The sequence below is a fragment of the Asterias rubens genome, chromosome 6 (assembly GCF_902459465.1).
Source record: "Asterias rubens chromosome 6, eAstRub1.3, whole genome shotgun sequence".
Classification (NCBI taxonomy): Eukaryota; Metazoa; Echinodermata; class Asteroidea; order Forcipulatida; family Asteriidae; genus Asterias; species Asterias rubens.
The window spans coordinates 8,544,996-8,689,174 of record NC_047067.1 but is presented as its reverse complement, the minus strand read 5'-3'; the positions used below and the strand labels follow the sequence as shown (position 1 = coordinate 8,689,174).

The following is a 144,179-nucleotide window of genomic DNA, read 5'->3' as shown; positions in this document are numbered from 1 at the left end:
ATGTCCAATCCCATTCTGTCACCACTTCCAGAACCGGAACCAGATCCACTCTCCAGGTCGAGGTCCAATCCCATTTTGTCTCCACTTCCAGTACCGGAACCAGATCCACTCTCCAGGTCGGTGTCCAATCCCATGCTGGCTCCACTTCCAGAACCGGAACCAGATCCTGAACCAGACTCTGATTTAGATCCAATCACTTGGCCTGATTCATCAAGATCATCCTTTTCATTCTGATCTTTTTCAATTCCAAAGTGATGCTCCACATCGTTACTTTCAGGGATGCCTCCCATGTGAAGAACATTCGACGACCCATCGCTGGGAAGCTTATTTATAATATTGTTCACAAGGGAGCCGTGCAAGACCTTTGTCATAGTATTCTTTGTCTCGGCAGTGATTTCATTCCCAGATAATAGACCATCTGACTTCCTTTGGACCATAGAAAACACACCTGTTTTGTAAAAAGAAAACAAAATCGTACTGAAGAATATAAAAGATCAATGGTTGATTATCACCTATGAGAGACTTGAAGATGGCAGCATGCACCAGATACTAGGAGTGCGTTTAGGCGACCCCAACCAAAGCCCAACCGACTCACCAGGAGTGCGTTTTGACGACCAAAACGGTAACCGAGCTCACAGCTCGGTTATCGTTCAGTCTGAACAGCAGAACCAACGACCAACAACCGAAACAGTTTTTGGTTGGGGTCGCCAAAACGCACTCCAAGTTGGTTACCGGTTGGTCTGAACAGCATCGTCACCGCGCTTAAACGAACGCGCGAAAACGCTCAACTCAACCGATGACGAATGTTTCTGGTTGGGGTCGCCAAAACACACTCTATACATCTTGCATGTGATGTCACACGCTTAAAAAGCGCCCTTACTGGGGTCAAAAAGTTCGCCAATTTGGGGTCAAAAAGCACCGTCACTGGGGTCAAAGGAGGCGAATGATTGGACAATAAAACTGTTATTTGTGCGTAACAGCGTACACGTGAGCTCAGTGTTCGTGAAGCACGGGGTCATATTCGTGTTTTTGTATAGAACCTGTTCATTGAAAAACTTACTTGGTAACGAGCAATGGCGAGCTGTTGATGAGTATAAAACATTGTGAAAAACGGCTCCCACTGAACGTAGTTTTTAAAAAAAGAGCTAATTTCTCACTCCAAAATAATTGAGCCTTTCATTATGCATCTAAAAGCACACAAATTTGTGCAACAGGTTTGTTTTTCTTCCATATTGTTCTATTGCAACTTCGATGGCATGACCAATACTGAGTCAACATTTTCACAGGTTTGTTATTTTATGCATACAAGGAAACACAGAGTGAGAATACTGGTCTTTTACAATTACCAAAGGTGTCCAGTTCCTTTAACAATAGTGAATTGGGTACGATCAAGTGACCATCATAGCTCGAACTAGCCATGGAGGCCGTATAAAGGCAGTGGTCAGCGGAGAAAGTGCATCAGTCGCAAAGTAAACATAGAGTTTGGAACTAAGAAAAGTCTGGAGATGGCACGTGCCCTTATTAGATACACGAGGAGGCATTTGCCATTCCCCACCCCTGTCATTAATTGCAGGGTTAGCATTTATAAATGCAAAAAATGAGGGGGGACCCGGGTTGAAACCATGTCAACCTGTTTCAACTGATGAGTACGGTCTTTCTGTGCATAGTTTGTGCTTACGTATAGTACATGCTTTATGGAATCGGGCCCAGGCCACACCCGGCCCCTCTCGAGTCTACAACACTTGGGTTAAACTCACCATTCTGTTGAGATGAAGGAACTTTGATGAAATGTCCCTGTTGAGCCTTCCTAAAAGATTCTAACTGTTTGAGGACGCGATTTCCATCAATGGGATTAGCATACGTCAAGCCGAGGAACACAACCACCAAAACAGCTACAAAATATCTCGAAACGGTCATTTTGAAACCCATTCAGTGTGACAACACCACACACAAGGTTTACATGGAGACAATCCCCTGTATGTACGAATACCGGGTTCTTTACGAGAATAGTATGTACATGTAGGTGCTGAGCTTGTCTTTCATTCAACCGTGGAGAAAGGATAAGGTATTCTTGTATTAGTATCTCCTCTCACCTGGTGACTGGATGTTATTCTTCACAATCCAGTGAACACTGCACGCTTCGTCCGTCTGATGGGCAAGTTGCACAATATCGTTTGGCGCTAACAAACATCGGTGTATGGGTCGTTGCGGTACCCGCTGCCAAAACATTGAATTCGAACTGCTCCTCTAGCTACCAGGCAACCTCGGTAGTCTAGTTGGTAAGACACTGCTCTAGAATTGCAAGGATCGTGGGTTTGAATCCCACACGTTTTGGTATAGTGCTATCTGCAGTGATAGAGAGCGAGACCAGGCTTTCTGCTTGTTCTCATCCTTATACTGTAGCTGTGCCGAGATGTAGAAAAAAGAGCTACCTTAGTAGCTTCTTCCCTCGTACTGCATCTCTTTGGAACTCCTTGCCTGGTGCATGTTTCCCTTCATCCTATGATCTTCCATCTTTTAAGAGGAATATCAATTCCTACCTTCAGCTCCACTGAATCTCTGCATGTCTTCGTTTTCTTCCTTGTAGCCCGTTTACCTAGCGTGGCTTTTAGCCTTGTTTTGGGCGACATGCGTATAAAAACAATTTAAAAAAATTAATAAAATAAAAACCTCTGTTGAAAAATCTAGTTTTCGCAGAAAAATAGCATATCCATGCACTGTTCACCAAAATACTTATTATAGAGCTGAACGAGCTACATTTCACTTCCCTTTTCAATATAAATAATAAAGCTTTGCTACATCGTGCATTGTGTGAGCCCCCCCCCCCCCAAGGCTGACTCCGAAAGTGGTAAAAATTTCAACTCGAATTCTGACTCGGAAAATGTTGATGTTGCACGTTATGGTTATCATATTGAGAGAAAGACACAACTGTAAAGCCATACTTACATAACAAAATATTACCGTAAATGACGTGAATCGGTTGTCTTTATCTTTTATATTTATTTTCAGCTATATACATACAGTTTACATCTACTGGGAATGAACATGCAATAACATAAATACAAACTGATCGGCAATTAAAACCACAGGCCTAACTACATTGTCTTTGTACTGTGCATGTATATTGACACCGTGGTCCAATTTAATCCGTACCCGCTAACATAAAAGTACAGAAGAAAAAAATTCTCTCAGCTGAAATGTCACAGCCTTCACGAAGTTTGGTGGCCGCTTCCATCTACAGAACAATAAGCAACATGTCATGTTGTTCTTGTGAAAATTGAACCCTGGTTTGTAATTTTGACAAAATAACCAATACGGTAAGAAAGCCCTAAATCTCCCAGATGTTGATGGAAGACTTTTGAACGCTAGGTGGCAGCAGACAGTTAATTGTTCATTGTTCGCGTAGTTTTAAGCGACGCCATTACTGCAGAGAACAACAATTTTACCTTGTCAGGCTACTGCCACCTGACGGTCCTTAAAGTACACAATTTTAACCGCCATATAAAAAAAGTGTAAACATGCGCTACCTTTCAAATACCTTTAATGGCTAATCCAGAAAAGGAGAATTTAGAAGTTACTTGGTAAAACTTTGTACCGTATTTGTTTGTGTGTCCCATACTTCGCTAATATTTAAATATTGCTTTTCGTTCCACTTCTGATGTACGTATACAACAACATCTCTAAAACCTCCTTTAAAATATCACATTCTGAGAGTTGAAGAATGAGCACGTGGCAGCCAGGCGGCGGCCATCTTGAATTCACTGTGGTGATTTGGAACACATCTCTGGTTAACAATGGCATCACTAAAATGCATACAAACATGTATATTTGTAACTATTATTCATATTATATTTATAATACACATAGCACTCAAGTTATCACGATATAATAAACAATCAGCCGCTAATACTAATAGAATACAACAAATACAGTCAGATGTTTGAATACTCCAGGGGTAAATTTGAAGGAACCATAGAGGTTATTTCAGTTGAAAAAAGGGATAACTCTAGATTGGCAGACATTATGGTTAGTCAAATATAGGAAAAATAGCTAGAACTCACAGGATCGTAGGTGACATCACCAAACAATATGGCTTTAGGTAATATAACTTACCACAGTGGCCAATATAGTTTGACGTTGTGAACTAGCAGGTTTGCCATAAATTTGAGCACAATTAGTATTATGTTATCTTAACCTAGAGTTAACCACGGAGTATTCAGTTCAACACACAGCTGATATTCACTCTTAACACTTTGAAATCATTCAATGAAAAGGAAAACTGCGGCTTAAACTCTCAAAAGAAATCGAGATTCCACAACTGCCGTTCATGTGAAACTAATTAAATGGGAAAAACAGAAGAAAATACTTCAACCACTTTCACAAAATTGTTCTCCAAATCGTTCTGGTCTCAAATCCGATGATAACAAAGGGCTATTCGAAAACTAGTGGAGTGACAAGCGCATCATCGACCACTTATGTGAACATCAGCTGTGGATTAATGTACTGCAATCATTGCTTTCATAAAGCATCTATTAAATAATTAGTACGTCTTTTTTTTTTTTAAGTAATTAATATTCAACATGGCACCAACTATATGTACAATACACATAAACACCAGTAAGGGGATACTGTGGCTACTAATAAATATCTGCAATATTAATAAGTTAATAATGGTATTTCTCTCGTGATCGACAGTACATTGAATGGTTATAGACTTAAAAATTACACAAAAATAAAATCAAACAATATTCAGGTTTAGTTAACCCTTTTTTGTACTAAACATAAAGTGGAATATCTGGGTAAAAATGTCATCTATCACTTTTGAAAATATTCTAAAAAATCATTTGTTGTCATGAACCACTTTGATTACCCGAAATCGAGTTTAAATACTGGTTCTGTTCAACCAATCTTTCATATTTTTGCTCAGTCTCGTGGGTTTGTTGATAAGCCAAGAGAGCAATTTACGATCCAAAAAGACAAGTAGTATAATAATCTTAAAGTTATTCTTAAGTTACACCCGGTTCTGACAGGCACTTCAGAGTCCCGCCGAACCAAATTACTGAATTAAAAGGACATGTTCGACGTCTGAAACATTAGGAGCGAGAATTCGAAAGACTCTGGAGCGACTTGGTTGCAGACGTCGATCTTGTCATGAGCCGAACCAAATGCAAATTATATGCAAATTATATGCAATGTGGGGAGCCATAGTATGGTAATTAGAAGAAATGTTGCTTAATATTATATTTAGAATCATTCTTCTTCTCTGTTTCGATAATAGAGCATGGATGCCTTTTTGCATAACATGGCTCCCCACATTGAAATCTACATAATACATACAAAAAAAACTTCTGTTACTAAACCTGATGTAATTTTAGGCATGTTTTTCGATGACATTTAAAACGTGTATTTAGTTTGCAATAACCCGGTGTATATATATCTACCTGCCAAGAAGATTTTGTTCTTAAAATAAACTGTCTTGCTTAATGCAAAGAAGACTTCTCAGAAGAACAAAATCTACATGGCAAGTAGATACACAAAGCAAAACAGTTCCCTAAAGAACAAAATCTACCTGGCAAGTAGCTACACACACGGTGTTGTTGCAAACCAATTACACTGTATACACTGTACATTGATACCTCACCATGCAGTGTCTCAAATCCCTTACTAAGAACATGGTTGAGCAACTTTTTTGAAAAGTGCCATCCCCCTTTACAAGGTCAGCCATTGCGCCATGAAGAGCCCCAAACTCCGACAAAACATCAGTGAATAGAAAGCGTTAACTCTTGTATGGTTACTGAATGGAAAAATAGTTAATGGCCTGACGTTTCGACCCTAGCATAGTCTTTCTCGAAGGCTAAATGTAACCAGACTTTCGCCAAACAGATGCATAAATACTTAGCACTATGCGTTCGCCTGTCTGAAACGAATTTATTTTGGGTCACAGGAGTTGCTCCTTTCCATTTGGTTCGATGCAACTCTTGAGTGCGTGTCTGAACCGGGTATTTAGCAGTAGGATAACCGGGTGTTAAGCAGTAGGGCAGCTGTGTTTAGGAGGGGGAGGATGGGGTCATTATAATCAACGTAATAAAGTAGCATTCACTTTTAAAAAACATCCCACTTATTATTAAAGAATTCTTTCTACATATTAGTATTGTCCTTTACATGCCAATACACCCTTCGAAGGCAATTCATTATAATCAGGTCACAAATCTACTCAAGTTTCTTAATCTACATTTAACCGCCTACTCATTTTGATCCCAGCAGCATTTACTTTTAGGATGTGATCTGATACCCCCATCTAGAACAATTGCCTGATAATTTTAAACATTGCACAAACCACAAACTTTAACGTTGTCTTTACCTCATAACACGACGACAATGACGACCATTGGTAAGTTTAACCACAGAGAAATGAATCGGTTTAACAAAACATTTCAGAATCAAATTTGCCTTGGAATGTATGGAGAGATGGAGCTTGCCAAACTCGATAAATGCAAAGCTGACCCAGTAGTAAGTTATTTAGTAGTTGTTTTTAACTGAAAGATCGGTGACAAAACAGGCCTGATTCTTCACGAAGGCAACGAAGGGGATTGCCTCCATGCCCCCCCCCCCCCCCCCCAGTAGAAAATTTACAATTTCTTCCTTAACCCGGGAAAAAATGGCTTGGTGCACTTGTCCTTTCAAAAACCAAGCATTCAGGCCTGAGTAAGTTCTTTAATAGTTGTTTTTAACTGAAAGATCCATGACAAACGTACCATAAATGTAACAAAGAAAGGTGCATGCACAGACTCTAGTAAGGCAATGGACCAAATCCGGGTCACGATTAAACACAACCAAGTGCTGTGCCCAACCATGGAGGAAGAAAAGTATACCCACTGCTTAACCATTGCGGGTATCTCCGTGGACTAACAAAGCGTTATTATTAGTTGGTAGCTGTAAAAACTTTGTCTTTTCACTGTAGTTGGAACACCATGAAATTTATAAGTCTACAAAGCTGAGCTCATTTACGATGCAAATTTATTCCGTTTTGTGTTCCCTTGCCACTGTGCAGGCTATGCGGTCTGGGAACCTCACAGCTTATTCAATCGGATTTCAGGGGGGTACATCATCCTCACAATAGCTTGTCTTGATTGAAGACGCTCATTTTGTGAAAGGAGTCCATATTTTTAAACTTGCCCAGTCCCACTGAGCCAGTCCAAAACAAAGGTACAACAACGCCTAATTCATTGTTTGTATGTTGTTTTCTCCTACATTTTGTATACTAATTCCAGCAGAAAAGAGCATTTCAAATTCCAAAGAAATTCATTATTTTTGACACAATTGATCTTCTCTGGAAAAGATATGTTGCTAATTTAGGAGCGTGTGTGTGACCATAAATGTTTTCATTTTAAAATCACATTTTAAAATCATACAATTTAAACATTTTATTTATTTTGTTGGTCCTTTTGTTTGCCTCGCATGTTTCCACCGAAGTCCCTTCCCAATATCGTCCAGCCGTTTGACAAAAAAAAAATGACACAACCAATTTAACTACTTTTTATTAATGAGAAGAAGAAAAACATTATATGATCACTTTCTCCCCTTTTTGACAAAATAAGAAATTCATAAGAAAGAAGAAAAATCAGCAGCACTTTCCGAAACTATTTCATGACAGAAAGCCGTTGACAAAATAGGTATAAATCTCAACAGCTCCCCTGTCAAAAAAAAACAAAAAAAAAACTCCAGCACACTGGTAACGGTGGAGTTTTTCAAATTTACAGCAGTTCTACACAGAATATTCTTATTTTTATTTTGGCATGGTACGCCACTGCTGAAACTTCCTAGTACTTCTTCTCGATTACACGAATGTACTGAAATAACATAAACTTTGTAATGTCCCCCCCTATCCCCCAAGCCCCCCTTCCCTTTTCATAGACTCCAATAGCGATAATAAAAAGCTTTTTTTCTAATTTCAACAGAATTTGGTTTCAATTTCACCGAATTAAATTGTATGAATGTGCTTTACATTACATTTGGGTGATCTCAAAAACACCAAGCTCATTTGAGGACTTGCAGAAAATAACCCGTTTTCCCAGTCTGCTCTTAGTTATGAAATAACCTACAGTGACTTTCCATTGAACACCTACAGAAAACACTTGGCAACCTCCATTTTGCAATCTCCAGTTTTAAATACATGTAGATGTGCTGGCCCTTTTTTTTAAGGGGATAATGATGTACATAAGGGCATAAACCTTCTCGTATACATCAAAACTAAACAGCACCATGCTGTTGTGCCCGCTGAGTCTATAATTCTTTTTTTTTACAACGTTACAATGAACTGGAAATATTTGGGGGTTTAAAAAAAATCACATCCTGCTTTACTCAAACTCTGAAACACGTCGCCCAGAGTTCAGTTCTCATACCGATCTGTACGGGTAAATTACACGCATGGGAAAAGTACTGCACTAATCTTCAGACAGCTACCCTATGTAAACTATTCTTAAATATCAAACTAAAAACTCGAGCACAGGTACACAAAAATATAATATATTTCAACACATATACAGTTTCCTACAATAAAACAAACTCACAAGGTTTCTTTTAAATATTTTGTATCTACATAACATTCTGTAATATAGTTCACAGAGAGTCTAGTCTGGTGTTGTTCAGTACAGGCTTTACAAGCTCTTCTGCACCTGACAATTTTCAATTTTTGTAATTGTTCCTTTGTGAAAGCAGACACTGTTCCAATACCCTTAAATGAACTCTGCATGACTGGCAGAGCATGCCTTCAACTCCAGAGGCAGCTCCTTGAAAAGTTGCATTGACATAAGTTTTACCGCTCCTTTTTCTCAGGCATGATAATTTGGTGAATTTTTGTTTGGTACAAAAGCCGACCTTGTACACATGTGCAATGCTTTAACTGAGTTTTCAGATAGGAGGAAGAATATCATGCCTGCTAGAAGCTACCTTACTCTATCATCATTAAACATTAGTTATCAGAAAACCAGTCACTAGCATGCATGTTACATGACTTTTGGCTGGTAACCCATTGCTGCTTAGCAAGACTTCATTTAACTAAGCAAGTTTATTGCCCTTACACGTAGAACAGCTTCATGACTTTAACCTGTAACTGTGGCGTCACCATAAGAACCCAAACTCATTCATGATATTGGCTTCAAAAATTGTAAAAACCAGTAGAGGAATGTACAGGGTTGGAATTACTAAAAGCATGGAATGGAGTGTAGAAGTTTGGTCAGTGAGTACAACTGGAATTATTATCTTGCGAGTCATAAAATAAATACATTAACAGATTTGATGTAATTCCTCTGAATATCAACATGTTATGGAAAAGAAATTGACGCGTCTAACCAAACAAATTCCCAGGGATAAAATGAAAACAAGTTGCTGTGAATACTATTTTTTAGGGAGTCAGGATTTGCGTGGTCTTTACTTGTGGGTACAATAATGTCCCAAGTCAAGTTGATCTGCGCTCTGGAAAACTAACCCGTAGGAAACACACCGGTTTAACTCTTGAGCGATGCAACTTTCTTGGTCAAAACCCTCCTAACTGATAACCATTTGGAAACTAATCACTGCCAGAGACAAAATATTACCACAAATAATTTCCAAGTAAAAAAAAAATTAATGAAAAAAAATAAATTAAAGTCTTTGAATGAAGTCTTTGGATTTTGAATATAGTACTGAAAAGGAAGTTACATGTGGAAAATGTTAGTATTCATATTATTATTTTTTCTTTTTACGTGGAATACAAATTTAGAAAAGATTCAAGATTCCTCCATTTTGAATGAAGGTTTTTTTTACCACCTTTGACTGATTCAGTGACATGGGATAAAACAAGCTCGAGTAGGGCATAATCACGGGCCATTCACGTTCGACATGCAGGGAAAAACACTGACACAAGACAATGACTTTTTACTACAATGCTCCACGCACTCTCCAACAATCTGGAACTTGTCACATAAAACCATGAGTATGCCCATATTGCGATTGACTGTAAACAATAAAGTGTTCGCCAACTACCGGGTACCTAATATTGACTAGTTAAACACAGTTCTGGGTTCTCGTCTCACTATATTATATATTAGCCCCCATATTAACCGTGACAGCACAGAGGGATTGACTCGACACGTGTCCGTACCTTAGACTTTAAAAATCTGTATTAAGTGGCAGGTGGATAAACAGTACCATATATAAGTTTTCCTTATTCTACATCTTTGTAAATGCTAACAACAGTGGCAGTAAGCCTGTGTCTCTACTTCCCTTCATCCATGTCTTGCAGTGTGTGCCACTGAGCGATGGGCCGTCGCGGTGATGCAAGCATGTCGCTCCAGTGACGAAGCCCTGCCCCGGTGGCGTTGCACCCCATTACACACTTGCCGATTGGCTCGCTGCTACCCATGCGATCGTAATCCACCACGGTGACGACCAGGGTGACTTTCTGTAGATAGGCCGACCATAAAAGAAAAACCATGAGAGAATTTTCTTTCGATGTGACCACCCTTGTTATATGTTTCCAGTGCAGCCAACATGATAGAAATGGCCAAACTCTGATTCACAAGAATGGATTAACTAAATTAGTGTCAACTAAATTAGTAACACATTCACTAATCAGAGTACTTCAATTGTGCATTCGTAAACCCTCCAACTGTCTGACAATAACCAGTGAGACCACAAACATTAGGGCTAGATAGCTCAGTTGGTAGAGCACTGGCAAATTAATCCAGAAGTCACAGGTTACATTAAGCCTTTTTGAGGTATGGCGGACGTGATACGCGCGTTACACGCGGCGCGACTTATGCCACGCTCACCATGTTGGTGGTCATAAGGTTTACGTGTAAACTCCCGCGTCGCCTAAAATGCGCACTTCACTGAATAACACACATTCTATTTCTATGGTCAATATGCACAAATTTACCCAAACCTTATAGTGTTGTAGCATTGTGTCCGCCATATCTCAACAAGGCTTATAGCGCTCTAGTAAATTTTTCTTTGTTAAATTACCCCCCTCCCCCAACAACAACAAAATATTACAAAAATGTATACCTTGTAAATTTGAATGTTATCAGCTTTTGGTTGCTTTTATTCAAACAAAATAAACCAAATTATCATTCAAGTGCACCCCCCCCCCCTACCCAACCTTAATGGTTCCTTAACATCCAACTAACGTAATCAAGTGCACCCCCACCCCCCACCCAACTTTAATGGTTCCTTAACATCCAACTAACGCAATCAAGTGCACCCCCCCCCCCCACCCAACTTTAATGGTTCCTTAACATCCAACTAACGTAATCAAGTGCACCGACACCTGTATCTTGTTTGGACAATTGCTGTTTATTGCGGCTTATACACCGCGTGGCTTATATGCTGAAGATATTGGTAATGTTCCCCCAGGGCTCCTAAAAACCCAACAGACATTCCAAAATGTATCCGTACCTGTATCTGTTCAAAGGGTACCTCAAACCCAAATGACTCATTGTAGTACGGGTTGAGTGTTCTCTTCTTAATCGTGGTCTTCTTCTTCTTCATTCTCTTGTTGTTCATGTACAGCGAGATCTTAACGTATGGATCTACAAGGAGGCAGGGAAAGAGGAGAAGAGAGGTGTAAAAAATTAAATCAAAACCCATCGTGAGACCTAGAAATATGACATGGTCATATGTAGGGTTTGAAACTTTGCATGGTGGAAATACGATATAGAAAGGTTTGTGGTAACACCATGAAATGATAATCTCTAAATGAGTTGGTGTGGTTCTGAAAAGAACCATTGGTTTCAACTCAACGTTTCGGTCAGTATGCTCTGATCGTCTTCGTGGAGAAAGCTATCAGAGCATACTGACCCAAGCGTTGAGTTAAAACCAATGGTTCTTTTCAGAACCACCCCAACTCATTTAGAGATTATCATTACATGGTGTTACAGCAAACCTTTCTATATGGTCATATCTGCCAAATCTTTCTAAACTGGCATACGGAGGAAGTTTTTTCTGTCTGGAATAGTTTTGGAGCGCCCCTAATTTGTTTGCAGTCAGTCTGAAGAATGGACAGCTGATGAGAATATCCACCAGCCGTCGATTTCACCAAACTCCTCCTAACTTAGGATTAATCTTAGGACTTAGGACGAGTTCAGTTCCGTATCCGAAGGACGCATTGAACCCATCCTAAGTTAGACTAACTCGAGATAGGATTAATCCTAGCGTTTCGTGAAATGGGCTGCTGGACATTTCATTGCGCAGCGTGCACAGGCATGCACACACCATGCTGAGATAAGATGGACAGAATTTACTAGAATTTATGCTCGTAAGGACAGCTATTTTTTGCACTTCGCAAATGAGGTGAAGGAGTGCAGAGAAGAGCGAATGCACAACCACACCTCAAAACTATAATAATATAAAAATACACTTTTGAATCAGAGATAAGCAGCCAACCAAACACTGGGGCGACCCCCTTGTCTTTATGATAAGCGTACTGGGTTATTTTAAAGTGCATTAAACAACACGCGGAACAAGTGACCAAGCAATATTTGTGTGATTCATATAATTACCTGACAGTCCACCAACGTCCATCTTCTTCAAGTTCTTGGCCTCTAAGATGACAACGGTCAGTTTTCCGGCTGTCGGCACGTAGCGTAGCGAGAAACAAATGTCACCAAGTTCCGACTTGCCCTGAAGAATCAGATTTAGAAATTTTATTTTACAAATTTTGCATAGATGTATTAATTTGCATCATAAATAAATAGCAAAAAAAAAAGAGAGGGTTTCCTCCATCACTGGTGGGTGTTTCCCAAGTCTTGCAGGAGAAAAAAGGTTCCCATGCAATACTATTCAAGTGTGATTCATGCCCGTATCGCCCAAATTCTAGCACGCAGCTTGGCAAATTACTTTGCTGCACAACAGTTGTAAACAGTTGTAAACTTTATGGAATTTTGGCTGGTTAACTGTTTCTGCTAAGCAAGATTTTAGAATGATTAGCAAAATTCTGCGCTTACAGGCTTTATAAAAATGGGCCCAGATGGGTTTAAGGGAATGTTTTTGTTTGGTAATCACTCTAATAATTAATGGCAATAAAAACATAAGCCTACAGCAGTGGTTATTTAAATGATTTAAATTTTAATGCCTCAAAATTTGATTAACAAGAAAAAGAAAAAAAAACATTATGGGACCACTTTCCCCACTTTTTGACTTAACAAATAATTCCCAAGAAAGAAGAAAAATCAGCAACACTTTATGAAACTATTTCACGATAGGAAAGCCTTTGACAAAATAAGTACTATTCTCAACCCCCCCCCCCCCCTAAAGAAAAATTAATAAAAAACAAAAAATTCCAGCACACTGGTAACGGTGGAGTTTTTCAAAAAAATTACAGCAGTTGTACACAGAATATTATTATTATTATTATTTTGGCATGGTACGCCACTGCTGAAACTTCCTAGTACTTCTTCTCAGATTGTGTATTCCTCCTACGCGGACATTATTCAGAATTTCGGCAATATGTCAAAAACGCAACCACATTTTGAAATGAATTTTTCACATGTTAGTATTACTTTGCCTTTAACCACTAGACCAGTGAGCAAGTACCTCTAGCCTTAATCTAAGCCAGAGACATTATTATCAACCCTATGACATTAGAGTGGCAAGTTGAACAGTCACGTACACTAACAGCAGCTGTGCACTCTCATAATGCAAGCCCTGTGTTAGTGCATGATCCAAGCACTGCGCAGGCCAGACTATGTCAACAACTTTAATGTTTGCACTAGTGGGGGGGGGGGGCTGTTTCCACCATTATGAACCTCCATTCGCAAAGACACGTATGCACCACAAGTGCGGAGAATGTATCAAGAATTTATTTAGAGACAAAAATATTGGCTGTTGCAAACTGATAAAGGACCTATGGTATAAATGCAAGAAATAGTTAATGGCCTAATGACGTTTTCGACTCTAGCAGAGTCTTTCTCGAAAGCTATATTTGTCTTTTTTAGCCTTAGAGAAAGACTCTGCTCGGGTAGACCGGTAGGGCTAATATTTGTTTGCAAGAATTTATTAAGCCATAAATAGTGAGAGGCCTCTTATCAACGCACAACCTCTAGCAATGGCATCAGTTTACAAATGTGGGATGTAAAGTACTATTACTAGTAAACTTGCGGTTATGACCATTTCTAAATCTCTTTGTTAAGGAGAGTTTGCTCTGAAGAGAAACAAGCTGTTGTGGTCTCAACGTTTTTAACAGTCTCCTTTGCTCGTCTTAATGAGAAACAGAGCAAAGAATACCGTACAATATTGTTGTTAGCGCAATCGGAGACTTTTGAGACGCTGGCCAGGCCTGATACTTCACAGAGGCAACGGAGGCGATTGCCTCCGTTGCCCCTTGTAATTGCCTTGGTGCCCTTGAAATGCTCCAGTAGAATTTTACAATATCCTCATAGGGTGCCCTTTGACAAAGAGAAATTGCCTTGGTGCCCTTGCCCTTTCAAAAACAAAGCATACAGCCCTGGCTGGCGGAAGCGGACATAACGGTGCATTTTTGCGGCTCTGAGAGTTTATGCGATGGTCTGAGCACACCCACTACTGGCTAGAACTGTGAAAAAGGACCGTCCAAAAGTCTCCCCTTGTATCATGCAGTCAGCACACATTCATAAAAGACTGACGTGACTACAGTGGTGAAATTTGACCAGATTCTGTACAAAGAGAGAAACCAACACAGCCTTTCCACTTATTGGGGCACAAACATCTTTTCAAAAGTAGCCAAAGACAACACAAGTCTTATTTTTGTTTAGTCTGTTTTGATGAAGTAGGAAGACCTCTTCACCTGTCTCCGATTCGGTGCGTTATTTTCCAGCACCACTTAATGACCTCACCTCTCCACCTTTTTGTTTTCTTTACAATAGGACTAATCCAGAGAGGCAAGTGAAAAGATTTTGGTATCATGAACGCTTTGTTTTAAACACCTGCATCAAACCAAGTGACCCCTGCTCTTATGACAATCAATTTCCATTGACATCATGGGTTGCATGGGTTGTAATTCACACCAGAGCTACATCAAGGATGACAAACTGCGACAATAAATTAGACGTATCTCGCTCCAGGATCAAATTGTAATTGTACAACAAAAGAAAAATGCCATTTTTAACCATAGGCGACAAACTGTCACATTTGTCCCTCTACACACAATTCTAGTATACTCCATGAAGGGCGCCCTCAATAGGCTACAACCGGTCAGGTGCAACACTGGATTGTCAAAACAATTGTTGTCATGACATGCATGAATCAAGTTATTCTTCGACACTTCAATCAGAGCAGGTTCTTGCTTTTTCAATAACGACTCTTGTAGCAATTAATATATTTCTTGAAACTCTTTTCCACTAAACAATGCTGCCCCTTCTTTTTCAGAACTCTCTTGAATTGAAAAATTCAAAGAGGTTTTGGTAAAAAAAAAAAAAGATATCCGAGGAAGAGATTGAATAGTTTTCTTCTTTACCTCGCCTCCAGGCACTTCAGCACTCTGAAGATCCCTCCACTCCTCCACGACGCTCCCCAGATCAACTTGGCTTAGTTTGACCTTCACTTCACCGATCTGATCGTGCCGTGAGAAGCGGTCAAAGTCAAAGATGGCAAACACCAGCGTTTTGCTTGCAATCTCGCTGTATGGAACCTGAAAGATACATTTGAAGAAGGAAAAATGTTAATCAGTTTAGGTCTCATAATTCAAACGTAGTCACACATTCCTTGTAGGAAAATACTGCATGTTACAGGCACTGGACACCTTTGGTAATTATCAAAGACCAGTCTCCTCACTTGGTGTATCTCAACATACGCATAAAGTAACAAACCTGTTAAAATTTGAGCTCAATTGGTTGTCGAAGTTGCGAGAGAACAATGAAAGAAAAAACACCCTAGTCACACAAGTTGTGTGCTTTCAGATGCTTGAATTCGAGACCTCAGCTGAGGTCTCAAATTCAATGCAAATATTTTAGTGAATACTTCTTTCTAAAAAAGAGGGAGCCATTTCTAACAATGTTTTACACACTCAACAGCTCTCCATTACTGGTTATACCAAGTAAGTTTTATGCTAACAATTATTTCGAGTAATTACCAATAGTGTCCAGTGGATTTAAAACAACTTGAGCATCACTGAGTAATGGATATAGGCGCTTTATAGAAGCCACTACTATTTTTACCAACGTAAAGGTTGCAAGCCTGTAAGGAAAACTAATTCCAGTCAAATGACCACTGCCTAGCATTTCATCTTTGAGAGGGCAAGGGCATTTTCCTTTTCCATTTGAAAAACTTCAAGTCTATAGGAAATTTTTGAAGAGGCACCAAGGCCAATAACAGGGGCAAGAGAGGCCATGGCCAGACCTGCACAGGTTGTACTTGGCTCAAGCCCAATTCACACTTCACGCGAAAGTGAATATAAAGCACATTGTGTGACGCAAACTTGTATGCACTGCTTTCCAATTGTGACACAAGGAAGGAACACTGCTTTGCTTTGGCAATTTGCGTGAAGTACGAACTGGGGTTTCACTCTTTTTGTTCCTAATTATGATATTGTTTTGTACTTCCATGAGTTCTTGTCCTAATTTTGTTTTCATTTAGAGACAATCACACACCAATCACAAAACAAGACATAAGGGGTGGTGAAAAATAGGAACTAACTACTAGTAAACAGTTAACTTGCGAGTACAACCCAGAGCTGCCAACATTTTCATCTTGCAATCAGGGAGATTATGTACAACAATGAGGGAGATATGTAAAATAACATTCAACGTATAGTATGGAAACACTTTCCATCATCAGGAAGATTTTCCAACTTTGTCATCAGAACATGGAAAGATCGGTTCATTTTTAGAGAACTTTCTGAAGAATCAAGGAGAGTTTGAAGCTCTGACAACCATGTATTAAATCTCTTTTTGGGGAGTGTTGACTCTAAAAAGAGCCAGGTGTGGTCTCGAATGTTTCAGCCAGTATACTCTGTTCGTCTTTAGGAGAAAGCTTGACTGCAAGTAGTGATGCTGCATAAAGGGATGCATATTTGGGCCGGAAGTCTTAAAGGCAGTGGACACTATTGGTAATTACTCAAAATAATTGTTGACATAAAACCTTACATGGTACCGAGTAATGGGGAGAGGTTGATAGTATACAACATTCCGAGAAATGGCTCCCTCTGAAGTAACCTAGTTTTCGAGAAAGAAGTAATTTTCCATGAATTCGATTTTGAGACCTCAGATTTAGAACTTGAGGTCTCGAATTCAAGCATCTGAAAGCACACAACTTCTTGTGACAAGGGTGTTTTTCTTTCATTATTATCTCGCAACTTTGATGACCAATTGAGCTCAAATTTTCACAGGTTGGTTATTTATGCATATGTTGAGATACACCAAGTGAGAAGACTGGTCTTAGACAATTACCAATAGTGTCCAGTGCCTTTAATCAGCGAAGCGTTGGAGTTGGCAAATCAAGAATACTACCCACCTTGAATGTAAAGGTTTCATTGAACACCGGGTTGAGCGTCTTCCGGTGGACTTTGGTTTCGTATTTCTTCTTCTTGTCTGGTAAGAGGTACACTTTGACGTACGGATCAGACGTCCCTGAGAAGTCCATTCCTGGAAGATCGGCCGCTTGAGCCACCGAGACGTTCAACTGTAGAAGTGGAGGAAATGAAAATGAAAGAAAGTTTTATCAGTCGAGTCGCTTTGTGATTTTAAAGACAAGACAACGACACAAAACTCTCTTTACAGAAGACCTGCTGAAAAGTGGAAGTCAAATGTTCACATTCCACACGCAAAGCAGTAACCACGCTCATGACTTTCACATAAAGCAAACCTATTTTTGTCGTAGAAAATTTTCATTTCTAGAAACACATGATAGCCCACATGACAAATTTTGCATAGAAACCACTGAGTATACAAATTGTAAACAGTATAACAACATAAAATATGACAATTTCAAGGCAAGATCCCTCCATTTTACCAACTGAGTTTTTCCGGGCATTTATTTTTGGAGTTCTTACCAAAGGTATACCCTCCCTGAATTGGACCCTGGCTCGTACATTTCGGGGTGGGGCAATGCGAGTCCATAAAAATGAATTACTGTCAGGTTGGCGTAGTGGTATCTTCATTCAGTACATGGATGGTTTTCAGTCACCGCCTGAAGTCGGTTAATACTTCCTACGAATTTGAATGCAAATTTTGACGTCACAACCCTGTTTTCACAGCGACTATATTTTGCAGGAGTTGAGCACAAGTCAACTAATGCAAATTTTTCGCTGCCAACTTGTGACGTCAAAATTTGTATTGGATTTGCATTGGCAGGAATTATGAACTCACTTGACTGTGTTTGTTTTTCCTGGAATAAACCTCTGGGGTTTTCCTCCCACATCTAAATCTTACACTTCCTTCTTAGTGTCCTCTCCGTTTGGTTCTTGGCTATGTATAGTGATTAATACATATTTGGTTTACCTAATATCATGTGTGTATTTATTTGTTGTTTAGACTGTCTTGCTTTAAGTTAACTTTTCTGAGAGTCACAACCAGAATATAATAAATGATATGAAATGGGAAGAGAAACAAACAAGAACAAAATCTGACCTTTCCCTCCTGGAAGTCGTAGTCCAGTGAGAACTGAAGCTTTCCGAGTTTGATCTCTGACTTTACAGAGTCTGTGTCACCGTCTTCATCTGCGCCATTATCGAGATCTTCAACGTCCGGCTGAACCTGAGGAAAGCATTCACGGAAAACATTTAAAAATATGATTATCAATAACCGTGGGTGATTATATGGCCCTTTACCAAACCACAGCTCCAGATTCGCCTCAGGTTAGCTTGGTGCTCGCAGTTGTTTTTGCAGTCGCATGTGCTTTGCAGACATGCTCATGACTTCAGATCAGAGAACAGAGCCTGAAGCCGAATCCAAAGCCGAAGCCATGGATTCGTAAAGGGCCTATAACACCATAAAGATGCACACGTGTACCAAACTTTTGTGTGTGCATGGAATTCTAAAATACTTTGATCAAAAAAAGTACCATTTTTTAAATTGAACATTGATATTCTAAATTGTATTAAATACTTTTAGTCCCTTTTTTGAATTCACAGAAAATTAACTGCTAGTCCATGGAAAATATAACACACTATTTTTGTTGCACACATGACCTCACATTCATTTGTCTATCTTTGTTTAAATTTGTAGAATTCTCAAAATACTTACTTTGTTCTACAACAGATTTTTTTATAATTTCGTTGAAACCCACCTTTTTTATTTCGTATACAATTCATGTGATAGATTACAAATTTATTGTTCTAAAGTCATTTTTTTAACACAAACATTTTTGTTCAAATATTGTATTTGCCAAGCCATTATATTTTCTTAATTCCTTTTATATTGTATAAATTGTTCTTGACATCAAATTGGACACTGATAACATAAACATGAAAAACACTACATGTGCAACAGAGGCCATTTTCAGAACTACATCTTTGGCTTTTGCTCTGGCTTAGACTTCGTTAACCTATTTGTAGCTCTGTACTGAAAGCAAGTTTTCAAATTTACAGACAAATAGTAGCCAGGGCCTTAGCCAATGCTGTGGTTTCAAAATGGGCCAGACATACATGTACAGTAGATGTACCTAAAACTAACATTATTAGGTTCTCATTAAAATATACTTATGTAAAATATTTGAAGTTATTAATAGATTAGTATAAAAAAACAATTGACAGGGGGACATGCAGTGGTGTAGACTTGTGGTTAAACATTTACAATACCTTCAATAAAGACAAAATGTCTCAAATTATAATACAATTGACACATTCATATCTAGGGGGAAAAAATAAGCAGCTACCGGTTATCAGTCAATATGAGATAATTGTCTGGAGCCAGTTGCATCTAACGCAATGCTGAGCACAGACCAAATTACCAGCCAAAATACGTGATACACATGGCTATGTTGACTGGTGTCCTGCCGGACTTTAATTAGCAAATTACGAGAGCATTCAGTTTTATCATGGAGGTAGTTATATCTTTCTTGGGCATTAGACATGGTCTGTTGAATTACACATTATTTGATTGAGCAGATGCAAAGCATCTCTGTTTCATCCCTGCACACCAGGACCAATTTCATATAGTCTGTAAGCACAAAAACTTAGTTTGTAAGCACATAAACAGGCTCTAAGACAGGAGATAATAAAAACTTAAGCCTAAGTTGTAAGATAGGTAACTCGTCCTAACTTACGATAAGACTAGTCTCAACTCTTTGTGAAATCCACCCCTGGCTTCAAAGACCCTGCTGGCACTAAAGTGTGTACAGCAGTTGTTGATAGTGCATAACAAGGACACCAAAGAAGAAGATTTGACTGTACACAATGTATTTTAACATCTCTAAAGCTTCAGGGGCATTAAGTACTGTGGATATTGTGCATGGTGTTTGACAGCAACTCTGGACTACATCTGAGGAATTTCAAGAAGCCATTTGCGAGATAGATTGGAATTTTGTCTGGTAAAATTACATGCTGAACGGTTCTGTTTGAATTCCTCAGACTGTAGTGATAGTTGCTGTGTCAATGGTCAAATAGTTTGAGGCAAGCTTTTTTGGCTACGATAAAAACCAAAAACAAAAAGCCTTCTTTAGTAAAATGTATATCCATAAATTTATCAATGAAAAATAGAAGAAAAGACCAATTTTTACAAAACAAGAACAGAATTATAATAAAAAAACTCTCCGCTTACGCTCCAATGGAGCAGCAAGAAAAGCAACACAACAAATAAACAAAATATGTAGCATTCATTTCGCGATTGCTTTGGTAAACCCAGCACCAACTACGAGGATGGTCTAAATAAATACAAGGAATAACCGAGCATATGTTTGCAGCAACGTGACCCTTGACTTTTAACGGCTGCCCTATTTTCTAGAGTGTGATGTACACATCGTACATGTGAATGTACACGTAATGTGTACAATGTCCAAGTAATATGCATGTAGTATGGGTGTATGAGCAGTATGATGTGAAAATTGAAACAATTAACCACTAAAAAATATTTGTTAAAGATATGCCATCCCAAAAAGGAAAACACAAAAATGCTTGTTTTACTAGTGTGTCTTTGCACCCACAATCTATACCTTGCGTTTTTGAACATCACAGCTTACAAAATTTCTGTACATACCATGTGAGAACATGAACATTTTAGTACAGAATTCATAGAGATTTCTGGCAGCCAAAAGTGTTTCGCAGGGGAAAACATGGAAAGTATTCAATTGCATTAAGTTGAAAAAAAGAAGCAGAAACAAGGAAAACTGTAAACGAAAAGATTGTTGTTTGTACACAGTTACCCTTTGAAAATAAAATAATTTGTACATTGTAGACAAATACTAATTGGTAAAAAGCGGAGTCGTTTAGATAGTTCCAACAAATTAAAAAAGAGGAAATCTGTTCCGTTTTTATTTTAATCCATGTAGAAGCATCTGTCTCCCCTCCATATGTTACAGCCAGATGGCAGACGCAGTAAGTAACAAGCCTTCCCACTACATATATAAGTATGCTGACGTAATTCACGTAGCTCAATACCCCATAGCACTCGCTCCGATCTAGTTCGCTGCATCAGCTCGATAGGGAAGGATCATTGACTTCATTAACTACAGATCAATGTCTGGATGGTTTGTCTTGGTGTCTTATCAAACCATCGGGAAGAGGTTCAGTGTGACAACATAACCCTTACAAAAAAGTCCTATCTATAGGCGAAAATGCTTATAGATATAGGATTTATATAGGATTCCTGTGGAATTCCTTTAGATTTTTCGTCACTTTTTTTATTCCTATAAGATTCCTATAAGATTCTTATAGGTTTTTTTTGTAAGGGAATGTTTCTTTAAAACAAATCGGGGGGGGGGGGGGGGGGGGTATCAAGAAGACTGCAGGCCTTGTACATTGTGTGGCCCATTTTTTTACTGGACCAGAATTTATTTGACAAGACCAGAATCAAAATGAGTTGAACAAGCGTCCAGAGAAAATCTGTCTCATCTGTCCTAATGTGGAAGTGTACTTTGATACTCTTCATTTATACCCTTTATTTATCTCACTGACCTATTGTCCATCAAAGAACCTGTCAGAAATCTGCGTTCCTGTTCCCAAACACAGTTTGAGGGACCATGCCTTTTCTATCGCCCCTTTTCTATCGCAGCACCAAGGATGTGGAATCATCTTCCTCAGAATATCAGGCAAAGATCTACCTCATTGGCAAATTTCAAAACTATTTTTAATCGCACTTTTTTTTCAAAAAGCTTACTGTACGGCGCTATGAGCATTGACTGCTGGATTAGCGCCTTATTTAAGATTGATTGATTGATTTATAGTCAACTATTTTCTCACAAAGATATTGCACAATATGGTAGCCTATTAATTACCAAATTGAAAAATACAAGACCACTGGCCTCGCCCGATTCTGAGTTTACTGGCCCGACGCCAACATCACTGGCCTCGGGCATGTGGTCCAGTCTTAATTTTCGAACCCTCACATTTCCACTCACTGGCCAATACCCAGGCAATGTAACCTGGAGTGGTCCTGGGAAAGGTTAACTTCAAAGTCTCCCCATTTTTGTTTCACACTTGTGATGCTATTTTCTTGTGGAAAATGAGCACTTCAGTGGGTAACCATGGTGTTACATTTTGCTTAACCTACTCCCAAAGTGGGGGTTGGCCAATTCTCAGAAAATAACTGGGTTTGCCCATGGAGGAAGAAAATGGTTTGCATGGGTTACCAACTGGAGGAAGAAAATGGTTTGCCTGGGTTACCAATTCAAGTCTGAAAAGGTTAATCAATATGTTCCAAGTGAATTATTTGAGATAAAAATAAGAAGCCTAGGTTAACATACATTAATCTACGATGCTGTACGTATTTTTGTATGTTAATGCAAATTTAAATCTGCTCATTATCATTCATAAAGTAATCTCATTTGCATAATTCCCTGAACCATTCACCACACCACAGACCTCAAGACGGAAGTGGCACTTTGCTAATTAAATTTTCCATAATTGTATCCTGACAAAAGATGTGAAAAGGCTCCCCCAACTACACGTTCAATAATGTAACTTGGCCTTCTCCATGGTTGTGTTGTCATTAAGGCCCGAGTGTCTTAATTACATCGTTATTTTGGACAGTGTTTACTTATTAGATGAATATGATCAAGTCAGCTGTCAACTCAATAACAAAAATGAATCCTAAAATAATTGCATGTTTAAAATGCAAATGTGAAAACAAATTTTAAAAACCATTACAAAGTGGTCACAGGGCAAGGTTGTTGAGACTCCGCCGGCCGATGTAAATTTTGTACACTTGTTCAGTTTATTGATTTTAGGTTTTTAAGTGCATCTGCAGTGTACATGTACAAAATGTGCATAGTCCAGTATACGATTGGTCAACAAAAGCTACGGACACACCTACATGTACATGTACATTGTATTGGTAGTCATCCTACTGTATTGTACATCGTGTAGATGTACACAATGATTTGACTGTACTCTGATTATTTCAATGTGTTCACAATCAATTTAACATGAACCATTCAAAATTTCAAGGCAAACTGTTGGCATCGATTCCGTGCTTCCATATTTTACATTATGCACACATTGCGTGAGTTGCCATCTTGTTACTTGCAAACATGCAAGTAAGAAAAAAACTGAAAAGGGGCAAACTTCATAAAGCTGCTTAATATTGCATCAACAAATTGTCTGCTAAGCAGAATTGAGCAGGATACCAGTCACAAATTGTACATGTGACATGGTAGTTTAGTTGGTAACTTCATTCTGATAAGCATAATTTGGTTGTGCTAAGCTACTTTTTGTGCTTAAAGGCTGTGGACACTGTTGGTAATTGTCAAAGACCAGTCATCTCACTTGCTGTATCTCAACATATGCACAAAACAACCAAACGTGAAAATTTGAGCTCAATTGGATGCAAAGTTGCAAGATAATAATGAAAGAAAAAACACCCTTGTCACATGAAGTTGTGTGCTTTCAGATGCTTGATTTCAAGACCTCAAATTCTAAATCTGTGGTCTCGAAATCAAATTTGTGGCAAATTACTTCTTTCAGGAAAACTACTCCACTTCAGAAGGAGCCGTTTCTCACAATGTGTTATACTACCAACCTCTCCCCATTACTCGTTACCAAGTAAGGTTTTATGCTTATAATTATTTTGAGTAATTACCAATAGTATCCACTGCCTTTAAACACCTCATGAAATTGAGCCCACGAATGAGGGGGGCTTTAAAAAGGTAATTTGAGGGGATTAAGTGTAGTAGTCTTAATCTTTGATCCCCGGAGGGGATGCATTAGAAGCTGCACATAAAATTAACCATGAAGTAGGGTTGGAGACTTTGCTTAACGTTTATAGCTGCAAAGAATCTGCAGTGAGATGATTATGACCAGTAGGTAGGCATGACAAAATATTGACTTTTCTACAGTAAAAGGTTCATATTTTATATAAAAAAGTTTTCTGTCCTAGCTTCATTATAATGTGTCTATTTTACACATTTTCTAAAAGCGAGTCTCAACTTCACAAATTACTGATCTAGAGAGAAAAAAAATTATCCTTTAAAAGCTGAAATAAAGTCTGGGAAAACAACATTTTAGACTGAACATTACACTTCAGACCACTGAACAGTAATTGAATAAAAAGTCTGTCCCACATAAACATCTCCTACGGCACTTCTTACCCCGGACTACACTTACGCACGAAAGTTGGTCCCATTATGAATAACTAGGGACAAAAAGGCTGCATGTTTAAACCCCAAAAGCTTACTATATTTTTACATTTCAACTCCTACGGTAATTCAACCTCTTATAAATATAAAAAAATGCTAAAAGGCTGGCAAAAAGAAAAGAAAAAAAAGGATTGTTAGTGAAAAAAAGTACAGAAATACAAAGTTCTTAAGGGGAGCATTTAAAACATTGTACAACTTTCAATGATTCCGCTTTTTCTGTGTATCCCCAGGACAGGCTTGGAATAAACAAAAAGGCAGTGGAGTCAGGACCTCCGATGCCATGGTCTTGGCCCCTTCAAAATTTTAATAGACACTTCCAAGATTTTCCAATGTACCTGCCTTAGCCTAAGCCTGTTATAAAGGAAATTCCAGGCTTTATTCAGCAAAGTGGGTAAAAATCTACATACTGCTGAAGGTGATATGTAAAAATATTTTATTTCATTTTTTTTTTGAGCTGCAATATCTCTGATGCAACATCATACAACAACAAAAAAGAGAGAAGGAGATAAGATGAAGCAAAACTCTAGTTTCAATTTTCTGTATAAATTATTCATGAAGTCATTTTGCTACCCATGAAATCACGCACTGGACCTCTCAGTTAATTGATAGCAAACTAATTATCACTCCATGGGCGAATATGGCCTCTACAAGTACTCTGTTGAAAATGAAATCCCGGCCATAACAGCGTCACCAACCGGAGCTGTACGAACCAGGTGTTAAATTTCCCAGTTCCTTACAAAACAGGTTAGGGCAGCTGCTCTTCCTTCCGGTTGTTGTACACGTACAGTGTACGCATTTTCAACACATTTTGGGGTGCTTTAAAAGTGTAATGCACAACAAGCACAATGAAACTCATGAGCCATAAAGGTGAAGGCAGCATTTAAAAAAAATAATTACCAGTTTGCACTTCAGTATAACAAAATAGAGAACTCATCTGATGAAATTGCATGCGTGATATTCCACGGATACAATTCCCCTCATGCCCCTGGCCATTGCCTTTGTGCCCTGTAAAATATTACAGTGTTGTTGCCCTCACAGAGGTGCCCTTTGCTATAAGGACAAAATGCCTCGTCCTTCCTACTAACAAAGTATTAGCCCTTTAATACGCATCCAAGAATCTTTTCGTCTTCTTCTTAAAATGTGACCATCCACCACCAATGGGCTGTAAAGTTGACACTTTTACTGTTATGGGCTCAATGCATTTTTGGAGAGAGTGTGTAATCAGCTTCAAAATGATACCATCCACATTTAAATCAGACTTTTCTTGACGAAGTTATGATTTCTCAAAGCCACCTACTTTTTTATTCAGATTTCTCAAAGATTTCTTGAAAACCCAAACAATTTAATAGGCTCTGCAATGTGCAAGTGCAACTTTACAGCCTATTGGTGGTGGATGGTCACACATGTCAAGTCAAAGTTCAAGAAGGTCATAAAAATGATATGACCTTGACACATGTATGACCTTTATGCAATTATGATTTTTTTTTTTTGCAATAAGGCCATACAAGTAATCAAACATGTATGACTCAGTTTATGCTCTGAGATTTAATTTAAAAAAAAGAAAGTTTCCTCACCATTATCACCAATGGGTAGAGACTTCAGTAATAAAAAAAGAAAGATTTTGTTTGATCGATTTCACTGTTGTGGTGCAAGAACTACTACAGTCAACACTTTTTGAAACAGCACTGTTATAAAGAGGTTCTGCTAGTAATAAAGTACACATTCTCAAATCTCTTTGTTTTGCTTTCTTCTTCTAACAATGTCCTGTTATAAAAGAGGCAAGCTGGCTATAGTCCCAGCGATCTCGTTATAATTAGAGTCAACTGGACTTCACCTTGCCATTTGAAACCTCACTAGTAAAGCGCCAGTCTGTAGTTAATAAACAATCCAATTCATGTAGGCATTAACTCCTAAAATCAAATCACACCTCAGCGTTTTTTCCCCTTTTCTTCTTACTTTGCTCGGGGAGGAAACAAGGAGCTTCGAGCATCGATATTTTTGTTTGTACTGAGTGAAGTTTCATATAAATAGCTAAACAAAAATCAATATGATATGAGATGGAATCGCATTTTAGAAATTTACATTTAAACCTAAGATAGTCTATAATAAGTTTAACCTTCTCTGCCTAACTTTACAAAAAATGTTTTATTTATAAACATTCTGTTTTCTACTGTTTGCCAAACTCTTGCTCCATTTGAGTTTCATAATTGTGTACATTTGCCTGTGAATTGTCACAAAATATTATTATTATTATAATGTAGTATTGAGTTTTTTATACACTAGGCAACTGGACTTACTATTTTTGTGACTGACAACAGTTTCACACCCTGTCCTGGATAGGGTGTAAAACTAAAAATTTCAAACATTAAAATATATATAAATATTTGTTTAAATATTAGGGTGACACTTCAATACTCTAATTGGATGCTGTCCTGGATAGGGTGTGAAACTAAAAATTTAAAACATTAAAATATATATATATATATATATATATATATTTGTTTAAATATTAGGGCGACACTTCCATACTCTAATTGGATGCAGGTCGAATTTGGTGGGACTATAACAAAAAAAGTTTTTTTTAGCAAACATTTTTCAGCTCATCAGTATCAGCATGTATAAATATACTGTGTGATATTATTTTGTTTAATACGACACCAGCTAATGAATGTCCACCACCCTGTAATGATCTGTTTCCCAACCTTCGACCTTGCCAAATTTAATAGTTCCATAAATTAATTCCAGTTCCCAGCCCAATTTTTTGAACAGCTACAAATGTAATTTGACATTTGCTGGGTTTTGAGGACGAACACAAATTTAAGCAAAGCTGCAGGCAAGTATAGTGCTAAGAATTGTTTTCTCTTGTCAATTATCTCCTATTATTTTAGTTGTTTTGTTTTACCTTCAGGAAGACAATGCCGTAACAATGCCAAAAGGAAAGCAATATTTAATTAGCACAGAGCCCCTTTGGACGCAGCTGCGATATTATTTGGTTGTCGTGCTGTGGAGAAGTACTTAATCTGTAGACCCAATGAGCATACCAATGACTCTATACTCCGAGTTGAGTTTTTGACGTTACGGTTACTATGGCAAAGACACATGCGGGATCGGTTTAATGCCGGGATGGCAAACACAAACATCTGGCTCTGAGCCGGATTCATTTAGTAAGATTATTCACTGTGCGTGGTTGTTTCTCTTCATTTTTTGTGGTTTTTAAGTTCCTGTCTTTAGGGCACAATTTTAATCTAAACTTCGGTCACAGTATTAATATCAGCAGTGTGTGGATTTATAAAGAATTAAGGTAACGGAACGATACTTACATATATTATAATTACGATAGGTATTTTTAATAAGAGAACTAATTTTTTTTAATCTTTGGCACTTTTTGAATCAAATTGGTTGAACTAAAGATATCCTGTAAGGATGGCCGAACCTAAAAGCTAAGACAAAATTTTATCACAGCAAACTGACAAAATGCATTTTTTTTAACAACAATATACTCACTCTGCATAAATATCTGTGTGAATTTAAATTTTCTGATTTGTTTTCTTTAGGCCTACTTATATTTCATATCTGTTTAATTAATATAAATAATAATAATAAATAATAATTAAGCCTGGTCATGTTTTTTTTCTTTTCCCCCCTTTTTCAAATGTAATGTACATGTATACTGTTGTTATCCTTCTGCATCATTGAGTTTTACTTTTATTGTTAGACCTTGATCAATTATTTTGTAAACTTTTATCATGCTTTTGTTTTTTAATTTCATGACTGTTCATTTTATCATAGAGCATGCTAGTCATTGCTCTACGATTTGAAGAGGTGTTGTTCGAAAATTTGTGTTTGTTTTTACGGCCCGTTTAAAACCATCGTTTTGGTTGAATTCTTCTCATCTCACCATGATGTTTCCAATAAACAAAACAGCAAAGATAACTCAAAGTCAATGAGACTAGCCATCACTGGTTCCCATCCTCAGCATTGACTCTTTGCATTGCTTATGGGTCTGATTGGATACCGAGAAGTCATGTGGGAAATTTGATCACATGGCTTGCAATTGCAATTGCAAAATGGTGTTACAATTTTTTTTTTAAATGATTTTTGGGGTTGAACAAAGAATTGACTAGAGTGGGATTCGAACCAACGACCTCCGGATTAACGTGCCGGCGCTCTACCAACTGAGCTATCTAGCCCTATATTGGCGGTGTCCCTATTTTGTCAATATCTTTGTTCGGGGGTGCCAGTCAGAAGCCATACAACCGTTAACTGCCGTGTAGCCAGGGATCACACCCAAATTACGATACAACCTGGGAAGCGGCAGCTAGGGGATCACCTTAAGGGGATGCAACTTTTTTTTTTTAATGCTGCTTTCTGTGACCATTCCTGTTTGTCAAATAACCAGGCACTAAATTTGGCCTTTGGGGAAAAAATAGGAAGATTTTAACGAGTAAATGGGCTAACCTATCATGTTCACATAGCTTAGGCTTTAAAAGACTTTTCAGGATATTTAACAGCCGCAAACACTGGAAATCAGATTTAGGTAGGAAGAATATCATTCCTGATAACCCATGGAGTCAACAAAACATTTTTTTTGGGGGGTGCAATAATCTAGACTCAAATCAAAATAAATAGTACCTTTAAGGATTTGGGTACTTTTTCAAAATGTCCATAGATTTACATTAAACTTACAGGGTTTGAAGATAATGATAGTGGAAAGCTTCCCTTCAAATGTTACTTACTGAGGTGCTTTAGTTTTTGAGAAATGAGTAAAACAATGTAATGAAAATACGTTTTGTAAATGCTTAACATAATTTTGGTCTCATGAGACGAAAATTATTTTCATGACGTTGTTTTACTCATTACCCCAAAACTACAGCACCTCAACACATAATACTTTCAGGGAAGCTTTCTACTATCATTATCTATATTATTAGCAGTAGTGCTGGGGGCACGGGGGCAGTAGTGCTGGGGCCCAATGAGATATGGCCAGGACTGTATTTTTTTGCTGATTGCTCATTTATGCAAACCAAGAGAGACGATCTTCGTGGTCATTCGTCAAAAAGCAATAAATGAAAAAGAAAAAGGAATCTCTTATTAGGCTTGAAAATTGGCCTTCAGAAAAAAAGTTTTAAATGGTTGTAGAGTACTTATTTATGATATGTAGAAAGGCTTCAAGGCTAATTAAGGCTAATTTTTTTAAGGCTAATTAATAATAGTTTTACTGATTTATCTGTGGGCAGAACAAATTCAGAAATCAGATGAAAGTATGAAGAATAGCATGCATGTCTTATATTAGTTAAATCTACATTCCCTTTACCAAAAACCTTAATTCCTACAAACCTATTTATATATCATTTACCCATTGATGAAAAATGAGCAACGAATAGCATCTCAGAATAAATCTTATATTCATTAACGTGGGTCTGGTACCTGAGCTTGTAATAGTGAATTCTTCTCCTGATCTTCATCTATGCCTACACTGGCTGGTTGCCTGCCCCTGTCTATCCTCATATCCTGAAGCTTCTTCCTACCTGTAAACCTGGCTTGTATCTAGAACAACAGTAGAGTAAATCTAGCCCTGTTAGAATTAATAATAATAATACTGGCTTTTATACAGTGGTTTCTTATATCCGTCACTTATGAGTGACGCTCAAGACCCTTTAACAAACAGTATTTTCCTGCAAGTTATTTTGGACTACTACGTTTGAATTATTAGACCTACTCCTGTTACATAGCACCATGTAATGGTTTACAAGGTGCTGTGGCGCAATATGCTGCCGATCAAACCAAGTACACCAGGGCGAACTATACTCCTTTTACATAGCACCATGTAATGGTTTACAAGTTGTTGTGGCGCAATATGCTGCCAATCAAACCAGGAACACCGGGGTGAACCCCCTTCTCATTTCGATAAGTGTACTGGGTTCTTTATTGCACAAAACATGCAGGACCAACAGCTTTACGTCCCATCCAAATGACGAAGCATCGTGGTTGAGTGTCTTGCGTGGTTGAGTGTATGGACACTGGAGTCATGACGGAGACTCGAACCCACACTCTGCTCATCAGAAACACCATAGTTTGAATCCGATGCTCTTAACAAGCTAGGCCATGACACGCCACAACTGTATGCTAATCAACCAATGTATGTGACTTGTTTAATTGTTATACAACTTGCCTGACTTGTTTAAAGTATTGGCTCAGCTATCAAGGTGCTACCAATAATGCCAAGCTTACGCTGTATTATGTGTTTGCGTTTACTGTGCCCAGTTTCCTAATTGCTGTTGAAATGTGTTTGCTTGACCATACATGTAGCTACACAGGATTCCTTGTGTATTCTTGTACAAAAGGTTGAAGATTCAAATAGCGACTTAATTAAATGTGTATTCTTGACCTTGTGTATGTTGTATAGATTGTAATTGCCTGTGCTTGACCATATAGCTACATATGATGCCTCAAGTATACTTTTAGATTTGTAGTGAATTAAAATGTGTACGCTAAATCACAGCTACACGTTTCACAAACATAACAAACTTACAAATTAACAAATGCATGTTAACGAGCAGCTTTAATGTTACTAAGGCATACTGATCAGTGGCATGGTTTAGAATAATTTATGTTAATTAACATGATTAGTAGAGGCCTATTACATACACAGCGACAATATGTAATGGGCAGGTTAATGCATGGTGAACATTCTATGTGTAAAATGTTCAGCAATATTCACATACTAAATGTTTGTCTGTCCATAGGTGAGGGAACTAAAGCATGGACACTATTGATAATTACTCAAAATAATTATTAGCATAAAACCTTTCTTGGTGACAAGTAATGGGGAGAGGTTGGTGGTATAAAACATTGTGAGAAACAGCTCCCTCTGAACTGCCATAATTTTGGAGAAAGAAGTAATTTTCCACGAATTTGATTTCGAGACCTCAGGTTTAGAACTTGAGGTCTCGAAATCAAGCATCTAAACGCACACAACTTCGTGTGACAAGGGTGTTTTTTTCTTTCATTATTATCTCGCAACTTTGATGACTGATTGAGCTCAAATTTTCACAGGTTTGTTATTTTATGCATATGTTGAGATACACCAACTGTAAAGGCTAGTCTTTGACAATTACCAATAGTGTCCACTGCCTTTAACTGTATACCTAAATGTTGTCTTTAAATTGCTGCTTTCTATTGAACCAATGTGTACCTAATATCATACCTCATACTATTATTGCTTTTGTAATTTCGACATAACTGTGCATTATTGTATTGTATGGCAGCATTGAAATGAATGAAACTGAATGAAAACAAAAATGAGGGTAGCAGTCACACCTCTAGGGATATGATTTAAAAAAAAATAAACATGAACTATGAGCGCAAAGCACAAGAGCTTGAAAGCACGAAAGCTTCCGAGTGCGAAGCCTGCTTTATACATTTATGTATGTGGTTTTGAAATCCCAACTCTGCAATCTGGGGTGTTCCATATGGTTTTATCTTCACTTTCTTAAAAATTTGATCTAAGTTATTACCATTTATTTTATATATATTATTATTATTTTTTTTTTTGGGGGGGGGGGTGGGGGTTTAAAAAACAAGCAGATTTCCCCTTAAAAACGGAGAAATCACATCCCTGCACCTCTCACATCCTCACTACTGTAGAAGCACTGAACAAAAATGATGTCACTGGTTACCATCTTCTTTATAACCTACACAGAAATTGATTACAAGATCACACTCTTTTGCTCAAAAATCATCGTCCACAAAACAAAAGGCATCCAAAAACAGAAGGAGTGGCTGATGCAGTAAGTGGCTGCTTTACCTTCATGCAAAAGTGATGAAACACTGTACATTGTACATGTACATGTACATTGTAAAGAGAGAGTAAAATTGGAAGTCGTTTCATCCAATAAGGTCAGGAACCAACTTATTGGTTCTGCTAACCATGGATTTCTGCCCTTACGACACCTTGTAAAGCCTCAAGCCCGGTTCAAACTTCCTGCGAATGCGAATGCAATACAAATGTTGACGTCACAACGAATAACTCGCAGCAGTTCAACTTTGCTCAAATCACTTGTGAATATCGCTGTGAAAGGAGGGTTGTGACGTCAAATTCGCTTCGCATCGTCATTCGCAGGAAGTATGAACCGGGCTTTACATGTAGTCCAGAGAAGCACAAAATTTCACAGTAAAACCATGCCCAGTTCTTTCAACTGATTCAATATAATAAACCTGTCATAAGAATGCCAAATAATCTACGACAAAATAAATTTATTGTTATGACATACATACGTGCCAATTGTCTTCTAAACATTCTAATCACATACAGTAATAAATCAGTTCAGGATGCCCTTTCTGTTTAAAATAGAATGTGGCTTGATGAACGTACTGTAGCAATAGAAAAAATTGCAGTGGTGGAACATTTTGAAATGCACAAAACACTGAGCAAGCAGATCATTCACAATGGTCATGGCATACAAGAAATAACTACGGCAAAAAAATATAAAAAAGCAACGAACATGCAGTTTAAATGATTTGTTTACATGATGATCAAGAACAAACACTCTAATATGTTAGTGGGTTGTTGCTATAGAATGGATTACTACACGTACTGTACATGTACAAACAGGTGTAATTATAGCTTTCAAAAATGCCAAAAGATACTAAATACAGTGCACTTTTTAATAAGCTGAACAAGTCATGCAATATTAAAAGCGAAGAAGCGAAATCAGTTAGTGCATTGAGCCGAAAGTAACCATTTCTGCTGACCGGTCTGAAGGTAATTCAATTTAATAAATATGGTTAGTAAAATGCAGGGTTTATTCATGAAGATACACAAAATAAACAGAAATACATTCAAACATAAAAATTAGAACATTTAAAAATGTTAATGGTTCCCCTCTGCTATTTACAAGACAATTCTTAATTTCTCAATTTGGATTTTTGTTGTGCTAAACAATATTCTTTTTAACAATATTGGGAAGACCAGCAAAAAAAAACAAGTTATAATAGAAGAATTAATGAAAGGAAAACAAATACAAAAACAAGATAAAAGATAAAAGAAATTAAATAAAAACATAAAATTAATATATCTCAAAATTGTGAAAAAAGGAAATGAAGTATAATCAAAGAACCACTCACACGTTAATTGTGGAATAAAAGGTGGAAAAAAGTGAGAAAAAAACAGAAAAAGAGAAGGTGAATGATGACGCAATACAGATGAGTGAAAAATAATTCCGCCATTAGAAATGCACTGCAGGGTTCTCCCGAGGTTTTTTTGTCAAAACTGGGGCAATGTGAACCCAAGGTTTTAGACATTTAGATGGCTGAAGCGTGCTGAAGTGAAACAAGGTCTTTGGAATGTTTTCTTCTTGGTGTTTATATTGGTTTGAAAAGCCCTTACACCCAGTTCAGACAGGCGCTCCAGAGTCGCAATGAACCAAATTCTGAATGAAGTACAATGTGCAGTGTTTGACATGACGTCTGAAACAGTCCAGGAGCGACTGGACGCGCTACAAGTCAAAAGATCGACTGTTGCAGTTGTTTAGAACAACTCGAGTCACTCCTACTCTATTTGGTTTGTTGCGTCTGTCTGAAATGGGTGGTATTGTGGAGTATTCCATATGAAAAACTGTCTTGATGTTTCGGGCGAAGTTTGCGCATATCAGCATGCAGTTTGTGTGTATCAGCCTGACCCACTAGCTGCGCATGGCGAGAACCCTGCACTGTTATAAACTGAAATGAAGCAATATTATGACTGTGAGATGAGCAACTTAAGATTACACCAGTCATCTTAGTTCAGTTATTGTTATTATGATTATCTTTTTACAAAGTTTATGTTAGGAAATGAGGTGAAACTGTTGCCTGAAATTCAACATATTTGGTTTATCCTTGAACATAGTTATAATCATGTGTTTTTAGGCATTTTGCTCACATGGCCCAACTACACCTTCACTGAAACATTCTAAGGTCCGTTTCTGAATGGAATAGCTTCAGCAATGGCTATGACTGAAATGCTAAAAAGACTCATTACTTAACGTTGCAGCAAAATATATAGGCAAGCTGAATATTTTACTAAAGCTGTTAAAATCCTTTTTTTTTATTGATGGCTAAATGGAATTAGATATCGCAAGCAAAATGTTTTTACACTTCATTATGTTACTTGATAATATCTATTAATAATTTTTGATTGATTGGTTGATATATTTTGTTTATTGTATTTTTTTTTTTTTCTTTTTTTGGGTGGGGGGAGGGGGGATTCTCCACTTCTTATTGTTTGGCACTATAAATGTGCTGCACTTTAGGACCGCATACTTTTAAAAGGCAAATTTAATTTTAGATTGACATATTATAGTCAGGTTGCATTGTGATGACATAATAAAGCGTCTACATCATCGTAAATGCATCCTTAATTGACTGCACTCTTTGTTTAATTGCCAGTGCGACACTTGGTAAATTTACACAACACACACTAACAGTTTGGTAATAATACGCGTTTATCGTCTCTCTGGAATGGAAGGATGTGAGCTATCCTTCTATAACAAGATCGCCATGGAGTCGGGGAGGGGGGGGGGGTAGGCAGGGATTATGACCATCAGATCCATTGATCCAGTCATGATAATGAGGTTTGTGCTGTGTGGCAAATTCAATAAGCTTCTGTCTGCAATGCTCCAACGGAATCTTAACTGCCTCCAGGTCGAAGGTCAGGCGATTCGTTTTGATTAAGGCATCTCAGCTCTTAAAAATAGGAGCATGTGAACATATCTTATTTAAACATTACTAGTTAAGTATACATCATTTTCTAGAATGTCCATTTTTTTTTTACAATGCCAACTCGTTTGTTGAATCAATGTGGGAGAACAATTCAGGTTGGTTCCGCAATCCACTTTTGGTGTAAAATGAGAACTTGTATTCCAGTAATGAGGCCATGTCCCATTCCACATTGTTATTTCTTTTTAAGTTTTAAATAAAAACTAGTAGTAATATTTTATATAAAATAATTTGTTTACTATGCGGGTTCACCTCAAACAAAGCTTGGTAAGGGGCGACCAAAAAACATTTGAAGGTAGGAATTTAATGTTGTTTTCTTCTTCTTCAGTTGACGTTTTTTCAAGCAAACAATGCTTACATCGCCTGCATGTACATTTATTTTACCTGAGATCTACAATTCAACTTACTGCTGGAAAAAATCAACCCCATCATGGAATACACATACCAAAATAACTGTGACGCTAATGGTAAATAGTAAATGAAATCAACTGAACTACATGTACGTATAAATCGGTAGAAACAAAACAGAACGCAATCGGGTTTTTTGGAATACAAATGTCAAAACAAAAAACCCGCTTAGGTTCGAACTATAACAATTAAATAACCAGACCAATTTTGTCCAGTCATGTAACTAAAATTCAGGCAACTTAGGTCTCATTTTCAACATAGCCACTTTGAAAATAATTAATCAAAACACATACTTTAAAACGCAAACAAATTTGGGATTACATAAAATTGCATTAACTTCCCCAAACGAAAAAATAAATAAAAAAAGTAATCCAACTAATTTTTCAATTAGACGGAACAATAACATAATTATCCACCCCCCCCCCAAAAAAAACAAAACAACAACAAACAAACAAACAAAAACCAAACAAACTGAACTTCATGCATCATTCCAGCAATCGTGACTCCGTGCAGGCTAGGCGAGACCCCGTGACTCAACGTCGCTGCGACACATAATACAGTCATGGTTGGTAATCGACCCTATTCATGCTGTATACAACACCTGCTATTATGACGGTCCCCCGCACACATGCACAGGGCGAGATCAATACGTTGCCATTACACTCACTGTAATAAGAAAGCTAGTGCGTGTATGCATTCCAAACATAGAATGATGTTATGCACCATTCCATTTTACCCCTTCTAATTTAATTAATTAATTAATTAATTCGTTTAAATTTGAATTTATAATAATTTTTTCTGCCGCTTTTGATAGGGCACCAGCCGATTTCACGAAGCGCTATGGTTTATTGTCCTATCTCGAGTTATAGGACGAGTAACTTAGGTCCTAACTTAGGAGTAATCTTAAGGTTTACATGCTACAATGCAAGGCTAGGACCGTCCTAAAGTCCTAAGATTAATCCTACTAAGTTAGGAAGAGTTTGGTGAAATCAACGACTAGGTCGTCATAGGTTTTGCTTTTCAGTTTGCAGTAAACTTTATGTAGCTTGTATTCAATCAAGTGTAATCTATCGGAATGGTTTTACACTGTAACCATTACCTGATATTGTTCCTGCCAACCGTAATAGTATTGAGATATAATTTTTTTTTAAACTTAACATCTGGTCCATCAATGTATTCATAATTGGTTTTGATCTTTCATGTCTGAGAGGTATGCACCATAAACAAGGTCGAGCGGATCCTCTGTATTGAATTCCTGCACTGTTCCCACTCGACCATGTCATGAAACCCAAACCACAAAGCACCCCCTCCAAAAATCCAAAATATCATGCTTTTCTAGAAAAGCATTCTGAATTAACTCAAACCCTTCCTCTGAATGTATTGTGTAACTTAGCTAAAAGTATTCCCTGCCCAACACAAAAATAACTGAAGTCACGAATCAGTAATGATAAAACTCCCCAAGTTCTTTATATTTTGTCAATCCATATTATTATTTCCACTAATTTCAGGCATGACCGTGACGCATTTTAAAATGTTCATTTGAGTTTCAAATCTCGACAATTGCTTTGTGGAAATTTACTCCAAAGTTCTAACAGGAAAAGATTACGGGTAGCCTCCGGTTGAATTTCTACCCATCGTCTTCAGATGCCGTGGAAATAAATAATTGCTCATCGGGAATTTATAAAATTGTCACTGTGTAGAGTAATTTTGATCAGGCATAGAATTCGTGCCTCGCACAAAATGCGGCAAACAATAATTTGAAGAAAAAAAATAAAATAATCTAATTAACAGAACTTTAACGACAATCTTCATGGGAATATCCACTAACCTTATTCTATGAGAATGCAACCAAACAATTCTTGCATACTGAATAATTTTTCTCCCTCATTTTTCCTAATGGGATGGTTTTCCAACAACAAAGCAGTTGATGTTATGCTATAGTATGCCCATGAACCAACCATAGGTAAGGTATGCATGGAAGAATTTATGAAGGAGTAGCAACGCCTACAGTCTCAGCATCTTAAAGCCAACACGCACCTCGTTTGCCAGTGTGTGTGCGCTAGACATCTCTCTGTGGACAATGTCCCTTGTCCCATTGCGCGTTGTGCTTCATCAAAAGAGATACTTCTGCTGAGTAAGTATCTTGATGGTTTGAAAATCAAAACTTGCCTAAGATGCCAAGCTGAGTTACGATGAAAATCTGTACAAGAATTTAAGTCTTGTTTTCAGTCGGCTGTTTTATGAGTATTTCCAATTGCCTAGCACTAACTTGGACAGGCACCAATCTTTTTACAGTGCTAATTTGTGAAAGTCAAGCACATAAACAGTGCGCATGCCTGAAGAATCGCACGCTCAACATGTGTGTATTTTTTACGCTCGTGTATTGAAAGAGACATCGTACCTTAGAAGTGAGATTTGTTTTAACCTGTCAATTATTTCCCAAATGATGTAAACCATGTTATAATCTCGAATTAAATATTTGTAGCTCCTTTTTTTAAGGGAGAAACTTTTCAACATGCACTTTTGGCGTTTTTAAACTTTTTTGAACTTTCTGAACTATTACCTTCACCCACACATGTCATGGTGAAATACTTGCAGCATGTGTGACCTCAGCAACACCAAGTTTCCACAAACAAAAACATGCATACATGTAGTGATTGCGACCTTATCCTCCGCCTACAGTTCAGCCATTCCATACAAAAAGGCATATTTTGATATAAACAAAATGATACAAGCAAATCTACGGTTGAGCTACCATGAAATGGAGTGCCTTTGGCATGAACTCAGTTGACCTCCAACCCACTTCCTTTGATCTCTCCCCCCCCCCTCCAAGTGACTGAATAGATGAATCAAACTTGCATACAATGTGGCTTTAGCAGTGTTTACAATCAAAAGCAGGAGAATGAATGAATTCAGCAAACCATTTATTTTGATTTGGACCCAAATCCTTCAAAAACTGACCTTTTCTTTGTAGGCAGCCCCTAGCATTTGGACACTCTTGAGGTCCACTGCACCTTTCAATCCCTTCTTGCCCTCCTTCTTCTTCCTCTTCTTGCAGCAGCACTTGACGCAGATGCAGCCGCAGCAGCACAGCAGCAAGAGGCCAGCGACGATAGCGATCACGATGATGGCCCACATTGGCACTGAGACAAATCAAATGTATCATTTAGGAACAAAGGAACAAAACCACAACAACGATTCAAACAAAGAATGAAGGCCTACATTGGCACTGAGACAAATCAAATGTATAATTTTTAGGTAAAAAAGAACAAAACCACAACAACAAGAACAAAGAACGAAGGCCTACTGTACATTGGCACTGAGACAAAACAAAATAATGTATAATTTAGGAACAAAAGAACAAAACCACGATTTGAACAAAAAATTCTCATCATGATTCTGGATCACACGGTAGCGTGAGTAAATTTTTGAAAAAACCCACACATACAACCAATCTTACTCATTTAAAAAATGTGACACAAACAAGAAACAAATAGTTTAAAACTGGACGGTGCAAACACAACATGCAAACTTCCACCTGTTAATGATCAATTGAAAACCAACACCCAATGGCTGTTTTGAACACAGGCAATGTGAAAATGCTTTTTTGTTTCTCAACTTCTCTGCTCTTCCCTCCTTTTTCCTTCTCATTTCTTTCTGCTCTAATAACAATCTCATTTCAGGAAGTATTTTGCAACTAGCTGTATGCCGTACACAGTTTGTCGTTATATGCCGTACACAGTTTGTCGTTATATGACATCCAGTAACCATGGGAACTCTTTTATGCTGTTAATATATCTTACTTTCTCAAAAAAAAAAAAAAAAAACATATCTTTTTAACGATTCACCTTCTTTTTTTAATACTATTGAGGATCTCACCATGGGGTTGAGAAATGCAAAGAGTGGTCTTCAACACCCAATAAATTGAAGTATCAAGATTTTTGAGCACTGAAGTACAGTGTATGATGCAAGCTCTTCATATAACCACTGTCCATCTCTCTTTTTTATTAAGTTTCTCCTCAAGATTGTATAAGGACTCCTGGGGGATCTAGGACACAATCTCCCAAAAGAAATCAATGCCTCAAATGGTGTCTACAATTTCATTGTACAGGAAGATGACGTATCTTTTTCACAATCTAGACACACATACAGTACTCTGTTGTTAGTTCACTCTGAGAGCTTTTGTAGGGTGGGTTTTTCTTACTGCATTTAAACAAGATTCATTTGAATTGGTTTGCGTTGAAATACATGCATTTTGACACGCGCATCTTAAGCGCCCTACATGTACAAGGCAAGCACGCAAATGTTTTATAAAAAGCATGCATGAAGAGCAGTCACTTTTGGAGCTATCAGTGTTGATTTGTAGTGCTTCCCTTCCAGGGGTTAAGGGCAGTTAATACTTTTTGCGACTGCTAATGCGATACAAATTTTGACATCACAGCCCTGTTTTCGCTGCGAATGTTACACAGGGTTTGAAATGTGGGCAACTCTTCTGAATTATTCATTGCGAATTTGTGACGTCTAAATTCTTATCGCATTCGCGGGAAGTATGAACCAGGCTTTAGTGACGCGAGATATTAATATGTCGTGCTGTAAATGCCCTGTGAGGCTGTTCAAGCCCCTCTTGATATTTCAACGTTTCACTCAACCATGCTTTTCACTCACAAGGCTAAAACATACACATGAACCACATGCATTTGAAACGTCCACAGTCATGAAAGTGCGAATGAGCACCAAGTTACTCACGTGGTAGTTTATTAAGTTCTTCCATAATTTTGTCTCCAAACTGATTAAGTACAGTGCCACTCTTTCCCCCCTCTGTTACCCCTCCACCACCAGGTGCACTGGTACCTGCCATTGACTCAGCGGCTTGAGCATCCTGAGCCGGCACAGCGGCTGAATCCGTACCCTCCATCAGCTTCCGTAGTATGATGTGCCCAACTTGATCCATGACTGAGGAATGGCTCAACGAGGCTCAGCGTCACTGCCTGAAAATAAAAGAAAACAATACACATTTAAATCGACATACATCAAATGACTTTGTTCCTTCACTCAGACCAAGTATACATACTAGTTTCCAGCTTTTTCAGATTTCAAGTTTTGAAAACTTTAAACACGTATGCTGACGAAAAGCCTGGCTACTTGGATCTTGATGTATGTATAGAACAGTATTAACATATTCACTGTACGAACTTTTAAAATGTTTTACGTTGACTGTATACACATTTCTGCAGCCTTGATGGCCAAAATAATTGCTCTCTTACTCAACTGTATCAAAGCAGAGCCATAAAATTGTGTCTTGATGATCAGTAATTGTAAGACTGTCCTTGCTAACATGTACATGTACATCTACACACGCACATTAAGAGAACGTTTAATACTTCTGTCAAAGTGGTCTTGCTGGCTAGCTAATTGCATCCGAAAGCTATAATTTCAATTAAATATCACTTTATTATCCACGATGGGAAATTTATTTCGGCCTTTTATACATCAAATTCATAAAAATTACCAACAAAAATATTATTTTTTTTCTCCATAAAACAGTACAAAAACACTACCAGCCACAAAAGTCTATAAAAACACATAGGGGGCCTACATGTAATACATAAAAAGCTTAAAGTACATAAGATTGATTTTACAAAAATATTTCAGAAAATCTGATGTACAAATGTACACATACCAGCCTGCAGAGATTGTTCAGGTATGGATTCAAACATAAATTTCATACAAATGACAATGTTGAAGAAAGAAAACCTTCAAATATGGACCAGTGAAAAAGCTGGGTCATTAAAATGATGATAAAACTGGTTCCACTGATTTGTCACTGAAAAAGGGTAGGAGTGAACCCTGTACTGTACATTGAGTCTGCACTAAATGTTCCAAGGTTACCAGGGATACATTATGCATGGAAATCCTGGCTGATAATGTAGGTCAACCACACCTGACTCAAGCTCTGGTATTTCTGATCAGCTGTGTGGGTTCGAGTCCATGTCTTGATGCTGTGCCTTTTTTATCAAGACTCTTAAAGGCAGTGGACACTATTGGTAATTAATCAAAATATCAGCATAAAACCTCACTTGATAATGAGTAATGGGGAGAAGTTTATAGTATAAAACATTGTGAGAAACGGCTCCCTCTGAAGTGACATAATTTCCGAGAAAGAAGTAACTTTCCACGAATTTGATTTTGAGACCTCAAATTTAGAATTTGAGGTCACTATTGTCCATGACTGGGATTCGAACCCACACAATATCAGAAACACAAGCTTGACAAGGGCTTGAGTCCTGTGCGCTTGAAACTTGGCCACCACCAATGTGGGATTTGAGGCATTGCTTGATGAGGCACTATGGTATGATTATCATAAAAATTACAGGTAGCAAACTCTGTTCAATACACCTGACATACTTGTGAAAAAGACCTTAAATTCACTGGTACAACATGTACACAGGTACTTTGTGTACCTGTACACATGTAAAGTACCTGTACATGTGTCTTATTCAACATAAAATTTATCATTTAAATACATGTAATTTACAAGTAAACAATAAACAACTGTAAAGTTCTGTCTGTAACCTGTCTGTAAAGCAGAACTTTGTAAATAAAATTAAATCAAGTTTCAGGGTTCTCCAAATGATTTTTCAAAAACTGTGGGGCACTCTGCACCTAAATTTGTTGAAGTTTAGCCAAATCACACAGAAACACCGCTACAGAATGTTTGTACTTGGTATTTGTCTTGGTATTAACAGCCCTTCTGTGCAATCAGGAGCATTTTGTATGGTTTTCTCTCGGAGGTTTTTTGTGTCGCGAAAAAAAGAAGAAAGAAAAAAAAGCAGTTTGCATTTTGAGAAAAGTTCTTGTAATCGATGTTTGCAATTCACTAGTTAACATTGCATCATGGGGTGAACCCTGAGTTTGGTTCTTACAATTACAGATGTGAGAGATTTCCGACAGCTTCCTTGAGTTTCCGGCAACCAAAAATTTGCAATAATACTTCGGTCATGCTAAACCATTACCTGCCAGCTCGCTAAAATTGGTTTCAGTCATTGAGTATTTTAATCAATTGTATGATAAAGGAAAATTTTTTGCAAAATTTGTAATTTTCTACAAAACGGCTATGATTTGTACGACTTGTACTAAGAAATACACCGTACCACAATGGTCCCTCACATTACACTGTACCTTGTAGTTTGTAATAGAGTAACGTTGTAAATGATGTCACGCAAAATGGTCAGTATTTTAACCATACTCCCTGGAACATTTTTAAACAACCACATTAAAAGGCCTATAATACCAATGTTTATGTGGCCCCACATCATGTATATAAAAATCTGCAACAAATTTGCGTCACGGAAACAATATATTCCAAGATGAAAACTCATCAATACACTGATGATAATATCCTCCTTTACTTTCGTACAACACTCACCAAATATGATCAGTTAAGAATCCAACAGATCAGAATTATATCAAACAGCTGGCAAATAACTCCCTAGAAATCGATCCGCATCGAGAACACAAAAAAAAATGCCTTCAGAAGTGTCTTATTTCCATGGGAACCAGCCGAGGATAACCGCCTCCACATCCAACCGACGACGCCTGCAAAGAGAGGAGATCCCCCCCTTGGTCTCAGTAGCCAGCTATTCCTTCATCCACCTACCCGACCGACAGCCACGTCAAACGATACACACAGACGGAATAATATTCAGGGTTGATTTTATGCACGGCTAAACGCGAACGCAGCCTCGTTGCTTGTTAATATCGGGTCCTGCCACGGCTTCCTGACGTTGGAGTAAATAACCAAATTTGCCTGGCTCATCAAATTGTATGACGTAGACAGTTCCTCATTTAAAGCACAAACAGGCGTCGCAATACTATGCAAAATACCTCACTGGCTCAGATGCAGACTTGTATTGCTTGACTCTGCAGAACACTGCACTGCATTCTGACATTTCATGGCCCTCACACGAACACTGAACGCTGAGCATACGATAATTTATTTTTCCAATAATTTAATATGTTTAAGACTGGAGGGGAGAGTCCATTCGATAAAAAGGGATGGCCGTGTATGTGAGATGAAAAGCAATTGCAGGCAATAACCATATGCACACATGGAGGCATTACCTTAAATAATTAATGCTCTTGCCCGCTAAAGCTGGTGAATCAATGCGCAATACTGAATGACTGAGCAATGTGGTTGTACTGTGCAATGTAATCACTATGGATTTAATGTGTGCAGTACTCTTCTTTTTACTTTCGGCATACTGTACATGTAACACGGTACACCATCATACTACATGTATGTTTGTACACACATAATAATTAAATGCCGGATATTATTGCAAGCATACAATTGACATGTAGACTGCATACAGGCCTGATACTTCACGGAGGCAACGAAGGCGATTGCCTCTGTGCCCCCTGGTCATTGCCTTGGTGCCCTTGAAATGTTCCAGTAGAAATTTACAATTTCCTCATAGGGTGCCTTTTACCAAGAAAGAAATGCCTTTGTGCTCTTGCCCTTTCAAAAGCGAAGCATACAGGCCTGTGCATACATTGTAAATGTTGTATAATAGCACATTGCCTCTAAACAGGTTAATAGAAGAATACCTAATGTATGAATTATCCTGACGATGACTAGAGCAAGCTAGTCAAAACGACAGTGCAGTTATTAACGATCCTTTAAAGCTGAAGTAGTAGTCCCAGCCAATTTTCTTTACCTCTTCCGCCCAGGTAGTATAGTTGAAAAGCAGGACAGTTCTTTTCAGAACTTAGAAGTCTCCCGAACGATCCAATACGTTTTAGTGCTAAAATAATTTTTGTGACTTGTTATACTCATTTTTCAAAAGCTACAGCACCTCAGTAAGTAATATTTCTACCATCATTATCTTCAAACCGTGTCATTTTAATGTAAATCTGTGGACAAATGGACATTGTGTTTTGTGTCAATACAATACAATACAATACAATAATCTTTATTAGATCCCAAAAAGGGTAATTCAGATGCTCGCATACAGTAAAAACATTGACACATAAAAACATTACAAAACAGACAATGGCTATATACAATTACAAGAAAGAAAATTGTCCTACAAAAAGTACCCAGACCCTTTGAGCAGCTCCATGAAACTTGGCCTCAGTTCTCATTGATTTTAGATGAACGTAGATACTTTCAGTAATTGTAATGGGTTCATTTTTTGCTCTAGAACGTTTGGGTCTTAATGGGTTTAAATTCCACTTGAATAGCCTTCGAATATTTTTCCTACTGGGTTTAAAAGCACTAGTACATGTACATGTACATGTACATGTATAATGCTCAGGCCTGACACCACGGAGGCAACGAAGGCGATTGCCTCCGTTGCCCCTTGCCATTGCCTTGGTGCCCTTGAAATGCTCCAGTAGAAATTTACAATTTCCTCATAGGGTGCCCTTTGCCAAAGAGAAAATGCCTTGGTGCCCTTGCCCTTTCAAAAACGAAGCATACGGGCCTGAATGCTTATCACACAACGGTACAAAGATAACAATCAACATGTAATGTATACACATATAATGTTCTTTATCTCCGCTGCAATTATTACATCAGTTCAAAAAGTTAATTCTGACATTGACAATCTTCTTGTGTGCACAATGACCAGCAGTGAGCAGCTGGCATTTGTGCACTAAGTAGTAAATGTTTACCAAAACATGACAAGCCTGTTTGTTTAATTAATTGTGTTGAATTTAAACATGGAAATTATATGTAAACAAACTTGTATTTTAACATTTAAATTTTCAGGAATTGTTATTTCTCACAGCACCCAAGTGCTACATTACTAATACTGTTGACTTTTCATGTGGAATTATGAACTGTACATTGCTAATTCATCTTTGATCTAGATTCTGTAATGAAATATCATTCAGAGAAAAAATGTGTACGAAGGACAAACAAGAAAAGAAAGTTCATCATTTTGTTTGTTCGCCCTAGGATTTTTCAAGACAATGCGGGCATTCTGGACCCAAACCTCAAAATTTGAGTTGGGTGATGCACGTTTCTTCAGAATTGAAACAAGGTCCTCATATCATGTTTTTACTGGATGCTTACAGAATGTTTGGTTTTGAAAAAACTATTGTGCATATCTGGAGCATTTTATATTGTTAAAGGGTCTAAACTTACACAGTTTGAAGATAATGATAGTGGAAAGCTTCCCTGGAAATATTACTTGCTGAGGTGCTGTTGTTTTTTGAGAAATGAGTAAAACAATGTCATGAAAATAATTTTTGTCTCAGTGATCATGAGACAAAAATTATTTTAGCATGTAAAAACGTTTTTTCATGACATTGTTTTAGTCATTTCTCAAAAACCACAGCACCTCAGCAACTAATATTTTAAGGTACACTTTCTACTATCATTATCTCCAAACGGTGCAAGTTTAATGTAAATCTGTGGCCATGGTGTTTTGTGTTACAAAAAGTACCCAAATGCTTTAAACTTGAAACTTTACTGAATTTGGTCTTAAATCTACACATAAACAACAACAAATATAAAAAGAACGATTTTCTTGCTTGCGCAATCTGGGCATCTCAGCCCGTTACGCTAGCTTAGTGCATGGGGAGAATCTTTTGTATTCAATTACTGTCACGTTTAAATCTTACAAAAGCATCATATAGACCTATTTTTCAAAAGCTCATAGGAAAATACTCCGTGCTAAAATGTATCTTGGCGCCTACGTAATGTACCTTTGTGTACACAAAATACATTCTGGCTGTTTTGACTTTTAAAAGAGAGATGTTCTTTTCACATTGTAAACGTGCGCATAATTTAAATGCAATTTTAGTGGTTTTTCCACTGACACAACGATTGTACTCTTCCATAATCAAACACTGCACCATTCAATAAGTATTTTAACTAAAAGAACCACCACTCAACTCAACCTATCTTTGATCACGATGAGATGAGAGATCCCAATGCCTAGACCTGCCTGGCAGTGCCCAGCGGTGCTGCAATATATTCTCGCTGTATTGACACACGGCTCACCAGATTGCAATATCACAGCGGCGGCTTGCAATGACGTCAACGAATCCACTACAACCAAGGTTCAACAGAGGAGGGTTAGCCATAAATTACAAGATGACATAATTGGCATTATTCATTATTAGCTATGAAGCATAATGAGTATGTTAATCAGTGGAGGGAACAAGGAAGCTCCCACTGTTTTGAAATTGCACTGTGGTACATTACCAATATAACATTAACATATTAAATTATTCTGTGTACGTACATTACTAGACAAAATTGAACAATGTACAAAATGTACTGAACGCATTGAATTAAAGCCATTATACACCTTCAGAACAGGAAGAAAAAAAAGTTCACAGATTTACAAATAACTTACAGAAGGTAATGGTAAAAGACTGCTCTTGAAATATTATTCCATGAAATGCTTTATATTTTGAGAAAACATTAAAACAATTATCAATTCTCGACATCGAGAATTACGGATTATTGTAAACACATGTCATGACACGCGAAACGTGCGGAAACAAGGGTGGGTTTTCCCATTATTTTCTCCCGACTCCGATGACCGATTGAGCTGATTGGTCCAATGGCTTTAAATTACATTAACAATATGATAAAAACTTGTACATATTACAACTTTGCTAAACAATCACTGTCAGAGTCAAACGACACTTAAATAATAATAATATTAATAAAAATAATAGCAGCTTCTTATACAGCGTGCACATCCTTCACTCAAGGACGCTTAAAGCGCTTTTAACATACAGTTTTTCCTACAAGTTCAGTATTGGCTACATTCTAATCTCTACTCCTCATATACATCATGTAATGGTTAACCAAGTTTTGTTGGGCAGTACATATGCAGCCAATCAAACCGGAGAATGACCCTGCCGAAAAAATGCATCATGTGAAACTATTTCGTCTAAAGACAGTTCCATGCAAACGTTTTTCACGTTGAAATTCTTTTGAATCCATTAACCTCTCTAAAACCCCATTCCTTTGAACGGAATTAAAATATCTCACAATACATTATTGTACTTTTTCTCCAACAAGGGTATGGAATAAACATATTAAATTGAATTGAATTGACCTACATTTTTATCTATTAGATGTTAAGAGGGGTTTCGAACTGCCTCTAGCTACCGGGCAACCTCGGTAGTCTAGTTGGTTAGACACTGCTCTAGAATTGCAAGGGTGGTGAGTTCGAATCCCACCCGAGTAACATGCCTGTGGTATTTGTTCACAGGACTCGGGAAAGTACTGAGTATACAGTGCTAACACAAACACACATCGGTGTATGGGTAAAAAAAAAATATAATAATAATAATAATAAATAAAATTAAAATTAATACATTTTATCAGCAACAGCAGTGATCGCCACCCTGAGCAGAAACACCAACATTTTTACCATTAAGTCTATCGGTCATTCAATTTTGAGTACTTACTTTGGGTATGTATACCACCCCCCCCCCCCCCCCCCCCCCTTTAAAAACTTTGTTTACCATTTATGAAGAAGTGATATGGAGGATGAAAATTTTTTTGTTGTAAATTGCTGACATAATATTAAAGAACTTATTTTTGACATGAGTGGTTTTCTCTTGAACTGACGTTATCTACAAACAGCAAATACTTGTTGTGAGCTAATGGACTTCTTATCTAGTCAGGATTTGTAATCCAGGATACAAAACACTCCCTTTTGATAAGATTATGCATACATTGGTAATCTGTTTCTCTGTGGCTAGACAAGCCATTTAATACTCTGCTCCATCATGTTGGACAAAATGTTTGAGAGCTCCCTACTAAAGCATGGCTCCCGCTCAAATCTTACACTAGACTGAAGGGCCCAATTTCATAGAGCTGCTAAGCATACAATTTGCTTAGCATGAAATTTTGCCTTGATAAAATCAGGACTTCTCAAACCAAATTTCCACGTGATTTTCAGGATTATCAAACAACAGTTGAATACAAGTACCAAGCAATAATCAACAAATGTAAATTTTGTTGGTAATCCTGTTTTTATCAAGGAAGAAATTTCATGCTTAAAGCAAATTTTCGTGCTTAGCAGCTCTATGAAATTGAACTCAGATCTGAGGGCTAATGATTTTAGAATCGGGCCAGTAAACTCATGAGTGTACAAGTCTGGCGGTCTTGGGCTTACAATGTTCAAGTTGAATTTCAGTCTGATCAACATAAATCTGTTGATTATTGAGGAACAGTACAAATGAGATTATAATGATGGTGCTTTTTCAAATTCAAACAATTGAATTGTAAAACTGTGTACAGGCATTTTCCTTTCTCAATTCAATTCTGGTCTTGTATAAAGAATTCTGGTCCAGAAAACATTTTGAGCTACATGGTCTTGTGGATGCACCCCCCCCCCCCTCCCCATGGGTAAAAATAAATAATATGATTACCCCCGATGCCAATTTAACATGTAATTAAATATGGTCTTTGGGTTGAAAGTTCGTGTTAATAACATAATTCAGACTACACAGCACAAAAAATGCATTTATTTTGAGGCTGAAAACATTAGGCTATAATGTCTTTAACCATGTTTACAACAAATTCCAGTCAGTTAGATTAGGCTACCAACAAGTACAGGCAGTAGGATCCACAAGTTTCATGAGAGACCAGCTTAAAATGTATAACGACACAGATCAACAATTTTTTTTAAGGGGGCAAAGAATTGGAATGACATTAGAGAAGGACTTACTCGTAGACCCTAAGCCTAAGCCTGGTTCATACTTCCTGCGAATGCGAACGCGATACCAATGTTAGCGTCATCACTATATATATTCGCAACAAACAATTCGCAACAGTTGAGCTGTGCTCAACTCTCAAAAACAGAGTTGTTACGTCAAAATCACATTCGCAGGAAGTATGATTTGAATTTATTCATGCACTATTTCTACCTCCATGGACCATGATTCATTTCATGTTATATACCTCACATATAGAATCATCTAATCTGATTGGTTAAAAAGGGAGTTATGGAAATAGCTATGCCCGCTTTTTCTTTCAAGATGACGTCATATTGAATGGATCCGTCTCAACACACTGTATTCCTACATGTAGGTCGCGCAAGTGTTTGATGCGTTGTATACGTTCGTTGTGTCACGGCGCGAACTACATGAACTATAGCTATGACCTTTATTCGCAGACGACCTTTCAATGTAGTTGTTTAGGTGGGAAATTTAATGGTTTGTGTCCATGCCAAACTCGCAACGTAAAATGGCTGAAGCAAGATTTCATCTACGTCAACAGAAACATCAGGTTGATTCATGTGGTTGTTAATGAGCTTTGGATAGTCTTCAAAGATTTTTGCGTCGTATTTTATCAGGTGCTTTGTGCTTTTGCTGTCGGCGGCATCTATTCTCTAGTACTTGGATTGTTATCCAGTGGTGTTGGATTGGTATATTTTACCCGTGAATGCGAAATGAAAAACACGAAGCAATATTTTGGTAAGTTATTACACTTTATACATTTCAAAATCAAGGCCCAGTTCATGAAATCTTTTAACCAATCAGATTAGAAGAATCTATATTATTTGGTATATAAAAGTAATATTGACTGCTTAACATTCGGGGCACAGTTGAAATTATAGGCCCTCGGTGATGTCAAAACCATGACTATGCCCTCAGCTTCACTTCGAGCATAGTCATGGTTTTGACATCACCTTGGTTGGGCCTATAATTTCAACTGTGCCACTCATAGCAGTCAATATTTCCATATTATAGTAGGCCTACGGGCCAAATTGAATTCATTGCTTGTCAACAATTTTATTTGTTTAGTGCCAACACTTTAATTAACATTTTGCTTGGTTGGGAAGTCCAGATTAACCTATTGTAATGGGGTATATTTACACGTTTCTCTCAATTGAATGTTTTATTCTAATAAGTAATTATTTGTTTACCAATGATGTCACTGTCAGTCGATGATCGTCCCGATGAGAAAGCCAGTCTCCGCCCGCCTCCTGCTTCCCTTCCTCCTCGATCAACAACAACACGAATTATTTTTGTCAAAATAGTTGTCAGGTTTGTGGCGTCAAATCCTTCGATGTAGCTTCATGTTCCTCTCCTCAGAAGGGTCCGCAATATTCACCTCTTCTATTTACACTATCCTAAGGATGGGAAACCGTTGTCATCACTGGAAAGAATCAATATTTTCATGGCAAAAATCAATCTCGCACTAGATGTAACGTGGATTCTGCATTTGCATTTTCGGCTGCTCTCTGCCCAGCAAATTTTTGGTCGCGGTGAGGAGAACCTCCCGAATAATTATTAGGGCTGGTACTTGACGCTTCATGGATATCACAACACAAACATCGCGGTTGAGACCAGTGACTAACCTCATCCCCTCTGGAACGGTCAGCAACAGAGGGCGCTGTTTAAACTTCGTCATAATTTTTTACAAGATGGCGGCTTCCAGTGCGCAAGCTGGCTTGACCTCAAGCATCACAACAGTGTCTGGGATCTTCGATTCCATGGAGTATGGGCCCAACCCTGAAGCAGCTAACTCTGCTCAAGTATAACTGTTTACTCGAACAATACTTTGATGTTATTTTAAGGTTTTTTATAAACACACTATTTAAATAACTCTACCGATAAAAAAAAACTTGGTAATCAATTCATCATCTATCTATTCTATCTGTCCTTACTCTATGATCTATTCTATGTCTATCTATGATATGGTCCTTACTCTATGATATGATCTATCCCCTCTTGTTTGTGTATTGCAATCAATCAATGTCAATCTTCCAATCCAAGTCCAATCATTTCCTTCCGCAGTTTGAAGTACTAAATTAGGTAAAACTAAAAGTTAACTTGACTTGATAAATGGTTTTGTGTGACTGATTCAATTGTAGTTGCGATAACGTAACCCTCCTCCTCTGGTGACTAGCTGTCGAAATTGTATCGTAGGAGGTCCTGTTTTTGAGGTGTCCCTAAAATCGTGGCAAATCTTTGACCTCTCTGTGCGCGATGTAAACAGTCCCTAGATAAAAATTGTGTGGTTTTATTTGCCAAGCAAAGAGTCTCCTCTCCCTTGACCAAAACTTAGAAACACGTAAGGCTCCACTGGATATTTGCACTTGTAAATGCAAAAAGTTAGGTATTTTAGGCATTTCTACAAGGTACAAAAATATGTCATAATGTTGAGGCCATATAAAAATATTTGCCCAACGAAAAAGTTTCATCAAACACTATTTCAATTCACAATTCATGATGATCAAATCATGTGACTGAATATTTTGCTGAGCATTCTGGAAAAAAAATACAGAGGCTTAAAGAAGCCATGTGCCTTACATCATTTTCTAATATTTTTGGAGGTTTTTTTTTTAACCCTCCGATCAATATTATTATTAATATTAAAATTTAAACGATCAGCTTGTTGATTCAATTATCACTGTTTATTTATACGCTTTATTATAAATTTTAAGAGAAAAAAATAAATAAAAATCAGATTTGAAAGCCAATGATTATTCACACTTTTTATTAAATTATTTATTTTTGTTATTTTTTGCAAATAACCATGGTAATTTTAAAATTTCATTAAAAAATGTTTTGAATAAAACGAAGACAACTGCTGGCTATAGAGTCATACACAGAGTCTCAAAGAACACTTGTAGTCACTGCAGATGTTTCTTCCATGTACGGCTTTACCGGGAAACCATGCTTTCTTGTTTGCCGTGAAAACAGGAAAAACTCAAAACAAATGGGGCCAGTTGAAGTCATCGAAGATCGGTGTGTAGTGTGAACATTTCAATGTCCATCAAGTTTTAATATATGTTTGCATACTTCATATTAACAAAAGAAGGTAATTAGGGCATTGGTTGATATAAGGCATCATTATTTTTTTCCCAATTCAAAGAAAAAAGGCATAATAGCGTGAAAACTGTCTGGACTCACACCGACATAGTGAACTACATTGCTCAAGCTTTGTTTAATTTGATTTTTTATTGACCTTTTACTCTCGTTTTTTTTTTGTACAGGCATGGCTTGAAAGCCACAAGCGAAGTTTGGGTCATTTCATCGACAACCAGTGGGTTAAACCAACTGGCCGTGCCACATACACCACCAAATCGCCTGCCAATGGGGAAGTCCTAGCCACAACAATTCAAGGGGAAGATGAAGACGTTGAACTGGCTGTTGGTGCAGCCTCCAAAGCGTATACGTCATGGAGTCAATTGCCTGGCCATGTTCGAGCAAGACATCTTTACAGGTACGTGGAATACTCAGTTCTTATGTAGCGCTTTATTTACAGTCGTCAAAGGGGCCCAAGGCACCCCATAGTAATGATGTCATGAAGGAACAATGGTTTTTTTCTTGTTGTAGTGTCGCCAGACACGTGCAGAAACATCAACGCCTTATTAGCGTCATGGAAAGCCTTGACAACGGCAAGCCAATCAGAGAGACGCGAGATGCTGACATCCCGCTGGTGGTGCGTCATTTCTATCATCATGCAGGATGGGCGGAGCTAATGGACACAGAGATGAGTGGCTGGAAATCCGTTGGTAATTAAAAATACGGGGGGGGGGGGGGGAATTGAAAATATGGCATTGATAATTTGAAACACTCAAGCCCGGTTCATACTTTCTGCGAATGCGAATGCGATACAAATTTTGATGTCAGAAATTTGCAACAAATAGTTTGCATCAGTTAACTCCTGCTGCAAAACATATGCAGCGAAAATAGGGCTGTGAAGTCAATGTTTTTTGTCGTGTTTGCATTCCCAGGAGCTATGAACCGGGCTTTAGACTCTAATTGACTCGCATTTGTGGCACTGTTTGCCTTGAGTGACACACCAATAGCCAAAAAAAACGAAGAAACAAATTGTGTTTATTTTTGCTTGTTATGTTTGTAAACAGCCAGAAGTATGCATGTTTCAGCCCAAGTCCCTAGGTTGTACTTAATGTAGAAAAGAATTTCTTCAGGCAGGTGTGCATGAATACTTTGTCTTTCATCAGACCTACAAACAGAAATATGAACTTAGGAGAAACATCATTCATGAATTTTGAGGCACCATAACATGGAAACCTAGTGGTAGTTTAAAATCGCTGGGAGATCAGGTGAAGTCATGACAAACGTGGTGGCTAATGACAGCAGACGCTATGGGGACACCTGTCGTTAAGATAGAAATGGTTGAATGTTCATTAACAGTGGTCAATTAATCCTTTATGTCTGCGGCCACCTGTGGGTACTTGCAAGGGTAGATGTTGATAATGTGTATGAACAAGCCATCATTTAGCACCATATGGCAGCTCAGGGCTGTAGACTCCCCATTGAGCTGAGAAATATTAAAAAGGAATGTTATTGGCCCAATGACCAGGGCACTAAATGTAAAGCGCATTGAGACACTTTTGTGAAATTTGCTATATAAGAACTAGTTGTGTTTTTTGTTAATTTGCAACCTCCTTCTCCTCAGGTGTGGTGGGCGCCATTGTCCCCTGGAACTTCCCTCTGATGCTGTTGACGTGGAAGGTCTGCCCTGCCCTAGCCATGGGAAACACGGTTGTTCTCAAGCCGGCCACCTTCACCCGTCTGAGTGCGCTCCTGTTTGCGCAGATCTGTGCCGAGGCTGGTCTCCCCCCAGGCGTCTTTAATGTGGTGACGGGGAATGGTGCATTTGGAAGCAAGCTTGCAGGGCATCCTGGGATAGATAAGGTTGCGTTCACTGGCTCCACGGAGGTAAAGACTTTAGCAGTTAAACAGAATATCTGAATGGTTCTATTAAAAATCTCTATATCCCAGTTTCGAGTCCAAAGAAGTATTGTACAAACTTTAACGGATAGCACATCATTGTTTGTTGGAAAATAATACAGTTACATTCCTACATGAAAGAGTTGATGCGCTGGCATTTTGAATTTCCCAACAGTGTTGGTCTAATAGACTTGTCCATGTCCGGCCGCTGGAACTCCTTAAAGATCCACTTAGCACGTCCCTATCTGCTGCAGGACTGTTCATAGGGTGCCCTTTACCAAGGAGAAAATGCCTTGGTGCCCTTGCCCTTTCAAAAACGAAGCATACAGGCCTGCTGCTGAGACACTCCCTTGTATGAATCTTTGCTAAACTTAGACACCCATCTTTAACGTTAATCAGGTTGGGCAGCTCCTACGAAAGGCGACTGCAGGAACTGGCAAGAAGCTTTCCCTTGAGCTCGGGGGCAAGTCGCCTTTCATCGTCTTTGACTCGGCGGATCTTGACGCTGCTGTGGAGGGCATGGTGGATGCTATTTGGTTCAATCAAGGGGAGGTAGGTGTATCAAGAGACCTATGCAGTGTTCAGCGGTGGGCTCTATATCCAATATATATTCCATGAGGGCCAGCACTTCAACGAAATTATTCAGGTTTAGACAGGGGGGGGGGGGCATCATTGCTGAAGCTCAATCTGGGGGCAATGTGTGCTGGGCAGCACTGTGTGTTTTGCTCAGAGTGCTGGGCGAAATTTGTTAGTTCTGGGCAGGCTCACTCGGCACCGCCCACCGTTGCTACAAAAACGCTGATAGTAGGGATTGAATTTGGGGTGGAAGCCCACAAGACCACAGGGCTTATGGCTCAAAATGTTTAGTGGATCAGAATTCATTACAAGACCAGATTCAAAATAAGACAAAAAACTTCCTGGCCCAGTTTAACATGCACTTTAAAGGTTCTGGACACTATTGGTAATTACTCAAAGTAATTAGTAGCATAAAAACAGACTTGGTAATGAGCAATGGAGATCTGTTGTTGATATAAAACATTGTGAGAAAAAGTTAGGTAGTTTTGAGAAAGATTTAAACCCACAACTTTGTGAATGTGATTGCAAGTCCGGCAGTCTAACCGCTTGACCACGATGACAAATATAATAATATCGAAGTCTTATATAGTGCACATATCTACCAACAAGGTACTCAAGGCGCTGAGTATACAAACTTTCAGAAAAATAGGTTATTTAAGTGATGAATTCTGAGACCCAATTATGTAGCTCCGTATAGAGGTTTTACAAGGTGGCAGCCACTTGACCTCTTCCGACCCCACCATGACCTTTCCTCAACAGGTGTGCAGTGCTGGTTCTCGTCTGCTCATCCAAGAGACGGTGAAAGATAAGATGCTGCAGAAACTACGGGATCGCATCCTGTCTCTGCGTCTGGGAGACTCTCTGGATAAGTCCATCGATGTCGGAGCAGTGGTCGATCCATCGCAACGAGCGACTGTAGAACGATACGTGGAAGAGGCTAGGGCAGAAGGAGCAGAGGTACTCGTACAAAAACAACATTTTGTGTTATTTAAGGAGAATGAAAGAGAAAGTGTAGATTCGTGAATAGAATGTACGAGCCGAAGGCGAGTACATTGTAAGAACAAATCTACACTTTGAGAGTCTATTCTCTGACTTAAACTATTTCCCCCGAACTTGTACTTTGTCAAAATGGCGTTTGGTCACATTTATAACTATTTTGCAAAAACTATGAGCATATATTACAGTGTTTGCAACATTATTGAGTCCAATGTTTTGATCAGTTTACAATTCTGTTTTTACTAAGGTAATTTGTTTGACTTGAAAATGTTTTGGGAAATTGAAATATAACATGTTTTTAGCTGAGTTTTGCACATCATGTTATCCTTCAATTTTGAAAGACGATCATTTTCAAATTGAACTAGGCTTATCACTTGACAGTGGAGTGTAGATTCGTAACAAATCTACATTTGTAAAAAATAATCTACACTTTCATCTACAGAGTGACATCACAGAAATACTTGAATGACAGTAAACATCTTCTTGTTTTAATTTTCGTTTGTGTTGTCAGCAATCACCTTGCATACCACATACTTTTTTGGTTAATAATAAGCACTGTTAAAATGTAGTTCTGCTTTGAAAAAAATACTTTCTGAAGTCTCAAATCTCATTTCTGCTTCATTACAAGAACCTAACAGTTCTTCAACATTTACAACCGCTATCCACTTTGCTGTTTGAAGAAGCAAACTGTTAAGTTTTAAGGGTTTGATTGAAGGTGTTTTGATTGCTTTTTTATAGATTATTCAAAATGTGGAGTGTGTTCCAGCGAATGGTTGTTTCTACCCACCAACAATCATCAACAATGTTCAAACCTCTTCAAAAGTCGTCATGGAAGAGGTAAATAGTTTTTCCTAAAGCATTTTTAAAGGCTCTGGACACTATTGATAGTTACTCAGATTAATTAAACTTAGTTGGTAAACAGCAATGGAGAGCTGTTGATGGTAAAAACGGTTTGAGAAACTGCTCCCCCTGAAGTTATGTAGTTTTTTAGAAAGAGGTATTTTCTCACTCAAATAATAAAATACTTCAGCTGAAGCCTTTTTATAAGGCATCTGAAAACACACAAATTTGTGCAACAAGGGTGTTTTTTTCTTTCATTCTTCTTTCGCAACCTCGATGACCAATTGAGTAAAAATGTTCACAGATTTGTTATTTGATGCATATGTCGCACAAGAAAATTTTGCTTACCGAAATGAGGTTACCAGGTAAAATACAATTTTACATGTACAAAACGTAACTGGTATCCTGCTCAATTGCGCTTAACAGAAAAAAAGTAAAGCAATGTTTTCTGCTTGAGCAGCTCTATGCAATTGGACCCTGATTGTCGTCACACACCCTGCCATATGACCCCTGACCTTTATTCTTCAGATCTTTGGTCCTGTAGTCGTCATTCTCCCTTTCCGGACAGCCAAAGAGGCGGTGGCATTGGGGAACAATTCAAACTACGGCCTGGCCGCTAGCGTCTGGACAGAGAATGTCAGTCTAGGACTGGAGGTTGCCCTTAGCATGAAGGCAGGGAGTGTGTGGGTCAACGGTCATAACATGTTCGACGCTGCCAGTGGATTCGGTGGTTATCGCCAGAGTGGGTACGGACGAGATGGCGGGAAAGAGGTGAGAATGGGGCTTGATGTTGCACATTTGAGCTAGAGTAGAAATATCCACTAGTCTCGACCCATTTTTTATACATTGATCAGTAAAAAAATACAACTGCATGCCCCCCCAAAAAACACCAGGGAATGTAAGCAAATGTAGCTGCATTTTACGTTTTATGTGTGGCGCATTCTTTTTCTTAAAGAGTTTGCGGGACCAATATCATCAACATGTGTCAGTTTCTAAAAGTAGTTTTGCTTGGGTGTTGTTATGAGATTGTTATAAGGTTAATTGGAAAAGAGATAATTATTTTATCCAACTCACTGCTCAGAATAAACCAACTGACTTGTTTTTCCGGAGCCATCATCATTAAAAAAAAAAAGGAAATCATTGGTTTACCTACGAGTTTAAGTGTTCTGTTTTTTGTTTTACATGCACATACAATCCTAGTACACAAGACCTCTGGCTTAATGCCCCATCTGAAGGGCATTGCTCAAAGACACAAGCGCCTCAACCAGGACTCAAACCCACACTCTGCTGATCAGAAACACCAGAGCTTGAGTCCAGTGTTCTTAACCTCTCGACCACGACTTGCCAACACTTCATTACGCTAGTTCTGTGTCCTTTGTTGTTATTTACAGGGCCTATATGAGTATGTGATGCCAACGTGGGCTGAAAAGGCACGGCCAACTCCTGCTGAAGTCAACTACAAGACGTTTGGTAGCTACGTTCCGGCTTCAGTTAGCACGGCAATACCCAGTCGAAATGAAATTACTGTTGATGGCCAGAACATGCCCAGGTTTGAAATCTGAATTTAGCAAAAAATCGTATTTAGCAAAAATATATCTGAGTTATGAAAGAATACTCCAGGCTACAATCCAAGCCAAAATGCTTGGGACACCCATTAGCAATGGGACAACAAATATTCCTTTTGCCCTCCCCCCCTGCCAATAACTGTTCTGTCCCCCGTCCCCGGGTCAATGTTGATGGAGTGCAGACCACGCAATGAGAACCAACATTGATTGGGGCCGTCGTGCGGGGCCCAACGAGATATGCCCAGGATTGTAGGTACAGTTATTGTTGAGGTCATAAAGCAAAATCTATTATTCTGAGAACTGTTAAAAAAAAAACTGACATTTTGTGTGTTGACAGAGTGGACCGTACATACAAGGTGTACTACGGCGGCGCGCAGAAACGCCCGGACGGTCAGTATTCTCGCCAGATCCTCAGCCCTGCCGGGGAAGTGATAGCACTGGTAGGAGACGGGAATCGCAAAGACATGAGGAATGCCGTGGAAGCTGCACACAAGGCTGCCCCAGGGTAAGGAACATTTTTTGGCGCTTCACAGGAGATCCTTAATGAAATGGTTTTATTTATTGCCCAGTTGAAGTCCGACCTTTACAAGAAAACCTTCTTTTTAACTTCTCATCCCAGTCCTGCACTGATACTTCTTTTTTAAGAAAACACTCAAGGAGAATAATAAAGATCCTTATGGGACTTTAACATTCAGACCGATCATGTTATACAACATAGGCGTCCGGATGTTGTACTATTAGATAAGACGAAGAAGATGTGTCATCTCATTGACATAGCTGTGCCAGGTGATATAAGGGTAGCTTCGAAGGAGATGGAAAAGATCGAGAAGTACCAGGACCTGGCCAGGGAACTTCATAAGATTTGGCAGGTAAAGGTAAAAGTAGTCCCCGTGGTGATTGGAGCACTTGGCACCATTCCCAAAGCACTGGGGAAACATCTAGATGAAATAGGGAGATATGTGAGGGTAGATCTGTTACAGAAGGCAGCGCTTTTGGGAACAGCGAGGATCCTGAGAAAGACCCTTGAGATCTAAGGCTACGGGACGTAGCCCGACTCGAGGAGTTACCGGCACAAAGGAAAATGTGATCTTTCTTTTGCATGCTGTGATAAAATGAAATAATAATTATAATAATAATAATAAGATAGCCTTTCAATTTGTTTGATCTCACTGGTGCTTGCTTTTACCCATTATTGCTGGGTATTATGAAATGTTTCTGCACTCACCCTTGGGAAGTAACTAGCCAAGGTGCCTTTAGGTAAGATCTCTACTTTAAAAAGAAGCCCTTGAAATTTATTGGAATTTTTTTCTCATTTGCCTCATCCACAAGATGGGGAAAGCGAGCTGCTCATAACCGAGCCCAGATTGTCTACTACATGGCTGAGAATCTAGAACTTCGACGCAGCGAGGTTGCGAGTGACCTCTGTCGGATGACTGGTCAGAGCATGGAGGACGCTCTGAGAGAAGTTGACTTGTCCGTCCAGAGGCTGTTCTACTGGGGTGCTTATGCTGATAAGTATGGTGGAAGCGTACAGGTAAAAATACAGAAATAATACTGTAGCCTATGAGAAAGACCCTGCTGGGATTGAAACGTCGGGCCATTAACACTTTTTTGGGTGCATTTATACCACATTTTGGTAGGTGATAATGATAATCCGTCAGTGATGCTCGTGGCGCACCAACATTTGTACCCCTGGTCACTGGGCCATATCATTCCTTAAACCATCTCAGCTCCCTTGGATCTCAGCTCCCTTGGGAGTATACAGCCTTCGCTGCAAAGTAGGTAATAACTTGCTTCTAGGGAGATTTAATCCATTCAGCATTCTCTGGCTTTATTTCAATGTTGAGATAAAATATACTTTTTCTTCTGGAAAATTAGAGGTTTGCCTAGCCCTGGAAGCCTTTTCACTTTGATATCTCATAATCTGTGTGCAATACAGAGGGCTAAAGTTTACCCTGCTGTTACACATAGCAAGCAGTCCATCCATTATGTAACTGAAATGTATTTTAAGTTGTATGTAATAACTGAAAGGTATTTTAAAGGCAGTGGACACTATTGGTAATTGTTAAAGACTAGCCTTCACAGTTGGTGTATCTCAACATATGCATAAAATAACAAACCTGTGAAAATTTGAGCTCAATCGGTCATCAAAGTTGCGAGATAATAATGAAAGAAGAAAACACTCGTCACACGAACTTGTGTGCGTTTAGATGGTTGACTTCGAGACCTCAAGTTCTAAACTTGAGGTCTCGAAATCAAATTCGTGGAAAATTACTTCTTTCTCCAAAACTATGGCACTTCAGAGGGAGCTGTTTCTCAAAATGTTTTATACCCTCAACCTCTCCCCATTACTCGTCATCAAGAAAGGTTTTTGTGCCAATAATTATTTTGAGTAATTACCAATAATGTCCACTGCCTTTAAAGGAACACGTTGCCTTGGACCGGTCGAGTTGGTCTATAAAAAGCGTTTGTAACCGTTTGTTATAGAATGCATATGGTTGGAAAGATACAATGAATACAATGAAGTAGAATACAATGATCCACACAAATTTGCCATGAAATTGCGTGGTTTTCCTTTTACTTAATTATAAGTAATTATTTTGGATAATTATATTCTACTTTTAAAATATTTATCTAACCATATGCATTTCATAACAAACAGTTTCAAACACTTATCTAACCATATGCATTTCATAACAAACAGTTTCAAACACTTTGCAAAGACAAACTCGTCTGATCCAAGGCAACGTGTTCCTTTAAGTTGTATGTAATAACTGAAAGGTATTTTAAAGTGCATGTAATGTTAAATAAAAAAGGATTTTTTTTCCCCCTCTTTGGATCAGGAAACCCAGCTGTACGGCGCTACAGTCAAGATCCATGAGCCGATCGGAGTGATCGGGATCGCCTGTCCGGATGTTTGCCCTCTGCTGGCGTTCGTTTCCCTCTTTGCTCCCGCTGTTATCAGAGGTAACGCTGTTGTGGTTGTTCCTAGTGAGAAGTACCCCACCGTTGCCTTAGACTTTTATCAGGTAAGTTGAACCTTCCTAGCTCTTTTTTACTTTTTTTCTGATACTCGTCAGAAAAAACAGATAGATAAGCCAAATCTTGGCTGTGTTTTAAGCAGTTGCTGAGCCTTATCTCATAGGGTAAATGGCGTACAACAAATTGGAGAGTGTTTAAAACACGAGTGAAACTTTAATCATTAAGTAGCAAAAGATAGTTTTAAGGGACAAAGGTAAAGGGTAGACAAAGAAAGGGAAGGTAATAATGCCAAATAAACAGGAAGATGAGAATTAGACTAGAATTTGATACAAAAACTGGAGTGTTGTAAAACAAAATTATTTCCAGTTAATGAGGGAAATTATGTTAAAATGTGACTTGTTCCTTGTAGGTGTTTGATACGTCTGACCTGCCTGGCGGTGTGGTGAACATCATCACCGGTAACCGCGATCACCTAACAAAGACTCTAGCAGAACACCAAGACATACAGTCTATGTGGTACTTTGGCTCAGCGGAGGGGTCAAAGTTCGTAGAGTGGTCCTCGGCTACCAACCTGAAGCGTACCTGGGTGAGCTACGGGAAGGACCGTGATTGGACGGACAAGTCGCAGGGACAGGGAGAGGAGTTTCTGTACCACGTGACCCAGGTCAAGAACATCTGGATTCCCATGGGTGACATTTTTGCCAACTAGTGACGAGGGAAAACCAAGTTAAAGGCACTGGACACCTTTGGTAATTGTCAAAGACCAGTCTTCTCACTTGGTGTATCCAAATCTGTGAAAATCTGAACTTAATTGGTCGTTGAAGTTGCCAGAGAATAATGAAAGAAACAATACCCTTGACACACAAGTTGTGTGCTTTCAGATGCTTGAATTCAATTATTTTATTGAGAAACTACATCTTTCTCAAAAATTACGTTTCTTCAGAGGGAGCCGTTTCTCACAATGTTTTATGCTATCAATAGCTCTCCATTGCTCACTACCAAGTAAGTTTTATGCTAACAATTATTTTGAGTAATTACCAAGAGCGTCAAGTGCCTTTAAGTCGGGTCTTTAAACTTGAAATTGATGTGAGTGAGAATTGAGCCGGGGTACCATACAAAGCATCTTGAAATAAATGATTACAAAACCCAAGCGCTGCAGTTTTATGTTGGCCAAGGTACAGCCACAAATTTGTATCCCTCTTGTGTGATAATCAATGATTATTGCTCGACTGCGTATATACAGGCATGATGTTAATCCTACATTTCATTCTGGTTTCCAATTTGTTTTCCCTGGGGAAAAAAACCTAGATAATTTTAAAGACATTTGACACTACTGGTAATTGTCAAAGACCAGTCTTCTCACTTAGTGTATCTCAACATTGGCATAACATAACAAACCTGTGAAAATTTGAGCTTGATTGGTCGTCGGAGTTGCGAGATAACTATGAAAGAAAAAAACACCCTTGTCACACGAAGTTGTGTGCTTTCAGGTGGTTGATTTCGAGACCTCAAATTCTAAGCTTGAGGTCTGGAAATCAAGTTCGTGGAAAATTACTTCTTTCTCGAAAACTACGTCACTTCAGAGGGAGCCGTTTCTCAAAATGTTTTATACTATCAACCTCTCCCCATTACTCATTACCAAGTGAGGTTTTATGCTGATAATAATTTTGAGTAATTACCAAGAGTGTCAAGTGCCTTGTACCCTAGGAATTGTTAATGATAGTGGTTTTCTTACAGCGCTCATATCCATTATTCAGTGACACAGCAATAATGGTCAACCTGAACTCGAACCAACCCTCTGCTGAACAGAAACACCACAGGTCGAGTCCTGTGCTCTTTTTTGCTCTTTTTTAACCAAAGGACCAAATATCATGCCTGTAGGCCATGCTTGAAATAACAACATGCGCCCCCTATGTCTATGATTTTGTCCTTAACCGAAGATAATGTGAAAGTAACTGAACACATTAACATGTTTAGTTGTTAAAATAAGTACCAATCTGTATCATGGCAATATGTATTGAATAGAATATGGCCGCAGCTAATTTATTTAGATCAAAACATGATTTTGAAACCTCGATTACAGAATTCAAAGTTGTTTAGTACAGTAGGAATAAATGGCCTGCAAGTCAGCCTTTGGTCATACACAGAGACCACAATGTGTCAAAATTCTTGATCATTTTGAGGTCCTGGAAAAAAAAAATTAAGCATCAGTTTGAAGCAATTTTGCTGTCGTAAGGGATACATTTCTTGAATGCTCGGGAAAAGAGAAGCCTCAAGGAGTTCTTACTAAATTAAAACAATTCAGGAAATTCTCAGGAATATTAAAAATATTTCCTAAAATCTATAAAGTTGACATAACAAAAATTGTAATAAATATGGACTCAAGACCTGGGCCAAATTTTATAAAGATGTTAATAAAGCAGAAAAAAGTCACTTGGTGCAAAACAAATGTTTTAGACTTCTAGGACTCTGCTGGGTTGAAATGTTCGGCCATTAACAAATAAAAATAAATTAAAATGTTTTGCTAAGCAGAAATAAGTAACCAAGGTACCCTGCTCTTGATTTTGTTAGTAAATCAAGTTGCTTTCAGCTTAGCAAAAATTCCTGCGAAACAGTTCATGTGTATGTTGAGTTTTAATTAACTCTTTGAAAAAGACTTAGCTAGGATTGGGCTAATCACAAAATGTTGTGACAAGTACATTCAAACGCTTTCAAAAGTGAAGTCTTCCACATTATATTTACTTTTAAAATTTAATTCAAACAAAATAATAATAATGTATAAACAAGTTTTATCAAGTGGACTACTAAATTGTCTGATCATGGATGGTCTATCACAGCATCAAAATGCTTCATATTTTAGTCTTATGACTTAGTGGCCAGCATAGACTTTTATCACGGTGTGGTCATCTGGATTTTACTCCATTCCAACTCTTAGTATAGACCAGTCTTTTGCAACGTCACAGCCCGAGTTTTTGCCAACCCAGATTGGAAAACTATGGAAAGCCATAGGTGCAAATCAAGAAAAGATTGCTATTTTTGGTTATAATGTTACCAAATTGTTTGATTTTGTTTAAAACAAAACAACAAATTATTATAGGTAGTTTTACCTAATTGAAAGTGTGCAGAAAATGTTGATTTTTGTTTAAAAAATTGTTTTTACGATTTAGTGTTTTACTAACATTCGGCCGGCCATGCAAACCAAGGCGGTTTGTTTATCAACAAAAGAAAGGTCTATTAAACTGAGCCTGGATGAAATAATAGTCTGGTGCCATGCACAATGAATGTTAGCAGTCTCTACTGTTATTGGAAACAGGGGACATGACCAAGATGGTGACAGTGTGATAAAGGTCTATAAGGCCTGATACTTCATTCTTGTAAGGGCTTGGTCATTTTTTAATGTTTTCGAATGGCATCACTATGATCATGAGGGAAATAGATATTTCTCCTGTTACATGTATGGGGCACCAAGCACTGACCAGGGATTTATGGAGTCAGTTGCCTTAGTCGCCCCCATAATGGGTTGGCAGGCCTGGAAGTACACAGAGGCAGTGGACTTTATTATTGCCCGGTCTTGGCCTAGGTGCCCCTTAATGGATTTTAACATTTTCTAATGGAAGTGCGCTTTGCAAAACGAAAACGGCCTTATGCCCTCTCAAAGATGAAAAATTCAGAGCCTGTATCAGAACTGCTTTGTTCTGTATTGTATCCTGACTTTTTCTTCTGTCAAAATATTAGATAATCACATTAAAATATGTTGTATTAATTTGTGATATCTTGTGAAAATAAATAAATTATATATCTAAAATGATGTAAAATACAATTTTTAGTGTTCTTTTGGCAGTGTACGGATAGAGGGCTTTCTTTACACAATTTATTGTGGCTGCTGTTGGTTTGTGGCCTACAATTACGTTTTGTTGACCACCATTTTGAATGCGTGGCCTTGGGTTTGTAAAACTATTAAATCATCAAGTTTTTATGTGCTTTTGCATCTCAGCATTTGATGCGTCTTGCACCTCAGCATTTGATGCGTCTTGCACTGGATACTTTTGGCAAAGACCAGTCTTCTCACTCATCTCAACATTATGCACAAAACAACAAACCCATGAAACCTGTGAAAATTTGAGCTCAATCGGTCGTCGAAGTTGCGAGATAGTAATGAAAGAAAAAACACCCTTGTCACACCAAGTTGTGTGCTTTCACTATGATTTCGAGACCTCAAAATCTAGATTTATCGGATTGTTTGGGAGACTTCTCAGTTCTGAAAAGAACTGTCATGCTTTTTGGGCAGAAGGTGTAGAAAATTGGCTGGGACTACTACTTTAGCTTATAGCATCGTTATTAACTGCACTACCACGGAGTCAGTTCTTAAATTGGTCTCGCAATGTTTCGACTAACTTGCTCTAGTCATCGTCAGAAGACTGTTCCAATTGTCATGACCAAGGACTCGAAACCCGGCCACGACAACACGGTGCGATAACCAGAATTTCTGGGTATTTTTGCCCCCAAAAGAAGAAATTGTTGGGGTTTATTTTGGGGTAGATAGATCTGCTTAAAATATAGCTTAAAAAATCCCTGCTTAGCATTATAAGGAGCATGGTACGTGTCACTTATTGTACATGTGACCATGATGTGACATGTAACTTTGGCTGGTAAACTTTTAAAGTAAGCATAATTCTTGTTGTGCTTACCGGTATATAGCGGCTACTTTTTTGTGCTTAAGCAGCTCTACACAATTGAGCCGAGGTCTCAGACATCTGTTACCACAGCGGGCATTTGAATGAACTGTCCCTTTCTGGGCTAGTGGGTTTACACAAGATACATTCTGAAGATTACTAATTAATAGTTTTCAGTAAGGAAGTCCAGCTTGGGATGCAAACATGTAACAGCAGGCTCAGATAACACATTGTAAATTAAGTAGGCTTGCACTCATTTTTACTGAGTGTTTGTTTTTTGAAGTAACAGCTGTGAATTCAACCTTTTGTTTATTCACTTTAATTTGTCTTCAAATTATGTCCCAAAAAATGTCCCCAAGAACGACTATACTTCTCTGGAGGGTTGTACTCATTGAAGATAGATAGATAGAAATGTGACCTGGGATATCTTTAGAGCCATTAATTTTATGCACACAAACCTGTTATAGCAGACAAAACTCGGTCATCATCGACTGGCCCACCCTATTATAAGCATGCAGGCAACACTGGTAATTGTCACAGACCAGTATCCTCACTTTTTCTGTGACCAAAACAAATACAGTACATGAAATAGCTAACTTGTGAAAATTTAGGGCTCAATCAAAAATAGTAGAAAAACACCCTCATATGTTTTTACTGTTTTCAAATATCAGGTTTTGGACTCCCTGCACAAGCCATATATAACCGATATTGAAGAAGCCTTCATTAGATAACAATGCTTAAAAGTAGTTATAGTTATCAACAAATTAGACTTATCGCTAAACTCATTGAGAAAGCTGCCCCCAACTTGAGAAACACATTCAATAACCTTGATGAGCTTTATCAGTCTGCTTAAAGGAGTATTTTTTTTTCTTCACATTGAGTTCAATAAAATTACACTCAAAAGGGATACAACCTAGATATGGAGAAAGCTAGACTGAGGAAGAAAATATAACATTTCCTAAAACCTAAAGGTTCAGTCTGCCAAAAAGAAATATTTCAAAAAAGTTCAGACAGGCCATACACACAAGGAAAAAATAAAATAAACTAGACAACAAGTGTTTGTGAACAAACACAGAGCTGTTCCTTTTTAATTTTCAAGGTTCAAGGGGTCTATAATTGAAAAGAAACTGAAGATCGGTTGCATGGTTCTTGAGATATGGTCCCACTTCCGGTTGACCCGGAAGTAAAGGTCAATTTGGGGTCAAGGTAATCCAAGTTCAATCTTTAGAGCTCAAAGGGTCTATAACTGAAAAGAACTTGAACATTGTTTGTGCAGTTCTTGAGATAAGGTCCCACTTCCGGTTGACCCGGAAATAAAGGTCAACATGGGGTCATACCTACCCGATGCGATTGCCCAATGCCAAAGGAGCCCATAACTGAAAAAAGTCTGAAAATCGGTTGGGTTGTTTTTGAGATAAGGTCCAACTTCCGGTAGACCCGGAAATAAAGGTCAACATGGGGGTCTCAGTTTTCAAAGTTAATATTTAATGCCTAAGTAGTCTATAACTAAAAAAAACTTGAAAATCGGTTGTGTAGTTCTTGAGAAATGGTCCCACTTTCGGTTGACCCAAAAGAAGAGGTCAAAATGGGGTCACGGATTTTCCCCAACAAAATTTAATGCCTTAGGAATCTATAACTAAAGAAAAAAATTAAATCGGTTGTGTAACTCGTCAGATTTGGTCCCACTTCTGGTTGACCCGGAAGTAGAGGTCAAATCGGGGTCACGGTTACCCGAAGCAATTCCCCTATGCCTAATGAGTCTAATACTGAAAAAAACTTTGAAATCGGCCGTACACTTCTTGAGATATAGTGCTGCAAAGAAAAACTCATTAAAGCTTCTAATTAGCATAAATTAACATGTGATGACGTCACAGTCTTAAAATTGTATTTTTCGTACTAATAAATTTCATAAGGTACACGATGGTATGCAATTTACCCCAATCCAATGCCTTTTGCAAAATCTCAATTTTGAATTGCATTAACCGTGGAGAAGCTATTGCAATGCGTTGAATGTGACTGCATCCAGTTTATGAGGAACTACGTTGTACCCATGATGCCAAGATTTTTAATTAATCGTTAATTATAGACGTACTTTGATTGATTTTAATGGACTGAAACATCTCTTATTAGAATCAGTTACTCCAATCCCCAAGGAGTCTATATCTACAAACATTCTATTAAACGGCTGTGTAATTCTTGAGATATGGTGCTACAAAGATTTCCCCATGAAATATGCAAATGAGGGTCACGTGGTTAATTAACTAAGAATTTTAAAACTTTTTTGTTAGAGTAAAGCTTATGTTCTAAGCTTCAATTTGATATATGATTTAACTCTTTTGACCTTATGGTTTAGGAGCTAAGGAATAAACAAAAAACGGCGGAAACAAAGAATAACAATAATAATAATAATAATAATAATAATAATAATAATAATAATAATAATAATAATAATAATAATAATAATAATAATAATAATAATAATAATAATAATAATAATAATAATAATAATAATAATAATAATAATAATAATAATATAATAATAATAATAATAATAATAATAATAATAATAATAATAATAATAATAATAATAATAATAATAATAATAATAATAATAATAATAATAATAATAATAATAATATAATAATAATAATAATATAATAATAATAATAATAATAATATAATAATAATAATAATAATAATAATAATAATAATAATAATAATAATAATAATAATAATAATACTAATAATAATAAGTAATAATAATAATAATAATAATAATAATAATAATAATAATAATAATAATAATAATAATAATAATAATAATAATATAATAATAATAATAAGAATAATAATAATAATAATAATAATAATAATAATAATAATAATAATAATAATAATAATAATAATAATATAATAATATAATAATAATAATAATAATAATAATAATAATAATAATAATAATAATAATAATTAATAATAATAATAATAATAATAATATAATTAATATAATAATAATACTAATAATATAATAATAATAATAATAATAATAATAATAATAATAATAATAATACTAATAATAAATAATAACTAATAATAATAATAATAATAATAATAAATAATAATAATATAATAATACTAATAATAATAATAATAATAATAATAATAATAATAATAATAATAATAATACTAATAATAATAATAATAATATAATAATAATAATAATAATAATAATAATAATAATAATAATAATAATAATTATAATAATAATAATATAATAATAATATAATAATAATAATAATAATAATAATAATAATAATAATAATAATAATAATAATAATAATAATAATAATAATAATAATAATAATAATAATAATAATAATAATAATAATAATAATAATAATAATAATAATAATAATAATAATAATAATAATAATAAAAATAATAAAAATCTCGACGAAAACAATACCTGTTCCGACGGTAGGTCGGAACAGCTAATAAAAATAACAAAATCTTGACGAAAACAATAGCTGTTCTGACTGGATCGGAACAGCTAATAATAAAAATCTCGGCGAAAACAATAGCTGTTCCGACTGGATCGGAACAGCTAAAAGCGGACATTTTCAATTTGATTTGAGCTTGACACACTAGAAATTAACGTCAGCAATTACTCTTATTGGTCAAATATATACAATGTACAATAGTTTTATTGTTAGTCATACAGTCTGGTTCCAGACAACTGGAGCATCTTTTATGGCAAGTTTGAGAAGCCCAGCCATGAAAAAAAAGAAATAAAAACAAATTCAGAAAACATTGTTTGAGCGGTATTGACTATATGAAGACAAAAAATCTACTAATTTAAATAATAACAGGCTGAGCATAAATTAACTTTCATAATATTACATGAAAAGATACAGAATAACTCTCTTTTTGTCTTGACATGATTAAAAAGTAATTACAAAGTAACTGTCAAGTATCAAGTAACTGTTAAATATCAAGTAAGTGCATGTAATAGATAACTGGTGGCATTTCGTTTTTGAGAATGGCATTGTCAGGTGAATTTACCTTTTCAATATAAAACAAAAAATTAATACGAATGTGACAGGTGAAAACTGTATTGTTTTGTTTTCTCTTATTAATGTGTTTAATTCCCTTTGATTTTAACAAAGAACAAACCTCCATGGTTTTACTCTATTATATTTATTACTTCTTATGCCATTAGATTTCATTTTACTGTTTATTGCATCTGTGGGAATGTTCTTCAGCTGATCTTAATCTTAATCTTTGCACCCCATGGTCATTGTTTATTGGAACTTCAAACCACAAGTAGCACTAGTCTCATTTGCATAGCTGTTTTATGTTTATTCATTAGCTTAGTCATAGCCCAGGAATGCAGTACACTGGTTCCTGTGGGTCTTTTTCATAATCTTAATAATTCAGTTGTTCACAAGACACCATTCTGCAAGGTGATCCCTGGCTATAAGGCATGCAGTTAAAGGCAGTGGACACTATTGGTAATTGTCAAAGACTAGCCTTCACAGTTGGTGTATCTCAACATATGCATAAAATAACAAACCTGTGAAAATTTGAGCTCAATCGGTCATCGAACTTGCGAGATAATAACGAAAGAAAAAACACCCTTGTCACACGAAGTTCTGTGCGTTTAGATGGTTGATTTCGAGACCTCAAGTTCTAAACTTGAGGTCTCAAAATCAAATTCGTGGAAAATTACTTCTTTCTCGAAAACTATGGCACTTCAGAGGGAGCCGTTTCTCACAATGTTTTGTACCATCAATCTCTCCCCATTACTCGTCACCAAGAAAAGTTTTATGCTAATAATTATTTTGAGTAATTACCAATAGTGTCCACTGCCTTTAAAGGTTGAATGACTTTTGACTGGCAAAATATGGCTTCTGACTGGCAGAATGTGGAAACCGCCAATGGATTGTTCCGGCTTTCCCACTAAGCTCCGCCCACCGCACACGTGAGCAAGACATGTGTACGAGCACTCCGAATGACATTCTGCACGATTCTGCCGCGCGTGCCAAATTTACTCGCACGCATGACCGAGTTTGTCCGACCACAGTCATTGCTGTGATTGGTCAAATGGGTGAACGCGCACAGTTTGATTGACAGGCCGGATCGGTCCATATAGGGCTAGGGGGCTCAGTTGGTAGAGCACCGCCATGTTAATGCGGAGGTCGCAGGTTCAAGTCCAACAGTTGTAAACTATTCTTCGTTCAACCCTCAAAATTTACTCCAATTGATAATAGGGAATGTTACGTTAAACCATTACCACTCAGGGTGATGTTATATTTCTTTAGTTGGATATACCTAAGTTTGTCGGTGTAAGGGATCTCAGATAAAGCCATCTGTCTACACTTTCGGCTGGCCCCATCTTTCAGTTGAATACTATTGATCTTAATCCCTGGGGGATGCCATACCTGAGAGTCGTCATCTATTAATTTATCGATGCATTGATCAATAAAATATTGATTCCTCTCCCTCAATTCCTTCACTTCCGCTTTCATCCTCTCCATTCCAAATTCCTCAACTCTCCGCCAGAAAGTTTGATTGAAAACGCTGTAGAGTTCAACGTCGCCAGCATTCCACTCCCGAATTTTCTCGGCAATATCCGAAGAGATCGTTTTCACTGACGACTCACTCCGTGCATTGAGAACGAAGTACACTATGTCGTCAATCTCCAAGCACAACAAATGACGAAGGAGTATCAAGGACTCGTCAAAGTATTCAGTGAGCATGACCAAGTCAAATTGTTTCTCCAGTTTGGATATTTTCTTCTTGATGAGTTTTGGGTAGAACTGCTCGATGCTCTTGAGTCCCAAATCAAAAAGCATAGGGTTCTTAAAGAATGCCCCAGAGTGATATACTTGTTTGTAGTAAAACCTGGGCATGCGCAGAAACATTTCGAGTCCACCGTCCTCAGGAAGACCAACACTTGTGGCAAGTTTGTGGTAAGTAAAACCAGATTCAAACATTTCGACTGGGTCGCGGAGAACTGTTATGTACACGGCATCCGACGGCAGAACTTCTGCAAACGCTGCAACAACAAAAAAAAACAAGAATAAATTTAAAACGATATCAAAAGCTGTATGGCAAATGTCAACTTCCCCATTAGTTTTAAATAATAACAACCAGTTTCCATATAGCGCTTTTCACATCTGAAGGACATCTCAAAGCGCTTCACATTATTACCCCTGGTCACTGGGCCTTAATTTACTCCTTTAAGGAAAGGTACACTATTGGTAATTGTCAAAGACCAGTCTTCTCACTTGGTGTATGTGAAAATTTGAGCTCAATTGGTCATCGAAGTTGCGAGAAAAAACACCCTTGTTGGACAAATTTGTGTGCTTTCAGATAGGAATAAAAGACTTCTGGCTTAAAGTCTTTAATTATTTGAGTGAGAAATGACTTCTTTCTCGAAAACTATGTTACTTCAGAGGGATCCGTTTCTCACAATGTTTAATACTATCAACAACTCTCCAATGCTCGTTACCAAGTCAGTTTTAAAGTTTATATTTGTTTTGAGTAATTACCAAACGTGTACCTTCCCTTTAAACCATCTCAGCTCCCTGGGGAGTATATAGAGCCTGTGCTACTCAGCTAACTCAATCACAAGAACCATCTCTGCCCTTACAGGTACCCATTTAACCCTGGGTGGAGAGAAGCTGGTCCGATTCAAAATGTTTTCACAGGTGTGTCACATGGTATAGAAAGCTGAAATAGAGGATGTTCACAGATAGACAACCACTAGGCTCCGCATTGAGCTAAAACTATGATCTCACCTGCTGCACTGAAGCGGGTATGATGGCACAGAATATTATATTTTTTAAGTGAGAAATCGATCATGTGATCCTTGTCGAAGAACGCGCCTTTCATAAAAAGGTTATCAATAGGCGGCATGACAAAATCCAGGTTGTGTTGGTCACCATAGCGGAATAGAATGTTCTGCACCGTACTGCTACCGCATTTGTGCATTTTTAAGAAGGCAATGTTCCGCTGTGGGGTGCACTCTTCAGTTTCTTTCGGCCAGTTCTTGTTGCTAAATTGGAAGCGGGCGTTACCATCCTCGTCCTTATGTGTTTTTTGGTTGGTTATTAATCTGTAAAAGAGTGTGCACAACATTTGGTAACATTGAAATATATGTTTACAGATTCACACACAAATATCATGGTAGTGCAGGAAAACTTCACTTGAAATAATACTTTTGAAGAAAAAATACCAAGTAAAACAATTAGTTTTGATCTCGCGAATTTTTAGTTCAGGCATGCAACTTTTCCTCGGATTCGCTGATTAGTTTTACAATTCAAAATTGAAAAATACTACACAGAATCATTGAAACTTTGTAATGTCCTCTTTTTGGGTGAAGATACAGTTGCATGCACGTTATAATAATAACAATAAGATTTTTCATCTGTGAGATCAGGGGGGAGGGTGTGTTGATCCAGGTTAGTTGTATCTGAATTGACTGCACAAACCTTTGTGACATCTGATTGTACAGCACAAAGAGACAAAGACTGATTGTCACCAATAGCAGTAGCCGAAACCCAATCGAGTGTTTCTTGAAAAACATTGTTCACTTCTGTAATAAACAAAGTTACGCAGAATACGATGACGACTACGTATATTCACCAAAACCTCTGAAACATGCAAAGAAAAAAGGAAGAGTACACTTCAGTTATTGTGGTTTGTCCTGGCGAGTCGTTAAAGACACTAGACAACTTTGGTAATTGTCAAAGCCAAGTCTTCTCACTTGGTGTATCTCAACATTAAATGCACAAAATAACAAACCTGTGAAAATTTGAACTCAATTGGTGGTTGTCGAAGTTGCGAGATAATAATGGAAGAAAAAATACCCTTGTATTGTACACGAAGTTGTGTGCTTTCAGATGCTTGATTTCGTGACCTCAAAATCTAATTCTGAGGTCTCAAAATCAAATTAAAATATTAATTTTAGTGAAAAATTACTTCATTCTCAAAAACTACATTACTTCAGAGGGAGCCGTTTCTCAAAATGTTTTATACTATCAACAGCTCTCCATTGCTTGTAACCAAGTAAGTTTTTATGCTAAGGACTATTACCAATAGTGTCCACTGCCTTTAAGAACAATGAAAGCCAGCATTGAAAAATGCACCAAAGCAAGTCTACCTGCCTTTGGATCAAGTACACCGACACTTTTGCTGCATTCAATTCAACTTAATTAAATGGGAGACTTTTGAGACGCTGACGATAGCAGACATAACGGTACTTTTTGCGACTCGGAGCATGCGCGCAAATGCTCAGTAGTGCGGGGGTAGGTCTGAGCACACGCACTACTGATGAGAACTGTGAATGGAGCCGTCCAAAAGTCTCCCATTACTCTTACTCTTCTTTGTGATCAAATTTCTGTGAAAAATATGCAGCGAAATGGGGCTGTGACGTCAAAGTTTGTTACGCATTCGCATTCCCAGGAAGTATGAACCGGGCTTTAGACTCTAATTGACTCGTGGCACTGCTCTCCTTGACAAATGACAGACATTCCATTATGTGCGATCACCGCGTCATTAACACGCCAAACAGCACCAAAGTATAGGCCAGAAATAGCGTAAACCTTGACATGTATGGTCACGTATGAAAGTGATATTTTTTATGTCTGTTTGAGAAAAAGTTTCTTAAAACAGATAGCGAGTGATATTAGGATTTATAGCCACTTACGTTATTGTCATGATGATGATTTTTAAGTCGATACATTGTTGCAAAAAAGAGTATGGACATTAATAATAAGAGATTAAAGGCAGTGGACACTATTGGTAATTACTCAAAATAATTATTAGCGTAAAACCATTCTTGGTGACGAGTAATGGGGAGAGGTTGATGGTATAAAACATTGTGAGAAACGGCTCCCTCTGAAGTGTCATAGTTTTCGAGAAAGAAGTAGTTTTCCACGAATTTGATTTCGAGAACTCAGATTTAGAACTTGAGGTCTCGAAATCAACTATCTACTAAACGCACACAACTTCATGTGACATTATTATCTCGCAAGTTCAATGACCGATTGAGCTTAAATTTTCACAGGTTTCTTATATTCTACATATATGTTGAGATACACCAACTGTGAAGGCTAGTCTTTGACAATTACCAATAGTGTCCACTACCTTTAATATTAAGAGACATTAATAATGTTTCAATGGTTTTAGTCCAGTCAACTTGAACCATATCAATAAGTTACCAGACCCAAAAGTCCAATGCGAACGTGGCTTTATATATATATGGTTTTAAGTTTTATGGTTTTATAAAGACTCTGCCACCGCGGTCACCGCGCGCCATGCTGGCTTCTTGACCGTGTATTGACGGTCCTACTACTTGCCGTCAACTCGCCGACTCGCCGTCAACTCATTTTAGTGCCGACAACTCATTAAATTTACATGAAAAATCTATAAAAGGGGCACAGAAGTGTTAAGTCTGGGCTAAACTACATATTATTTCTCATGGTTTTCGGTAAAAAATTCATTCACAAAAACGACTTTGTGTTGATAAAAAAAGTACCAATAATTGACATCTTTGGCCAAGACTATAATCAATGTGAAAAAGCAAGATGGCGGCCGACAGTTTTGCTGCTTCGAGATCATTTTTTCATGAGAAAAAAAAATCAATTTTTATTCCGAAATATGACCTAAAACTTACGCAAATTCTCTTTGAGCTGATACTTTACAGTTCTATGCTTCTTTTGTGGATTTTAAATGTATATTGGAGGAGTTGACGGCGAGTTGACGGCGCAAGTGAGTTGACGGCGAGTTGACGGCAAGTAGTAGGACCCTGTATTGACCCATGACGACTCCTTCCTCTTCCGCGTATAGTATTGGTATAATATAAAAATAGAGACGTTTTGCACGCTTGTTTGTACCATAGAGATCCTTTCTATATGCTTGATGCTTATATGCTAAAACGTGACCGCTAAATTTGATGATTTTTAAAGTTTGGTTGACAAAAAAGTTAAAAGCAATCAATGTTTGTTCTTACCTGTAATAATACAATACTAGAGGAAACATCGCATCCACTCTGTCTACTCCCCGTACGCGTGTCAAGTGCACACGCCATTTAGAAAGTGAACACGATTGCAAAACTAAACTACAGATGGCGCTAACATAGCTAGCCTGGCGGGCATGCAGAGCCGGTCGCCTGAATCACGTCTTGGATCTTGAGTATGATGGCCGATAGCGGACGAAACCGAAGAAACCAAAATAGCTCTAGGAGTAGGTTGATCCCTTTGCAGTCACAGTCACACTCCCATTTATAGCAAACAATGCTAAATATTCAAACTGACTGTCGTCTTCTTGAAAACCAAGCAAGAAATATTTTTGTCGGACTTCACATTTCTTATAAACTTTTAGCAGGTGCTAGCAGTAATTGGATTTGTTTGCGAGAGCCACACCCTAAAAAGTATGCTCTTTCCCAAACCGACTTGCTCATGAAGCACTCAAGCCAACTAGGACCATAGGATCAACCCAATTCTATAATCTTCCTCAAAATTGACGCACAGAACCAACACTTGCGTGGAACTTGTCATAAATCTAATTAATTGCATGACCCCCACCAACAAAAAAGTTACAAAAGAATTTGAGGGCATACAAATTATGATATCAGTTATGTATGGCGCATGAATTTAAAGTGTACACACAGTGTGATATCTGTTAGAGATCGATGAGTGTGGCCCATCCCAGTGAAACAGATATCGTACGTTCCAATAACCAATTTGCTCTATGGTGCTATTCTCTATTGAGATCAATAAAGTAAGCTTCTATACACGACGGGTCGATCACTATTCCCGCCTTCCATCCGATCTATTTATACAATTAGGCTATGCGGATTATGTGGGAAACGCACAGCGCACACACTAAACCAAAACTTTATAAACCTTTTGATAATGATAGACCTACCTAGTTCTGTATTCTGGCTGGGGCTGATATTATCACCGTGTATCAGTGATTCACGGTCAGGTGGGGTGAACATACACCAACATTAACCAACTTGAAGGGGAAAAATGGGGGGGGGGGGGGGGGGAATGACCAGGACTTATTATTTCTACCTCCATGCTCTATCGCACAACAGACAATTTTTGTCAGGATCTCACCACCTGTCGAATGGCACCTCCGCTCTCTGGAGGTGCCATCGATGCATCCGACATGTTGAGATCCTGACAAAATTATGTCCGTAATCAACATTAAATCGCAGGAGGTCAAACTACTTCCATGCTTTTCCCCTCGTACAGTTCCGTATAATATTGTTATAATGATTCTTTAATTGTTTTCTGTTGGAGTTGACATTAATATCTGAATAAAATGAAATCCGAAGGTTCCTTGCTCTACCAAGGCGGTGAGTAGAAACGTCTTTCCATGTGGCGGGCACCTGCCATAGAATAGGATTTGTCGACGGCACGTGGTGCATTAAATTTACCGCCCAGCCCGGCGCAACAATCACAAAGAGAAGTTTGTTTGCCATTTAATGGCTGACAAACTTCTCTTTGTATAAAATAATGCACTCACTGTAAAAGCTTTTGTATTCAACCAGGCAGACGCATGTCGTGTAGTCATTTCGCCGTAAGCTACGCATTTGTGACAGCCGCACAATAAAGCCACTTACCCATTTATATTGATATTGGTTATTTTCATGAATAAGTCCGATTTCAATTGTTGTATTTTTTCTCAAAGAAAATGAACGACCCCGAGGGTAGAGTTAAGAATAGCCATTTTCTTCCTAATTCCTAATGTCCTTTCATGATGTAGTTTTATCTTTTGATCTAGGGTCTATTAGTTGAAATTCAGTTGTCATGCTGTTGAGGACTATTTGTGAATATACCTGTCTGTAAAACAACATCTATAAAGGAACCGCTAGATTGGCTACGGCTAATGGCTACGACTACATCTACTTCTAAGGAGCCATTATACACTTTCGGAACAGAAAAAAAATAAAAGTTCACAGATTTACAAATAACTTACAGGTTTTACAGAAGGTAGTGGTAAAAGACTTCTCTTGAAATATTATTCCATGAAATGCTTAGCCCCACAACGAGAATTACGGATTATAGTAAACACATGCCATGACACGGCGAAACGTGCGGAAACAAAGGTGGGTTTTCCCGTTATTTCCCCCCCGACTCCGAGACCGATTGAGCCTAAATTATCACAGGTTTGTTATTTTATATATATAAAGTTGTGATACACGAAGTGTGGGCCTTTGGGACAATACTGTTCACCGAAAGTGTCCAATGGCTTTAACACATGATGACGCTGCGTGTGCTCGCAAACTATTATCTCGTGTTTAAAGATTTTCCCGTCGCTTTTTATCTTCCTGTTCAATAGCACTATCTTTCCTCTCTCCATGATAAGCCCTAAAGCTAATAAATACGTCCCAAAATCGGTACCTAAAGCCGACTGATTAGAGGATAAACAAAAAATGTTTGTTGTATTCTAATTATCCCAGAAAGTTTATCCAAGATGCAGTGTCAGCTGAATACGTGTAACATATAACAGCCGTCTGCATCTTCGAGGAAGTAAAGTACAAATCTGGACTGCTTTTCTCTTTGTGGCAGTGCAATTCGTGGACGGGTATCATACTAATACGATGATCGTTCCAACTTGCGGATGTGTGCACTCAGGCCACCTCAAATTGTGTCACGTTGGCTCATAAAATGGTGGGCAAAAACCTGACAATTTCGCCTCAACAACGTGAATTGACGTGAGGGTCAATAAGTCTATGTTGAGTCCTGGTATAGTTTTGTTCAAGAAAGGTGTCCTGTTGAGCCCGGTCTTTGTGAGAATCGAACAGACACTATTGATCCGTCGTCGATTGTTGAGATCCTCCTACTTGACTTTATTTTGCTGAGGAGCCGGCCGAAGGCCATCTTGACGCACTTGCTGTTGCTGCCCTCTCTCTGTGTGTATGCCTGGCCTGGTGTTTCCTGTTGGTCAACTCGGTCACTGTGCTGGCCAAAATCTTCATAGCGTACTGCCGTGAAACACATCATAGAGGTAGGTGAAGAGAATTGGAAAAGAGTCTTGAATTTGTGAAAACAACGTGCAAAATGTAAATTTTAATTTTGAAGTGCAGTAGTACCAGTAGGTCTAACAATTAATATTCCCAACCATCCACAGATCACATTCATCATGACATTGGAGGCAGGCGTAAATAGGAATAAGATTAAGAGTAAAACACTTCTTTATTGAAAGCTAAAGGAAGGGAAATATAGTCGGAATGTACCTGTATATTTCTACCTCCATGATAAAACTGACATGTATTAGTAGTATTCTGTACTGTAGTCTAGTAGATCATGGAGGAATAAATCTAATTTGTTACTCGGAAAAGTTTCCATATGGCGCCACCACTTTTTCATTTGAAATAAAATAATATAGTAATTACATGTAGTAGCTAATTTACCTGATTGATATATCCCTTTTTGTAAAAATGAGTGAAAAAGTGGTGGCGCCATACGGAAAGTTATCCTGTTACTCCATGAGTTGATCCAGTAACTGGGGCGTTGTACTCCTTTTTTTCAATTTTTTTCATTATCGGTCAGGCCCGCTACTGATAAATTTAGGAAAAAAGGAGTACCCCAGCACCTCAGTTACTGGGTCAAGTACTGTAGTTTCTCCAAGCAAATGTATAATATTCAGGCATTGATTACTTTGTACTCGGTCTAGTCTCAGTCTTCATTCGTAAATAAATTAGTGTGTCGTGACTTGACTGAGCAGTTTTGTGCAATAAAATCACGTTTCTAATTCTACTGACTGACTGAGTTACTCACTGTGTTCACTGTTTGTTTGATTGTTTGTTTGTTTGTTTGTTTGCTTGTTTCTATGATCTTCTCAACAAGGGAACTTGGCAAGATATGGCAAGATCATCTACAGACTAAACAAAAACCTACACACAACAAACAAACAGTAACTCAGCCAGACAGTAAAAATTCAAATTTAAAAAAAAATCATTAAGGTTCATTAAAAATATCACAAAACAAATACACAACAGAAGTTAAAAAGACTTAAATTGGCGTGTTTACATTTATTATTGTTAAAACTTACAAAAAACAACATACTCTGACTTAAAAAAGAGAAGAAAAGCTGTAGGCATGAATGCACAAAAAATGATAACAATTTGATTAAATTTGATACAAATTTGATTAAATTTGATAAATATTTGATAAAACTATACCCAACTGGTAAAGATACTTGTTGATGAAATCACCGTTTATTATAATTATACAGTCTCACTAATGCTGGAACACTAGACATTTAATATCTCTGAGTTCTCATTAGGGGCAAGTGAATGTTGTGGGAGTTTCTCAAGTCGTGAGTCTGTACGTTTCGGAGAAAAAAAATCATTCTTGCATTTTCCGGCATTGCCGACCAAATGTGTTGCTGCTGGATGCAGCAAAACAACTAAAGATGGGGGTCAGTCGGTATGGCTAGTCAGACTCACAAGAGCAATAGTGCCTAGTGTTCCGCTCCGACGTCTTTTTCAGCGCTGTGCAGCATTTTCTCTTCAAATATCGCGCCTCGATTGACGTCACGAACAGCGCCCTCTCGGGTCTCTCGGGTCAGGGTCTACTCTTAAATTTGTAAATAAGATAAGAACTAATTTTTTAGAACCTTAGTTAACTATTTATTCACATTCCACTCATCAAAACACATAAGTGGCAAAAGCTTTATTTTGACAAAATACCACTTCCAGTTCCAGGTGACTTTAACCATTTAGCCACTGGACCGCCCAGCCACCTAAAGCGATACACTGTATTATGCGGTAGGAGGAAACCTCGCTATAGCTTTTGTTTGTAGAAAATAAGAAACATCAAAATAAAACTAGGTAGTTAATAGTGTGCCTACGCATTGGTGAATCCATCTAGTTATTTATAGATCATTATTAATTTTTCTCTTCACAGTTGACTTGACGAAGCTAATGATGATGGAATAATTTAGCACTTACCCAACAAAACGCTTATTAGTAAACACAAAGGAAACTGTATTTATCACTCATGGTGATATTGTCGAAAACTTATGCCTTCGCAAATAATCAGCATTGAGCCAGATAAAAGCCTTGAAAAGCTATTGTATCCATTTTATCATTATACAAGAATAATCGTCATAAATATTACCGTAGTTTTTTTTTTATTGTTCCCCAATGAGGACTTGTACAAATATTACCGAAAGGGTCAAAAATTGTGCGTTTAATTATAAATAATAAGCCTTGGCTTTCTTTAAAAAATTTGAACTACGATTTCAGTAAAGTTACTGCAAGAATCTTGAAAAGAAAAACAAAATTATTTCGGCAAACTCGGGCGATGCAGGGACGCAAAGTTGCGCAAAGTTTCGTGAAATCGGCTGCAGGTAAAGTTATGTACTAAGTCTCAACTGCACGGCCCTGCCTTCCACTGATGTATGCGTCTTCTGTAACCATTCTCTGCTAACTGTGCAAGTGCCGAATTGTATCGCTATCTGTGTGTGCTAAGCACGCCTTGAAACCTTGAGTACGCACGCGAACAAGCAAACAATTCCCCGCTTACTCGTAATAATATGATTGACGTAAGCGCAGAGACCCTTGCCTACGTCAGTAAAACGCCAGTGAGTGAAACAAACACCTGTTATTTTTCGAGGTAAACTTTCAAATTGTGTTGCTTAACAACAAAATTGATTGCGTATATTTCTTGCTTATTCTCTCGCTCCTGTTTTGTAACACTATACCATCGAACAACCTTGTCCTGTTTCCTCTGCACAGCGAAGGCATCAAGACACAACAAAAGAGCCACTCAAGCTTCCTCTAATTCGCCTCAGCGTTTATTAAATAAGCGTTTCGTATGAAACAGGTTTGGTTTAGATCTAAAAGGTACAACAGTATTTTTAGAACAGATACACAAATCGTAAACAAAAACAATATTGTTTTCTCAACTAAAGATATTAAGTAAAATCATAGTTGATGAGACGGTTTGGTAACACGGCATGAGAGTCGATTGTGGACGATGAATTTGATTCGCAACATTAACTAATAGATGGGTACCTTTTGAAAAATAAGTTGCTTGAAGTCAACAGAAAAGCAGTAGTAGGATGAGTGTGAATTAAATCCACATTATCGATACCAAAACTTCACGCTAACATAATGTTTATCTCGGTTTCGAAACAAGAGTGGATGATATTGATCGGTTGGACATTGGAAGCGTTGTCTGTGAACTGTTTGTTTGTGCTCACAAAATGATACCATAGTAGTAAAGTTTATTACTGTTGTTCCAAACCTCAGTGATGAAGTTAAATGGTCAAACCGTAGTAGGGTTGTTTGCACACTTGGTTGATACTAAATCAGAGGCTGGTGTGGCTTGATAATAGCTCTGTTTCAGAGTGGTTCAGACAGTAAAAGGGTTGACTGTGAACTGTGTTAATGCATGCATTTCGTGACACCATAGAATAGGCTCGTATAGTTAAGCTAAATAATGGTCTACTCTCTAAAATGCAAAAGAGTGAAAATCACTTTTTGAAGAGCTATAATTATAAGGAAAAACTCCTTTTCGAGTGGTCTTCCACTCTTTGAGATTGAAGTTTGCATCTTTTTGAGTGATTTTTCACTCTGTCCTGGAATGAAACTCTTCTAAAAGAGTGAAATAACTACCACCCTTTTTTTAAAGAGCCGTATGAGGGACAACTCGAAATGTAAAGAGTAGTTTTAATCACTCTTTACATTTAAGAGAGTAGTAATTGATGAGAGTAGTTGGTATTATGCTATTGATGGGAACATATTTTGTGTGTATTTATTATTATTCCCTGTGCTTTAAACTTGTTCCCAGTCTACGCCATAGAGCAACTGGTGCTTGATGCCACGTCAGCAGCAAACGCTTATTAAATTTTGACGCTTTAATATAATTTGATTTTATTCACTTGGCTGGAAATGAAAAGGCAGTGACGAAGAAGTGAAACCACGACGCCCTTGGAGGGAAAACTCGGCCATTGCTAAACATCAGATCAATCAAGAGTGAACTGAGGAATCAACGGTGATATTGTCGAAAAATTATGCCTTCGCAAATAATCAGCAATGAGCCAGATAAAGCCTTGAAAAGCTATTGCATCCATTTTATCATTATACAAAAATAATCGCCATAAATATTACCGTAGGTTTTTGTTATTGTTCCCCAATGAGGACTTGTACAAATATTACCGAAAGGGTCAAAAATTGCGCGTTTTTATTATAAATACTAAGCCTTGGCTATCTTTAAAAAAATTGAACTACGATTTCAGTAAAGTTACTGCAAGAGTCTTGAAAAGAAAAAAAAATTATTTCGGCAAACTCGGGCGGTGCAGGGACTAGAGGGTTAACTTTTGGTATAATACAGTGTACTTCTTGGTATAATACAGTGTACATGTATAGTACTTGTCAAGAAGTAGTTTCATTTACCTTTACCTTTTATTTCATTCCATTTTTTGTTTCTTGAAGAAAATGTCAGATTTAAAACTGCAAGGGTTCTCATGGAGGAAGGTGTTGTCCGTTGGTTTGGGCATTGCATCCTTCGTCATGTTCAGCTACGTATATTATGGGTTCACTGACCTCAAAACTCCGGCCGATAGATACCACATAGCTTCAAGGTGAGTGGTTATAATAATAATATTGAAGTCTTATATAGCACATCTACCAAATAAGGTACTCAAGGCGCTGAGTATATACAAACTTTCAGAAAGATAGGATATTTAAGTGATGAATTCTGACACCCAGACGGCGCATTTAGCAGCCACAACCAGGAACACCGGGGCGAACCCCTTCTCTGCTGATCAGAAACACCAGAGTTTGAATTCGGTGCTCTTAACCGCTGGCCACGACACTTCTACTGGTTACTTGCAGGCATGTTCCAAACTTAGGAAGAAACTATTATACACATATTTACTGGCAATTAGGTTAATAGTGAACATCTATTTCTCCATCCTGCACCTTTTTTGAAATGATTTATAAATACAAAGGATCAGGCAAACCACCATAACCAGAGTTGAAACTGTTAAAATATATATTTTTTTTTATACATAGTGATGGGTTTTGTGCCAGTGAGCAGGGATCCTTCATTTAATAGTAGTAAACATAAGAACTTTACCTCCCATTGGAAGGACAAAGCAATAAAGGTTAACCCTCCCAACTCTTCCAAAAAGTTCTCTTCCCAAAAATTGAAATTGAACTGTTGGCCAACATAACAATTGCTCATCAGTGGGCCAGTATATGCATACCAGTCTTATCTAGTCCAAACATGTTGATGTGAAGTAATTAAGACTAAGAGTGGATAAGGTGACCTGAACTGGTAAGTGAACCTGGGAGTAATGAAAGATCACCATTTCTTTATTTCAAGAAGAAAAGCTGTAAAAAGGTCTGAATTCAGACACAAATGTGAAATCTGTCATCCCTGATTTTCAAAGGGAACGTCTACAGGAAGTGTTGCCAGGGGAACTGTACACAAGGCACTGTTTGGTGTTCACCATGAATCAAATGGACGATAAGCATATAGTGGCAGATGCAGTGAATGTGACATCATTGGAAACTGTTTTATTTGACACAGGTCAGGGCTCAATTTCAAGCACAGTAAAAGATTAACAGGATCATGAGTTCACTTTTTGCCACGCGTGATTTGTGACACCAGATTTTGTGGCTTTTGAATGGATATTCAGATCTTTTCCTTGCAGATTCCAGGCGGCTTACAACACCAATATGTAAAGTTCTTGTTGTTTTTTAAAGGCAATTTTGACTAAAATGAAAACCGTATAGTTTTATGAGCTGACTTCAATATATTGACCTAAATAAAATAAAAGGCCATTTTGAAATAGGGTCAATATAGGTCAGGATTAGGTCAGGCTTGGAGCGCAGTAACATGCAGCTGTTTGAGACGGTAAAAGGAATGAAATATATGGCCAAGTGACCAGGGGTAATAATGTCACAAGCGCTTTGATACGCCCTTTGGGCTGTGATAAAGTTAGGAAAAAATTGATTATTATTATAAAAAGAATATGGTGTGGCAGTCATGTGTACCTGTTTTAATTCATCACAGATGAATAAAACCAGGCAATTTGGTAATTTGTAAATGAACAACCCTCCTCCCCCTCCTGTAGTTCCATCATTAATTTGTTTGTGACATGGAAACCTCTTAGGATCAATAATATGATGGGTTTTTGGCAATGAGGATGGAGCACACAATATCAATCATGTTAAGAGGTGTCAAGTTGAAGTGTCGTTGCACCTGCTCTTGTATTCAAACTGCACCAAGCTTGTAGAGAAACCCCCCCCCCCCCCCCTCAAATGCAGCGCTTTTAAAGGCAGTGGACACTTTTGGTAATTACTCAAAATAATTATTAGCATAAAATGAGTTATGGGGAGAGGTTGATAATATAAAACATTGTGAGAAACAGCTACCTATGAAGTGACGTAGTTTTCGAGAAAGAAGTAATTTTTCACAAATTTGATTTTGAGACCTCAGAATTAGATTTTGAAACAACAATGGACCAAACTGTGCCAGAGAAAATTCATTCCCATCCTCTAGTTGTCCATTAATAAATTCCATAACCAAATTTGATGACTGATTTTAGTGGGAAAATCAAACTGTTCATGGTTTGCCATGTAATTTTGTGATAGGTTTTAGATTTTATACATTCATATCATGCTTGTTCAGATAGATGTGGCAGTCAAACTAAGTGATTTAAAGGCAGTGGACACTACTGGTAATTACTCAAAATAATTATTAGCATAAAACCTTTCTTGGTGACGAGTAATAGGGAGAGGTTGATGGTATAAAACATTGTGAAAAACGGCTCCCTCTGAAGTGACGTAGTTTTCGAGAAAGGAAGTAATTTTCCATGAATTTGATTTCGAGACCTCAGATTTAGAAATTGAGGTCTCGAAATCAACCATCTAAACGCACACAACTTCGTGTGACAAGGGTGTTTTTTTCTTTCATTATTATCTCGCAAGTTCGATGACCGATTGGGCTCAAATTTTCACGTGTTTGTTATTTTATACATATGTTGAGATATACCAATTGTGAAGGCTAGTCATTGACAATTACTTATATCGCCAATGCCTTTAAAGGGAGGGTGCACCTTTTGTAAATTAGTCAACAAATCTATGACAATAAAAAACTTACTTGGTAAAGAGCACTGGGGAGCTGATATTTTTCAAAAATTTTCAGAAACAACCCCTTTGAAGAAATGTAGTTTTCACACGAGAGCAAAAAATTGTAGCATGGTTGTAAAATCTTACAAAATGTACCTCATGTGAAAGGACAACAATTTTTGGAGTGTCCAGGCTGGACACTCAAGCTTCACCCACAAACTTCAATCTGATAAAGGCTTTAGGTATGAAGTCTTTCTCATGCATCTGATATGCAACAGTTACAAGGGTGTTTTTTTAAATTTCATTTCAACCAGTTGAGCCCAAATGTTCACAATTTGTCATTTTATGCAATGTTGAGATAACAAGTGTGGATTATTTGACCACAAATGTATACCGTGCCTTGACTTTGATAGTATTTCTGTCACTTTAGATTCAGTGGAATGTTGTCCTTCGGAATATACTTTAACTTATCCCATACTACACCTTTAAAGGCACCGGACATGTTTGGTAATTGTCAAAGACCAGTATTCTCACTTGGTGTATCCGAACATTATATGCATAAAATAACAAACCTGTTAAAATTTGGCAAACTTTGTCATTGAAGTTGCAAGAGAATAATAAAAGAAAATCCTCCGTGTTGCACAACTCTGTGTGCTTTCAGATAAATACATGTAATAAAAGGCTTCAGCCTTTTGTGTGAGAAATTACCTCTTTAAAAAAAAACTTCATTACTTTAGAGGGAGCCGTTTCTCACAATGTTTTATACACCTGTACTATCAACATCTCTCCATTGCTCGTTATCAAGTAAGTTGTTATCCGAACAATTATTTTCAGTAATTTACCAAAAGCGTCCAGTGCCTTTAAAGAGGCAATCAATTTCAGAGCCACAAGGCAGAGTCTTTGATGGCTCTCAACCCTCTTGAGTATGCGTGATGGTGTCTAGTGGAATTTATTGGTATAAATTATCCAACACTCAATCAACATGATCCTTTAGTCTTTAAGGAAAATACCCAAGGTGAGGTGCAGTCATTCATGCATGAAGGCAGTGGGAATTACTCAAAATATTTTTTAGCATTAAACCTTACTTGGTAACGGGTAGTAATGGGGAGAGATCAACATTGTGAGAAACGGCTCCCTCTGATTAAGTGAAGTAATTTTAAAAAAAAAAGTAATTTTCACAAAATTTGATTTAGAGACCTTAAATTTGGAATTTGAGGTCTGGAAATCAAGCATCTGAAAGCACACAACTTCGTATGACAAGGGTGTTTTTTGTTTTATTATTATTTCGCAACTTCGATGACCGATCGAGCTCAAATTTTCACAGGTTTGTTATTTTGTGCATAATGTTGAGATACAGCAAGTGAGAAGACTGGTCTTTGACATTTACCAATAGTGTCCATTGTCTCTAAGGAAGATACCCAAGGTGAGATGCAGTCAGTCTTCTCATTACTAAATTGACAAAGACAACCTTTTGTAACGTTTGGCGATAGCGTAGCACTAAAGTGGCACCGTAGTAGCACTAAAGTGGCACGTTTCCACCTTTTATTAATCCTTTATCTCTTCTTTTCTTTCTGATTCTTCATACAGATTCTTGCAATAATAGTTCTGTAAATAAACTTCTGTTATTGTCTCATTAACCTTGTAATAAAATATACAATAATCCATTGAGTCAAGATTTACCACTCTTGCCGATTGCTATTACAAGCAAAACTTCAGTTCTGGTTGATCATTACAAACTTAATAACCCTTAACACCTCATCGAGGAAACAAGACGCCCAGGCAAAAACAGAGAAGGTGGCTCTGAAAACCTGTATCCAATAGCTGTCATTGCCCCTCTCAGTGTAGGCATTGGACTTCACCCAACCTTGAACTGTCTCCGTTTAATTCAATTACATTTTAATTAAATAAATATATTTATTGAAAAGAAAATTGGTGTACGTGCCAGTGTGGTGCTTTCGCTAGAACTGATCTCCCAATGGATCACCACGCTATATGAACCCGCTTGATACATTCCCGATATTACGTAATACACCTGTAAGCGCCCATTGCTACACAATGCGGCTATCGTATAGCCAAGACAATCATTTCCCGCTATTACTGCGAAGCGCGGGAAATATTTATTCATGCTTAACTAAAATGGAAGCATGGTATTATTGAGATTCCAACGTTCTGGCTTTAGGGATTGTATGTGGGTGAATGGTTTCAGTAAAAGACTATAAGTGTTGTTTTTTGTTCATTATGTTTTGACTATGTTGAAGACAATGTGTAGTTGTCTGGATTATAAAATTAACAATTTAAAACCCCAAAAAATCTAAATTATGGGTGGGTGGGTCAAAAGAAATAATTTTTATTTAATTTTTTTTATAATGAAAAAAACCCAATGTTTATATATAATTTTTGGATGATCTTGTCTTCTATTGTCAAAGTCAATTCCGTCAGAAGGCGGAAGAATCTCATCCCTGCATGGGTGACAATATCTGCTTGATCTGGCCGATCTCGCCGGAACTGCAACATTTTATGAGAGAGCAGAAGCATCATAATATCAAAATAAAAACTGTTGTACAAAGTTTTATGAGCTTGCCAATTTCATTGCTGAATATACTACGAGGTTGTTTAATCCAGGAACAGCTATTGAAAACTACTGATGTTGGAGACCTATGACCTAAAATGTTCTTCAGTGTATAGATTATATTGTGAAGTAAATCAATATTACAAATATACGTCATTTTGGGCCTATTTAACTTGAAAACTTATGCTTCTAAGACGGCGTTCCCACAGGATCCACAATTGCGAGATCGGGATCCAGCAGCAAGATTAATTATCGCGCATTGAGCCCCTTTTTGGGAACGGAAGTGGGTTCAAAAGAACACTGTTTTGCTAGCAAATTGCGGGGTCTGAACGCCCATTGCGTTCTCACTAGACTTTTGATCGCCCATTAATCCACAATGGCGATCAGATCCTGCTCAATCCTACTCCCGAGGAGGATCAAAATTGCACAGTCAGATCCTGATCGCCCTCGCATTCCCACTGGAGCTTATTTCTCTTTGGATCGCCCAGTTGGAACGAAGTTGTGCAAGAGTTTTCTGGCACTAGTCTCCCTTCTTGGAAGAACTTTTAACAAATAATGATTGTGTAATGTTTATCTTTCTTTCATCAGCTCTATCATTCGATCGGCATCAGGCCACAGAGCCAAAATTGAGGAGTATATGAACATTCACACTGGAGAAGCAAAGGTATTGTTGTTCGAAACTGGTCATAAAAAAAGCTGGCTATTGCCTGAGTGATATAAGCCCTTTTTCACACTAAAGTTATTTCCTCGGGAAATTCCTGGGAACTTTTAGTTGATCTTTTCACACTACAAAAAAAAAATCCAGGGAATTTCCTGGGAAACAGCTTTTTCCCAGGAAATAATTTACCCTGCTCAGGGTAAGGGTTAAGCATGGAGGTAGAAATAGGGAGTTTACCCCAAGGTAAAACGTTTTTCCTGGGAAAAAGCACAACGTTCGAACAAAAGAGGGTTTAACTTACCCAAACTTTTGTGTCTACTGTGGCTGACATGTTTACCACATATCTCCTGCGGTTTGATCGTAAGTGCGAAACCACTGTATATTCCTGGGAAATAGCAACCGTTCTCAAATTGGGATAGTGAGAACGGTTGCTGTAGGGGCGGTGGGGTTAAAAACTCCTGGGATTTTCCCAGGAGTTTATTTTCTGGGGAAATAACGCTGTGTTGTGAAAATGGCTATAGTCAAGTATGAATGAAAAGTGTGTATGCGCATTTGAAGCATGTTTTGTTGACGAGCCCTGCAGGGTCCTCGTAACAATTGTTAATAGCAATATCATCACCCCAAGTTTTGTTTACTGTAGAGCCCCCTCCCCCCTCCCCCCTCCCCCCTCTCCCCCCTCCCCCCCTCCCCTCTGAAGAAAAACCCTGATTTCATATGATGAAAAAGTGAATTACTAACTGGTTATTGTCAGGATTGCTTGTTTTCAAATAAACTAAATGTCATTTATAAAAACCATTTCAACCATAATATACAGCGAGAATGGACCAATTTTTTTCTCTCTAAAATGTGGACTTTGTGCTCAAGACTGACTCTAAGAGCAGGTGGCATAAACACCAAGTGTCCACTTAAGCAACCCAAAGCCTTCATGGTGCACTGTTTGTTTATCTCAACACAAGTAAACAAGATAAAGCAAAGTCTTAAAGGCAGTTTTCTCACTTGGTGTACATGTATCTCAGCATATGCAAACAACAACAAGCCTGTGAAAATTTGAGCTAAATTACTTCTTCCTAAAAATAAACAACATCACTTTCGAGGAAGCCAATGCTCACAATGTTTTATCAAAAGCTCTCCATTACTTGTTACCAAGTAAGTTTTCATGCTAACAATTATTTTGAGTAACTACCAATAGTGTCCAGTGTCTTTAAGTATTATAACAAGTAATCTGCATTGTGTAACACAGGGGTCTAGAAAGGAAGGAAGAGATTGAAATGGCTGTCTCTTAATTTTCCATTTACATGTATGTACATGACACCCACAGCAGTAGAGCTTTATCATGGTGCAGCCATCCTGAATTTCATATCAATGTTACTAAACGGAGGCTGGCAGAACAAAATATTCTTGTTCCTAATTGCAAGAGGATTATTAGCACTCATTTGTTATTTGACATGGGGAACTTGACCAAAATGGAGGCAGCGTGACAAAAAGGTCTGTTGCCGTGGTACCCTGTGCTTTTGCTGTGGTGACTGGTGCCCTTTAAAAAAGTTTTGATACAAAGTTACATTTCGAAGAGGGGGGTATACTTTGGTATTGCCAAAGACCAGTATCCTAGCAAATGCTTGAAATAACAAACTTGTGAAAATTTGTGCTCAATTTGTCATGGGAGAAAATAATCAATAAAAAAACACCCTTGTTGCATATAATATAATTGCGTGCTTTCAGATGCCCATGTTTAATTTTTGTGGGGAAAATTGTCTCTTCTCTAAAAATGAATAGCGTCAAAGGAGTCGTTTATGAAATTAATAACATCAACGGAGTCGTTTCTAACAACTATCTATGTTTCATTATTGACAAATGTTAGTGTTTTTTACCAAGTATGTTATTGTGGTCATTAAAGGCAGTGGACACTATTGGGAATTACTCAAAGTATTTATTAGCATAAAACCTTACTTGTTGACGAGTAATGGGGAGAGGTTGATGGTATAAAACATTGAGAGTAATGGCTCCCTCTGACGTGCCATAGTTTTTAAGAAAGAAGTAATTTTCCACGATGTTGATTTCGAGACCTCAGGTTTAGAACTGGAGGTCTCGAAATCAACCATCTAAACGCACACAACTTCGTGTGACAAGGGTGTTATTTCTTTCATTATTATCTCGCAAGTTCGATGACCGGTTGAGCTCAAATTTGCACAGGTTTGTTATTTTATGCACATGTTGAGATACATAAACTGTGAAGGCTAGTCTTTGACAATTACCAATAGTGTCCACTGCGTTTAACTTGTAGAGTCAGTAATTACCAAAAGTACACTGTCGGGCCTGTATGCTTCGATTTTGAAAGGGCAAGGGCACCAAGGCACTTTTCCTTGTTGAGGGGCACCCTATGAGGAAATTGTAAATTTCTACTGAAGCATTTCAAGTGCACTAAGGCAATGAACATACCACAGGGGGCATGGAGGCACTGCACTGTCCGTTTAAGACACTGACTAAAAGAAGTTTGGACTGAACATTATGTCATGCACATCGCTTTTGAGTTGAGAAATACAAGGAATTGTAAACAAAGCCAATGGAATTGTGTCAATAATGTGTCGTGTTTTTTTTTACTTTTCTTCTCTCTCACACTTTTTTTTCCCCCAGAATCGAAGTTCCTATTTGGATCGGTTTACCCTGAAAGAAAAAGTTCCACAGGACGACTTGTTTGACATCAATGTGAATGCCAGTAAATCAACAGCCTCACTGAGAGATTCTTCCCCTGTAGTGGATAACAACAGACACACTGCCAAGTTTTCACCCCTTGTGGACTTTACAAAACCAAAAACAAGAAACCCCCATGCTGACAGTGTAACATTCCAGGGGTCAACCAGAAGACAATCAGCACAGGGCCCTACCACTCTGTCAAAAGGGTCCAGCACCAGAGACTGCACCCCGCGTACAAATATCGTCTTCTTTAAAATGCACAAGTGCAGTAGCAGCACAGTGCAGAATATTTTGCTGCGTTATGGGGAAGAGCACAGCTTGGACTTTGTGCTCCCGCCTGCGGGAAACTACTTGGGTCACTCGCAATTCTCAAGGAAATGGATGTTAGAATTTCCAGTGAAGGAGTATAACATCTTATGTCATCACACAATGTTTGATGAGACTGGTAGGTATCATTCATATTTGTAATGTCAACATTTATTTCCATACATACAATGTTTAAAAAATTTATTTAACAATACTAAAACTGTATATAAGCATGCCCCATTAAAAACAAACAAACGAACAAACAAACAAACAAACAAACAAACAAACAAACAAACAAACAAACAAACCAACAAACAAACAAACAAACAAACAAACAAACAAGCAAACAAACAAACAAACAAACAAATCAACCAACCAACACCCCAACAAACAAACAAACAAACAAACAATGCAAGAACCACAAGACGGCCACGATGAACGATTTAAACCAAGACGATGACAGAATCACAACTAAGTTACATAATGGGAGACAATGCGTTTTTTGAAGGAGGCTTTGTGTAATTGTGGCCTAAATAATTCAGTGTTTTTCTGCATTGTCTGTTTGATAATGTAGCTATGAAAGCAGTGATGCCAACCAATGCTGTTTACGTCAGTATTCTTAGAGATCCAGTCACGATGTTTGAATCCACCTTCACCTATCAGCACATGGCATCCATGTACCATCTTCCCTCTAGCCATGGGTTGGAACTCTTTCTAGAGAGACCAGAACAGTACTATAAGATGGGAGACGGTGGCCTTCTTCACGCCAGGAGTCCCATGATTTATAACTTCGGCCTACCCAAAGCAGACCTTGGGGATGTAAGAAAAATCGAGGCAAAGATCGAGGAGTTGGAAATGCAGTTTGATCTCGTCATGATGACGGAGCACTTTGAAGAATCCCTCATTCTGTTCAGACACCTCATGTGCTGGGAGATCGATGATATTGTGTATTTCAAACTCAACGCTCGCAGCAAGTCATCCGTGAAGACGGTGTCGGCGAGCGTGGCTGACAAAATCAAGAAGTGGAACTACGGAGACGTGAAACTATACGAGACATTCAACAAGACCTTCTGGGGGAAGGTCAGAGTGTTTGGAGAGGACAGGATGAGGGAAGAGGTCGCGCAGCTGAAGATGAGGAAAGACTTCTTCTCAAAACACTGCATTTCTCAGGTTGTGAATAACGACAACAAAGTGTGGCACCCAGCAGGAATCGGTATCGACAGCTTTAAATTAAGACCGGAAGCGATGAACAATAAAATGTGTGTTAGAATGGCAAGGACAGAGCTACCATACACAGACCTGGTTCGTAACATACAAAAGAAAAGATATTATATGCATTAAAATTTTGTTTAAAAGCAATGGACACTATTAGTAATTGTCAAAGACCAGTCTTCTCACTTGGTGTATCTCAACATGCATAAATGAAAATATGAGCTCAATTGGTTGCCGAAGTTGCGAGATAGTAATGAAAGAAAAAACACCCTTTGTCACATGAAGTTGTGTGCTTTCAGATGCTTGTACTCAAAATCTAATTCTGAGGTCTCTAATTCAAATTATTTTTTTTCTCGATAGCTACGTTACTTCAGAGGGAGCTGTTACTCGCAATGTTTTGTACTATCGACAGCTCCCCATTACTTGTTACCATGTGGGGTTTTATGATAATAATTTTTTTGAGTAATTACCAATAGTGTCCACTGCTTTTAATTGCTTGGGTTCATTTTCTATGGAATAACTGCAAGTACAAGTGTTTTATTCTACACAACAAAAGAGAAGATTTCACTATGTCAACCCTTCGGTAAGCTTGGGCGATATCGATTTATTTTATTCACGATATATCGCCGACAATATATCGCGATATTCGATATAATCGCGATTAATGAAATTTGACATCATCAGTCTTCAAACTTCAAGTGAAAGTTGTAGAAGAGACAGTCATAGCTTAAGAGAGGTGTTCTAATGACCTATTCTTCTGGTTTTACTCCAAACCTATGGGGTGCAAGATGTCTCAGCTAGCAAATACATCGCGATATTTAATTGATATTGCGATTAAAACCAAATCCATCCCATATCGATTAATTAATTAATATCGCGATATTCGATAATATCGTGATATTGCCCAAGCTTACCCTTCGGTTCATAATCTACTTAATTGGCAAAAAAACATGGCTGCCCCATTGTTGATTGTCTTCAGTTCTTTTTTGGAGTATGTTTTTTCATTGGCAAAAACAAAAACCAAGTTTGTTTTATGACAGAACGATTATTTTCCTTTCCTTTTTATGAAGATTATCTTGGTACCGCAAAGCTCATTTGAGTTTGTGTGCTTTTTATTTACTTTATAAATCAGTGCTGGTGCATGACTCCCAGGTTTGGGTATTTACTTAGTCAAACACCATATTTTGGTTTGAAGTTTTGTATTTATATTTTTCTTACATTTTACAATATATTGTCGCATTTACTTTGAAAATATCTCAACAAAATTGTAGTGTGCATTATTTTGTAATATATTTATTCATATATTGTTATTCCTTTGTTGTGCTGTTATAATCTACTTTGAAATGCCATCTTGTGTGCTAAATTATTCAAATACTTCAATATTGATACAATGAACTCCTTGCAAAATCCATGTCAACTTTAAAATGAATTTGTTTGTTCAGGTTATACTGCCGAATACTTGTTCTTCCTGTTTTTTGTTTAGATTTGAAAATGATTCCAACTTTTGTGTAGATAGTTTTAAAATGTTGGTTTAACTTGTGTCCAGAGGGTAATACTATAATATAATAGACAAATGAAGTATGATGTCAATTGTTCTGGCTGTAGGCAACTTACACTCAATGAGGTTCAAGCAGTCTCCAATACAGTTTAAAGCCATTATACACTTTCGGAACAGAAAAAAAAAAAAGTTCACAGATTTACAAATAACTAACAGGGTTTACAGAAGGTAATGGTGAAAGACTTCTCTTGAAATACCATTCCATGAAATGCTTTCCTTTTTGAGAAAACATTAAAACAATCATCAATTCTCGATATCATTACAGATTTACTTTAAACACATGTCATGACACGGCCACATGTGACCAATTGAGCCTAAATTTGCACAGGTTTGTTATTTTATGTATAAGTTGTGATACACGAAGTGTGGGCCTTTAGACAATAGTGTTTACCGAAAGTGTCCAATGGCTTTAATTAAAATTTTCATAGCAATATCTTGTTGTAATATAACGGTATATATATATATATTTTTAATTCTGCCAAAATGCAATCCTTAGTCTGTTTTTTTTTTCATTCTTTATGCGAATGCGAAACAAATATTATGTGAATTTAATGTCACAACTCTCTTTTCGCAGTGATATTCGCATGTGAGTTAAGCAGAGTTCAACTGCTGCAAATTATTTATTATGAATTTGTGACGTCAACATGCGCTTTGCATTCGCAGGAAGTATGAACAGGGCTTTACTATGTTCATGTAGTTTCATTTCTGGTTTATTACAAAAAGTTGACTGGTGCAGCCCACTTGCTAATTTTTTTAACTCATTTATTTTTTATGAAGAGTCTTGATTGCCATACAAAACAACCAAACCCACCGAATTTAAAAGAAGAAGTAATAATGAATTAACTGTAAAATCAAATAACAGGCAAGAAAGAGCACATAGACACGTTTTTTTTAAAGCATTCTGCAAAATCTAATTTTTGTGGAACAAAAAACTCAAGAAACCAATTTAGAAAACGAGAAATCTGAAAAATGCTGCACCCAAAAGTAACAATTTATAAAAAGATGTAGAGAGTGAGGTTATGGGTATGTTAAAGGCAGGGGACACTATTGGTAATTGTCAAAGACTAGCCTTTACAGTTGGTGTATCTCAACAGATGCATAAAATAACAAACCTGTGAAAATTTTGCCTCAATCGGTCATCGAACTTAAGAGATAATAATGAAAGAAAAAAAAACACAGGGGCCCTGTCACACAAAGTTTTGTGCATTTAGATGGTTGATTTCGAGACCTAAAGTTCTAAATCTGAATTTTCTAAATCAAATTCGTGGAAAATTACCTCTATGGCACTTAAGAGGGAGCCGTTTCTCACAATCTTTTATACTATCAACCTCTCCCCATTACTCGTCACCAAGAAAGGTTTTATGCTAATAATTATTTTGAGTAATTACCAATAGCGTCCACTGCCTTTATGTAAAAACCAGTCCATTGAGGTAAGGAACATAGACCAGGGTTTTATTGAAATGGGATTTTTTACTTTAGTAATATTTTAGAGCTAAGGTTCACTAGACAACACCAGTGAGCACTTTTTATTACTCAAACTTAACTGTGTATCCGGCCACTTTGGGTTCAAATTCCTATGAGCAAATTACATACAGATGTCCAGATGCAAAATGTGGGTTTTGTGAACTTGTGCTTGGGACCTGCCATTGGTCAGAACCATTTTCCAAAGGGCCAAAAATTCTTTCTGGTGTGCTGTGTAACATGGTTTTGTACGCCCTCTTGTGTATTATATTTAACTCTATAGATTCATACAATTATTATGAGAGATTTTTGAGTTAAAGGCACTGGACACCCTGGTAAAAAAGTCCCAAAGACCAGCTCCATAGTGTATCTTAAAATATGCATAAACTAACAAACCTGTGAAAAGTTTGACTCAATTCGTCACCAAAGTTGCAAGAGATAATGAACATGATGAAAGAAAAAAAACATTCCTGTTGCAAAACTAGGTGTGCTTTCAGATGCCTAAAATTAGGGCTTCGGGTCTGAAGTCTTTTGATTGAGAAATTACGTATTTCTTAAAAACTACATTACTTCTGAGGGAGCCGCTTCTAACAATGTTTGATACTATCAACGACTCTCCATTGCTTGTTACCAAGTTAGTTTTAATGCTGATAATTATGTTTAGTAATTACCAATAGTGTCCACTGCCTTTATCAAACCAATCTTTGATTTGGTGCTATTTTATGATTTAATGCAAAGGTGATATAGAAGGTGATTTTTATATTGCACAAATTTGTATACACAGACTATTAATCGATGTCAATGAACTAAAGAAATTTCATAGATTTGTATAATTGCATGTATTTTTTTTAATGTTTTTTATTATGTTTTCTTTTCTGTGCGTGACATTTAAAATAACTGTATTTAAATAATTTTGAATTTCGTCCAAAAAGTATATCGGCTGAATTTTCGTGGAGGTTCTCTATGCATGATGTTAAGACTTTTTCACTTCGTCCATTTATGGATTTGCATTTCTCTTTGGATTTCTCAATTGCAATGCACAGTCAAAGTACAAATGTACTGGGTTTGTATTTATGTTGCTTTCTAAGTTTTAATACAAAAGCTCACTTTATAGACGGTATTGAATAATGACGTTATTCCATCAGATACCGTACTTGTCCCCATATCATTGCGTCTGTGAGCTTGTGTGTGCGTGTGCCATAGAAATCAACCCATAGATAGAATGATACTATTATACCTTTGATACAAACCAGGAATGCTAAGTGTTTCATTGATGTAAGCATTAAGACGCGCGTACAGCCTGTCCTACATTATGGCTACTTTCATCCCAACAGAAGGTTTTTTTGATACTGCCTATAGACTGTTATCATGGTGCAGCCATCTTGAAATTCTCCCATTGGTATCAATGTTATCAAACAGAGGCTGGAAGAACAAAATAGTCTGTTTCCTATTTGCAGAATGATATCAGTATTAATTATTGTTATTCGATATGAGGAACATGATAAAGATGGAGGCAGCATGATCAAGGTTTATACTGTTACCATGGTGCAGCCAACTTGAAATTCTCCTATTGATATCAATGTTATCAAACAAAGGCTGGAAGAACAAAATAGTCTGTTTCCTATTTGAAAAATGATATCAGTATTAATTATTGTTATTCAATACGAGGAACATGATCAAGATGGAGGCAGCATGATCAAGGTCTATTATTAAGTTCATACAAGTACCAATCCTTTAGTATGAAATACTCCTGTCTGATCGATGCTGTCAAAGTTGTCAGTTGTCATTATGGATTTGCATTATTTCATAATTGCAGAGCACAGATAAAGTACTGGGTTAGTATTTATCTATTTGTTGTACATGTATATAAGTTTTAACCCAAAAGTTCACTTTTTGTTAAGTTCATACAAGTACCAATCCTCCATAAAATACTCCGGTCTGATGCTGTTAATGTCAAAGTTGACAAGGAAAGACTCAAAAATCACAGCTGCTTATTTCAATTGCTGCTTTCAAATCTATGACTGCCCTTTATTCCGACAACCCTATGTTCAAACAGCACTTTGTTCCGAAGTTCTCCTCATGTATAAGGAAAATATAGAAGGAGTGTCAGAACGCAGGTGTGTAACCATCAATTCAATGCAGACTACAGGTTTGAAATTAATATACTCTTCGAAAAACCAATCATGTAATAATAATACCTTTGAAATGGGCCTTAGTTTATGTACTTATTTTCTATACTTTTTTTCTGTATTTGTATAAAGATAATGATTATTAAATTGTAGATAAATTATTAGTTCTAAAATTAAAAAATCATGTCAAGAATAACACTTAATGTTTTCTATTCTTTGACATATTAAAAGCAATAAAGATTATGGATTCTAACATTTCCTGAATAAGCCATGTGTGTTCTTGATAGATACTGAATCAAATTAATATTGCTACACAAATTTAACATCTATTATATTGCTGCGGTACCCGCTGCCAAAACATAGGATTCAAACTGTCTCTAGCTACTGGGCAATCTCGGTAGAACAGGTTCACATTAAACTACACTTTTTCACATTTCACATTTAAAAAAAAATACATAACATTTTTTGTTTATGTCTCTAAAATGTTAATATCGTGCTTTTTTTCGTAATAAAATATTGCTTGGGGCACAAAGTTAGAACCTGGTGAACTTATTTCAAATTGTTTTACCTTTTTTTAAAATTTTATTCATTTTTGTTAGCAAACAAATTTTCCAAATTGCGTACTCATACTTATGGCTGCATTATACCATATAAAAAAAAAAGATTCGCACACTTTTTTTATTAACAATTTGTACTTCACTATTGGGAAAGCTGACAAAAATAAAAGTTTAATATTGTGGTTCGAATTGATATAATTTAGGTCAACCTCAAGCCCAGCCAAAAAGATGAGGGGATAGAATTTTCTATCCCTTGTTCCTCAGATCCAGCAGAAAAGAGGAGGGGAGAGAATTTTCAATCCCTTGCTCCTCAAACCTGCCGAAAAGAGGAAGGGATAGATTTTTCTATCCTTTGCTGCTCAAACCAAGCAAAGAAAGAGGAGGGGACAGATTTTTGTTTCCCTTGGACTACAAACATGACAAAATGTGCGTTATCTGGAATTTATAAACTTTTTTTTTAATTGCCAGCTTCACAAAACTAGATTGATTTCTAAAATCTGGAGCATGTTTTTGAGGAATGGTCAGACCAAAACTGGACTTTGATCTGGGTCAATTCTCGGACCTGGAACTTTCTTCAGGGGCGACCCGTACAGGAGGTCAAACAATTAGTGGAGATTTTATTTGTAATTTAACTAAGTGGCAATGGATTGAAACTTTCGATAGGTCTACGATTTCCCATCTAGAACTTATTAGAAGGGCAAGAATAAGTTTAAAAGAAACCACTCAAAATGGTATCAATTTCAAAAGTTATTAAGAATTCGCACTGAATCATTCAATGCCAATTCTTGATAACTTTTCAATGAATGGTGACTCAGAGCATCGTCCAAGCGAGGGCGCTCTCTAACATAACCGCTAGTTCTGGTATATGGGTAAATTCCTTCATGAAACAGTCGTCGTAACTGCAGTCAATTAAAGCTCCGAACCCAACGAAAACTTCGGCAATCGATTGTGTACTTTTTGCTCGTATTATTATTGCATGGTGTACGGACGTGTAGTAGCTACACAGTACTGTGCGTGGAAGATTGATCAACAACTAACACTGAAGACTTTCTTCGGCTTCAGAATGGGCCACAATTTCGCCCAAATACTCCTACTTGTTACTTTGTACCTCCACACATTCTTGGCAGGCTCCTTTGGATCACAGAGACAGGGATGTTCCAGGGAACCAGGAGATTTTTCGGTGCCTAAACGGCCCGGTGACAACGGGTATAGGATTGCCATTTCGGGACATCCAGCGTTTTATGTTCCGGGGCAGGAGTACTTGGGTAAGTCAGTGCATTTCTACCTCCATGGTCAGTGCGTGTGGTGGTGAGTTTATGGTGGGATCATGTGGGATGAGAATGCATGGTCCATGGCCATGGGGGTTTACTTGCCGTTTGTTAAAATAAAGAGCTTGTAGCCACCTACTTCTAGAAACTATTTATAAAATTTATAGTTTCTAGAAGTAGTAGCCTCCAACCCCCTTCTAATCTTCGGATCCACATTTTCAAAGTGGATGCTGAATTATTGCAAAGTTAATTTTGTTTTTAAATTGTTAATAAATAAATACATTCATTTATTGAACATCTTTTTAACAGTTTGTAATAAATTTTATTTCTATTTTTGGGCACATGCCTTTTTTAAAAGTATTTGATGTAGTGTATTTTCCAGAACCGGCTTACTTTTACCATGGAGGTAGGCTTTTACTGTATGAAGCCGGCAGGTCGTGTGGCGACCTCTTATTAAATTTGGTGTGAACATGCATGAGTAGCTGACACTTACTTACTAAAAAGTCAAATGATATAATAGTCCACATCTTCGTAGCCAAGAAAAAAGATGAGACACGTGTGAGATACTTTCCGGAATTTCAATTCCTTCAGCTACTGGGGTTTCCTGGCAAAAATGACATGTGATACATCCGGCTGCCACTTTTATCTCCCTTAAGGCACTAATTACCATTTATGGTGATAATTTTACTTCAAATAATTGTTAGCATAAAAATAGTTGCGATAATGTAACCCTCCTCCTGTCGGGAGGAGGGTTACGTTATCGCAACTAGCATAAAAACTGACTTGGTAAAGCAATGGAGAGAGCTGTTGATAGTATACAACATTGTGAGAAACAGCTCCCTCTAAAAAGTAACATTGTTTTTGAGTCGGAGGAAATTTCTCACTCAAATAATAAAGTACTTCAGCTAAAGCCTTTTATTATGCATCTGAAAGCACACAAAGTAATGCAACAAGGTAGTTTATTATTCTATTGCAAATTTGATGACCAACTGAGCCCAAGTTTTTACAGGTTTGTTACTTTATGCATGTTTGGATACACCAAGTGATAATAATGGTCTTTGACAATTACCAAAGGTGTCCAGTGCCTTTAATGTAGGTCAAAATGAGGTAGTAGTGCAAAGTGTTTATGAGGTTTAAGAGTTGATGTTTACATTAACCTTGCATGCTCAATTCGCATGGGATTGCCTTTGTTGTTGACAAGGAATACTACAATTGGTCTACTTGTATTGTTGTCATAATAGTCTTTGAATAGGAAATAATACAATGACCACCAAGATTATCTCATCAAGGATTTTGCTTTACATTTGTGTAGAACCATGGAGGTAGAACTGTCAAGATTTGACGAATCAAACTAAACTGCGCCAATAAATCTAAACACTTACAAATGGTCAGATTTATCGGAACCTGAAATAGTATACAAAAATTTAATTGTTCGTTTCTATTCACCGTTAATTTCTGCACGTTTTGACACATCTTGTGTTGCGCTACGATGTTGTTTGGTGGATTTATGGACACTTGAGTGGCTTAAGGTCGAATTTCAAAAGTTGCAAAAGCCCCTATTCACCCCAATTCCAAAAGGGAACTCACACAAGCATCACACTCAGACAAAATCAAGACAAAAGACACAAACTCGTTTCGTTTACATGACCATGAAACTAATTGCTGTATCTTTAACTCTAAAACTGCTGTTATCCTGTCCTCCATTCTTGGTGTGTCCTCCATCATTGTCCTGAACGGCAAGGAGTCGTCTTCTCATACTCTCAATGATCTAGACCTCTGATCTGTCCCTGGTCAATCCCCTGCCATTTCCTGATCAGGATGCGTCGCAAACCCCTCGAGAGTGGTGTCAGGCTTTATGGACTTGTTCACTTTCTTCTGCTGCAGAAGTCACCCTCGGACGGCCACTCCTTGGCAGGTCGTCCACATTTCCCTGAGCTTGGTAGCGATTCCACCATTTACTGACCGTCGCTGGTGACGTTTTTACCTCGCATCGACGTACCGGCTTCTATCAAACCAACGATCCGTCCTCCTGTTTGGTCGTTTGAGCCATCTTTCCTGTTATCTTGAAACACCTTTCCCTGTCTTACCATTGTTGTATGCCTCCCATCTTTGACCCCTTTGCTTGGTTACTGACAAACAAACAAACAAACAAACAAACAAACAAACAAACAAACAAACAAACAAACAAACAAACAAACAAACAAACAAACAAACCAAGCATGTTGGATACCCAGCCCTCTGTTTTAAAGACACTGGACACTATTGGTAATTGTCAATAACCAGTCTTTTCACTTGTTGTATCTCAACATATGCATAGAATAACAAACCTGTGAAAATTTGAGCTCAATTGGTCATCAAAGTTGCGAGATAATAATGAAAGAAAAAACACCCTTGTCACAAAGTTGTGTGCTTTCAGATGCTTGATTTTGAGACCTCAAATTCTAAATCTGAGGTCTCGAAATCAAATTCGTGGAAAATTACTTCTTTCTCGAAAACTATGTTACTTCAGAGGGAGCCGTTTCTCACAATGTTTTATTACTATCAACAGCTCCCCATTCCTCGTAAACAAGTAGGTTTTTATGCTAATAGTTATTTTGAGTAATAGTGTCCACTGCTTTAATATAAATATTTAGGGCCTACTGTATAATTAGAAGAATCTCCAGCATGCATCTCTCCTGTGCATTGGTGAACTCAAGGAATTTACACAACTAATGATGGTGAGATTAAAAATAACATTGGATCTTCAGATTCGTTTAGCTCTCTCAGTCTTCATGTCCCAAGGTATCCACACAGTCTTTGGTTTCATTGCCACTAATTCGCAAGTAGACGCTTTTCTTATATCATTGTTGAATCTTCAGAAAGAACCAATAAATATGGTTACAATATTGACATTTTGCTATTGCTTGCTCGTCTGTGGACTTTGCCTTTAATGTAATTTGTTGTATTGTCAGAGATTAGAAAAATCCGAAATGTGTAGACAAAATGTCAATACAAGATCTTTGCAGCATCCGGTGGGCTTGTTTTGCTTGAGGAATGTTATTCAGTAGCTGGTTTGATTTTTTAAATGTCTTACATACATTGGACATGGTTTCCTGTTTTTATTTATTATAATTTTTTTTTTAAATCTAACTGTTGTCGAACAATGTCCGTCACTTACTTCTTAAGGTTTTGGGGCTACGCTGCTTGAAATGTAAAACTACATTACATGAATATGGAAATGCATTCGAAGTAATTTCTTCTGTTTTTTAAAGGCAGTGGACACTATTGGTAATATACTCAAAATAATTATCAGCATAATAACTTATTAGCATAGTAACGTGTAATAGGGAGAGGTTGATAGTATAAAACACTGTGAGAAACTGCTCCCTCTGAAGTGATGGAGTTTTTGAGAAAGAAGTAATTTTCCAAGAATTTGATATAATATGAGACCTCAGATCTAGAAAATCAAGCATCTGAAAGCGCATAACTCCGTGTGATCGATCTCTCTTAATGTAAAAGAGTGAAAAAGCACTCTTTGAAGAGCCATATAAAGGACAACTCTTTTTCGAGTGCTCTTCCACTCTTTTATATTGAAGTTTGCATATTTTTGAGTGATTTTTCACTCTGTCCTGGAGTGAAACCCCTCTAAAACAGTGAAATAACCACTACTCTTTTTGAAGAGCCATATAATGGACAGCTTGAAATGTAAAGAGTGGTGTTTTTCACTCTTTTACATTAAGAGAGCGACAAGGGTGTTTTTTCTTTCATTGTTATCTCGCAACTTGGACTACCAATTGAGCTCAAATTTTCACAGGTTTTTTATTTTGTGCATATTTTGGGATACACCAAGTGAGGAGACTGGTCTTTGTCAACTACCAATAGTGTCCAGTGGCTTTAAGCCATACAATTATTTATTTATTTATTTATTCTTAACCCTCAGGGGAGACCTCTCAGTAAAACACTGTTTTTCAGAGGTGCCTCCAGCAACTACAAAATTAAAACTAATAGAATTAAAAGCAATATTAAAAATAGAAAAACAGACATAAGAAGATTAAAATAATAACGGAATCCAAGACACAGGTTAAAATCTGGGCCAGCCAGGAAAAACACCACATAGTTACATACACCAATTTTCTTCACTCATGTAGTCATTATCTTCCTCTGGGAATGAGATTTGCAGTAAAAGTACATTCTTCAATATTTGGGGGTGTTTAAATGGTTGATAAAAACCAGCTGGAGCTGTTTCTAAATTCTAACCGGTTGTTTTCAGATAGCATTTGTGCGGGTTAGCCCATGGATGCATTACTACGCGCACAAATGCTATCCGAAAAATGTCTCATAAAAAAGCACCACACGTAACAGAGCTCAAGAACAACAGAAAATATTAGAAGTTTTGACAGAATTGCCTACTTTATTTTGCCTTCAGCTCAGGCCTTTATCGCAGGGCCACGAACTCCAGGGCTGGTTTTAAACGGCTGTTTAAGAACGAGTCACTGCTCTTAGTCTTTTATTCCCATTCATAAATGCCGATGACGACCCTGCAAGGTTTTTAAAACTCATACCACTCATTTATTCCCCTATACAATACAACTAGAGTTTTCTTGCAGAAAATTTTAATTACATTCATCTATTAACAGTATGATTCACTACTTGCATTGTGTATTTTTTAATTAAGACCAGCGACTGCACAATGCATGCAAGGTTCCATCCACTTATTGTTCTTTTCATTTAGTGAGATTTTAATTTTACTTAATTAGTCATGTATGTGAATTAGCTGCCAAAAAACTGACTCAATTTATCTTGCAGGTTCAAATTAAAATGAGGTCTGGGGGCCACTCAGAAATGATAAATGCTTTTGTGGTTTTAAATTCAGATGTGAAGATAAGGATGGTAGAAAGCTTCCCTTAAAATGTTACTTGTTGATGAGGCGCTGTAGTTTTTGAGAAAATGAGTAAAACAAAGTCATAAAAATAACTTTCGTCTTGGTGAAAATGACTCTCCTGAAAACTTTGTTCTGGGATTTTAACTTTTTGATCTTCAAAATCTTGACGACTAATGGAGCTGTAGCTTCTGGTGCAGGGAAATAAGGCCTACATCCTTCACAATAGGGATTAGTGTCATTGCCAAACAAATTCATCTACAAAAGGTATTAAAAAACCTTTCTATCTATTCATTTAGGTAAAAAAGAAGAAGATTCCATTTTATAATATAACCATAACCTACTGATCCTCTGCCCTCGCCACTGTAATCAATCAAAGTAAAGCGATAACTGACTGATCATTCTCTCACTGGCGTGTTACTCAGTCAGGATAGTTTTAATCGGCCAGAGATTCCAGTCTGTGTGTTATTGTTTATGGTCTCCCAATGCCATCATCAAACTGCTATCAGATGGAACTGTGTGTATTAAATCTCTTAAAGGAAAGGTACGACTACTCCGCATTCGTTCGTTCCTCCATTTAAAAAAAAGAATGGTTTTTGATAGACTAATCTTCAGGGCCCGATTTCAAGCAGCTGAGAATGTATACAAATTATATAAAATTATGCTTACCAGCCAAAATACCTTGTCACTTGTAAAATTTGCGACTGATATCCTCCCAATTTTTGCCAAGCAGACAAATGTTTTAAAAAGCGATATGTTCTGCATGCTTAAGAAGCTCTATGGAATTAGGCCCTATAGTTTACTGGAACAACCAGTTTGCGGGACTCTCCTCCCCAAAAGATGAACTCCTTATTGAGAAAAAAATGTAGTAATGATGGTGTAGTTTTTTTCAAGGAATTTGAACGCATTTAAAGTGAGCTTGTTCATGTTTTGGTAAATCAAGATCAAGAAGAAATCAAGTGTTTGGGATTAATGTTCCTGCACACGACAGCTTGGAATATTATTGCTTCAGACAATTAGGGCCAACAATTCAGAATGTAATTTAAAGCATTCAGAGTTGAAACTTTTCTGTTGTTAATTTGGATCACCATCAACCATTGCCTTTAATGGTTAATAGTTTAAGATAACATCTAAGCCTATCTGATATAAAGTGCAGCGCACAGTTTATAACCTTAATGTATAACAGTACAGAGACCTGAGTAATGTTATTGAAGTCAAATTAAATGTTTGGATACTGTGCTACATATATCAGCCGGAATTCCTCAAGATTGTGCTTATATTCACAGAGGCAATGAAAGCGAATGCGTCCATTCCCCCTGGCCATTGCCTTGGTGCCCTTGAAATGCTCCAGTAATAGGGTACCCTGACTAATGAGAAAATGCCTTGGTGCCCTAACCCTTGCCCTTTCAAAAACGAAGCATGCAGACCTGTTTTCAACAGCATCTCATGACAGTGTTTCATTTGTAGATTTTAAGTTTATTTTCTACCTCCATGGTTTAAACTATCAAATTCTGATATCAAATGAGCTGATAAACTGCAAAGTGAAAATGGGCAGGTTATCAGCCACCAATGGGGTTATAATGTATGTGGAATGGTTTTTTGGTTGGTAACCTTATTCTGGCAAGCATAACTTAATTTTGTTACCTCAGGCTTACTTCCAGATGGCTCACAACAAAGTATGATGCCTTACCCATTTCCATGTCTAGATTTCTAAATGTAACTCGGAAACAGCATGGAAACATTGAAGGTTACTTTCAGCTTTCGTACCATTGTGAGATAATCCACTTGTTCTTTTTTCTTTTTAAGTGAATGGGCCCCAAGGTCCAACAAGCAGCATGGTGTCCTACTCAATACACATATAATTTAGACCAGGTGCTAGTTCCCTAACTGGTTGTGATGTATTGAACGCAGAAACTGGTTTTATGGTTTTATGGTTTTATGTGCTCTAGGATTTTCAAGTGTTTTGGTTATATTTCTCCCCCTTCTGCCTGGCAGACCCATAGTAGGCCTATTGCTCTAGAATGAGTTTTACAATGGAAACAATTTGTGTTATTTATGCTTCCACAAACAGGCATGCAACTTTTCCTAGGATCAGCTGATTTCCTTTTTTCGATCTCAGTTTTACCATTCAAAATTAAAAAAATAATAAAGTTTGTAATTTCTTTTTTGTTTTTGGTGAAGTAACAGTTGCGTGCCTGCACAAAAGGATATCTTGTCAAGTTCATTTCAGTTTCATTTTTTTTTTTTTTTTAATCAAAGGGAGCCTTAAATTTTAAATGGTTATGAATCAGAAAAAATATGCCAGGGATAGACAATAATATCAATAATATCGAAGTCTTATATATATAGCGCACGTATCTACCAAACAAGGTACTCAAGACGCTGAGTATATACAAACTTTCAGAAAGATAGGTTATTGCAGTGATGAATTCTGAGACCCATTATTTAGCACCGTATAAGGGTTTACAAGGTGCTACGGCGCGCATACAGCAGCCACAGCCAGGAATACCGGGGCGAACCCCTTCTCTTTTCGATTAGTGCACTGGGTTCTTTTACATGCGTTACACAACACATGGGACCAACGGCTTTACGTCCCATCCGAAGGACGAAGCAATGGTTAAGTGTCTTGCTTAAGGATACAAGTGTCACGGCTGGGGATTCAAACTCACACTCTGCTGATCAGAAACACCAGAGTTTGAATTCGGTGCTCTTAACTGCTCGTCCACGACACTTCCATGTATTATTTTCAAACAAAATTATTGTTTAATATTCTTGCCAAACAAACTTTGAGGAATAGATGTTGTCACCAATGAAATGTTGTAAACTAATGTTTAAAACCATAGAGCAATTGCTCTAAGGTTAAACCACAGAGGAAAAGCTTCCTCCATGGTTAAACAAATATTATGAATGTCATACAAACTGCAGGGTAAGAACTTATGGTTGGCCTTCTTATAATCTGGTTCTGTTTCTGGTTAGAACTGGTTCTGGTTCTATACCACATATTCTCCTCATATCAGGATGTACCCGTAGGCCTACATGTCGTCGTAAGTGACTGAGCAGAATGAATCATCAAAAATTTGCTAAAAACTTACCTTTTCTGTTAAAAATATAACTGTAAATCACATTTGAACATGTTTATGGAAAGCGCGCTATATAAATACATAATGATCATGATTATTATTATTATTATTTTCTTAATCAAGGAGGAAAGAAAGACAAATTTATTTTGGAAACCAGTTAGGATGATCATGAGGTCATTCCTAAAAAAACAAAAAAAAACAATGATACATTTATTTAATTCCCTTCAATTTCCTTTTTCAAAAAGAAAATTAATTCTAGATTGTTGTTGTTTCAGCAGTGTTTGTTTACCTTGAAAGCATCCTCATGCAAATGTTTTTCGGAGAAAGAAAAACAAATCTCATTAAAACAAACATTGTGATTGAATGATAATGAAGAACGACCAGTATTGATTGCTTGTGTTGTCCACAAAGATTTACTCAGCCTCTTACTCACGGGTACTTAATTCACTGAGGTATAGTGCAGTGGCTACCCCTGGGGATCACCACCAGACAAAAATGTAATATTGTGCCCTGTATAGGCCTATGTGTACATAGGCCTATAACCAGGCTAGCAGTGCTAATGCAATAAAAAATACTTGAATTATTCCAAGCTTAAAAATTCATCATAATCCGTGTATTTGACTAGTTTTTACATGACGATCAGTCGAATTACATGTAGACATTCATTTGAAAGTTAAAAAATTAAGAGTAAAATCTTTTTGCAGCACCAATTGATAGTAACATACCTCCATGTACTAACCATGGAGGTAGAATTAGAAAAGAAAGATGAATATTGTGAATAGAAACATTCAGCAAGGTATTTGTATGGGCATGGCAATACTGTTTTATAGCAGTTTTGGTCTAGGGAACTTCCTTGCCAGGGATTAATAAATGATTTCTTTAACACTGCTTCCCAAGCCAAGTCTCTTAATCAAAGGATCCAGCACCTTTCTTTGTCTACCGATTAAGTGTGTAATTTGCAGTGACCATCAGGGCGTAATTTCATAGACCTTGATGAAAGGCACTGGACACCTTTGGTAATTGTCAAAGACTAGTATTCACAACAAAGGCATACAAAAACTGTGAAAATTTAGACTCAATTAGTCATCGGAAGTTGCGAGAGATTAATGGGGAAAAAAAACACCCTTGTTGCACAAGTTGTGTGCTTTCACTTCAGATGCTTGAATTCGAGACCTCAGTCAGCTGAGATCTCAAATTCAATTCAAATATTTTAGTGAGAAATGACTTCTTTCTCAAAAACTGCTTTACTTCAGCTGTTTCTCACAATGATTTAGACTATCACTATCTCTCCATTGCTCGTTACAAAGTAAGTTTTTATGCCCTCAATTATTTTGAGTAATTACCCATTTCTTTAGCATAATTACATACTACTCGGTAAACCTTACAAAATTCTGTGTTCAGTCGGTACTTAGAACGAACGTCTAAAAATACCCACTGCATTTCTGTCTTGTGACTTCTGCACACAGGCCTCAAGATTTTACCAAGTAAGTTTTTATGGCAACAATTATTTTGAGTAATTACCCATTTCTTTAGCATAATTACATACTACTCGGTAAACCTGACAAAAATCTGTGTACAGTCGGTACTTAGAACGAACGTCTAAAAATACCCACTGCATTTATGTCTTGTGACTTCTGCACACAGGCCTCAAGATTTTACCAAGTAAGTTTTTATGGCAACAATTATTTTGAGTAATTACCAGTTTCTTTAGCATAATTACATACTACATGTTTTCGGTAAACCTGACAAAAATCTGTGTACAGTGGGTACTAAGAACTAACGTCTAAAAATACCCACTGCATTTCTGTCCTGTGACTTCTGCACACAGGCCACCAGATTTTATCCAAATAAAAGCTGTGCACACTACACTTTGATATCAGTCGGTCCTCATTGTGTGCAGGATGATGAATTGCATTAATTCTATCTTCCAGCTCAACTGTGAAACGATAATCCTGAGGGGGAATTAAACAGTCATCTAATGCTTACCCTCAACTAGAATTGGTACTTTACTCACTGCCTCTGGCTTCTAATAGCTAGGCTTCAAAGCGGGGTTCGGAATGGTGATTGTTGTTAGAGAACATTAAGACGTGCCTTACACACATTTCTTCCTTAAATTACCTTTCTCCCTGCATTGAGGCTTTCTTCCTTTACAATTTTCCTCTTCGTTCGGGCTTTGTTTTCTCAGAAATAAAGTGGATTTGGTTTATCGCCTTTGGCAATACTGCCATGCTGTTATTGTGAACATTCATCATTTCTTTATTTAAACTTACTTTTACAGCAATGTTTTGTTTTCTTTCTTTCTTTACAGTTTTTCCATTCTTTTCCCGGGAAATAGAGTGGATTTTGTTGTTAAGGCCTTTGGCTATACTTCCATGCTTTATATTATTGTGAACATAAATACTATAAATTGTAATGCTTCTCCAAGTGGCTAAATTCAAAGTTACTTTTACAGCAAGGTATTTTCTTTTCTTTCTTTCTTTCTTTTTTTCATTTCTGCTCTCAAGAATAATTTTGGATTCACTTTTTGTTTTACTTCTTGACAACTTTGCTAGGGAAAGTAGACACTGTTTTCCAGTTATCTTGGCTCAGTCCAATATTGATTCATCATCAACTTTTTGCGGGGAATATTTTTTATGATGAGGGAAATTTGACTAACTTCATCATTATTAATTTAGGGCATGGCCTTTGACACCATTGACCACAACGTTGTATCTTGTATGGACTCCAGGATTTGTATAGGAAGAAACTAAATATAAATAGAAAGAAACTATAAATAAATAGTGAACTTGCGGGTACAACCATGTGTAAATCTCTTTGATGTTTCAATATTCTACTCTGCTCGTCTTCAGGAGATTCGCAAGTTAGTTTACTATTGATTTATAAGTAGGATTTGAAACTTTGCATGGTGGAAGTAAGATATAGAAAAGTTTGCGGTAACACCATGTAATAACAATCTCTCAATGAGTTGGGGTGGTTCTGAAAGGAACCGTTGGATTAACTCGACGTTTCGATCAGTATGCTCTGATCGTCTTCTGGAGAAAAGAACCGTTGGATTAACTCGACGTTTCGATCAGTATGCTCTGATCGTCGAGTTAATCCAACGGTTCCTTTCAGAACCACCCCAACTCATTGAGAGATTATTATTACATGGTGTTACCGCAAACTTTTCTATATATTGATTTATAATTTCTTTCTATTTATCTACACCATGCAAAGCTTCAAACAATACTTGCATGATTTTTGTTGACTTTCAAAGTAAGATACTAGTGTCAATCTTGTTTGCATTGCAGACCACAATTGGATAGTTAGAGTAACTACTTGCCTTTAAATGAAATGCTTGAACATGATCTAGAAAGTTATCCACCAACATCCAGTTCTCACTTTATTTTTATATTCGGAAAAAAACACTGAGACGTAATGCATGCGTTGTAAGACCGTATGTTCACATACCCCCTGATCGTGCACAAAATCCCTGATGAAGCATCAATCTATTTTTGTAAACAATTTGCGTGTATTTTTCCCGCTCTACTACTACAGGGTGATCACGGAGCACTATTGACATGCTTGTTTTTATAATCATAAATGCGTAGGCATACAATGGTCTGCGGACAGACGGACGGCCATAGGCAAGAGGTCCAAATTGATTGATTCAATAAGATAGTTTTCCCCCCTGTAGCTGTAATAATAACATTCAAGACAGAAATGGTCTCAAGAGCACTTAGTACAGTGGGTTTAAGAAGAAGATGCCTCGCTCCCCCTTCGCCTCTCAGTAAGACATTGTCAAGACGCTGAGAGATACGCAGACATTCACACCTTGAAGGAGCAAATAAAAACTCCGGGAGGAGGAGTCTGAGCACCAGAAAGAGGAAGAAGATGCCATCCTCTGTCGGGCGGGCGGGAAGGTTTCTGGAGTTATTGATTGTTAGAAGTAGTAGCCAGTGTCGGTCTTTATTGAACTCTGTCAGGCTCGGACAATGTGTAAATATTCAGTGATCGGTGAATGGATTTTTGAAGTTGAAACATGTGGAGAAAATTATTATAGCTTGAGGGTAGATAATTTTACATTTCAGGAAATTGTTAAGTTATCATTGTGTTTTTAAGCCAGAGGGTTAGTTGTCTACAGGTGTCACTCTGACCATCTTAACTTTGGCACGGTTTGATATTGTCGTGTGTTTCCTTGGACTTTTATCAGTTTTAGGAATTCAAATGAGATAAAATAAACTCTCTGTTTTCCCTCCATGCTTAGATACACTGGTGATGGTCTTTGAAAAAAGACAACCGTACTTCGTCTGCTCTGGACTAAATTTAAAGGAACATTTAGTGCAATTTCTACAGTCTCATAAAATTGCTTTTATTGCATATTTTTAGTCTCTGGAAAGAGCCTATTAATTTCTCGCTACGTTACTTCAGAGGGAGCTGTTCCTCACAATGTTTAATACTATCAAAAGCTCCCCATTACCATTAGTATGGGTTAACCCCCAAAAACTAACACCCCTATTACTCGTTACCAAGTAAGGTTTTATGCTAATAATTATTTTGAGTAATTACCAATAGTGTCCACTGCCTTTAATGTAATTGTTTTTTTTACCATGCTAAGTTACAGGTTCGTTCTCCTTGGCTCATGCTATTTCTTTAAATATACATGAATTCGGACCATACAATGTGCCAACATTTTCAGCCGTTGTTGTTTAAGAGATTTAAGATCAAATCACAAAACCATAAAATAAAGCCCTTTAAAAGATACTCCAGATTGAACAGTAGAGTTTTTACAACTCTAAACACAAACATAAAATATATAAAAAAAAACAGTCCAATGACATCATTTCTTTCTTTCAGTGTTCTTAGCAAAAACTTACACAGCATTTCTGTGCAGGGCCCAATTTCATAGACCTGCTTAAAGATGCTATGTCAGATTTTTGGCCGATTTGACCCAAAAATGTTGATTTAAAATTCAACAGGTATTTTGATGGGGGTCGAGAAAGTTACAAGCTTCATTTGAGCCATTGATCGAAAAAGTCTGCCAATTATTAGTAGCAGTGAAATAAAGTGCTCAAAATTAGTTTTTGTCGGGATCCCGACAATACATCACACTACCAATTCTTATGTGTTTTATAGGAAACGCTTTACATTTTTGTCATGGTTCCTGAATATTAAAAGTAAAATTTAAACTTTTTTTCGTTTGAGCGGTGATACTCTGTGAAATACCATTCACTCAAAACAATTTTTTTTTTTATGTTTGGGGCCAAAAACCTGACTTAGCGTCTTTAAGCACCAGGAGTAGCTAAAGACAGTAAAATTATGCTTATAAGAATAAGTTTACCAGCTAAACTACCATGTCACAAGTACAATTTTTTGACTGGTATCCTGCTCATATTTGCTTTGCAGAACATGTTTCAACAATGTTTTCTGCTTATTAAGCAGCTCTATGAAATTGGCCCAGAAGGCCCCAAGAGTCAAGTGTACTTGTGTGTATGCTTTTTTGATAATTCTGTTTTGGGAAATTGAATAAAAATAGCACTACTGTGCCATACAAATGTATTTTCTGGTTTAGACGGGGTCATTGCAACAAAAGGTTTTAGTATTGTTTGAAGCTTTGCATGGTGTGGAGACATAAGAAGAACTATAATTAAATATTCATAAATACCTCAGACAGTTCCGCTATTCCTATTGTTGGAGAGCGCGTCACGTGGGTGTGTATAAACCTTTGTTTATGACCAGTAAAAAATGTTGAAACATGGGCATGACACGCGAGCTTGCACCTGTTCTTATAAGACAGTGTCTTCATTCCTATTGGTCGAGAGCAACGGCTGAAACAGATCACGCCACATCACGCGATATGCGCGACGCACACAGCATTCCCTTATAAGGAGGTGTTTACCCGAGGTGTTGTGTTGAAAAAAATCATTGAACAATTATAATTTTTGCATTTATTTTACTTTTTGACCAAAAAGTGTTGATGTTTTTGACCGAAAAGGTATTTATGAATGGGAATCAAAGTGTGTTGAATCGGTTTTCTACTAGTGGTTTAAACCCTCTGAGGCCTGGTTCTTGATAATTTACCTCGACTTCGTCTCGGTTAAATTTGTTGGGATTAAACCAATAGTTGAAAACCTCTTCACCACACATTGATTCCCTTAGTAAACTTGCCGGTACAACCATGTGTATATCTCTTAGGGTCAGTGTTGGCTCTGAAAAGAGCTGTTTCGAACAGTATACTCTGCTCGTCTTCAAGAGAAAGGTTATAGGCTGACATTTACATTCCTGATGAAAACAATCTTCCTACTTTCCCCCAATGGTATACTTTCATGGCAGTGGTTGGTTTATTATTCATGCTGAAGAAGTAAAAAAAAAAAAGGATAAAGACTGTAGACAGAGAAAGAGAAAACAAGGAAGTAGCGTCAATCTTGATACCCCTAGAGTGTTTTAATGAGTTGAAGATGCCGACTCACGATCACAATATCTGCCAAATTCCCTTGGTAGACTTCCAAACAGTAATTATTCAGCAAATGTACCGACTCTCTGTTCCCCCTTTTTCTGGAACTTCTCTTTATTATTGAGAAATAAATTCCGCCCACGAAGCCGTAATTCCTGATTCCACTGAGGGGATGTCAGCTCGCACTAATACCGAAGTGTGAGAATCGTGCCCCATGCTCTGTCAAATTCAATGGTGGGCCTCGCTAAAAAATATCCATTAGGCTGATCAAGCTGTTTTCTCTGAGGAGGTCTGCTGATCGGTGTTTGTTGAGTCCCCCACCCCCTATCCCTATCTCCTTTAAACAGTTTCTGTAGTGCGCGTGTTTGAGCCTGGGCTTGATTTCCCCCATTTTCTTCTGACTAAAATGTACTTTTTTATATAAGAGCCATGTCCGAACCCATTGAAACACATCTTGATCAATACAGTTAACAAACAGAGTATGCACTTACAGCCACATGTGTTGTACATACCACATTGTCATGTACTTATTGTGTACCTTGTTTCTTTGTCTAAAACTAAAAGTAAAATGTACATCGTCTGAGTCAAACCAAGTTCCCATCCTCATATATTCTGTAGCCCCCTTATTTTGTCTTTCTTTTTTCTTTATTTTTTTTTATTCCATAGGCCTTAGCAAAAAAAAGAAGCCCTGTAGCCCCTTCTAACAGTAAATAAATTTCCCTGTTAAATTCTCTTGACAATTTGGTTAACCTTTTCACACTTGCATTCCTAACCTGGGTAAATTTCCAGGGAATAAGCTAGAGGGTGTTTTCTTGGAAAATGGCAACCTCTGCTGAGGGTTAAGATATCGGTAACCTGGTGTTGGCATACTGAGTGGTCAACATTCCAAGGGAAATTATTTTGAGATGGCAGTTGGGTTTAAATTCCCTGGGAATTTCCTGGGTTTTTCCTCTTCTTTGGAGCTTGGTACTGATAGTGTGAAACATGGTTAAAACATGTGCAGCGAATGATTTCCCTTGTACTATGTATAGCGTATGCCTACACAAATTGGATTAGTTTCTACTAAAAATCATGATTTGCTACTCAATATTGGCATTCAGTGTGCAGGAAACAAGTTCAGTTTAAATTTGTTGCTACGCAAAACGGCTGGACGGAATCCTTCCCATATAGTAGAAATTCTGCCAACTCCACTGCGTCCAATCATCTAAGATGCCCACACATCTCCAATCTTCATGTTTGCGCCTCTAGAAAAACAAGTCTGTTATTCAATCATCCAGTGCTTGCTTATCTATAAAGATATTTCTGCCTCGGGAAAATCGAGAAACTGACGGAGAGATTCACCTCACAAATAGAAATGTTTGAAGTTCCAATTTGGCCAGCACATTTTGTTACTAATTTGAGACCATTGTGACAAACCATTCCTCTAACTGCGTACATTCGTAGTATGGACAGAATTAGTGTGAATGGTTTGCCCTTGATTATGAGAGGTAATACTGATGGAAACTTATTGAGTCATTGGATTGATGCTTTCTGAGCCCCCAAGATTCTGCAGTCTAAGGTCTTGGCCTTGGTGCCCCTTCAAAAGTTTCCCATTGACTTGCAGATTGCCCAATGGAAGTGCCCTTTGCAAAATGAAAATGGCCTTGCCCTCTCAAAAAGGAAATTCCAGGTCTGCATATTTGTTCACGTTGCATTGATGTTTTGTATTAAAATATGCTAAATGATATGAAAATGTGTACAATAAATTCAAATAGGAAACATAAAAAACGGATATATTGAGACAAAAACTGATTACTTTACTGACAATTTTAATTTACAGTATAATGAAAAATGCACAATAGTTGTACCATGGTTGTGATGCAGCCTCTGCCTGTTCAATCAGGGTGACCAACAATGACATGCATTATAGATTGAAAGAAATAACATGCGATGAGTAAGGGACCCTTAATTGATTGTATGTATTGCTTCATTTACATAATTAATTTGCTGACGTAACAATTTGGAGTAGGTATGTGTTCTTAAGAAAACAAACTGAAATCACTTCCTCTAAGGATACTGTGCCATTTAAGTGTGATTGTATTATGTTGTGTGGGCCCTTTAATTTTGTGCTCTGCAGGGTGCTTTAAGCGAAGAAACCTGTGGTAAGCAGGGTCACAAGCCTTTTTGAGATATATGACGGACACAATACTACAACACTTTTCGGTTTGGGTAAAATTGTCTGTATATACACCCAAATCACACGGTGTACTCCTAGTGCAGGCATGCAACTTTTCCTTGGATCAGCTGATTTCTTCTTTTTACAATCTCAGTTTTACCATTCAAAATTTAAAAATACTATACAAAGTCTGACATTTTGTATTTTCTTCTTTTTTTTGGGTGAAGTTACAGTTGCATACCTGCTAGTGTCCACCATACCTCAAAAGGGCTCATGAAATTGGGTCCTGACCATACAATTAATAATGATAATTAGCTATATTTGTATAGCGCTGTATCACTGAGTAAGTCTACGGGCTCAATAGGAATAAAGACAACAACAGGGATAAAATACCTACAGAAGAACAATTAGTGGTAAATCGTGGACTGTCCTGCTTTTTAACTACTGTACTGTATCTGGGCGAAAAGGTGGAAAATCGGCTGGGACTACTACTTTGCTCTAGTGGATCGAGGGGACTTCTCACCATGCAATACCTCAATATCCCATATAAGTTTATAAATGTTGTCTTATCTTTCTGACAGTCACCCTGAGTAGTACTCCACCAGTTTCCTTCCGTGAGTTTACCTTCGCCTGCCTCCTTGTTGCAGATGACACTACCCCGGCCGGACATTTTGAGGTAAGCCCAAACATGATTTTCATTTTATACATTTTGATTTGTGGAACCTTGACATCAGTTTACTAGAAAGAGCAGTCTTTTTTGTTCAGGGGGTTTCATCGCCAAACCAAGAAGATTCAGTTACCCTTTTTTTTATTATCTTGCTACATGATTTTTCTTCTTTTCAGGACAGTCGTGTCTTCCCTTACAAATGCTTTTGAGAAACTGATACTTTTAGTTGGTTTTTAGATGCCTTTGCCTTGATTTGTGTACATTGGAATCAGAGCTTAGAGTTGTTTGCTTATCACAAGAAACAGACAAAGAAAACTGAATTCAAGACGAGATCTTCCTGTAGTTTCCTCACGTCTTGCTCAGGATTCTTCTTCCCAATCTTACAAAGCCTGTAAGCACAAAAAGATGTTAAGCATAACAAATATTGCTTAGCAGAAACAGGTTACCAGCCATTGCTCTATTAAGTTGCATTGCTGCGACTGGTGTCCCACTTAGTTTTGGCTTTGCAAAGAGAGTTGCTAGTAAGCTATAAGAGGTATTTTCTGTTAAAGGCAGTGGACACTATTGGTTATTACTCAAAACAATTTTTAGCATCAAAAATTACTTGGTTACGAGTAATGGAGAGCTGTTGATAGTATAAAACATTGTAAACAACGGCTCCCTCTGAAGTAACGTAGTTTTCGAGAAAGAAGTAATTTTCCACAAAATTGATTTCGAGACCTCAGATATAAGAATTTCAGGTCTTGAAATCAAGCATCTGAAAGCACCCGACTTCGTGTAACAAGGTTTTTTTTTCTTTCATTATTATCTTGCAACTTCGACAACCAATTGAGCTCAAATTTTTACAGGTTTGTTATTTTATGCATATGTTGAGATCCACCATATGAGAAGACTGGTCTTTGACAATTACCAATAGTGTCCAGTATCTTTAAACAGCTTTTATAATGGAAATGGTCCTAGATTGTAATGGACCATACGTAGCTATAGGCCATCTTTCTGGTCTACCATGTACATGTAGTTCAATAACACCAAACCGAGGCCGGAAGCAATAATAGTATGGCAGGGCTGTATGCTTCATTTTTGAAAGGGCAAGGGCACCAAGGCATTTTCTCCTTAAAGAGGGCACCCTTTGAGGAAAAGTTAAACTTCTACTGGAGCATTTCAAGGGCACCTAGGCAATGACAAGGGGGCATTGAGGCAGTTGCCTTTGTTGCCTCCGTGAAGTTTCAGGCCTGGTCTGGTGCTAATGATAGAACCAAAATTATATATTTTTTTTCTCCAGAAGAAGATCAGAGCATACTGATCGAAACGGCGAGTTGAAACTAATGTTTTTTTCAGCACCACCCTTAAGCCCGGTTCATACTTCCTGCGAATGCGAATCTTGACGTCACAAATTTGCAACGAACAATTCGAAGCAGTTGAACTCTGCTCTACTCCCTTGCGAATAATTGCTGCGAAAGGAGGGTGTGACGTCCCATTCACGTCAAATTCGCTTCGCATTCGCAGGAAGTATGAACCGGGCTTAACTCATTAGAGACAGTCATAACATGGTGTTACCGAAAAACCTTTCCGTATGAAATTAGAGCTGTTATTCGCATTGTGGTAGATAGTAAATGTGGAAAAAATTGATGGGGTTTGAAGTGTGCACGAATGAAGAGTTAAATGAACCAGACTGCCTTAAGTTTATTATGGTTTATTCATTAGGATGCCAGATTACAATCTGAAAGAAGGACGTGTGACCATCACCTCATACATACTGTACATTTGAGTCCTTCCTCCATGGTTACACACACATGTACATCATCTACCATTTCATGAGCGCCGTATTAAAAAGGGTGATTTGCAAGTGTCTACCCCAAAGTGTCACAAAGTCACTCAGTGGGGGATTAGAAAAGCAGGACTGAAAAAGTAGTAGCCTTATGGTTCAGCGGGAGTCCCTACAGACATTTTTGGGTTCTCAGAATCATAAGGCTGTAATCCGCCAAGGGTATTGGGTGCGGAATTTAGTTCGCAATCTGAGAAATTCAGTTCAGTGTTAGGCAGTGCTTAGAAATTGCATACGGTGTCAGATGAATTTGAAAAATTACAATTTAGATTGGTTTTATGGGATTTGAGGCATTGCATGGTAAGGTATCAATATATATTACATGTACATGTAGGTTTGCGATAACACCAATTGTGTATCTACTTGCTGGGTAGATAATGTTCTTTTGAGAACGGTCTTGCATAAAATATTCTACTATGGCGCAGTAGATCTTTCAGACGGATGACTTCTCAGTTCTGAAAAGAACTGTCCTGCTGTTTAACTACTACGGAAGGTAGGAAATTGGCTGGGACTACTACTTTTGCTTAAGTGGATCGAGGGGACTTCTCGTTATCAACTTTACTACCGGGGAGTGAGTTCTTAATTGGTCTTAGATTGGGTTTATATAAAAGGAATTGGTTCAGACATGTGTTTGTACACAAAGTGTTTAATGTTTAAACAAGGAAGATCTGCAGATTGGTTTTTCAAAATTTGATGGAAAAGCGTTAGAGTTCAAAGTGTTCATCTTAATACCTTGGCCCAATTTCAAAGAGCTGCTTTTAAAGAAGAACAAAATTGCTTACAAGTTGTAGCTGACTTCAGATCATGTTTTTAAGATAGACAGATAATATGATCAGATAATGTTGCGTTATTTTTTAGGTTACACGCTAAACTCAAAGTGTAGAACTGATAGATAAAATGGTTTATTAAAAAACTGTCCTCGTAGCACAATGGCTGAATTTTCAACAATTTTCAGTTTACAAAAATTACTAATTGAAATAAAAAAAGGAGACTGTGAGTAGAACACTATTAATTAAGCCACAATTTCACTTTTCAAATAATTTTATTGCAAATCGGAAAATAAAAAATAGGTGGAATTTAGCCACACTTTTACATTTAAAAACATTGCGTATTGAAATCAAAATGACATTTAAATCAAATAGGGTGTGGGTATAAACCACTCCGGAATCATTCAATTATGTATGTTTCTTTTCTGGGGTAAGTTATAAATCTTTCATTCGTTGCATTCCTATAAGACCCTGAACTCAATCTGTCAAGACTGTAGGAGACTGTAGGAGAAAAAAAGACACACAAACGGTCGTGAACAATCTCTTCTCACATTGTCATGGCTTTATACTGATGCCGTGAGATTTGGAGCGAGTAATGACGTGTTGAGTGTGTGGGGAAATGCGATACGGTGTTAATTATTGATGCAGCGAAGCAATTTTGTGAGCTACTCTCTGTTACACAGTGTTATTGAAAATAATTTATTTGTAGAGTTGGGAAATGGAAGGACCTAATCACAGAGTCATGGGTAGCAGGGTTTTACTGTAGCTCACAAATTGGAAATGTATAGAATGTTAACAATTTTCGTAAATTGAGAACAGGTTTGGCGTTCTGTACACCTACAAAATTGAAAATCGAGTGGCTCCCATAGTATATTTTGTTGAAATAATAACAGCAAACGCTTACTTGTTTAAAAGTGAAGCAGTGCCCTGTTTAAAAACATAGTTTCTTCCACTTTACTGTATATTTCTTCTATAATTATTTTTACTGCAGTCAAGGCATGTACCCAAGTTTTCAAAGCTGACTTCCCAAACTTGATTTTTGTGAACAAAGCCAAAAAGTCTCTGGCCTGTATGCTTCGTTTTAGAAGGGCAAGGGCACCAAGACATTTTCTCCTAAGTAAAGGGCACCCTCTGAGGAAATTGTAAGATTCTACTGAAGCATTTTAAGGGCACCAAGGCAATGGCCAGAGGGCATGGAGGCAATCGCCTTCGTTGCCTTCTTGAGTTAAGACTATGCCAAGACTTGAACCTGTAACCCCGGGATTAATGACCGATGCTCCCCATCAACTGAGATATCTGGCCCAAATGTTGGTGGTCTCCCTACTTTTTCTTGGGTCAAAGTCTTTGTTTGGGGTGCCAGTCAGAAGCCATTCAGCATTTACATGTAACTGCTGTATAACCCAGCCAATGATTTCACAAAGACTAGGATTAATCCTACCTCGAATTCGGATGAGTTAAAGGACGGGTAACTCGTCCTAACGATGGTTTCAATGCCTCCTAATGTCTATGGATATACGGAAATTAACTCGTCCTAAGATTAGTCCTAAGTTAGGAAGAGTTTGGTGAAATCGACGGAAGGGATCACACCCAAGTTGACGATACTCCCCGGGAAGCGACAGTAGAGGGATCACCTGCATGAGCTGCAAATTTTTGAATTTTCATTTTAAGAGGTTACATGGTGTGCTGTAATCAACACAAATGCTTTACCAGTACTGTACATGGTCTGAAAATTGTGCCGATTTAATCTTCCCCAGACTCAGCGAGGGTTTCAGCGTGGAAATTGACAATCAAGTCACCGAATACAAATCATAATATGATCCGAAATCCATAAAACTTTGACAAATTGAGACTTTATGTTTGATTGCAGGTGTTGATACATGTATGTTGGTTGAATGTACAGACAAGTTATGTGGCTGCCAGTGTCAATTGTCATCATGTTTTCCTTGATTTAGTGAGGTGAGATGAAATAACAGATGAAATGTATGACGAGTCGAAAAAGAAAACAAGAGAGAAAGAAAAAAAGTAGGCTGATTTGTAACAGCATGATGAAATTAAAGCGTGAAATTCCTGATGATATGTGCTCAGACAGGCTTTCGGTCTTTCACCATCAAGCTCAATTTACATCTACAATACCATAGATTCTTTGTGTATCCACTGGAGGATAGATTGTCAGCATTGTTCGCCACCTCCTGGGGCTTTGGATGTGTTTGTGTTGCTAATGCTTGGTGTGTAACTTCAGTTTTCCCTGTCCAAACAAGTCTGGATGTAGAATGGGGGGTACTCGTCCACCCTGGGGAAATAAGAATTTGCTTAATCATGTGAGACGCAGTCATCTCTCTCTGATTAATTGCATACAGAAAGAGACATTTGCAAGGGTTTGTGTTTGCAAGCGATGGAAACTGTGGACTATGTTTACTTTCGGAAATCAAAAATACTGGATGAGTTGGGAAACTTGTAAAACATTCACATGCTGGAGAATGTTTGGGTTTTTTCCTCTGGTTGTGAAAACTGCTTTTGGGATGTTAGCATGAATTATAAATATTTTCTGCTGGCGAAAGATTAGGCTGGCTAAAATAAATAAATAAATAAATAAATATGTAAATAAACAATTAAAACATGCATAGTTTATTTAACAGAAAGTTAATGTAAAAAAAAAAAAAAACCAACCACCCCCCCCAAAAAAAACCCCAAACCCAGACACATTAAAACACATGACACATTTAAGAATTTTACATTCAAACTTATTCATAAATACCTCCTGAAGACAGTTTCGCTATTTCTATTGGTGGAGAGCGCGTCACGTGGGTGCGTATAAATTTTTGTTTATGACCGGTAAAAAGTGTTAATTCATGAACGTGACACGCGACCTTGCACCTGTTCTTATTAGACAGTTTCTTCATTCCTATTGGTCAAGAGCAACAGCTGAAACAGTTGTGCCACTCACGGGATACGCGCGACGCGCACAGCATTCCCTTATAAGGAGTTGTTTACCCCGAGGGCGGCGGAGGGCTTTGCCATTTCATAGCTGGAGGGGTGTTGTGTTGAAAGAAATCATTTAACAATTATAATTTTTGCATTTATTTAACTTTTTTAAAGTGATGATGTTTTTGACCGAAAAGGTATTTATGAATGGGAATCAAAGTGTGTTGAATCGGTTTTCAACTAGTGGTTTAAACCCGCCGAGGCCTGGTTCTTTATAATTTACCACGACTTCAAGAACCAGGCCTCGTTGGATTAAACCACTAGTTGAAAACCTCTTCACCACACATTGATTCCCTTATTTAAAGAGTTTATTTAAAAACAAAAAAAATACAGGATTTAGCAAGAGCTGAAGTGTTGAAGCTTAGTAAAGTAACATTTTGTTTTTGTATAGCAGTTCAAATGACAAAAATATTGAACAAACCTTGTTAGCTTTATGAGTCCAAATTAAGAAATACATTCAAAAAATAATAATTATTAAAAAAATTATGACAAAGAAACTTTCAAAAAATATTGATTAGTTAAAACAAAATGCAAAAGTCCCCCCCCCCCCCAAATCAAAGTCCGATTTCTACCTGTAGTCAAAGGTCATTTGAAATTTAAAACAGGAATGAACGATACCCACAGACTATGCACTCTATTTCCAGGACCACATTTGTTATAAATGGTTTGGTTTTCCCCTGATTAAAAATAAGAAGACAGATTGTGAAGACAGCTGCACATGCCCTCCCATAGGAATTGGCCAAAGTAATGGGGCAAGTGTTTGACGATGTCAATCAGCACCATTTCTCCTCACAGTCAATAGGGTCACTTCTTTCCTGGATGAGGTGAACATCCCACACTCCTTGGCCCAATTTCATGGCGCTGCTTACCGCCGAATTCTGCGCTTACGGTCACCAAATCTCCGCTACTGTGCCAAAGTGAATTTCTGCACTCCTGGGTCAATTTCATGGCTGCGCTTACTGCCGAATTCGCAGTTACGATCACCAACCTCCGCTTATTGTGCAAGCAACAAATTTTTGCACTAGCAATGTAAGCGAAGAATGCCTAGAAAGAATGACAGCGGATGCGATTAACTCCATGCTCCCTGCATTGCCTTGGTGCCCTTGAAATGATCCAGTAAATATTTACAATTTCCTCATAGTCATAGGGTGTCCTTTTACCATAGCCCTGGTGCCCTTGCCCTTTCAAAAACGAAGCATACAGGCCTGCTTGACTTCAGCGCGGAATTCCCTGTTAGTCCTGATTCTTTGCTTTCAGTACGCAGAGCCAAGCAATTTGGCCCTGATAGATGGGTATTGCGCTGCATATTTGTTGGTCTACCCATAGAGCAAGGTCCATGGTCTACCCATCCCATCCTTGCTCTATGGTCTACCCATGGTATACCTTCATGGTCTACCCTTTATTGTCTAGCTATGTGCCTTTCACACTCAGGTGGTGATGTTACTATAACCTCTCTCTCTGTATATGCCCTTCATCTTATTACAGCAAGGCTTGTGATAAAAGGGTTGACATTTTTAAACTGTGCGCACCTGTTTGTTGAATCAGAAGGGGTGCTGTGTGGTTGAAGGGGGGGGGGGTGTTGGGTTGGATGAGGAAGGCAGGGGAATTGTGAAAATGGATTGATCAAAGGCACTGGACACTAACGGTATAATTACTCAAAATAATAAATAGTTGTTAGCATAAAAACTTAGAGAGCTGTTGATAGTATAAAACATTGTGAGAAACAGCTCCCTCTGAAATAACGTAGTTTTTGAGAAAGAAGTAATTCTCACTCAAATATTAAAAGACGTTAGCTGGAGCCTTTTATTATGCATCTGAAAGCACAAACAGTATGCTCAAAGTAATGCAACAAGGGTGTTTTTTCTTTCTCCATTCTCTTGCAAAATCAATGACTCAAGCCCAAATTTATACAGGTTCGTTATTTTATGCATATATTGGGATACACTAAGTGAGAATACTGGTCTTTGACAATAACCAAACGTTAAGACGTGTCCAGTGCCTTGAAGCCCATGGCCTTAAAGACCTTGAAGTTTAGTAGCAGGGGTGGATTTCACAAAGGTAGTCCTAACTTAGGACTAGTCCTAGGCAATGCTAAGAGATAGGACTGGTCCTAAGTTAGGACCAGTAACTCATCCTAACTTAGGACTGGTCCTATCTCTTAGCATTGCCTAGGACTAGTCCTAAGTTAGGACTACCTTTGTGAAATCCACGCCAGGACTCATTGCTTAAGATTTTATTTGCCATTTACTTTTAGTTTAACCGAAGACAGCCCCTTTGGCTGGTAACCTGTTTTTGCTAAGCAAGATTTTCCTTGACTTAGCAGGTTTTTGTGCCTACAGGCTTGATGAAATTTGCCCCTCCTGTCATTTTGCTAAGCAAGGATGGATTCAGTATTCTTGTGAAAATACATTGAGAGTAACTTTTTAAATAATGTTTGCCTATGATACATGTAAATAAGCATTAACGTTGACAAAAAACAATCAATCACCCTAAGTAGAACTGCAGATGATTTATTTTTTAATTGGTATTAATCTGGTGGTGTTTTCTTTCTACCATAGATTATTGATGATCGTCTGACTCAGACGGCGCAAGATTGTCCTCATGTTCTCATGCAAGGCTCCAAAGTCTCCAAGACGTCTGTCACCTTCAGATGGATCGCTCCACCAGCTGGCACTGGCTGCGTCAACTTCAGGTAAGGCCACGGATCTAGAAACTTCCAAGTAGTGCCAGGTTTCAATTTCACGAACCTGGTTTGCCACTAAATCTCTTATCCCTGGCGAATGCAGCCAAGGAGGAGCCCCACAACTTTGTTTACCCCATGGTACCACAACATTCAAATCTCTTCTCAAAACTTATCTTATGGTCACAGGTTTTCAAGGACTAATTTTGTTGTGTCTGTTTTTCTTTGTTTGTTGTGTGTTTTTATTTTTTTATTTTTTATTTTACTGCGCCTTGAACACCTAGCAGGGTGGATATGTGCGCATTACAAGTCTTATTATTGTTGTTATTGTTATCATGGTTACCTTGGCGCACGTTTACACTGTGTCCCTATTCCACAGGGTTCTGGTTGCAGTTTTAAGCTCACCCCTTTCACGAAAGTAGTGCATCATGGAGGTCAGGGCCTCCATGATATAAGTAAGTTGCGCCATTTTTGTGGCGCAACTTTCAGACGTGGTGTACTTGTGTGAAATCGACTGTACCGATAAATTAGTGGCATAACTTAGGCCATAAAGGTTGCACAAGTGGACTTACACCATGGCATAATCAGCTGCTGAGCAGGAGTGGCAATTCCTCGGGTGTGGTCATTTGCCGAGGCTTACTGGGGGTAAAGCGATCAAAGTGTGAAAGGGCTTGAAAGAAATATTTTTAAGCCATCCGATTGGAATGCCTTTATCAAACACCCCCCTTACTTAGAAATGGACATTATTTGTTCAAGATTTTTCTTGTTCTTAAAGCCATTGGACCCTTTCGGTTCAGAAAAAAAAAATAAAAGTTCACAGATTTACAAATAACTTACAGGGTTTACAGAAGGCAATTGTGAAAGACTTCTCTTGAAATATTATTCCATGAAATGCTTTACTTTTTGAGAAAACAGCAAAACAATATAAATTCTCGTTAACGAGAATTACGGATTTATATTAAACACATGTCATGACACGGTGAAACGCGCGGAAACAAGGGTGGGTTTTTCCGTTGTTTTCTCCCGACTCCGATGACCGATTGAGCCTAAATTTTCACAGGTTTGTTATTTGATATAGAAGTTGTGGTACACAAAGTGTGGGCCTTGGACAACACTGTTTACCGAAAGGGTCCAATGGCTTTAAAATATAGCTCTCATCCAATGATTGCGTTTTTTTTTTTACTCCCCTGGTGCATGTAACAGGCACACAATTCTAAGCAAAAACATAAGTGGTTTTCTTTGAAAGTACTTTCTCAATAGTACTTTCTCACACAATGCTGTATGGAAAATTTGAAAGCTTATTGCTCTGTACTCCAACTGAAAGAATTTAATCATGTTCATTTTCTAAATGCCTGTCTGTTTTGTCTCTTACAGGGGTGCGGCTGTGCAGAAGAAACAAATTTGGTACAAAGACGAGCAAGGCTTGACATTATGGCTGTGTGAAGATGGTACATAATGACTTTGTTTTTATTTTGACTTTTGTCTTATTAGTATCAGGCATGATTTTTTTTACCGACATTGTCTGTTTTCTGATTTTTTGCCCTTGGAAAAATTTAAAAAAATTGTCATTAAAGACACTGGACACTATTGGTGATTGTCAAAGTCTTCTCACTTGGTGTATCTCAACATATGCATAAAATAAGAAACCTGTGAAAATTTGAGCTTAATTGGTCGTCGAGGTTGCGAGATATTACTGGGAAAAAAAACACCCTTGTCACACAAGGTTTTGTGCTTCCAGATGCTTGATTTCGTCACCTCAAAATCTAATTCTGAGGTCTCGAAATCAAATTCGTGGAAAACTACTTCTTTCTCGAAAACTACGTTACTTCAGAGGGAGCCATTTCTCACAATGTTTTATACTACCAACAGCACCCCATTACTTGTTACCAAGTAAGCTTTTATGCTAATAATTAATTTGAGTAATTACCAATAGTGTCCACTGCCTTTACATAGCCTGAAATGTATATTAGAGCCTGTATCATGTGTACATGTAGGTCAGTCCTTGTATTGAATTAAATATTCCCACTATTTTTCAAGGACCCATTGTCATGCCTGTATATGAATATGAATATTTAATAGAATTCTTTACCGTGTCCGCTTGAAGAATTCAAATTATTGTATTCCATAGGCAGTTGGAAAAATTAGATATACTTTGAAAAACAACCATCACAGTGACATTTGGGGAGTTGTTTAACGAAGAATCGTTTGGAACAATGTCACAAAATTACAGAAAATGTTACGTGTTTCTTTGAGCAAGACCTGTCTCTCCACCCAGGCACGCCAGGGGTATAAATGGGTACATGCAAGGGTATAAAGTTGATATTTTGTTTGAAAAACCCTTTTGAGCTCACGGCAGCAGATTGGGTTGTACTGAGAAAGATTTAAGGAATGTTGTTGGCCCATTGACCAGTGCACTAATGTATTTCACATTGATATGGTTGTTGTTAAAATAATGCACTATTTAAGAACTATGTATTATTCAGGGAATAAAAGGCTAGCAACGATTTCTTAAACAGCCGTTTAAAACCATTTTGGGGATATGCATTGGTGCGCGTAGTTAGTCTTGGTGTAAGACGTTTTCCGTATTCCTTTCACACATAGCGCGGCCAACTCACCAACAGCGCCCACTGCGGCCAACTCACCAACAGTGCCCACATCGCCCGTATTGAGAAACGTCTTGCACTAAGAATAGCGCGTAGTATCCGAAAACAACCGGTTATAAACAATTCCAGCTGGTTATTATCAACTGTTTAAACACCCCCCTGTGACGCGCTCTCCACCAATAGGAATAGCAAAACTGTCTGAGGTATTTATGAATGTTTTATATTGATGTTACTCTCTTTACTTGTCCGTAAACAGATGGTACCGGGTCGGACTCTGTCGAGTCTGGTAACGTTGAAGATGAAGCTGACGTTACATGCTGCGCTTGTGACACAGCCAAGTACACAGTGAGCTTCCGTGGCCTCTGGTCTCGAGATACACACCCAAAAGATTTCCCTGGAGGTTTGTCTCAAAAATAAATAGAAATTAATCGACAATGTCTTTGAATTTTTGGTAAACAAATGGAATGTTTTACTTTGAAATAACTATGGAATAATCTCCCTCCTTGTACTAGAGAATCATCTTCACTTAATGTATTTAAGTCAACGTAAACAAAAAATTATTATTATTATTAATATTATTATTATTATTATTGGTTTATTAAAACACATTCAAACATTGCAGCTACAAGCTGAATTGAGTTTAAAATACAGAGATTCATAAAAAAAATAGAAATGTTAAAATTTACAAAAAAACATTAAGAGATACAATTAATGAATCTCTGTATGATTATAAAATGAAATTATATGTATTTTGTTGTTCAATACAAATTGCAATTTGAGAAGCATATCTGTACTTTTTTTGTCCTTCTTGTCGATTTGATTTTTTCAAAATAGTTTTTTGATTTTATAAAAAGTTGTAAGATAGAGTTAGCTGCTGGAAACTTACCAACTAAAAAGACACATGCAAAATGTCAGAATGCCTCACACTTTGACATTTCACCTTATTCTCAAAAGACTAAATTGGAAAGAGAATAGGCCTTACTTTGAGAAATACTCTGCTATAGACAAAACATGAGATCATTTCCAATTTAAACAAAATTGTGCACACTAGTCTTTAATTGTTTTATTGTGCCCTTTAAAAACTTTTTGAAATGGAGAGGTCTTTGTTTTCAAAGCGTAAGATCGTTCGTTTTGGAGCAACTTGCCAATGTACCAGTGAGGTCAAAAGGTTTAATCCACTCTCCAAATATTTCTGTACAGTGTGAATTTCAGACATTACAACAACGACATTCTTGAATGGTTCTCTAAAAACAATATGCTATAGATAATGGACTCCCCCCACATTTTACTTTGTGAAGGTCATGGGGATCACTGGTCTGATCTGATTGGTGCCTCACATACAAAGGACTATACCATTTGGAAATACGGGGGTTATGCTTCCCTTGGAGTTCAAAGAGTCGCTGAGTGGGGATCACCAACGACCCTTGAGAGAGAACTACTGGCACAGGTGAGATATTGGGATTTATCTGATGGCCCAATTTCCTTAAGCTTAAACGAAAATAAGCAGGAAACCAGACTCAATCGGTACATTTGGAATTGTATTTAGGGTGGCAGTCTTAATCAAGTCGGCTACGTTTGATTGGGGTTAGCTATATTATGTGCTTAAAAACACTGGACACTATTGGTAACTGTCAAAGACTAGTCTTCTCACTTTATTATCTCAACATATACATAAAATAACAAACCTGTGAAAATTTGAGCTCAATTAATCTTTGAAGTTGGGAGAGAATACTGAAAGAAAAAACACCCTTGTCTCACAATGTTGTGTGCTTTTAGATGGTTGAAATTGGAACCTCAGATTCTAAATCTGAGGTCTCGAAATCAAATTCGTAGAAAATTACTTCTTTCTCGAAAAGTGTGTCACTTCAGAGGGAGCCGTTTCTCACAATGTTTTATACTATCAACCTCTCCCCATTACTTGTCACCAAGTAAGGTTGTACATGTATGCTAACAATTATTTTGAGTAAAAAATACCAATAGTGTCCACTGCCTTTAAGCAGCTCTATGATATTGGGCCCTGGGAACAAGAGCAAGGTGATTTTTAAAAAGAGAGGCATGCATGAAATTTCAAGGATTTTGAAGTTTGCACAATTTATCCCCCGGAGGTTCTTTAAAGGTAAGTTGTTAGAAATGTAAAGAATTTGGAAATGATGTTGAACAGCTAATCAAAAGTGAGCTTCCTTTCAAAATCCAGTTCAACTTATGTTGAGATGTTTATGGATTAATTTTTGAATTAATGGCAAAGCTTTTCTTAATTTTATTTTTTGTGCAGATGATTAATTGTGGTATTTCTTTGTGGTATTGTGACCATTTTCCACAATTCTATTTTTTTATATATATATATATATATATGATCTTGCTGATCTTGCTATTCTTATTAATTGACCATTGTTAGTTGCATCATGATGCAACTTGCTCTCTAATCCTACCCTTTCATGTCTCCCTGCATTGTTGTCGAACAATACTTTTACCACTTTTATGGTCCAGTAACCCTTCCTTTCATTCTAAACATCCTTTGTCCTCGCCACTTCACTCCCATTGGTTCTTAGCCACCAATATTGTTTCTGAAATAGGAACTTTGATTGGCTGTTATTTTCCCGCTTCTTTCTGGATCCTTTCCTTAATCCCTTTCCCCCTCTCTTTTTCTATAAATGGATATGTATTTGTTTGTACTTGTTTTATGCCTCTGAAGAAGGTCCGGATTGGATCGAAAGCTAAGGCCATCTACCCTATTCATTATATATATATATATATATATATCAAATAATAAACCACAAGGGAAACTGACTGGGAACATTTTTTTTAAATGATTTTGGATTGAACAAAGAAAATTGACTAGAGCGGGATTTGAACCTACGACCTCCGGTTTAACGTGCCGGCGCTCGATACCAACTGAGCTATCTAGCCCTATGTTGGTGGTCTCCCAATTTTGTCAATATCTTTGTTCGGGGGTGCCTGTCAGAAGCCATTAAACCGCAAACTGCCGTGTAGCCAGGGATCACACCCGGGTAACGATACAACCTGGGAAGCGGCAGACAGGGGATCACCTTAAGGGGATGCGACTTTTTTATATCAGATATCAAATAATAAACCACAAGGGAAACTGACTGGGAACATTTTTTTAAAATGATTTTGGATTGAACAAAGAAAATTGACTAGAGCGGGATTTGAACCTACGACCTCCGGTTTAACGTGCCGGCGCTCGATACCAACTGAGCTATCTAGCCCTATGTTGGTGGTCTCCCAATTTTGTCAATATCTTTGTTCGGGGGTGCCTGTCAGAAGCCATTAAACCGCAAACTGCCGTGTAGCCAGGGATCACACCCGGGTAACGATACAACCAATAGATATATTTTTATCCACGTCACAGACCAGGAATATCAAGACAGTTATTCGTAGTCGAGGGTTATGGCCGGCACGCGGGAACATGTCGGCCGTGTTGAGCACAAACCGCACCCACAATCTGGTTTCTATGCTCTCCATGATCGGCCCCAGTCCAGACTGGTGTGTTGGGGTGTCCCGTGTCAACTTATGCACTGAGGATTGCGATTGGCTGCAATACAAGGAGATCAACTTGGGACCGTGGGACGCAGGAACGGACAGTGGAATCACCTTCAGGGTAAGGAGTTTGGATTGCTCTTTTATTATTTCCATCAAAAATAAGGTTTTTCACAATAAGTTAACATTAAGTCCACAATGGATGAAAATCTTATTTCTGGGCCCACTTTCATGGCTTGCTGCTTACTGCGGAATTCTGCACTTACTGCGGAATTCTGTGCTTACTGCGGAATTCTGTGCTTACTGTGAAATTCTGTGCTGACTGCAGAATTCTGTGCTTACTGCGGATTTTGTGCTTACTGCAGAATTCTGTGCTTACTGTGGAATTTTGTGCTTACTGTGGAATGCTGTGCTTACTGCGGAATTCTGTGCTTACTGCGGAATTCTGTTCTTACTGTGGAATTCTGTGCTTACTGCGGAATGCTGTGCTTAGTGCCTGTAGAATTATGTACTCTACAGGGCTCTGACCAAGGCAGTGATGGGGGACGGGAGCATGGAGGGCAATCGTCTCTGTTGCCTCCATGAAGCATCATGCTTGTTCCTGCTAATCATTAATATGTACTTAAGGAATAAGATGTTTTGTACATGTTTGTATTCTTTTTCCCACAGTCAGATAATGCTCCAACTATACCCAAAGAGCCTATACATCCGATCACGAGTTCCTTCCCGTCCAACCCTATGGGTGCCTTCTACAATCCCATGGGCAGGCCGATTCCTCCCCTGGCCATTCTGGTCCTAGAGAGGACAGATAAGAGACAGTATGATGACCTAGGAGAAGTTGTCTGCGATATTGAAGACGTCATTAGCCACGACTCCTCATCAAATACAGGTACTTGTAAAGACTATCATGTATGGCAAAATGCTGAGGATCTCAGCTATGAGGGTGCATATATCCAGTATTAATACCAGGCATTATATTCTTTCTACTTCAGATTTTGTTTCCTTTTATTACTCTTTTTGTAATAAGTACTCTTTTTGTAAAAATATTGTCCTATTTTGTAAATATATTCTTTGTGGTTTTCAGTGGTAATTTATTTCTGCAGTGTAATGCTTTCCTTCTAGCCATGAGAACGCTTTGGTTGTGACATTTGAAGTTTTTCTGACATTCCTTTCTGTTTCTGTGAGCAGAGACTTTTTAGATTGTTTTCCTATGTCCTTTTTCCCCTATTTGTTTTCCCTATGTCGGATATTTAACAAATGTAACTTATTAAATTATATATTCATGTTTGTGCATTTCTCTTTTTATTATTTGTTGAATGTTGTTTTATTAATATGTTTTCATGTCATGTATTTGGTATGTTCTTTTTTAATCACCCTATTCAGCCATTTGGTTGCAATGTGATTCCTAATGACCCTTTAAAGGCAGTGGACACTGCTGGTAATTACTCAAAATATTTATCAGCATAAAACCTTACTTGGTAACAAGTAATGGGGAGAGGTTGGTAGTACAAAACATTGTGAGAAACGGCTCCCTCTGAAGTGACGTAGTTTTCGAGAAAGAAGTAATTTTCCACAAATTTGATTTCGAGACCTCAAGTTTAGAATTTGAGGTCTCGAAATCAAGTATCTGAAAGCACACAACTTCGTGTGACAAGGGTGATTTTTTCTTTTATAGTAATCTCTTAACTCCGACGACCAATCAAGCTCAAATTTTCACAGGTTTGCTATTTTATGCATATTTTGAGATACACCAAGTGAGAAAACTGGTCTTTGACAATAACCAACAGTGTCCAGTGTCTTTAAATGAATGAATGAGTAATGACATCTGATAATTTTCATTTTATTACAATTGCTATTTGTAAATTCCATGCCCATTGTGCTTTTAGACTTTTATACCAGTTGCTTTTCCATTGGTTTGTACGTATTTTCTTGTTGCTAGTGCATTTTGCCTTGCCTGTTTTGTTTTCCCAATTTGTTTGTTAAATGTCTGCAGTTAAATATTTTGTATTGTAGGTTTTAAGTAATTATTACTTTGTATTCAAGTGTGTTTAATCCCACAATGTTTTACATTAAGGTTCCAAATAAAACTAAAACTCTATTCAATAAGCAACAAATAATTGCGAAAGAGCAGTAGCAAAAACATGAATGATGTGGCATTTCAGCTGGAAACTGTTTCTGGTAAAAGCACTTTATGACTGTGCTAAGGAAACATTTTTTATTTTATAAGCTGGAGGAAGGTGGTCTCTATATCACCCATAAATCATATTGTCAAATATGGATATTTGGAGTCTCACGTTAAATTCACTTTCTGTGTGCTAATTTTCTGTAATTTGATAATCCGCAGGTGGGATGCCCCCGAAAGAGGGTATGATGCCACCCAAAGAGGGAATGATGCCTCCCAAAGAGGGTATGATGCCCCCAAAAGAGGGTATGATGCCTCCAAAAGAAGGTATGATGCCCCCAAAAGAGGGTATGCCATCCCCAGATGAAGCGACAATGCCTCCAAAAGAAGGTATGATGCCCCCAAAGGAGGGTATGCAACCCAAGCCGGTGATGATGAGCACGCCCATGATGAAGAAACCCATCCCGGATGAGGTCTTTACAATGCCTCCTAAAGTCAGTAAGTAACTTTATTGCATTTAAGTGGGGAACAGTTTTATAGATCTGCTTAAGCAGACAATATTGCTTACAACAATTGTGCTTACAAAGGTTGTGTTCCTTAGACAAAATGTGCAGGATGTTTTGGCTGGTAACCTTATTGTGGTAAGCATAATTATTTTGGATTGCTTGGCTGCTTGTTGTGCTTAGTGCAGCTCTATGACATTGGGCCCTGCAAACTAGTTTGTCAACTTTCAGTACCAAGTGGTGCTAATTTTGACTGTCCACCAGAAATAAACAATGTTTGATTATACCTTGTACATTTTCACGTATATGTTGCTAGCTGGGGTTTTGTACAACAGTTCCACGATTGCTTTGTAAAGTGCATGCTTAGTACCCTGTTACTTTTGCGGCAGTCTACTTAACGCATGCATATTTTCCCCGGTGCGTCCTTGGTTAAGCAAAAATAGCACCTGGTGCATGATGGTGAATGGACCAGTTAGAATTCTGCTCTTGATTATGAATATGTATGAGGTGTATACTAATATGGTTTACTTTTATGAAATGGCAATTAATTTATTTATGAAAGAAACCAAAGATTTGCTTCTTTTTATTTGCTTCTTTTATATTTTGATGACAATAGATGTTTTTATTTCTTTTTATTAAATAGTGCCAAACCCAGATGAAGAAACTCCAGTTACAATGAAACCCAAAAGAGGAGGTAGGTTTTTCAGCATGCTCTGCTTTTGTCCTTTTCTCCCCAACAAAAAGTACTCTGCGACTATGGTGGGACTGTTTGGTCTTACTTTAGGTACTGGAAAGGGTGAACAAAGTGTTTGCAAAATGAACATTTTGGCAAGAGTTTTGAGAGAAAACTTGATAATATTCAAACTTTGTAATTAAATATTGTTTTGTTTGTTTCTTGTTTGTTTCAACTGATTTAACAAATTGAAGTAATTCGTGTATGAATGTAAAAGAAAATTTGTATTAACAAGAACTCAAAAGTATGTGCTCATATTTTATTTATTTGTTTATTGAATTTAATTGTCAACTCATGTATTAAATTAACAAATTTTGAAATTTATTAAAATCTCTTTTGTTTAAAAACAAAAGGTCTTTAGCAAGATGTAGAAGTATTTTTTTATTGAATGTAAATACAGGAGGATTATATTTATCTCTCCATTCATTTCCTCTCTCTATTTTTCTCTCAATGTTCACATCTGAGTGTAGCAGTATCGTCTCTTACCCTCCGTACCTTTTCTTAATTACACGTCTCATTGCTCTTGTGTTTCCTCTTCGTTGCTTGGATCTACCACATTTTCCAGCTCATCTAGTTTGTACTTTGTACTGGGAAATGTCACTTGGCTCAAACTCAGTGTAGTCGACTAAAAAGGGATATTGCATTTTCAAGTAACCAGTTAAAATTCAAGAGGCACACTGCCTCGGATCAGGCGAGTCGGTATATGAAAAGCAGTTGAACCAGTTTGTTATATAATGCATATGGTTAGATAGATGTTTTAAAAGTAAAATATAATGGTCCACATGAATATGCCTCAAAATAGAACAGAACTGTGTTTTTTTTCACCTGTAAATATAGCTGTTGAGCGCCTGCATTGGCGGATACCGGCACTATACAAGACTTCGAATATGATTATTATTATTGTCTGTCTTTCATTTGAAGTTTTCTTTATAGATATTATTCCTGTATTGGATTCCATTAGTTATTTTCAGGTTTGATTCCCCTTTCATTTGATGTCCGCCCTGGAGATTTTCCTTTCTAGCCTCTGAGACGTACATGGCTTCCTGTACTGAGCATTGCCTTAGGACTCCAGTAGACTCTAAAGTGGATTTGATAAGCCGCCCTAAATCTTTTTTTGTGGTTGTCATGGTTATCATCATCATCAAGTCGCTCCTAGTGCTAAGTTAAAATACCTAAACAAATAAGTTCCACCGTTTTTTTTTCTCCATACGGGAAGTTTTTTTCTTGTCAAGTTGTCACGGTTTAATCACTTGCTTTTTGACTAGAGTGGCCTGAGTTCCTTTGAGTTAATTTTTTCTTTGGTTACCAGGGAGACAGCCCATCGACTGTATGATGACGGAGTGGGGTGACTGGTCGGAGTGCTCTCGTTCATGCGGTAAGGGGACCATGCAGAGGCAGCGAAGGGTGAAGCAGAAGGCTCGGTTCGGCGGTCAAGCGTGCGGTCAACAGAAGGAGAAGAAGAGGTGCATGGAGGCAGCATGTGGTGAGCTGAGAACTTATTTTTTTCGAAAGGCATTTTTATGATTTTTATAGACACATGTCATTTTTGTGGTTTCTTATTATCCACTCAAGGTCTCTTTTAGCACTGATTTTCAATTCTTAAATTTTTTCTTTAGGAGTTAACATTTTGGTGCATATCTCTGTTAACAAACATTTTTTTAATTAGTGGTCACAGCTGGTCTGTTTGACATTTACTTACCTTTGCATTTTAGAATATTGCATATTTCTATATTTGCTTGTCATTTTTCATTTGTAATTTGTGTTGATTTTAAACTGATTTTAAAATTTTTCTTATTAATTCTGATAATTACTAATTGTGTTTTTGCTTTGCTTTGCTATGTGTAAGGCACCCAGATGACACTTGCTTGCAACGTCTATCCTGGGCCCAATTTCATAGGTCGGATTCTGGCTCAAAACATGCTGTCTGCTTTATTTAGACAGAAATAGATACATTATTTATAAATACGCGCTTGGATTCATAGAAAATTGCTTTCTGGCCCAGCTGTTACTGGACTCCGTTGTTTTGAACCCATTTCCATAAAACCAGAAAATAATACTGGTTGGCAAATTTCTTTGCTAAGCGCAAAAAATGAGTGGGCACCAGTTGCAATTATGAAAACATTATGGCATTTTGGGTGGTCACCAGTTTTTGTTCAAGCAAGATTTGGTTGTGCTCAGAAAGTTTTTATGCTTACAGGCTTTTTATGTTATGCTAATTTACAAAAGCAAGGGATCCACTATATGATTTCATAACTGTCCTGTTCTAGTTCTAACTGGTTTGTTGAATGACAGGCTTATAAAGATGAATCTTTTACTCATAATGTTTTTATTATTGCTTGTGCATTTCACAATTGTTATTGTTTCTCTGTTCAAATTTTACTGTTTGTATGGACTGTGTAATGGCGCTTATTATTGTACAGACTGTTTAATTAGCATTTTACTATCTGTATAGACTGCCTAATTTAGTGTCATACTTTTTGTACAGACTGTCTATTAGATTATTCATATCTTTATTTCCCATGTATTTGTATTGACCTTGTTACTAACTGTAACATTGTGCCATTCAGCCTTTGAGCTGCAAGATGGTGCGACTAAACCAATAATAAAATCCTTACAGATGCCTTTAACAAATGGAGGATTTTAGTCAGGCATAGATAAAGCACTTTATAAAAACTGTGTATTGTTAGTGTTATAGTTATAACTATTATTATTATTAAAAAATTATTATTCGCTTAATTGAACACAGTTTGCAAAACTTTTATTGTTCTACCCTTTTATTCTGTATTTTCCATCTTTACAACATTTTGTTCTACTTTTACTAATGGCAGTGTGTACCTGTCAACTACAGAAGCCGTCAAATTGACTCGTTCTAATTTTGTCTGTTTTTTTTCATTTGCCATGATCAGTCCGTGACTGCATGATGTCTGATTGGCACGACTGGACCCCCTGCAGTGTCACCTGCGGCAATGACGGCACACAGCAGAGAGTACGAGGCATCAAGAAGAAGCCACGTGGTGGTGGCGTGAAATGCGGACCAACGCGAGAGGAACGTGTCTGTGGATCGTCCGTCGAGTGTTAAATCACGGCCACTCAAAATACTGGGGCCAGTTTCATAGTGCTGCTTTACGGTAAACTGTGGATCATCTGTCGAGTGTTAAATCGCAGCCACTCAAAATACTGGGGCCAGTTTCATAGCGCTGCTTTACGGTGAACATAATTTTCGTGCTAACTGCAGCGGAAGTATTTTCTTAAGCGTAAGCGTATTAGCAAGGAAATAAGGCAGACTCCTTTCATGTTCGTCGTCCGTCGAGTGTTTAATCACAGTCATTCGAAATTGGGTCTCTCAAGATACTGGGGTCAGTTCCATAGTGCTGATTGACGGTAAACAAATTTTCGTGCTAACTGCAGCAAAAATATCTTCTTAAGTGCAAGTGTATTTCACAGGGAAGCATTGAAATTAGGCGTACAGCTTGTGCGCTCACTATGGTTTTGTATGTATGTTACATCATTTATTTTCATACAGTAAGCACCCGAGGTTAATATGCCCTTTTTATTCGCCTTGGTTAGCAGCGCAATGAAATGGAAACTTGTACAGTAAGCTGCTCTATGACATTGGGCCCTGCTATATCTAAGGTTATGTCAGCATAACCAACAAAGAAGGGAGTTTAATTGAGCTTTGTGCACAGAGACTGTGCAGCTTTTGTATAAAGTTCATTTTTCCTAACCATTAATATTAAAATACAAGAGTGTTATGTTTTTTTTTAAACATAGAACCTTTGTAGAGCTCAACATATTTCAGTATTAGTCTGGTTTTATTAATCAATATCAGTTGTTGTTTTACCAAAGTTTGTATAGGTTTACTTTGGTCTTCAAATTTGCAACTGAACCAGTCACCCAGACCACAAGGTCTCCTACAAGGATTATAGGGTTCATGGTTTTTCTGTTTTGGGTTCTCCAACTTGGTACACCCTACCATCTCAATCTGGAATGCCGTATCTCTTAAAAAGATTAAGGGACTCTTATTGGTATTGATTTCTGTTGTTTTTCTCAGTGCTCTTTAAACCAATAGCGCTCTATAAATTCATATTATTATTATTTATCACAATTTTGGGGGTTGAACAAAGAATTGACTAGTGTGGGATTCGAACCAACGACCTCCGAATTAACGTGCCGGCGCTCTACCAACTGAGCTATCTAGCCCTATATTGGCGGTGTCCCTATTTTGTCAATGTCTTTGTTCGGGGTTGCCAGTCACAAGCCATACAACCGTTGACTGCCATGTAGCCAGGGATCACACCCAAATTACGATACAATCTGGGAGGCGGCAGCCAGGGGATCACCTTAAGGGGATGTGACTTTTTGTTTCAGATATCAATATAAACCACAAGGGAAACTGACAGGGTAAATTTTGAAATGATTTTTTGGGTTGAACAAAGAATTGACTATTATTATTTATTATTACAATAAAGCATTCAACTGCAGCCAGTGAGTGCTACCTTTCAACCTACCTTTACATTATGTTGAAACTGGAGTTGTAGAATATTCTGGTTCGTATTAGAAAAGAACCTCAACATGTCTTTGTATTATGGTTATTTATGCACTTAATATTCTACTGGCCTCTTGTCTTGCCATTATAGTGGGGTTTAGACTTACTCACCCTGTTTTTTTTTACTCGACGTGGAATTATTTTTGTTCATGTAAGGCAAAGTAAAAATAAATAGCATTTGATTGTCCGGGTTTTTCCAAAAAGAGGAGGATGAGGGCCTTTTTATTTGTCATTTTTTATTTCATTCAAAGGTGGCCACCAATTCTTCAGTTTTAAAGTCGCCACTTGATGTAGTCGCAAGTTCTTAAAAGATTAGTAAGTTTTATGAGAAATACACAGAAAATGTGTCTTTTTTAACAACAAAATGTTAAATATAAAAAAAATTATAAAAAGGATGCGGCCTCAAAAAAGGATGAGGGAGGGGACGATCAACTGGTATTTTGTTTTTGGGCCTAAGTGGAAAACTTCTGTTGTGATCAGGACAACATTTCACTGTAAATAACTGCCCCCCTTTTTTTTTTTACAGAATCATCAGTTGGGTGGTTGTGAAACTTTTCAGTAATTTTAACCAGTAGAGTATTTTAATGGAATATAGAGTTTTTTGTATAATCTTTTAAGAAGAAAAAAAAACCAGTGTAATAAGCTAACTTTTGTAAAAGATATTATTCACTACGAATCTTGTATAAAAATTGTTTTACTTATTCTTGAAAAGCAATCAATTCATGCCTGCAACTGCTCAATTTGTGTATGACTTTAATAAGACAGAACAAGGGGGTCAAAAGTCAAGGTTCATAGGTCAAGTCTCTGGTTCCAGTGTATTAACCCCTTGAAACCCCTGTCACACAAGGCTGTGTCTGCTACCCTCTCCTATTAGGGAAAGTACCCAGTATACAGTGCTGTTTACACATCGGTGTGTGGGTAAAACTAAATAATATTCTGTATCCCTGATGCAAATTTAACATCTATAAAGTACATGTTTGTACACAAGGTTTATCGCGATTCAGAACAGCAATGCATTATGGGTAGGCAGATGGGGCATTTGCTACCGTGGTGTATGTTGTCATGCACGACATGCGCACGTATGGCCTATATCTTTGTGTGGGTTCGAACAGCTCCCTCTCTTGATATTTTGCTATTTGCGACTTTATGAACCTGTCCATTTTACAAGTAAGATGTATACATCTTCTCTTAGTACTTGCTCACTTCAAAACTGTCACCTAATATTTTAAAAAATGTGCAGAAAGTCTCTCTCTGTGACTCTGGTCCTGTAGAAAAACTTCTGGTCAACTTTCAAAGCCCCATGGTTGCGTTGATTTTGCCCCCAAATTGGAGAGGTGCGATTGTGGCAACTTAGAGTAAGTTGGGTCATTAGGAGAGCTAAGAGAATCTATGAAATCGACCATTGCTAATAAAGTGATTTGTATTGTGACAACACTTTCACACTTTGTTTAGCAATTACGACAAGAATAAGATGAGTTGTCGGTTTTACCATAACAATTTGTAGTGTGACATCACACTCTGCTTAGCAATTACAGTTGATTTGATCTTAAGATCCTGCAACCTTAGCTCTTTGTGAAATGAAGCAAAGGAATCTGAACAGTCAAAACGAGCTATATGTGGCAGTCTAGTACGGTCTGACACACAAAGCTCTTAACTCCCTTGGCAGGAGTTCATGTGCCATGATGGTGAAGGTCCATTTACCCCCTCCCCCCCCCCAACTGCGGTGCTTTTTGAACCTATACTTAATAACGGTAACAAGTGCTTATTTTGAAACATAATAATTTAATATGTGTAGAATAAAATGAACACCTGCATTAGTTTTGTTGGTAATAATTATACGTGTACCACTATCAGTTTGGATTTATAAATAAACACAAAATGAAGCAATTTTATACAAAACAATAAGAAACTCTGTTTGTGAAAAAAATACAACTTGAAGTCCACACTGAGTTGTGAATGATATTTTGCTCTTTATTTCTTCATATGGACCTACAATGGATTATTTATTCATTGTGTTAGTGTCATGCAAAATTTATTACACCATTGCCATTTGATAAGATTCAGGCCTAACAGTGAAACCTTATGCAGAATAATAAAAAAAAAACCACTTCAATTTGAATACCTTTATCGATTGGGAGGTAAACTTCAAAGGGAAGTTGGTGCGAACAAATTATTTCTTACATGTTTCAATTTGCACAACTTTACATGGGAACCACCTGTCGACTTGCACAATTGGATATGAGCGAAGTCATTTAGTGTCGAACGTGTGCTGTACCAGTCGTGTGAATTACGCATTTGCAATGCTACAAACGTACATAGTCCGTAACTCCTTTACTTGAGTCAACTTACAATCAAGCATGCATCATGCACAGGCTTTTAAGCTTCAACACATGCAAGCGCTCTATTAATACTTCACAGTTGTTACCCCTCTCCCCAAGATGAATAATGTTGCAAAATGTTGCCATAAATATGCTGCCATAAATATGCTTCGTTTTTATAATCAAGTTTGATTGTTTCAATCCTCGACAAATTTTAGTGGCTACAAGTGCATTCCATCAAACTGGTCGTATTGGATGCCAAAAGAAATCTCTCTTTGGGAAATTTTAAAATATATAATGAATACATCATGCAGGCATGCAAAACATGCTATTGCAGTCTCAGTTAAATCATGCTCAGTTAGGTCAGACTCGTGATCAATTTGACATAACACAATGTCATAACAATAATTGTGTACATTTATAATATACACTGTAGTTAATATCACAACTAACTTTCAACTGAGTTGTCCAATCAATGAAAATAATATACAAGTTGCAGTAAAGTTTCCATGTCATACGTTAAACATTAAGGTCCATGAATGGTTTGGCATCAAACTGCTCAAAACTGACTCTGGCTTCTATCACTACACCAGCGTAAAATTGTAGTTTCTCCAAAAGATGTTATACAGCTGCATATTCAGAGAAGAAAAATAAATTGCTTGAAAATATTCTGCTATTAACAAAAATAAGCCGAAAACCAGTAAAAAAAACGTACACACACACACATGACGTCTATTGTCTTGGTAACCATTTTCTTATCAGCAAATTTGTTATAAGCAGCTCTTATAGAGTTGGTCCCAGGAGAGACCACTCTAATCTTGTTGATTTTTTTGCACTTTTTTTTCTCAGGAAAAATGCCAGGATAATAAACAAGAAACAGAAGTAAATATCTTTTTCTTTGAGTTGTCGATTCTATGTGTACATATGAAACATTGGAAAATGTCAACTCGGTCCTGTATGTTTTCTTTGACTCTATAGTTTGAGCAAAAGTTTGTCAAATATGCGGTCGTTTGCGCCCGCTCTGGGCATTTTGGTACCTGCCGCTTGCAGCCACTATTGACTTTAGGGGTTAAGCCCCATACAAGGAATATATGTCCCATTAATTTTAAAAGGCACTATCACAGGGCTTCTTACGACACCACTGTTCTATAATTTAAATAAGTTCAAAATTAATTTCTCTGCACTCGCATGATATACTGCTGCTATTTTTCAACATAAATCGCTTATGGGTAATTTTAGGTACAAAATGTTTAGAATATAAAACCATCAAAGTATTAAACAAATAAAATTACTATGTTTGAATTTTCTGCCAAAATGTACACATTATGCCCATTCACACACATTATCGCCCTTTACCAGATATATACAGACTCTATACCTCATCTGAAATAAACTAAACAAAAAAAGTTTTAAAAACTATGTCTCTAGCAAACATGTCCAAATGAGGGTCTTGTTAATACTTTGATGTTAATTTACCAATCCAACAATTTATTGCCCTCGGAAGAAAATGAGAAAATTCAAAACTTTCAATAACCTGTCTTTCTGTATAAATGTATACCTTTACGCCTTGAGTACCTTGTTGGTAGATACGTGCGCTATATAAGACTTTGATATTGTTATGATTGTATTGAAACCTGATACACGAAAATCTCAAGTAGTAAACCACA

General features: G+C 37.5%; 6 protein-coding genes across 9 annotated transcripts in view; 3 read left to right on the top strand and 3 right to left on the bottom strand.

Annotated features, from left to right (window-relative positions):
* LOC117291332 (fibroin heavy chain-like) overlaps positions 1 to 2,067 on the bottom strand; it is a 4,870-nt gene extending 2,803 nt beyond the window's left edge. The window contains exons 1-2 of the mRNA XM_033772975.1: positions 1,758 to 2,067; positions 1 to 448 (exon numbers count right to left, since the gene is read on the bottom strand). The exon at positions 1 to 448 is cut by the window's left edge and continues 2,803 nt beyond it. Coding sequence (XP_033628866.1) covers positions 1 to 448; positions 1,758 to 1,929 — 620 coding nt within the window. The 5' untranslated portion in view covers positions 1,930 to 2,067. The remainder of the gene's footprint in view (positions 449 to 1,757) is intronic.
* Positions 2,068 to 7,229: 5,162 nt separating this feature from the next.
* On the bottom strand, positions 7,230 to 51,151 carry LOC117291772 (synaptotagmin-1-like). 3 transcript variants are annotated; one of them, XM_033773673.1, is made up of 9 exons: positions 50,808 to 51,151; positions 40,648 to 40,889; positions 38,863 to 39,044; positions 18,579 to 18,704; positions 17,464 to 17,631; positions 15,470 to 15,643; positions 12,540 to 12,660; positions 11,437 to 11,570; positions 7,230 to 10,441 (listed from the first exon to the last, which is right to left on the bottom strand). In XM_033773673.1, exons 2-9 carry the CDS (start codon positions 40,850 to 40,852, stop codon positions 10,256 to 10,258), a joined length of 1,296 nt encoding a protein of 431 aa, XP_033629564.1. In that variant the 5' UTR covers positions 40,853 to 40,889; positions 50,808 to 51,151; the 3' UTR covers positions 7,230 to 10,255. The 3 variants fall into 3 exon arrangements, with proteins under 3 accessions (XP_033629564.1, XP_033629567.1, XP_033629566.1); XM_033773676.1 differs by having other exon boundaries at positions 18,579 to 18,698; XM_033773675.1 differs by lacking the exon at positions 50,808 to 51,151 and adding an exon at positions 43,328 to 43,823.
* Positions 51,152 to 51,308: 157 nt separating this feature from the next.
* Positions 51,309 to 62,348, top strand: LOC117291868 (aldehyde dehydrogenase family 16 member A1-like). The gene is made up of 13 exons (XM_033773810.1): positions 51,309 to 51,419; positions 52,884 to 53,113; positions 53,227 to 53,405; positions 54,317 to 54,579; positions 54,991 to 55,143; positions 55,927 to 56,124; positions 56,902 to 57,000; positions 57,532 to 57,774; positions 58,395 to 58,552; positions 58,906 to 59,073; positions 59,898 to 60,102; positions 61,412 to 61,597; positions 61,960 to 62,348. The coding sequence occupies exons 1-13, from the start codon at positions 51,309 to 51,311 to the stop codon at positions 62,257 to 62,259; spliced, it is 2,493 nt and encodes an 830-aa protein (XP_033629701.1). The 3' UTR covers positions 62,260 to 62,348.
* A 9,015-nt stretch (positions 62,349 to 71,363) lies between these two features.
* LOC117291706 (galactosylceramide sulfotransferase-like) lies at positions 71,364 to 76,314 on the bottom strand. Of its 2 annotated transcripts, none has more exons than XM_033773556.1 (4): positions 76,242 to 76,314; positions 73,720 to 73,881; positions 73,027 to 73,343; positions 71,364 to 72,281 (listed from the first exon to the last, which is right to left on the bottom strand). In XM_033773556.1, exons 2-4 carry the CDS (start codon positions 73,812 to 73,814, stop codon positions 71,500 to 71,502), a joined length of 1,194 nt encoding a protein of 397 aa, XP_033629447.1. In that variant the 5' UTR covers positions 73,815 to 73,881; positions 76,242 to 76,314; the 3' UTR covers positions 71,364 to 71,499. The 2 variants fall into 2 exon arrangements, with proteins under 2 accessions (XP_033629447.1, XP_033629448.1); XM_033773557.1 differs by having other exon boundaries at positions 73,720 to 73,823; positions 76,242 to 76,312.
* Positions 76,315 to 78,854: 2,540 nt separating this feature from the next.
* On the top strand, positions 78,855 to 93,965 carry LOC117291617 (galactose-3-O-sulfotransferase 2-like). The gene is made up of 5 exons (XM_033773440.1): positions 78,855 to 79,249; positions 83,688 to 83,836; positions 89,491 to 89,566; positions 92,192 to 92,696; positions 93,132 to 93,965. Exons 2-5 carry the CDS (start codon positions 83,691 to 83,693, stop codon positions 93,896 to 93,898), a joined length of 1,494 nt encoding a protein of 497 aa, XP_033629331.1. The 5' UTR covers positions 78,855 to 79,249; positions 83,688 to 83,690; the 3' UTR covers positions 93,899 to 93,965.
* Positions 93,966 to 100,415: 6,450 nt separating this feature from the next.
* On the top strand, positions 100,416 to 139,801 carry LOC117291773 (spondin-1-like). The gene is made up of 12 exons (XM_033773677.1): positions 100,416 to 100,739; positions 117,850 to 117,944; positions 126,068 to 126,201; positions 127,564 to 127,637; positions 129,049 to 129,192; positions 130,091 to 130,239; positions 132,163 to 132,411; positions 132,960 to 133,179; positions 134,635 to 134,910; positions 135,559 to 135,609; positions 136,958 to 137,131; positions 138,555 to 139,801. Exons 1-12 carry the CDS (start codon positions 100,451 to 100,453, stop codon positions 138,725 to 138,727), a joined length of 2,028 nt encoding a protein of 675 aa, XP_033629568.1. The 5' UTR covers positions 100,416 to 100,450; the 3' UTR covers positions 138,728 to 139,801.
* The last annotated feature ends 4,378 nt before the right edge of the window (positions 139,802 to 144,179 follow it).

Coding starts and splice junctions, on each gene's coding strand:
- LOC117291706 (XM_033773556.1), bottom strand. CDS start 73,814: ATGTTTTTCAAGAAACACTCGATTGGGTTTCGGCTACTGCTATTGGTG. Junction 73,344..73,719: donor TACAATCAGATGTCACAAAG/GTTTGTGCAGTC, acceptor ACTCTTTTACAG/ATTAATAACCAACCAAAAAA. Junction 72,282..73,026: donor TACCCGCTTCAGTGCAGCAG/GTGAGATCATAG, acceptor TTGTTGTTGCAG/CGTTTGCAGAAGTTCTGCCG.
- LOC117291773 (XM_033773677.1), top strand. CDS start 100,451: ATGGTGTACGGACGTGTAGTAGCTACACAGTACTGTGCGTGGAAGATT. Junction 100,740..117,849: donor TCCGGGGCAGGAGTACTTGG/GTAAGTCAGTGC, acceptor TCTTTCTGACAG/TCACCCTGAGTAGTACTCCA. Junction 132,412..132,959: donor ACAGTGGAATCACCTTCAGG/GTAAGGAGTTTG, acceptor TTTTTCCCACAG/TCAGATAATGCTCCAACTAT.
- LOC117291772 (XM_033773673.1), bottom strand. CDS start 40,852: ATGGATCAAGTTGGGCACATCATACTACGGAAGCTGATGGAGGGTACG. Junction 12,661..15,469: donor CTGAAGTGCCTGGAGGCGAG/GTAAAGAAGAAA, acceptor CTGATTCTTCAG/GGCAAGTCGGAACTTGGTGA. Junction 10,442..11,436: donor TACCCTTTGAACAGATACAG/GTACGGATACAT, acceptor GCCTATCTACAG/AAAGTCACCCTGGTCGTCAC.
- LOC117291617 (XM_033773440.1), top strand. CDS start 83,691: ATGTCAGATTTAAAACTGCAAGGGTTCTCATGGAGGAAGGTGTTGTCC. Junction 89,567..92,191: donor TTCACACTGGAGAAGCAAAG/GTATTGTTGTTC, acceptor TTTTTCCCCCAG/AATCGAAGTTCCTATTTGGA. Junction 92,697..93,131: donor CACAATGTTTGATGAGACTG/GTAGGTATCATT, acceptor TTGATAATGTAG/CTATGAAAGCAGTGATGCCA.
- LOC117291868 (XM_033773810.1), top strand. CDS start 51,309: ATGGCGGCTTCCAGTGCGCAAGCTGGCTTGACCTCAAGCATCACAACA. Junction 53,406..54,316: donor GAGTGGCTGGAAATCCGTTG/GTAATTAAAAAT, acceptor CCTTCTCCTCAG/GTGTGGTGGGCGCCATTGTC. Junction 59,074..59,897: donor GCACACAAGGCTGCCCCAGG/GTAAGGAACATT, acceptor CTCATCCACAAG/ATGGGGAAAGCGAGCTGCTC.